This window comes from Emys orbicularis, chromosome 6, assembly GCF_028017835.1.
Source record: "Emys orbicularis isolate rEmyOrb1 chromosome 6, rEmyOrb1.hap1, whole genome shotgun sequence".
Taxonomy (NCBI): domain Eukaryota; kingdom Metazoa; phylum Chordata; order Testudines; family Emydidae; genus Emys; species Emys orbicularis.
This window is the reverse complement of record NC_088688.1, coordinates 24309752-24416702: the sequence shown is the minus strand read 5'-3', so window position 1 is coordinate 24416702 and position 106951 is coordinate 24309752. Positions and strand designations below refer to the sequence as shown.

Below are 106951 nucleotides of genomic sequence, written 5' to 3'. Positions count from 1 at the left end.
TCTGATATGCTACCATTAGACCCAGACCTTAAAAATATAGTAAGAAAGAAAATGAAAGGAGAATAGGAGGGGGAAGTTTACCTGGAAGGTTGATGCTTTTTCCTAAACTAAAGCAAACATTTACAGAACTTTCTGTTGAGTTGATTATAACAAGTACAATGTACCTGAGTTCTCCAATTAATCCTCCAACTTAGTTTCTGGTTTCATGTGCTGTCACAATTGCTAAGGATCCAAGATTTTTGCCAACAGTATGATTTAGCACCATCTGTCTTTTCTACTTCAGAAGTCTGTTTCCTTCATGGACAGCTGGAGACCTACAGTCGAGGAAGTACATTTAGTTCATTTTATTTTTCTTGGCATTTTCCTATTCCTTTATTTGTAGACTACATATCCCTGAAAATTCTACTTACCGGACAAACAGGAGAATGTTATCAGACCTGCCTTGTTATAAAATGAGACACAACTGCTCAGATTAGTTATACAAATTGTATGCTTATTCATTTGTGTAGATTCCTATATCACCTCCAACACAGTAGTAACTAAATGCCTTATCCAAATTGTACCCAAACACTTTGCCTTTAGAGATTCACCCTCTGATTCAGGAAGACTTGGTGATCATTTGACAAGATAACCACAACATTTCAGTGCCATGTAAAGTACTGGAGAAACTGAGAAAATCAATGTTTCTGTCAGGTTTTCCAAAGGTGACAGGGAATTGCTCTAACTCTCTCACTTATGGTCTGTCTCACGTGCTGTTTAGGATGTAAATTCTGGGGGTGAACTGTATTATCTCCTGTGCCTCAGAGGGATGACTGCACTGTTGGCACTTTGCTGATAATAATGTTATGCTGGCATGGTTAATGGCTGCCATCAAGTGAGTTTTTCATCTGTAGACAGTCGCAGACCTCAACGTGATGGGCATGCCAGCCTCCTTTTATTTAGGTTAAATGGAAGAAGCAATTAAGCTCCCTTTATGGAGAAAGACACTAAACCAATAGACACCACCATCCTAGGAGAGGAAGGTCTGAGCAAGAATTAACTCAGGGAGAATAAAAGGGGTTTCCTGGAGACTGATGGAAAATTCAGGGGCTGAGACATTGGTGGAGCAGTGTTTTTGTCAGGAGGAGAAACCCAGGAGGCAGTGAGAGAAGCAGTGTGAGGTTGGTCCTGAGAGGAAGCCAGGAGTGAACTATACAAAATGCTGGTTGAGAAGGCACATCTGGATTTCTGAACAGGGAAACTGCCTGCTGGTGTTTATTTCTATTGTGTTCAGAGAAACAGGACTTTGTGTACATCCTTTGCAAATAAACAGGATTGCATGAAAGGAATATCTGACTCATCAATTTCTGGGCTACTGAATACTGGTTAACCATTTGGCCAAGGGCCAACAAATAGTTAATACCACATAGCCTTCAGTTTATTGTTTTCCTGCTAGACTATCTGCCTGCTCATTACTCTCTTCTTAATGGCTATTTGGTCCCTTCCACTCATGACTTTGTGCCTCCTGTCACAGCCTACGCTTCTGTTTCCTGTGTACTAAGCACACTCTACCTCTGTTTAGATCTCTCCTTAGGAACCACTTCTTTTTCCCACCCCCTCCTTGTTGATCCTCTACAGTGTTATCTACTCCCACTCTTACAGGTCATTCTTTGTTTAAAGTGTATCCAACTAGTTTAAATTGTAAACTCTTTGTGGCAGGGACCTGTCTAAACTATGTCTTGTAAAGTACTCTACACAAGTAATTCTTGCAGCACAAGGTTTAGCAAGTACGTTTTACAGTGCAGGGGTTAAATAAATGAATGAGACAAAAAAATGCTAATACAGAACATCATCATTCTAACTGAAATTGCTTCATTTTCACAGTTGCAGACCTAGTCCCTAATCCTTAGATTGACTGCTGCTCCTTTAGAAGTTAATCAAGATGGGGATTTTATAGAGAATTAGCATAGAATTCAGTAAGAATAAATGACCAGTGACATTTTAGAAACTGGTTTTGGCTGAGCAAATATCAGACGGTAACAACTTTCAGGCACTGCTAACCTGATTTGAATTAGAACCAGTAATTCAATGGCAAAAGACTCCATGTGCCATTGTTAATTGCATTGGATGAGATATCCAGGTGCTGATTCTGGCATCCACTCCAGACCTTCTGTGCTGCTGTGGCCATGTACAGTGACTCTACAGGAGCGAGGGGAAAACTCCCACAGCACAGAAGCGGTGAGGTGTCAACATAAGCAGCCCTATAACATACAGTGTGTGGGAGAGGGAGCAGCAAAGCACTGAATGTTCTAGGGTAGCTGGACTACTGTACAATCCACTGGCAATCCTGGCCAGGATGTGCTTACAGGCTGCTCTAATTTATGGTGGGGGGGCTATTTTGCCGCCTGCCCCCAGTAGCCTAGAATCCAGATGGCACAAAGGTGTTCTAAAGCCATTTTGTTCCCTATTCCTGGGCTGTGCCTCTCCAGATCTGCAACACAGAGACCAACCCCCCATCCCAGAAATCCCTATTTAATTTTGTTCATTATATTAAACAAGACTCAGTACTGTATATAGACATTTGTTACTAGCAAGCTGCTACGTGCCCGGAGGTAGGGACAGCATCTTGACAATATGCAATATTACATTATAAATAACAATGCTGATGAGATCACCTCTCTAATGCAGTCAGGAGCTCTTGCGTCTCTTTCAGTTTCCTGGTGCGAGGCCCATAAACAGCTATTTGAATCTGCAAACACTGTTTAGCATAAAATGAATGAGAAGTGATACACTGTATAACCCAACTTCAAAATCAATCAAGTTGCAGAAGTACTGATTATGCCTAGTTATCTACATATTAGCAAAGGAACTCCAGTGGTTCTGCCTAGAAAGGACTTCAGTGATGTCAGAGGAGTATTTGTAAAAATTGGAATTAGAATCTAAGAAGCATAAATGGCTGGGTCTTGTAGAATTAAATATACAGGTATGATATAAATAATAATATCAGCATGACATGGCACTTTCCATCAAAGCACTCTGCTTAACTAATTAATTTGCATGACACCCTTGTGATACAGGTATTAACCAGAGTTTTACAGATGGGGAAACTGAGGCAGAGTGGCTGGCTAGGGGCTAGATTCTCCCTGGTTGAGAGGGGAGGGACATCACTGTACATTTTAATTCATGGAGCTTCTCTCTATTCATTCCACTGGGGGTGGGAGGAGGGCTTTTAAGACAGGAGATAGCTACAGGTTGCCACTGTTGGGAGGCTGTTCCCCCTCCTCCCCACAACAGCATAGGTTTTATAGCCTGCTTCCCCTCCCCAGCTGTGTGGTAGCAGTTGTCATGGCGGTTCATCAACACTATTAAATCCCAATTGATAGCCAATCCAGTATCCAGGGGTTCTGCAGGGGAGTAAGTATGGTACGTAGATGCTGGCCAGCTGTATCTTCAGTTGCCTGTTGAGCCCAAATCCCTGTGTGGACTTAGCACAGATGGCAGGTTTATGTGGGCAAATCTCATTACTAACATGAATAAGATCTGCACATCAGACTCCTTGAGAATCTATAGAGAAATAAAGCCTGATATCTCTAGCAGGATTTATAGTTTGGAAAATTAGTGTGCATTTACATTTTCAAAAACTATGAGGTAGTAAATCCAAGAAAATCACTAGCAATGTAATTATAATTACCTTATTGAACAGCTGGTAAGCCTCTCTCATCTTTCCCTCTGCCAGGCAGATACTGCCCATGATATGGTAAGTTTCAGCTGCCTTCTCACTAAAATCACCATAGGTGTCTATGATGGACTTCAACGAATCTTTCAGCAGCCTGTAGGCCTGCTACAGAGAAAAATGCAACATAGCTTAGCACATAAAAATATATTCATTTTTGGATCAGCATCTTTAAATGACTGACTGCTGCATGTTTAACTTATTTGGAGTTTAACACCAATGCTTCTTGGGATCTACATCCAGTCTCCAAAGATATGGAACCCTTGCGGAGTATAATTCTGATAGTTTCACTTCTACAAAATGGAAACTCAGGAAGTGTGGTAGGGTGACCACCTGACTCTATGAGACATCTGTTATTTGACACCTAATGTCCCATGTCCAGCCAATGTAGGACATGTCCAGTATTTTAACAATAAACATGTGAAGGGTCATACACTATAGTGTAAATGTGTACTATTTTGCATTATGTATAATTCTGTACCACAAAAAAACATTGGAGGATGCTGTACCTTAAAAATAATCTTAGGGCAAAATTTTCCAAAGTGCCTAGGCATTTTTGAAAATACTATCTTTAGTCTCCTACTTTTAATTGAGCTGTCCTTTAGGGTGACTGTTTACTTTTCAAGAATATACTGTATAGAGAGTAAAGTTACATAAAAAAACCCCTCTGTCCATCAAATATTGCTTATGGAGGAATCAGAACACAGAAACAGGATCTTCATAAAAAATGGGAGAAATCTGGCCCCAATGAAGTAAATAGTATGGATTCTGGGCTGTACTGCCAACACATTGATTTCAGTGGGGCCAGGATTTCACCCCTTGTATACCTAATGTTATACTGGAAAGTGTTAATGGCTGCCATCAAGCATGTCTTTGAGCTATAAGTAATCACAGATCTTCTTAAAGCTGATGGGTTTGCAGGGCTCCTTCATGGAATATTGTAGCTGGAGGCAGTGGAAGCCACCACGCAGGGCACCAGGCTGCATGCAAGGTGAAGCTAAGGGCATGGCTACACTTGCAGAGGTAGAGTGCTGAGAGTTAAACCAGCCTTTGGGGACCACAGCAGGGAAAACGCTGCCATGTGTTTACAGTCAGGTGCAAGTGCACTGGTGTGGCCACATTCGCAGCTCTTGCAATGCCACAAAGAGCAGTGCATTGTGGTAGCTATCCCAGTGTGCAAGTGGCTGCAATGTGCTTTTCAAATGGGGGGGGGGGAATGTGACAGGGAGTGTGTTGTGTGTATGTGGGGGGAGAGACACTGTGTTTTGGGGGGCTGAGAACGTGTCAGCATGCTGTCTTGTAAATTCAGACAACAACAGACACCTCTCCCCTCCCCCTTCCCCCCCACGCACAACAGCAGCATTCCACACTAATGGTTTGCTTTGTCCTGGAGCAGATAAGCATGCTGGCTGTCAGAAACGGTGCTTTGAAAGGGGATATCTGCATGCCTGCAGCCGATTTCAAAACAATGGAGAAGAGTGGCCACTTGACTTCAGGGGATTATGGGACGTTTCCGGAGGCCAATCACAGTGCAGAAATGCAACACCTCATCCACACTGACGCTTGGGCATTTCAGCCAGAGCGCAGCAAGCTTTATGCTTCTCATGGAGGTGGATTACCAGGAGCGCTCCAGCTGCAGAGTCCAGGCGCTCTACGTGGACACCTCAGGAGTTAGGGCGCCAGGGGCTGCTTTAATGCACTCTAACTCGCAAGCGTAGCCAAGCCCTAAGCCATGTGGGCAGAGGGGTTTTCCTGGAGGCTTACAAATGTACGCATTGGGGGCATTGACTGATTGCAGCTGGTGTGTCTGTGTGAAAGCAAGAGAAAGCCAGTACACAGTGAGGGAAGCAGGTGTGAGCATGGCCCTGAGGGGGATTGGAGACAGACCTTCTTGGGGCACAGAACTGGCTGAAAAGGCAGGCATGGAAATTGTGAACAAGGAAACTACTGTTTTCTCCTACTGTGTTCAGGGAAATAAGACTTTGGTGCAATCCTGTTTATTTATAAAGAAATACCTGACTCTTATAATCAATTTCTCCTCCTAATGGTAACAGCCTGGCAAGGCCCCGAACATTGACTAAGTGCTCGGGCAACTCTTAACATGCACTGTTAGGTGTATTATTAAAAAGATGACCTAGACTATAGGAGGTCTGTACTTTCTCCTCTTGCATTTAATAGGAGTTTTCTCACTGAGTTGAATGGGAGCAGGATGCATCTCCTGAGGACTTTTACATTGCCAAGCAAGTGAGGTGATACATGGCTATGCCAAGCGGCATGGAGATTCCATGTCAGGCAGTGCTGCTATTTGTTTGCTCTTTAGCTCTCCCTCGCCCACACTGACGGTATGACAGAGACCCATAGATTCTGGGCTCTACTGCCAGTGCAAAGTTGCCCTACAGTCCATGAAGGATCCAGTGTAGGGGGATCCTCCAGTGGCACAGTGCTGGTGAAGTGGCTCCTATACTACCCTTCCTTCCTGTAGTAGGCGTAGAAGGGGCAGCCAGCCTAGTCCTGCAAACTGCTCATTCCTGGCTGCCATAACCTCCCCTTGGAGCTGATGACACCAGAGAGCAATTAAAGGTGGTGTGTTTTTTCTGACACACACCTGCACATGCAAATTCTATGTGGCTGCAAACACTAAGGCATGAAGGTAAGCTTGTAAGCTAGTATTTGGTGTTACCTGTTTTTTCCCTACATATACAAGCCATTTACTGAATTCCTCAATGGCAGTAAGTGTCAGGGAATCCTTTGCACCCAATGCTGCCTGATATGCAATCAGACTCTCTGTAAAATACATTTCAGCCGTCCCTAGAAATAAGCACAGTAATTATTACTGACAGACTGGAATCCTTTTAGAACAGGACATCTCAGCTCCAGCCCAGGTAACAATCCCGTACAAATAGTGGATTTAATTAGTAATTTAACTATGTGGGTATAAAAAGCTGCTTCTAGCTTCCCTAGATGCAGAGGGCAAAATTTTGACCCTACTTACATCCCAAGCAACCTCATTGAAGTCTGAAGTTATTTTAATAAGAAAAGGTTAAACAAAATAGTTTTAGGGCACATGAAAACCTGCTAGACTGAAGTCTAATTTATCTACAGAACAAGCAAAGCACAGCAGTGTGTGTATGGGCTTCACTACACTGCCCTGCCAATGGGCTTCAACCTTTCCTTGGAGAGACCACCTGTAAGGGTAACTCAGTTTCCATGGCCATTTGCTCCTGGGCCTCTCTGCTGATACTGCTGTCGAAGGTGTTGGGTGGAGTGGTAATGCTTGTGCTGGGGACACCTGTTCACTGGGTCTGGACTCAGACCAGTAAACTCACTTTCCATAGTCTAAAGACCCATGAGTTTCCCATCTCTAGAATGGGGATAATGACGTAAAGGTCTTTGAGCTCTACTGATGAAAAGTACTATATAAAAACTAGGTCTTTTGATTATTTCCTAGCTACAGTAGCATATCAGCTGCAAACCTAGATGAGAACTACAACTGTCTAAATGACCACTATCTCCTATAACAAACGTTTCTGTTTTTTTTTAAACTAGGAAAAAATGGCAAAAAAAGTTGGTTAATGCAGAGTTAAGGTTGCGCGGTGATAGCTCATACACCTTCCAGAACGTTGAATTCAGCAAAACTCAAACTTCTGAAAACCAGGAAATACATTTAAGGTAGACACACTCATGTAACCTTAACTCTGCCCTCTGAGTGATGTCTCACTACACCTATATAAACACAGACTACCACTCTGCCTCTTCACTGTAATGGACAGGCGCTACCTGCCATCGCCCTACACTCAAACACTGAGGGTATGTCTACACTACGAAATTAGGTCGAATTAATAGAAGCCGGTTTTATAGAAATCGGTTGTATACAGCCGATTTTGTGTGTCCCCACATAAAATGCTCTAAGTGCTCTAGTCGGCGGACCGCGTCCACAGTACCGAGGCTAGCGTCGACTTCCGGAGCATTGCACTATGGGTAGCTATCCCACAGTTCCCGCAGTCTCTGCCGCCCATTGGAATTCTGGGTTGAGATCCCAATGCCCGAATGATGCAAAACAGTGTCGCGGGGGGTTCTGGGTACATGTTGTCAGGCCCCTCTCCCTCCGTCAGAGCAACGGCAGACAATAGATTCGCGCCTTTTTACCTGGGTTACCTGTGCAGACAACATACCACAGCAAGCATGGAGCCCGCTCAGCTCAGCTCACCGTCACCATATGTCATCTGGGTGCCGGCAGACGTGGGACTGCATTGCTACACAGCAGCAGCAGCTAACTGCCTTTTGGCGGTAGACGGAGCAGCATGACTGGTAGCCTTCATTGGCGATCTGGGTGCCGGCAGCCGTGGGGTTGGCAGCCGTGGGGCTGCATTGCACCAGCCCCTTGCCTTTTGCCTTTTGGCAGTAGATGGTTTATTACGACTGGTAACCGTCCTCATCGTACAGCAGTGGCTGTCGATCATGGGCACCTGGGCAGACATGCTCAGTCCTATGGAACTGTCTTGATGATGATGGTTATCAGTCGTAGTATGCCATTTTCTGCCAAGCGCCCTGTTGGCTCATCGCACGTTAGCAGAGTCTTCCCTGAGCAGCAGATCGTGCAATAGGCCTGAAGGCTAACTGCCAAGCGCCCAGTATTTGCTGCCAAGCACCCAGAAAATGCTGAGGGCTATCAGTCATGCTGCACCGTCGTCGTAAGATGTAAAAAATAGATTTGTTCTGTATTCATTTCCTTCCCCCCTCCCTCCGTCAAATCAACGGCCTGCTAAACCCAGGCTTTTGAGTTAAATCTCTGGGGGGGGGCATTCTGTGTGACAGTTGTTTGTGTTTCTCCCTGATGCACAGCCACCTTTCTTGATTTTAATTCCCTGTACCTGTACGCCATGTCGTCACTCGCCCCTCCCTCCCTCCCTCCCTCCTTCCCCTGGTCCGTCAGATACTAGTTTCGCACCTTTTTTCAGACCAGACGCCATAGCTAGCACTGGGATCATGGAGCCCGCTCAGATCACCGCGGCACTTATGAGCACTATGAACACCACGCGCATTGTCCTGGAGTATATGCAGAGCCAGGACATGCCAAAGCAAAACCAGGACCAGCCGAGGAGGAGGCGATTGCAGCGCGGCGACGAGAGTGATGAGGAAATGGACATGGACCTAGACCTCTCACAAGGCACAGGCCCCAGCAATGTGGAAATCATGGTGTTCCTGGGGCAGGTTGATGACGTGGAACGCCGATTCTGGGCCCGGGAAACAAGCACAGACTGGTGGGACCGCATCGTGCTGCAGGTGTGGGACGATTCCCAGTGGCTGCGAAACTTTCGCATGCGTAAGGGCACTTTCATGGAACTTTGTGACTTGCTTTCCCCTGCCCTGAAGCGCCAGAATACCAGGATGAGAGCAGCCCTCACAGTTGAGAAGCGAGTGGCGATAGCCCTGTGGAAGCTTGCAACGCCAGACAGCTACCGGTCAGTCGGGAATCAATTTGGAGTGGGCAAATCTACTGTGGGGGCTGCTGTGATCCAAGTTGCCAGGGCAATGAGAGATCTGGTGATATCAAGGGTAGTGACTCTGGGAAACGTGCAGGCCATAGTGGATGGCTTTGCTGCAATGGGATTCCCAAACTGTGGTGGGGCGATAGACGGAACCCATATCCCTATCTTGGCACCGGAGCACCAAGCCACCGAGTACATAAACCGCAAGGGGTACTTTTCAATGCTGCTGCAAGCCCTGGTGGATCACAAGGGATGTTTCACCAACATCAACGTGGGCTGGGCGGGAAGGGTACATGATGCTCACGTCTTCAGGCACTCTGTTCTGTTTCGAAAGCTGGAGGAAGGGACTTTCTTCCTGGACCAGAAAATAACCGTTGGGGATGTTGAAATGCCTATTGTGATCCTTGGGGACCCAGCCTACCCCTTAATGCCATGGCTCATGAAGCCGTACACAGGCAGCCTGGACAGGAGTCAGGACCTGTTCAACTACAGGCTGAGCAAGTGCCGAATGGTGGTGGAATGTGCATTTGGACGTTTAAAAGCGCGCTGGCGCAGCTTACTGACTCGCTCAGACCTTAGCGAAAAGAATATCCCCATTGTTATTGCTGCTTGCTGTGCGCTCCACAATATCTGTGAGAGTAAGGGGGAGACATTTATGGCGGGGTGGGAGGTTGAGGCAAATCGCCTGGCCGCTGATTACGCGCAGCCAGACACCAGGGCGGTTAGAGGAGCACAGCAGGGCGCGGTGCGCATCAGAGAAGCTTTGAAAACGAGTTTTGTGACTGGCCAGGCTACGGTGTGAAACTTCTGTTTGTTTCTCCTTGATGAAATCTCCGCCCCCCCCCCCCACCCGGTTAACTCTACTTCCCTGTAAACCAACCACCCCACCCTCCCCTACCCTCCCCCCTTCAAGCACCACTTGCAGAGGCAATAAAGTCATTGTTACTTCACATTCATGCATTCTTTATTAATTCATCACACAACTAGGGGGATAATTGCAAAGGTAGCCCGGGATGGGTGGGGGAGGAGGGAAGGAAAAGGACACACTGCAGTTTAAAACTTTAAAACTTTAACACTTATTGCTCGGGAAATCATCTGGGGTGGAGTGACTGGGTGGCCGGAGGCCCCCCCACCGTGTTCTTGGGCGTCTGGGTGAGGAGGCAATGGGACTTGGGGAGGAGGGCTGTTGGTTACACAGGGGCTGTAGCGGCGGTCTCTGCTCCTGCTGCCTTTCCTGCAGCTCAACCATACGCTGGAGCATATCAGTTTGATGCTCCAGCAGCCGGAGCATCGACTCTTGCCTTCTGTGTGCAAGCTGACGCCACCTCTCATCTTCAGCCCGCGATTCAGCACGCCACCTCTCCTCTCGCTCATATTGGGCTTTTCTATAATCAGTCATTGACTGCCTCCACGCATTCTGCTGTGCTCTGTCAGCGTGGGAGGCAGTCTGTAGTTCTGTAAACATTTCATCACGCGTCCTTCGCTTTCGCTTTCGAATATTCACTAGCCTCTGTGAAGGAGAAAGATTTGCCGCTGGTGGAGGAGAAGGGAGAGGTGGTTTAAAAAGACACATTTTAGAGAACAATGGGTACACTCTTTCACGTTAAATTTTGCTGTTCACATTACACAGCACATGTGCTTTCGTTACAAGGTCGCATTTTTCCTCTTATATTGAGGGCCTGCCGGTTTGGTGTGAGAGATAACTCACGCACTGCCAGGCCACAGATTTCAGCTTGCAGGCAGCCACGGTAAGACACAGTCTTTTGGCTTTTTTAACCTTCTTAACATGTGGGGATGGTTTCAAACAGTACTGCTCTCATTAACCATACCAAGCACCCGTTGGGTTGGCCATTTAAAATGGGTTTGCAATGTAAAAGGAGGGGCTGCGGTTTCAGGGTTAACATGCAGCACAAACCCAACTAATTCCCCTCCCCCACACACCCAATTCTCTGGGATGATCACTTCACCCCTCCCCCCCACCGCGTGGCTAACAGCGGGGAATATTTCTGTTCAGCAGAGCAGGAAGGGGCACCTCTGAATGTCCCCTTAATAAAATTGCCCCATTTCAACCAGGTGACCGTGAATGATATCGCTCTCCTGAGGATAACAAAGAGCGATAAGGAATGGATGTTGTCTGCATGCCAGCAAACACCGGGACCATACGCTGCCATGCTTTGTTATGCAATGATTCCAGACTACGTGCTACTGGCCTGGCGTGGTAAAGTGTCCTACCATGGCGGACGGGATAAGGCAGCCCTCCCCAGAAACCTTTTGCAAAGGCTTTGGGAGTACATGAAGGAGAGCTTTCTGGAGATGTCCCTGGAGGATTTCCGCTCCATCCCCATACACGTTAACAGACTTTTCCAGTAGCTGTACTGGCCGCGATTGCCAGGGCAAATTAATCATTAATCATTAAACACGCTTGCTTTTAAACCATGTGTAATATTTACAAAGGTACACTCACCAGAGGTCCCCTGTCTGCCCCCAGGGTCTTGGGTGAGTTCGGGGGTTACTGGTTCCAGGTCCAGGGTGATAAACATATCCTGGCTGTTGGGGAAACCGGTTTCTCCGCTTCCTTGCTGCTGTGAGCTATTTACATTATCTTCATCCTCATCTTCCTCGTACCCCGAACCCGCTTCCCTGTGTGTTTCTCGAGTGAGGGACTCATAGCACACGGTTGGGGTAGTGGTGGCTGCACCCCCTAGAATGGCATGCAGCTCCGCGTAGAAGCGGCATGTTTGCGGCTCAGCCCCAGACCTTCCGTTTGCTTCTCTGGCTTTGTGGTAGGCTTGCCTTAGCTCCTTAATTTTCACACGGCACTGCTGTGCGTCCCTGTTATGGCCTCTGTCCTTCATGGCCTTGGGGACCTTTTCTAATATTTTGCCATTTCGTTTACTGCTTCGGAGTTCAGCCAGCACTGATTCATCTCCCCATATGGCGAGCAGATCCCGTACCTCCCGTTCTGTCCATGCTGGAGCTCTTTTGCGATCCTGGGACTCCATCACGGTTACCTGTGCTGATGAGCTCTGCGTGGTCACCTGTGCTCTCCACGCTCAGCAAACAGGAAATGAAATTCAAACATTCGCGGGGCTTTTCCTGTCTACCTGGCCAGTGCATCTGAGTTGAGAGTGCTGTCCAGAGCGGTCACAATGAAGCACTGTGGGATAGCTCCCGGAGGCCAATAACGTCGAATTCCGTCCACACTAACCCAATTCCAACCCACTAAGGCCGATTTTATCGCTAATCCCCTCGTCGGAGGTGGAGTAAAGAAACCGGTTTAAAGGGCCCTTTAAGTCATAAGAACATAAGAACATAAGAAAGGCCGTACTGGGTCAGACCAAAGGTCCATCTAGCCCAGTATCTGTCTACCGACAGTGGCCAATGCCAGGTGCCCCAGAGGGAGTGAACCTAACAGGCAATGATCAAGTGATCTCTCTCCTGCCATCCATCTCCATCCTCTGACGAACAGAGGCTAGGGACACCATTCTTACCCATCCTGGCTAATAGCCATTTATGGACTTAGCCACCATGAATTTATCCAGTCCCCTTTTAAACATTGTTATAGTCCTAGCCTTCACAACCTCCTCAGGTAAGGAGTTCCACAAGTTGACTGTGCGCTGCGTGAAGAAGAACTTCCTTTTATTTGTTTTAAACCTGCAGCCTATTAATTTCTTTTGGTGACCCCTAGTTCTTGTATTATGGGAATAAGTAAATAACTTTTCCTTATCCACTTTCTCAACATCACTCATGATTTTATATACCTCTATCATGTCCCCCCTTAGTCTTCTCTTTTCCAAACTGAAGAGTCCTAGCCTCTTTAATCTTTCCTCATATGGGACCCTCTCTAAACCCTTAATCATTTTAGTTGCTCTTTTCTGAACCTTTTCTAGTGCTAGAATATCTTTTTTGAGGTGAGGAGACCACATCTGTACACAGTATTCGAGATGTGGGCGAACCATGGATTTATATAAGGGCAATAATATATTCTCAGTCTTATTCTCTATCCCCTTTTTAATAATTCCTAACATCCTGTTTGCTTTTTTGACCGCCTCTGCACACTGCGTGGACATCTTTAGAGAACTATCCACGATGACGCCAAGATCTTTTTCCTGACTCGTTGTAGCTAAATTAGCCCCCATCATGTTGTAATGGTCGAAAGAAAGGGCTTCGTCGTGTGAACGTGTCCAGGCTTAATTCGATTTAACGCGGCTAAGTCGACCTAAACTCGTAGTGTAGACCAGGCCTGAGCCTGCTCCCCTGACAGAATACCACACCTGTAAAATTTAACAGCCACTTCATAGCCTTCTACAACCCCTTCACACTTGCACACAGGATACCAACTAAACCTGTACTTTTCCTACCTATTATTAAATCCACAGATTGCTGTCATATCCCATCTCACTACTAACAATACCCATGACAAGAAGATCCCGGTGTCCTGCTACTGACACAAACTACACAATTCTGTATTGAAATTATGCAGACTGGAACTTCAAGGTACACATGTACCTCTTTCCTTTGAGCTCTACTGATGAAAAGCACTATATAAAAGCAAGGTCTTATACTACTGTGATTAGGTAATAATTACATCAACTGCAAATCTAGGTGCGAAAATAGGCAGGGATTCAGATGCAGATCTCATGATATCACAATCACAGCTCTCTGAAGCTGCTCGAACTATGCCTCCACCATTCAAATACAACTACATTTAGCACAAAGGGAATGCAGCTGGAGTACATGCAGATAATTCCCAGTGGCTACTGCCAGCACAGTTAAAGTAAAATCTGGACCTGAATCAGAATTTGAATGTAGATGCAAAGCAAAACCTACACAGTTAAGGTAAATGCCAATGCAACCTTAGCTTGGTATTTCCTGGTTTGAGTTTTGCTGAACTTGGCATTCTGGAAGGGCACCTGGCAACCTTAATTCTGCATCAACAAAGTTGGGGGGAGGGATAGCTCAGTGGTTTGAGCATTGGCCTACTAAACCCAGCGTTGTGAGTTCAATCCTTGAGATGGGCCACTTAGGGATCTGGGGCAAAAATCTGTCTGGGGCGTGGCCCTGCTTTGAGCAGGGGGTTGGACTAGATGACCTCCTCAGGTCCCTTCCAACCCTGATATTCTATGATTTAATAAAGCTCTACAGATGCACAGCAGGTGTCCAATACTGCACTCCTTACATTCAAAATTCCCACTGAAGTCAATGGAAATGAATTATAATCAGTAGAAACTCCCACTAAAGACAGCAGAAAGGGGCATTCACAGTGGAAAAAAATATCCACCAATCGAGGGAATATTAAACACCTGAACTTCCAGGTGCTATTGCTAGAAAATAACACTTCATCTTCTGTTACATGCAATGGTCCAGATTCTGCTTTGAGACACCTGCGCAGCCTCCACTGGCTTCAGTGCGGCTTACATCGGTAAACTGTGGGCAGAACTTGTCACACCACAGGTGGAGTGAAGTGCCAGTTCCAGACAATGATCCCACAAACTTCAGGTGTTGAATATTCCATAGGTCAGCTCATTTTTACTAGTGTGTATATTCCTAAATAGGCTGAGTACATTTTTAGAATTTCCTGACTCATCTGCATGTTATAGCATTACATTAGGCACTAGAAGAATCATAATTCTCTTCCTTACTTACCAATATGCTGCTGGTCTCCAGTTGCAGCATAAGCTTTGCCCAGCAACAAGGCCGTCTGAGCAGCTTCAACACTAAGTTTCTTGTGCAGAGCCATGCAAATAGAATGGGCCTAACAAAGATGGAGATTATTTAGGATAAATAAACACTGCATACAAGTACAGTAAATAGACTGTCTACAAAGGCGGGTATTTTCATAGACACCACCACCTTTGTTGAGTTAGCCACAGGTGCAGAAACAAGGCAACCCTCTGGAACAGGAAAATTCAACCAAACAAACCAGTTTAACTCCCGATATTTGACCCAGCACTCAGTATCTCTTCTCCTCAGATTGTGCCTCTCCCACAAGGAGCAAATATTTAAATAAATAAATCTTTATTATTATTAGAGAGAGGTGGAAGCTTCCAACCCACCAGAAGTTAGAGCTATTTGTATCCCAGGTTTTGCTTTGCATCTACATTAAAATTATGATTCAGGTCCAGATTTAGATTTTAAACATACACAAGTTGGTTGTGTTTGGAGCTGGGTGTCTGGTTTAGACCTGTTTCTAATTTTTATCCTTTGGATCTGTAAAGGTGGTGGTGGTTTATTTAAACAGTGTTAAGTAGTTTAGCATGATTTCAAAGCAAGCAGCCACTGTTTTGCCTTTGCCCGATGCGGCAGGCAGCTTAAGTCAAGTTCTTCAGTCTTCAGACCCCACAGAAAGCGGGGATCAAAATTCTGCAGGAAGTTGCCATGTGACAGTGGTAAAGAATCACAAAAAGAGTCACTTTCTTCCAACATCATAGAAGGAGCTTTATTAGAACAGGAGAAACCGTATTATCTCTACTTATTCTCTTTCGCAGGGCTTGTCTTCACTGGCACTTTACAGTGTGTGAAAAAACACCCCCCTGAGTGCTGCAAGTTTCAGCACTGTAACGTGCCAGTATAGACAGTGCACCAGCGCTGGGAGCTACGCCCCTCCTGGAGGTGGTTTTTTTAGAGCGCTGGGAGAGCTCTCTCCCAGGGCTCTGCAGCGACTACACAAGCCACCTCATATTAGCACAACTTGTCAGCAGCTAACACAATCACTCTGTGCAGGTCCAGTGTTTGTTTATTGTTTTCCCCAGTGTGGCCATTCTCACTTGAGCAAGGCTAACTCAAGAGGAGTTAATCTGAATGTAGATCATTTAGGTTAACTCTGCAGGGAAGACTCAGCCTCACGGTGGAACTGAAGCTTGGGCCTTTCCTCATGACTACCTGGTACATATGTTATACACCCCTTCTCACAGGAACTGAAGCAGAGCAGCAGATGGCAGTGCAACACAGCTGATTGCTGCTTGCAGCCAGCATAACCTTAGACTAGCTGAGCTACCTCACTTGGAAAAAAGAGCAGTGGGAAAAGATTGGATCTATCCAGAGTGGCTGGGAACAAGGGTCTGTCAGGTGGGAAAGGGCTTTGGTGGATGCGGGCTCATTTTGGCTCTAATTTAACTCTGGCTGCAATTTTTAAACTGTACTACGAGGATTTCTCAGAGGAACCCTGTTATCTTCTGTTCTGTTCCGGTTCTTATGCTGCTCCCATCACTGTGATGTCTGAGTGCTCAAACCCTGCTAACAATGCTTAGCACAGATGATTAACGAGCAACGTCCCTTATGATGAAGATAATTTAAAATACAGTTCTGCTCAGAAAGTGACTGGGCAAAAATTGCCCCTTCTTATTCAGACCTAGTGTCTGTGATTATTCAGAGTCACGGCTGCTGACTTTAATGACAAAATATTCCTTTCAGCCTTGCAGAGCCCACACAGCAATGGGAAACCAAGCTGGGTTCTAGTCATTGTGCATCATCCCCAGAATTGTTTACTAAGCAGCAATTACAGGGTAAATCAGTGACATCTGTACAAACCACTGACTGCTCTAAGGTTGAACAAGTGTCTCTGTGGACATGATTTGGCATGCAGAATCTTTATTACAGGTGCTGCCCCGGGAGATCCCAGGCTGGGTTCAAAGAGCTGGCAGTTAGGAGAAAATCTTTTTTTAATTGTAAGCTGAGCACAGTTTGATAAGGAAATAATTGAGACACAAACAGGACTCATGTCTGGGATTTTTAGAGAGTCATTTTTTAGAGTAGAACTCTCTAAAGAAATTCCAAGAACAGTTTCTGTAACACATTTGTACATCACTAACTATATATGTTAGTAAAGCTCTTTTCCTAGTTGCCAATTGTTAGGGCAAAAGTGGCTATTATGGTTTCCTATACCATGTTCACATCATTGGCTATGTTTCCTGTTAGGGTTCTTCAGCAGATCCTTGCTAAAGTGAATAACAAACAAATTAGTTAACTTTAATCATAGCAACTAAGAGCTGTGATTTTTACTTAGTCCTGCTGCTCTAAAAAGATTTATGAGACTTCCTACCTGTAATAAATATGCTATGGCTCTTTCATGGTTTTTCTTCAGTTGCTCACTTTGGGCAATTTTCTGATAAAGGTTTATCAGTTCTGGAGCTGTATCGCCCTCAGTTGAAATTACTGCATCAACAGCTTTTTCAAAATAACTTGTGGCAAAGTCCAACATGTTTTGCTGCAAACATGTCCTGAAAGAAAGTGGGGAAAGTTAGGTTCTCTAGTAAAAAGATTATTGTCCATATCAGTAGACGCATGAGACAGGCTCAGAGGCCCTCAGCCTGTTTTCCTTGCACACATAAAACTCCCAGTGAAGTCTTTTACCCTTGTACTAATCCATTTTCTGTTACAAAAGAAATAGTAAGATACCATTTACATAAAAGCCCAAGCACCTGCTCACACACATGGCATTCATTTTGGTTTTTGTGTTTACCTGCCCAATGCAATGACTAAATCTTTCTCAGATATTTTTAATCCCATGCTCACTCTCCCATCCAGTTCTTGAAGTTCTTCCATGAGTCTCTCTGCCTTCTGCAGACTGAGATAGGATTCTTTGCCAGTGGAACAGTCAAGGAAAACCACCAAAAGTATATGCTAGTAAACAAAGAAAACCATGTAGGCAGAAACTAACCAGAAAAGAACAAGTTGTGCAGGTGTTAGCTTCCAAAACTGTCTTTGCAATACAATCAATACAGTTTTGAAGCATATTGTTTTGGATTTCCTGCCTCTCACTTACAGGAAATATCTTTGAGGTGTGGATGGGAACTTTCCATTACAGTAATGTAGTAAATTACATTATTCATAAAAATCCATTGCTGTCTTCACTTACGAAGATCTGCAAATGTACATGGCGTTCTTCAAAACATAGAGGGTGGCCATGTTCCATCCTGAAGCATTTACAATTAAAGAGAGAATGAACAAGACAAGATGACAGGGTTTAGAGAGAGCTTGAATATGGGAAGGTGGGGAAGCGGGAAATGGTATACAATTCTTTGTATTGAATTTTCATCTGGGCTTCATGTAGGATTTTTGGCTTGGTGGAGCCTTCCAGTGAAATGTCACCACTTTAGAAATCCTAATTTATATCACTTTCTGGAACTTTCTTCTCCAAAAAGAAATAAAAGTATCAGGGTCTGTGCACAGCCCTAACATGTAACAACAAAATAAGATTGGTGGGTAAAAGTGTGTAGTGGATGTGCAGAACTGGGAACCAGTTTTCATAGATTTTTTAAGGCCAGAAGGGACCATTAAATAATCTAGTATGACGTCCTGTATAGTACAGGACACAGAATTTAATCCAGTTACTCCTATATTGAGCCCAATAACTTGTGTTTGACTAAAACCTATCTTTCAGAAAGACATCCACTCTCAATTTGAAGACTTCAAGTGATAGAAAATCCACCACCTCTTGTGGTAGTTTGTTCCAATGGTTAATCACCCTGACTGTTAAAAATGTGCCTTATTTCTAGTTCCGAGCATGGCTCTGACATCCACCCCCTCTGAGGTCTTGGGAAAGTCATTTAACTTCTTTGGCCTTGATTTTCCCATCTGGAATAAGAACACTTGCCCACCTATCTCACAGATATATTCTGCCACTTGATTAATTAGTTATTGTATGGAGCACTTGGAAGAGAAAAAAACCACTATTTAATAAGTATTGATTATTACATATTTAATAAACATTCTATATTAGACATTTTAATAATAAAATAGTATTGTCAAATGCAAGGATATTTGTTCTGTGCCAGATGTGCTACGCCCAAGGTAAAGTAGATAGTCACAAGAGTTCCTAATATTTCTCTTTTGTCCTCTGGAGTTGCTGCAGGCGTACGAATCCCTATCAGCATGGTACGTTTGGCTGATTCCGCATGCTCTATGGCCTGTGCAGGAAGACCTAGGAGAAGACGATGAATGAGCTTGCTAACAAAAACAACAGCAGCAACTTCAAACTGAAAATAAGACCTGAACTATGCGATTCTCTGAAGAGATTCAATTTAGACACTAAGGATGACATTCTAGCTCTACTAAAGCCAAAAGGAAGCTTTATGGGGGCCAGGATTTCATACCAGATGTATAAGAAAACAATTAGGAGAATTTCAGGGGGGGGGGGGGAAATAATCCCTTAAAGCTATTTAACACAGATATAATAAATAGCCTTCGGAACAATTATGCAGATAAAGATGTAGGGAAAATAGGCAGATGAAAGGACCCAGCAGAGTCACAGATTGTACAACATTCCCCAGATGAAACATCTTTTAGGAGAGTAATAATCTGTTTTATCATTAGTCCTAATGCATCCCTCTCTCCACCCAACCTTTCCCCCCATTCCCCTGGCTCCTATTGCCTCCCCCGATCCCCCATCCAGGGCTTAATTTGTCCCCAGACTTGCGGGGCTGAGTAAATCTGCTGCGAAAAGTGATACTTATATGTTTGTTAATATCACTTTGCATAGCAGACTTAGTAGCTGGAAATAAATAAATTACAGTGATTTGGATGTGCATATTTATTTGTTTTTCCTAAAGCTAATTATGTATTTTAGGAAAAATTGTGAGAACGGCCACGAGGAAGAGTTGGTGGCCGCATTCTGAGGCCACCAAATAATTTGTCCTGAGAACCCCTGCTTTAGACATTGATAAGGAGATCTGTCTGAGAGCAAGGAGATCTAATTCTCCGAAATTGTCCCAGGACATTTAGGAATCTGTGATTATGAAACTCAAGGAGTTTACTCACTTTTGATACAAGCAATATTTCTTGTATTTCTAAACATCAATAGCACTCAGAGCATATTAATGCTGAGTGTCCTTTAGAGGTCTGTGCCCAGGAATACATTGGTTCATTTTTAATTTCAAACTAAAGGTAGATGGCAGCATTTCTCCAGTTTGCAAATTTTTATAGGTCACTGCAATTATTCTGATCACTCTTAACATACATGTTAGCATAGTTCCATACCCCAGGCGGAAATATCTTGATGCAATCCAGGAATGCATACAAAACCCAGAAAGCATTGGCTGAAATTTGCTGAGGTCTTCCAGAAGCTAGATTTTTTATCTGATATGCATTAAAAAAAAAGTTGAAAACTTGTTTTATAAATCAAACTTTTTTTGTGAGTAACAGAGTTAGTAGAAAAATAAGTTGAGATACATAATCACTTAATCCATATAATTCCTATTAGGAACTGTGTTTTAGGTTTGCAATTCAATGAGCATTATGGAGTATAGAACATTTGTTCTTATTTCATTGTTAACTTTGGAAGGCGAAATTATGAAATGAGGACTGTAACTCCACTTCCATTTTTAAAATGATTTTGTGTCCCTACTTTTCTATTCCCCTTTATTTGTAATCATTGCTATTGTGCTCAAGGCCAGCTCATGGAGTAGACAAGACGACACAACATACAGAAACCACATGATTTCAGTTCTTCTGGAAGGTGAAGGAGCCCATCATTATGATATTTCCTACCGCAGAGCTGAAGTTAACTCTTAAACCCTGCTTTGAAACTCAATCTCTGTCCTACTAATACAGTAGGTTTCAATCCTACTAACAGCGAAGCTTCCAGTTGATTCTGAGGAGCCATCTTGACTTCAAAGCCACTTGCACATCCATACTTAGCAGCCACCATCCAGTCTATACACTGTGCCTTGATGCTGAATGTGATAAACTACTCAGTCAGTGTGAATCCTCTGGTGATCCACATATTGCTGATCACCTCATTGAGTTAATGGATGCTGCTGGATGGGCACAATGGGAAGGGACACCTCGGAATCTAGACACCCCACTCAAGCTGGAAGTGCTGGAATTTGATTTGTTATCTCGGTGGAGCTCAGCAACCACCAGCCCAAAGCCGCCGACCAGTCACTCCAAATCAAGCTGCTAGCCATCTGCTGACTGTGTCAAAGGCCCCAAATTAGAGACATGTAAGACAACAAGTCCATGACAAATGGCATCAGTTCCATCAGAGAAACACCACTTGGCTCACAGCCACCGAGTTTGACAATATTCTGAGTGATATTAGGAGCAGCCCTGCTGCTGACTATAACAACATATCACCAGAGTTCTTAAAGCATCTTGGAACTCAGGCTCACCAGTGGCTGGTGCAGTTCTTCACATGAGAGGTCAGTAAAGAACAGCTTCTGAAGACATGGCGAACGTCAGAAGTCATTGCTCTCCTGAAACTGGGGAAAGAGCCACATAATGTTGCAAGTTATTGACCAATATCTCCGTTGTCTGTGCCATTTAAGGTCCTGGAGCGTCTCATTCTTCAGCGCATCTTCCCAGAAGTGGAGTCAATAATCAGCGTTAAGCAAGCAGGCTTTCGGAGAGGTCAGAGCACCTGCGATCAAGTGCTAGCTTTGAAAACATTAACTGAAAACAGTTTTCAGAAAAACCTGAAGACGGGAGCCATATTGCTGGACCTGACAGCAGCATATCACACAGTCTGGCACATGGGACTCTTAGTCAAATTATCACAAGCACTCCCAGCATGGGTAGTTAACGTCATTGACTTGTCCTCTGCAACAGAGGTTTCTGAGTGCACATAGGAGTCAAAGTTATTGCGTGGAAAGGCAAACCAACGGTCTACCCCCAATGCTCTGTGCTGATACCGATGCTTTTCAACCTTTAGATAAATGACCTTACATACACCCTGTCCTGCAATTTCATATACACAGATGACATTTGCTTAGGCGTCCAAGCAAGGTCATTTCAAGAACTTGAAGACAACCTACATGCTGACTTGATTAAGATGGCCGAATACCGTAGTCGGTGGCATTTACAACAAGTGTGACCAAGACAGTTTCCAGTGTGTTCCATCTTTACAAAACCAGAACAGACCAAGAACTGAATCTCTCTCTCAATGGACATTGCTTGAAACACAGATTCCCACCCTGTCTATCTCGGAGTAACCCTAGATAGATCTCGCATGTATGTTAACCACCTGAGGAAAACTGCGGCCAAGGTGAAGAATTCTAAACAAATTGGCCAGCACTTCATGGGGAGCAAATGCTCAAACTCTCCAATCATCCGGTTTAGCCCTCTGTTACTCTGCAGCAGAATACTGTGCTCCGGTCTGGCTCCCTTCATCTCATGTCGAATCTGGGACGATTCGACCCACACCAGTACCGTGGCTCCCTATGTTAAGCAGCATCACTCCTCCACATATCCATCATGAGGATGCTACGGCCAGAATGACTGAGAAGATCCGGGCAAGCCTGAGCCTACCACTATACAGAGAACTCTGACTACCCACGAGTGTGCTTGTCGTTGAGGCACGCATTGTGGGCCGCTTGCCATGCCCAGATTTCTCTGTGACATTGATGTGAGGTGAAGAATGGTCTCCATCTAGCACCAGAAACCAGTCTCTTATAATTGACCCAACCATGTGTGTACCTGGCTTTGATTTGCCAAACTGCTCAGGGGCCCTTCTGAACCAATTTTGAATGGGCCAGGGTCCATGTGCAGGCAGCCTTCACTCCTTGGGCCAATGAGAGGATACCACAGGCGGCTGTGGTCAAAGACAGCCAATGTCACACATCACTGACAGCTGCCGTCTGACCAGATTTGACGGTGGTCTGAGGGCTCTGCACTTCGCTGATGAAGCTGCCGCAAATTGGCTTGGCAAGCGCCGCATCCATAAAGAAGTCCTGATTTATGCGATGAGTATGCTATATCCAACTATAAGACATAGATATGAATGGACAGCTCGCTTACTAACCATCAATCCTCAGCCAAATTCTGCTCTCACATGTACACTTGTGAAACCACTGACTCAGTTTTGGCTCCAATAAACTTACACCAGGGATGAATTTAGCTCATTGATCTCTAGTTTTGGGGAAAAAATGAACTATTATGCACTCTGAGGTGAAAATGTGCATTGACCCTTCTACTGATACTAGAGTTCCGCTTCTGAGACCAGCATTGCCCCTCTGTCTAGTAGTAGCAGATGTCGGGGGCCTTGCAGGTCAGCTTCGCAGTGAAGGAGAAATCAATGATGCGGATTCTGGGTATCTCCTAGGTGTAACTTGCTTTATTACACATATACACCAATCCTGGAAAAGAAGAAGCTACAAACAGCACCCCGGCAATCTCTTCTTCCAGAAGACTCAGACAGGCATTCCCAGGAAGTTACTTTGCCTTATTTTCTATATTTGGAAAAAATTCTGGAGACAGAGTGCAAACTCTGTTATCTGCCAGAGATTCTCTCCAAGGCCAACTTCATAACAAAACTAACACCATCACAACATTTCTTCATAAAGTAAAAACTTGCTTCCACGGTAAAAAGAACTTGTAAGATTCTGTGTAACACCACCATCGGGTGACTCCTACCATAACATGTGCTTTCATTATTAATGGAGCAGTCCTGTACAAACATATGCATGTAAGTAACTTTACTCATCCAGTAGTCCCATTATGGGACATTCATAAATATTTGCAGGATCAAAGTAGTGAAGCCAATTTCACTATCTTCCAAGTTTTTGATGGGGGACGATTGAAATTAGATTTTTACCTTGAAGTATTAAATAGCTGTGAGCCAGGTTGGCGAATGCTTGTGCCAGTTGCCAGTGACCGTCTCCATAGATAATTCTAGTAAGAGCCACACATCTAATAAGTTCCCTGTTGGCTTTATACACCTGAAGAACAAAACAGAGTAGAAATTATTTTTGTGTAAGCATCCTGCCCCCCGAGTTTTCTCCAAGAGAGGTGGGGAAGTGTCTACATATCGGTTAGAATAAAACCGTGTGTTCTCTGTGCATTTGTTACTAGAATATCACAGCTCTGAGTCAGTCTATTTTATGAGTGTAGGGTCAGATTTGCCCCCAGAGCAGTAACAGGTGAGGGAGAATTTCCCTAGCATAGGGTTGACATAAGTAGCCCTGTGTTGCCCATATTAGGAGGAAAGGCCGGGGCTGAAGGTAGGAGGGAGAGTGATTGCAACACTCAGAGCCTCTGGGATTCTAGGCCTGGCTGCTCTAACTTAGGGTATGTCTACACTACAGGATTAATTCGAATTTATATAATTCGAATTTAGGAAACCGATTTTATAAATTTGAATGTATTCGGCCACACTAGGCACCATTAATTCGGTGGTTTGCGTCCAAGCTACCATAGTAGCATCGATTTCCAGAGCGTGGCATTGTGGGTAGCTTTTACATAGCTATCCCATAGTTCCCGCAGTCTCCACCCCCCTTGGAATTCTGGGTTGAGACCCCAGTGCATGATGGGGCAAAAAACATTGTCGCAGGTAGTTCTGGGTACAGCCTCCCCCTCCCTCCCTGAAAGCAACGGCAGACAACCATTTCGCGCCTTTTTTCCTGAGTGAACTCTGCAGACTCCATTCTGCATCAAGCATGGATCCCGTTGTGCTCCAGAACGCAGTCTTGAACATTATAAACACCTCGCGCTTTCTCGTGGAGTTTATGCTTACACAGGACCAGAAAAAAGAGGCGAGGAGGAGGAGGCGGCGATTGCAGCGCAGCGACCAGCGTGATGAGGACATGGACACGGACACAGAATTCTCTGAGACCGCGGGCCCCGGTGCTTTGGAGATTATGATGTTAATGGGCCAGGTTATAGGCTTGGAACGCCGATTCTGGGCCCGGGAAACAAGCACAGACTGGTGGGACCGCATAGTGTTGCAGGTGTGGGACGATTCCCAGTGGCTGAGAAACTTTCGCATGCGTAAGGGCACTTTCATGGAACTTTGTGACTTGCTTTCCCCTGCCCTGAAGCGCCAGAATACCAAGATGAGAGCAGCCCTCACAGTTGAGAAGCGAGTGGCGATAGCCCTGTGGAAGCTTGCAACGCCAGACAGCTACCGGTCAGTCGGGAATCAATTTGGAGTGGGCAAATCTACTGTGGGGGCTGCTGTGATGCAAGTAGCCAAAGCAATCACGGAGGTGCTGCTACGAAAGGTAGTGACTCTGGGAAATGTGCAGGTCATAGTGGATGGCTTTGCTGCAATGGGATTCCCTAACTGTGGTGGGGCAATAGATGGAACCCATATTCCTATCTTGGCACCGGAGCACCAGGGTACCCAGTACATAAACCGCAAGGGGTACTTCTCAATGGTGCTGCAAGCACTTGTGGATCACAAGGGACGTTTCACCAACATCCATGTGGGCTGGCCGGGAAGGGTTCATGACGCTCGCGTCTTCAGGAACCCCAATCTGTTTAAACGGCTGCAGCAAGGGACTTACTTTCCGGACCAGAAAATAACCGTGGGGGATGTTGAAATGCCAATTGTTATTCTTGGGGACCCAGCCTACCCCTTAATGCCATGGCTCATGAAGCCATACACAGGCAGCCTGGACAGGAGTCAGGAGTTGTTCAACTACAGGCTGAGCAAGTGCAGAATGGTGGTAGAATGTGCATTTGGCCGTTTAAAAGGTCGCTGGCGATCCTTATTGACTCGCTCAGACCTCAGCCAAACCAATATCCCCATTGTTATTACTGCTTGCTGTGTGCTTCACAATCTCTGTGAGAGCAAGGGGGAGACCTTTATGGCAGGGTGGGAGGCTGAGGCAAATCGCCTGGCTGCTGATTACTCGCAGCCAGACACCAGGGCGATTAGAAGAGCACACGATGAAGCGCTGCGCATTAGGGAAGCTTTGAAAACCAGTTTCATGACTGGCCAGGCTACAGTGTGAAATTTATGTTTGTTTATCCTTCCTGAAAACCCGCCCCCTTTATTGACTCATTCTCTGTAAGGAACCCACCCTCCCCCTTCCCCCAGCTTGCTTTCAAAGGAAATAAAGTCACCATTGTTTAAAAATCATTTATTCTTTATTAATTGATTATAAAAAGAGGGAGAGAACCTGAGTGGGGTTTGGGAGGAGGATCAGCGGGAAGGAAAAGCCCAGTAAAAAAAGGTTAAGAAAATGGCAGCCTTTTGCTTGGGCTGTCCACTGGGGTGGAATGGGAGGGTGTACGGAGCCTCCCCCCCGTGTTCTTACACATCTGGGTGTGGAGGCTATGGAACATGGTGAGGAGGTAGGGGGGTTATACAGGGGCTGTAGCGGCACAGAACCTGAGTGGGGTTTGGGAGAAGGATCTGCGGGAAGGAAAAGCCCAGTAAAAAAAGGTTAAAAAAATGGCAGCCTTTTGCTTGGGCTGTCCACTGGGGTGGAATGGGAGGGTGTACGGAGCCTCCCCCCCCGTGTTCTTACACGTCTGGGTGTGGAGGCTATGGAACATGGTGAGGAGGTAGGGGGGTTATACAGGGGCTGTAGCGGCACTCTGTTCTCCAGCAGCCGTTCCTGAAGCTCCACCAGAAGCCGGAGCATGTCTGTTTGCTCACGCAGCAGCCCCAGCGTTGCTTCCCGACTCCTCTGATCTTCCTGCCGCCACCTCTCATCTCGAGCGTCTCTCCTCTCCTCACGTTGGTCCCTTCTGTCCTCACGTTGGTCCCTCATGTCCTCACGTTGGTCCCTCCTGTCCTCACGGTCACTGGCTTCTTTCCTATACTTGCAAACCGTCTCCTTCCACTCATTCAGATGAGCTCTTTCATTCCTGGTGGATTGCATGATTTCGGAAAACATCTCTTCTCTCGTCTTTTTTTTACGACGCCTTATCTGGGATAGCCTTCGGGAAGGAGGAGGGAGGCTTGAAACATTTGCACCTGCTGGAGGGAGTGAAAAAAGGAGAGAATTTTTTTAAAAGATACATTTTTCAGAACAATGCTTATACTCTTTCACGGTGTATACTATTCACATTACATAGCACATGTGATTTCTGTGCAAGGTCGCATTTTGCCTCTTAATATTGAGTGCCTGTGGCTTTGCTGCTAGAGATCACAGACGCAGGTCGGGGCAACAGAATTCACCTTGCATGCTGCCATGGTAAGCCACTGTCTTTAGGCTTCTGCGCCCTGCTTTCCCACATACCAAGCAAAGCCCGTTGTGCTGCAGTTTTCCTGTTAGCTTGTTTTCTGCTGCTGAAGGTTAACACCCCCCCCCCCATCCAATTCTCTGGGATGAGTGCTTTCTCCCTCCCCCCACCGCGTGGCTGGTATCAGGGAAGATCCCTGCAGGAACCAAACTAACACCCCCCCCCCCACCCGCCATGAATTCTCTGGGATGAGTGCTTTCTCCCTCCCCCCACCGCGTGGCTGGTATCAGGGAAGATCCCTGCAGGAACCAAACTAACACCACCACCCCCCACCCGCCATGAATTCTCTGGGATGAGTGCTTTCTCCCTCCCCCCACCGCGTGGCTGGTATCAGGGAAGATCCCTGCAGGAACCTAACTAACACCACCACCCCCCACCCGCCATGAATTCTCTGGGATGAGTGCTTTCTCCCTCCCCCCACCGCGTGGCTGGTATCAGGGAAGATCCCTGCAGGAACCAAACTAACACCCCCCCCCCCCACCCGCCATGAATTCTCTGGGATGAGTGCTTTCTCCCTCCCCCCACCGCCTGGCTGGTATCAGGGAAGATCCCTGCTAGCAAAACGCGAAAAGCTCTGGGCCAATCCTCCCCCCCCCCTTTGCACTTGGCTAAATGCAGGGAAGGATTTCTTTTCAGCCACAGGCAAACAGCCCAGTAGGAACGGCCACCTCAGTCCCCTTAATTAAATTCCCTTATTTCAACCAGGTTACCCTAAGCGATATCACTCTCCTGAGGAGCAAGATAAAGAACGGATGTTGCTTGAATGCCAACAAACACCGGGACCATACGCTGCCAGGCTCTGTCAGGCAATGATACCAGATTACTTGCTACTAGCATGGCGTGGTCAAGTGTCCTACCATGGAGGACGGAATAAGGCTGCACTGCCCAGAAACCTTGTGGCAAGGCTTTTGGAGTACCTCCAGGAGAGCTTCATGGAGATGTCCCTGGAGGATTTCCGCTCCATCCCCAGACATGTTAACAGACTTTTCCAGTAGCTGTACTGGCTGCGAATGCATCCCAAGTGCTCAGGGCAAATTAATCATTAAAAATGCTTGCTTTTAAACCATGTTTTATATTTTAAAAGGTAAACTCACCTGAGGTCCCTTCCATGGGGTCATGGTCTTGGGTGCTGGCTTGGGAGGCTTGGGAGGGTACTTCAGTCAGGGTGAGAAACAGTTCCTGGCTGTTGGGGAGAACGGAGAGCTGGGTGCTCTCTGCCAGCTCGTCCTCCTCCTCCTCCTCTTCCCCTTCCACGGAATCATCAGGTGTACCTGATGAGATTATCCCCAGCTCGGAATCCACAGTCAGAGGTGGGGTAGTGGTGGCGGCCCCCCCTAGAAATGCATTTAGCTCAGCGTAGAAGCGGCATGTCCGCGGCTCTGACCCGGAGCGACCGTTTGCCTCCTTTGCTTTTTGATAGGCTTGTCTCAGCTCCTTGACTTTCACGCGGCACTGATCTGTGTCCCTATTGTGGCCTCTCTCCATCATGCCCTTGGAAATTTTTTCATAAGTTTTGGCATTTCGTCTTTTCGAACGCAGTTCAGCTAGCACTGAATCCTCTCCCCATATAGAGATCAAATCCAGTACCTCCTGTACGGTCCATGCTGGTGCTCTTTTTCGATTATCAGCCTGCATGGTTACCTGTGCTGATGAGCTCTCTGTGGTCACCTGTGCTCTCCACGCTGTGCAAACAGGAAATGAAATTCAAATGTTCCCGGGGCTTTTCCTGTCCACCTGGCCAGTGCATGCGAGTTCAGATTGCTGGCCAGAGCGGTCACAATGGTGCACTGTGGGATAGCTCCTGGAGGCCAATAACATCGAATTGCGGCCACACTAACGCTAATTCGAATTGACAAATTCGATTTTGGCGCTACTCCGCTCGTCGGGGTGGAGTACAGAAATCGAATTAAAGGGCCCTTTAATTCGAATTAAATGGCTTCGTTGTGTGGACGGGTCAAGCGTTAATTCGAATTAAGGCAGCTAAATCCGAATTAAAGTCGTAGTGTAGACCAGGCCTTAGGGTCCCCAAGGGCTGTACTACTTTACACAAGAGCCATTTCAGCCCCTGCAGAAGCCCAGAATCTGGGCAGTGCAAAGGTGGCATAAAGCTACCTATGTCTGCTTCCTCCGCCTGGGCTGCGCTGCTTCTGTCAGGAGATGCAGCACGGACCCTAGCTTGGAACCTTTAACAGGGCTGTTTCCGAGACTCCTCAAGGGACAAATATGAATATTTGTAGCCACCGAAGCTTTGCTGTTGTCTGTCTGCACAGAGACTCGAGGTGCAGGAGAAAGCAGATGGGGGACTCCCTGGGAAAGGATCACAGCGAGAGGGAGCAAGTAGAGGAATTCCTTGTATTGGAAACAGGGTGGTTGTGGTCTTGGCATAAGGAATGAGCATTTGGAGGAGCTGCAATGAGAGGGAGCCGATGAGGAGATCTTTGCACAGGCAGGCATGGTGGGAAGGAGCCTCAGCAGCAGGCTAAAAAGATTTTTAAAGATTGCAAATACCATGTGACTATTAATATCTCAGGGTTGTTGAGAGTTATCAGAAACATCATGATGATGACTAACATCCCACTGCTGCTATTATTAGGCTCAACATCTATATTTGGGTTCCCAAAAATGCTTGCTAATTTTTTGAATCTTTCCTGGTAGGAACTGAATGACTTGGATGCTGCCTACAACAGAAAGCCCCTACTTGGGAAAAAGATGATCAAAACATCAGCTTTACTACAATTAAAATAAAGTAATGCAACAGCTGAACAGCAAACCTGCTACCCCTTTGTATGGGCATTTAAAAATTATGCGGTGGGACCTTGTGATCTGTTAAACATGGCCTTGAGTTACTTCACTTCCTACAGAAGAAATAACTTCACTGAGGGCTGGATGACACAGTATTTGTAACAGGGAGAGAACCTCTGACCTTATGGTTATTGGCTTGAGTCAGCCTAAACTGGCAGTCACCCAAAGTCATTACCATTCCATGACTTATAGGTGGCATATGTGAAATCAATGAGTCATTCAATCCACTTCCTACCAGACAGAGTGCCTATTGCGGAAGCATGGTCACAGTTTGCCACTAGTGCTACTAGTTTGTGCAGTCTTGACCAAGAGCCAAAGACTAACCTTAACTACTGTCATCCCTCCCTCCTAGTCAGGGCTGTAACACACAAAGAAGCTGGAACTACTGCTTCCAATCACCTGTTACGTTAGTTATTATTTCTACTACAGTAGCACCTAGGCCTGAAATCAATCAGCGTTAGGTGCCCAAGTACAGTACCTTTGAGGATCTAGACTTAGAGACTGCAAATGATGCCAAGGCTGCATTGTGCTACGTACTAAACAAACACGAGATAATTGCTACCCAAAGAGTTTACAATCTAAATAGACAAGATGGGCAAAGGTAGTCTTATTATTACCACTTCACTGACAGGGAACCGAGATTAAGTGACTTTCCCAAGGCCACAAAGAGTTTGTGGCAGAGCTTGGAATTGACCCCAGATCTCCTGAGTCCCAGTCCTGTGCATTAACCACATGAGACCAGCTATCCTTTTACACCGATAAATCATTATAGAATTTCAGGTCTCAGTACTATCAATCTGACACTTTCCCAAGTAACATAAAACCTCACTGCTTCCAATCTCACACCGTTGGTGATAATGCTGAGGCGTTTCAAACTGAAATGAATAAACAGAGGATTTTTAAAAAGTAACTTATAAGCAAAAGGGCCAGGTCCAATTTCTGTTACCTCTTTTTCTTTAATGAACTTTTCTGCCATCTTCTGTGCTTTTTCTAATTTCTCATTTGGTGCTGGAGCACAGTCCATAGGCAGTGCTTTTTTCCTCATTTTCTTTTCTTCTCCTTCACTATCTCTTGCTGTGCTCTCATTGTTTGACTCATCCAGATGTTCAGACGCAGTGGTGCTGATTTCCTGGGACCTGATCATAATATATTATAAGGTTGTATTACTGATGATGTTTATTTCAGATTCATCCGTTAGCTGCTACACTTCATTTAAACACAAAACTGGGAATAATGCTTAAAAATATAACCATAACAGCAGTGTTACCTTTAACAATTAGGCTAAAGCCTATAACCTGGTTATAAGATTAAAAAAAAAAAACAGACTTTTTTGTCTGATGGGAGATTATTTTTATTTACAAAGCCCTTCTTTGCCCTCTTGGAAGAGTGCTGTATAATAAATTTACAGGAAAAACCATTATAGAATGATCAATGTGGCTCCGTCTTAACTTATAACCCAATAAAACAAAGAGAATGGTTACTACAGTGGGGAAGGGGGGGAAAGGTGAAGTTATAGATAATGGGGCAGATAGTAAAAATAAAGATCACCCTTTAAAAAGAAAAGTTTAATAACTTACAAGTGAGAGTCCACAGCACCATGGCTTGAATCTGTAGGGATATATATCGGGCTATCTTGCATCATCTTCTTATTAAGAAATACTATGGAGGTCCGAACTGAAACTGTTCAGAAGTAACATGAATGATGAATGTATTTTTTTCACAAAATAAACTGGAACAGAACAGTCCATGACCAGTTAACCTACTTCTCTCAGAGTTATCAACGTGCTCATCAAAACTGTCTCACTGTTATCTCATACTTCCTCTAGTGGTTGTATCCATCTGTTCTCTCATCTCTTCATTATATGTTTGCACAGTGCTTAGCACAATGGTGCCCTGGTTCTACTGCAATGCAAATAAAGCATAAATAATATTTTTATTTGTATTGCAGTAGTATCTCATCACTCATTGTGCTAGGTTCTGGACAAACAGAACAAGACGACAAGCCCCCTGCCACAAAGACCTTCCCAGGGCCGGCTCCAGGCACCAGCCCACCAAGCACATGCTTGGGGCATCACCTTGGGGCGGGGCGGAGCTCGCGTTTTTATTTATTTATTTATTTATTTATTGGTTCGTAGGGGCAGCGCTGGAGGGTTTTTTTGTTTCCGCGGCGCTGGGGGGGGGGTAGGGCTTCGGGCGGCGCGGCGCTCAGAGGGGGGGCGGGGGCTGGCGCGGCACTTGGATGGGGGGGGCGGGAGTTGGCGCGGCACGGCGCTCGGAGGGGGGGCGGGGCTTGGCGCGGCGCTCAGATGGGGGGCGGGGGCTTGGCGCGGCACGGTGCTCGGAGGGGGGGCAGGGGCTTCAGGTGGCACGGCGCTTGAAGGGGCGGGGCTTCGGGCGGCGCAGCACTGGGGGGACGGGGTTTGCGCAGTGCTCAGGGGTGGGGCTTCGGGCACGTGGTGCTGGGGGGCCGGGGATTTCGGCTGCGCGGCGCTGGGGGGGGGGGGGGGTCGGCTGCGCGGCGCTCGTGGGGGGGGGTACGGCGGCGTGGCACTCGCGGGGGGGGGGGGTACGGCGGGGCGGCGCTCTTCTTTTTTGCCTGGGGTGGCAAAAAAGTTAGAGCCAGCCCTGGACCTTCCAATCTAAGTATAAAATTAGTTATGTTTATTTAATAATAATACTGTAACATCTTAGTTCAGGGGAGAGATTATACGCATTACAATGAGAATATCCATCAGGAAGTAAAATTAAGAAAAACAACCCCAAACGCTAGAACTTCCAAAGTGTACACAGCTTTGTCTTTCCATTTTTTTGCAGTCGACACTCCCCTATCACATGTACTTCCAGCGGATAAGTGTCACACTATCTAGAAGTGTTTAATTTGCTGACAAGTGATATTTAACTAAATCAAAATTGAATTGAATAGCTCATTTCTGAGTTGATATTCTGAACCATCCAGGGCTGAGTACACAGTTGACCCTCAACAGTCATACAAAACACTGGAATTTCTTTATATCCTTGTCATCTGGGCATTGTATCTGACCTGAACTCTAGAGTGGTTAGGTTAGACCTGAAAACATTTGTAAAGAGCTGCCTGGAGCAGCACTTTACAATTTCCTGGGGTGCATTTGGGCCCACAAAGGCATATGCTACAGATAGGGGTGACAAAGAACAAGTGAAAAGTTGATGTTTTAGTTGCCAGCTTCACCTCCAATCCCAGAAGAGGAAGTCAGGGTTGGGTAGCACATTTCCTAGCCCCCTGGTCACAGGCTGATAGAGGGGCTAATTATGGTCCAGTGACAAGCCTCCTAGTCCTCTGCTGATGCCAGCCTCAGAGAGTGAGTACAGTGGCTTGCGAGTTGCCAAGCCAGCACCGTGATGCAGGGTATGGCGTGGGCCCCCCAAAATTAAATAACTGTCAGTGTAGCACAGTGATTTATTTGTGGGGATTGAGGGAGGAGCGAAGGGAATTCAACAAACACACAGGGACTTTTGCCGCGGCACTGAATTACAGGCCCTCACTGCTCCCTGGTTCTCAGGGTCCAATCACTTCCCAACCCCCCAGTGTATTCCCCCCCCCCCCCATTAAATTCTGATACGCCAGTCACCTCAGCCCAGAGAGTGGAGGCCTAAGGGGGGGGGCTTCCCGCTCCCACCCCCCAGCCAGGGATTTAATAAATAGTCACTGCTCTAACGATGTAAGCAGAGACAGCCCCTGGAGCACAGCACAGCAGCAGGAGGTAGAAATCCAGGGCGGTACCTGCTCACTGCACTGGGGATGGCGGCCAAGAAGAGCTATCCCACAACGGAGCAGGGCCTGGGAGCCGCTCTCAGCTGACAGGCTGGGTTTGCCTGCTGCTTCCTCCATGAAAGGCTCAGTCAGTCCCAGGCAGGTTCCTTTCGTTACACTTCCAATAAGTAAATTAGCAGGCTCCTTCCCCCGCTCCTTTACCCTGGGGAGGCCACAATAGAGGCTTTTCTGCCAGGCCCCACCCCCACGCGGTTGCCTTGGTGACAGAATGCAGGCCCAGGCTGTAGCCTTGGTGACAGTTCGCATTCCCAGCTCAGAGCAAGTTTTACCAGAATCAAGGGCCCAGCGCCATTCCTGGCTCACTAGTCCTCTGTGCAAAGACACGCTGCGTGGGTCATGCATATTGTAATGGACGGTCTGTTCGTTGTGTGTTTGCCTGATTAAAGATTATAGTGTGGCCTGTTTTGGGGCTGTGCGCTGAGCCAAGGGGCCTGCTGGGCTAGGCTGAGAGCTTACTAAGGGGGCTCTAGGCTGCCATCCTTTGATTCCCTAATCCACTTTAGCAGCCTTTGACAGGGTGTGGGCTAACTCAGGGAGAACAGGGGTTTAAAAAGTCAGCTCCTAAAGGACCAGAGGAGCTAGCAAACAGGGGAGGCATGCGAGGGAACGTGAAAGGCAAATAGACCTAACACACATACTGTAAACTTCACCCCTCGACCTGTGCAAAAAACCCTGTAAGCGTAAAAAGAGAATGCAGGCAGAAGTCTAGCAACAGAGTGGGGGCTATCCAGTTTATTGCACTGAATGCAGCATGTACAATTACCTGCCTTGTAGGCAAATGGCGTATGTGAGCATTCGGCGCAAGCAGCTCATGGCCCTCAGAGAGATAGTATGGGCTCTTGAGTCCAGAGTGGCCGAACTGAAGGATAAGGGAGACAGAGAGGTCCATAAACTTTCATGGACACAATAGAGAAGTCCCACCCCCAGTCTGACAGCCTCTGTGCTGTTGAGGAGGGAGGATGAGAACATCAAGCTGGCGAGGAAACGGTCTCATAGTTGGGATCTTCCTTCCAAATGATATCATGACATCCTCTCAAACAGGATATTCCTCCTGGGGAAGGAACCTCAGTTATTAGGAAGAGCCAGGGAATAGTAATGGGGAATTCAATTACTGAAAATAGTTGGGTTTGCGATGACTGGAGGAACAGCATCTTAAATTGCTTGCAGGCAGCAAAGGTTGCAGACCTCACGAGACATCAAGACAGATTTATCTGCCGTGCTGGGGAGGAGCTAGTGGTTGTGGTACACGCAGGTACCAATGACATAGCAAATGGTAAGAGAAATGTCCTGGAGGCCAAATGTAGGCTGCTAGGTAAGAGATTAAAGTCCAGGAACTTCAGGGTAGTGTTGCCGGCACAGAGTGCCCGAGGAAGGCAACAGCGGGGTTCGTTGCCTGGTGTGCTTCGCGCCAATGAACACACCAGGGTGAAGAAGCAATCAAAGTTTATTTGGGATCCCAAAGCGGTGCTAGGAGACTGGCACATCTCAAATCAAGCACACCAACATAAGCGGCCTTTATCTTTTATACATTTTGCAGCTAAGCCTTTCCCTTCTTCCCCCGCCCTTCCCCCCCCCCTTCCTACCTCTCCCCCTTTCTCCCTCTGGTTACATTACACAACCTTGGCTATGCAGCTTGTTCTCACTGTTTCTTTCTGCAAGCAATCTTGTCCTTTAGCTAGAAGCATGTAGGTTTCCCTTATCACTATTGCTTCCCAGCTGCTGGCCTGTGAGGTTAGTAAAGTTTAACATGCAGGGGCTTTGATTCACTTTGGCCTAGAGCAGGGGGGCTTCATCGACTTTTGTGGTCTTCCACCCCCCCGAGTTACCTAGAGTGATGCCTAGTGACACCAACAGTAGCATTCTCTGAAATGCTTCCAGTTCAATATCCAGGGCCAGAAATACAGGAAGAAGTGCAGGATCTCAATAAATGGATGAGACAATGGGTAGGGAGGAGGGTTTTAGGTTTATTAAGAACTGGGGAACCTTTTGAGAAAGGAGGAGCCTATACAGGAAGGAGGGGCTCCACCTAAACAAAAATGGACCCAGACTGCTGGCATGGAAAATTAAAAAGGTTGTAGAGGATATTTTAAACTAAGGGCTGGGTAAAGGTCACAGGTGGAGAGGACCACACGGTTCAGGAGGGGACATCCCTTAGGAATGAATTTATTAAAGGGGAAACTCTATATCCAAGTAAACAGAACAGGAAAGAAGTTGGTAAAGTACAGGTAGGAGCTAGTGAGGGACAGTCAAATTAAGAGAGTCTCATTTAAATACAATACATGGAGGCAAGCAACTGAATATTGACAAAATGTAGAAATGCTTATATGCAAATGCTAGAAGTCTAAATATTAAGATTGGTGAACTAGAGTGCCTGGCATTAAATGACGATATTGTTATAATAGGCATTGTGGAAACTTGATGGAATAAGGGGGGTGGGGGGAGGGAAAGCAATGGAATACGGTAATACCAAGTTGCAAAATGTATAGGAATGACAGAGTAGGTCGTGCTGGTGGTGGAGTGGCACTATATGTGAAAAAGCATAGAGTCAAATACCGTAAAAATTTTAAATGAATCAAACTGTACCATAAACTCTCACTGGATAAAAATTCCATGCTTGAACATTAAGAGTATAGCAGTAGGAATATACAACTGACCACCAGACTAAGATGGTGATAGTGATCATGAAATGCTCAGGGAGGTGAGAGAGAGGCTACACAAGGCAGAAAATGCAGTAATATTGGGGGATTTCAAATATCTTCATATTGACTGGGTATATGTCATCTCAGGAAGGAATGCCACCATAGCTAAATAGCACAGTGAAAGAGGCAGATAGAGGCAAAAAGGCATCCTTTAAAAATTGGAAGTAAAATCCTAGTGAGAAAAATAGTAAGGAGCATAAACTCTGGCAAGCGACATGTAAAAGTATAATTGAGCAGGCAAAAAAAAAAAAAAAAAAAGAATTTGAACAGCAACCACAAAAGATACAAACAATCAAGTGGGGCCACTGGATGATCGAGGTGCTAAAGAAGCACTCAAGGAAGACAAGGTTGTTGCAGACAAGCTAAAAGAATTCTTTGCAGTAGTCTTCACTGCAGAGGATGTGAAGGAGATTCCCACACCTAAGCCATTCTTTTTAGGTGACAAATCTGAGGAACTGTCCCAGATTGAGGTGTCAGTAGAAGAGGTTTTGGAACAAATTGATAAATTAAACAGTAATAAGGGATCAGGAACAGGTGGTATTCACCCAAGAGTTCTGAAGGAACTCAAATATGAAATTGCAGAACTACTAACTGTGGGATGTAACTTATCACTTAAATCAGCCTCCGTACCGGATGACTAGCTATAAAAATAACAGCTATTTTTAAAAAAGGTTCCAGAGGCAATCCTGGCAATTACAGGCCAGTAAGCCTAACTTCAATACCAGGCAAATTGGTTGACACTATAGTAAAGAATAACATTATCAGACACAAAGACAAACACAATATGTTGGGGGAAGAGTAAACACAGCTTTAGCAAAAGGAAATCATGCATCACCAATCTACTAGAATTCTTTGAGGGAGTCAACAAGCATGTGGGCAAGGGTGATCCAGTTGACATAGTGTGCTTGGACTTTCAGAAAGACTTTTACAAGGTTCCTCATTAAAGGCTGCTAAGTAAACTAAGTACTCAGGAGATAAGAGTCCTGCCATGGATCAGTAACTGGTTGAAAGATAGGAAACAGTGTAGGAATAAATAATCAGTTTTCACAGTGAAGAAAGGATCTGTACTGGGACAGGTGCTGTTGAATATTTTCATAAATGCTCTGGAAAAGGGGGTGAACACTGAAGTGGCAAAATTTGCAGATGATACAAAATTACTCATGACAGTTAAGTCCAAAGCTGACTGTGAAGAGTTACAAAGGGATCTCATTAAACTGGATGATTTGGTGACAAAATGGCAGATGAAATTCAATGGTGAGAAGTACAAAGTAATGCACACTGGAAAACATAATCCCAACTATACATATAAAATGATGGGGTCTAAATTAGCCTTTACCATTCAAGAAAGATGTCGGAATCATTGTGGATAGCCAGGGCCGGCTCCAGCATTTCTGCCGCCCCAAGCAAAAAAAAAAAAAAAAAAAAAAAGCCACGATCGCAATCGCGACCAGCGGCGGCAATTGGGGGGGGGGGGGGAGAAAGCCGCGATCAGTGGCGGCAGTTCGGCGGCAGGTCCTTCACTCCTAGAGGGAGTTAGGGACCTGCCGCCCCCAAATTGCCGCACATGCCGCCCCTCTCCCTTGGCCGCCCCAAGCACCTGTTTGTTAAGCTGGTGCCTGGAGCCGGCCCTGTGGATAGCTCTCTGAAAACATCTGCTCAATGTGCAGCAGCAGTCAAAAAAAGCTAAACAAAGTTAACCATTTGGAAAGGGATAGATAATAAGACAGTAAATATCACGCCACTATATTAATCCATGGTACATCCACACCTTGAATATTGCACACAGTTCTGATCACCCTCCCTCAAAAAAGATATTAGAATTTGAAGAGGTGCAGAGAAGGGCAGCAAAAATGATTAGAACAGCTTCCATACGAGGAGAGATTAAAAAAGAATGGGACTGTTCATCTTAGAAAAGAGATGACTAAGTGGAAGATATAACAGAGGTCTATAAAATCATGAATGGTATGGAGAAAGTGAACAGGGAAGTTTTATTTACCCCTTAACATAACATAGGAACTGGGGGTCATCTGATTAAATTAATATGAAGCAGGTTTAAAACAAACATAAGGAAGTACTTCTTCACACAGCACACAGTCAACCTGTGGAATTCGTTGGCAGGGGATGTTGTGAAGGCCAAAAGTATAACAACGTTCAAAAAAGAATTAATTAAATTCATGGGGGATACGTTCATCAATGGTTATAAGCCAAGATGGTCAGGGACACAACCCCATGCACCAAGCGTCCCTAGGTCTCAAACTGGCAGAAGCTATGACTGGATGATAGGGATAGATCACTCAAAATTATTCTGTTCTGTTCAGTCCCTCTGAAACTTCTGGGACTGGCCACCGTGACAGACAGGATATTGGGCTAGATGGACCATTGATCTTATGTTCTTACATCCTTCAGATATTCTCATCCCAGTTCACTGGAGCCACTGGTGTTAGTGTGATTAGAATCAGCGCCACGTGTCCCAACAGCAGCACATAGGCAGCAACACTGAATGATGTAAGGGAAAGCTAATGGGTTAGGGATGCAGAATACAAATGGAAAAAAATCACAAATTGCATCTGCAGCTGATGGCCTACAAAATGCAGCATGAAAAAATAGACACCCAGTGCTCTAGCACAAGTGTCAGAATCCCCAAATGTGGTAATCTGGGGGGCTTTAATGACACTGATCGTTGCAAGAAACACAATGGCAGAGAGAAGTCAGCAAGAGCATCTCTGAAATGCGCTGAAGAAACATTACTAACCAAATCTTTAGCATCCAGGTAAAATACATTATTTCTTCCTGCAGAAATAAGGGTAGAAAATGCAAAAACAAAACAGATACAACCATCAAATAAAACATGGTTTTGTGCATCCTCTGGGGGCTATTTCACTTGTCAAGACCTGTCATCCCTCTGCTTGCTGTGCCCATAGTGGACACAAAGTCCACAAAGGCACTGGCTCCAGAGCAAGCTCCCCCTTAAACACCCGAGACCCTGCAGAAAGACCTGGGACAGTGCTAGGACTGCATGGAGCTGGACTGCAGCCACATTTCCTACTGTTCTCACAGCCAAGTTAATCTCTCACACAGGCAGCATCAAATTCCACTGAATTCCCTCTACAGCCCGGCTTTGGGAACCATGCTGCCAGGGCGAAAGGCCACACAGGGGAGTTTGGAAGGTATAAGCTATACATGGGGCTGAGGGCAGAGTGATCCTTGCACTTTTTTGTCTGTACCGCTACTCCACCTGAAATGCTTCTGACAGGGATGCACATGAAGAACATCAATGCAGTTTCCTAGATCTCCCCCTCTGTCCCTCCCATGTTGTTTTCCTACAAGAGGATGCATATTAACCCTGCTCTCCCCTGGTGTGACCTGTGACAGCTGCCTCCCCCTGCTGGCAGTTATGTGCCTGCTGTAGAGGCCCACAGCCGGTGCTTAATTTGTGCCAGGGCTTGCTAGGGCTAAGCCCCAGTACCTCTAGGCTTGGCATTCCATAGCCGAGGCACTCTGCGCTTCCGCATCAGTTATGAATGTAAAAAAAGTTGCTTGAGCCCTGACACCTCTTTCATCACACATTAATTACTGCCGAGAGCACATTGGCTACTGAGAACACACGAGGCTGAGAATGCAGGAGGCTCTTACCACTTTGGTACAAGGTGGAGGAATCCCTGGCCGCAGAGGTTAGAAAGTGTTTGGAGGGGTTCACCTTACAAATGGGGATCTGTGCTTTAATAGCGTAGGCTGCCCACTCTGGGAGGTGTTCAGGACAAGTATATGCATCTTCCTTACCTCAGTGCAATTCCCTAAAGACTGCCACATCCGGCCCGAGGGTTGGACAAACTCAACCTAGGGTTCCTGCCCTACTATGTCCTCAGAAAGGATTAAATAAAATATTTGTGAAAGAACAAACAGAGCTTGAGTCAGGCAGCCCACCGGGATACAGGAAGAATTGGACTGGCTTAGCTCCCTGTAGGGGGATGCGGTCACAAAGTTGTGTTTCCAGTCTCCAGCTGCTGGTAGGAGGCCCCATTACCAACTACATGTCTGGGCATTTTAGACAGTTGGAGAATGTATGAGTAGGGCTAGTAGCATTAGTCTGAATAGACAGGAGTTCAAGAGAGGCTTGTGTGTGTGTGTGGATAATGTACAAAACAACTTGATTGTGGATGTACCTGTAATGAGCTAATTAAATAAAGAGCATGTCAGGACAGCAAAACCCTTGGAAGCAATGACAGATGTGTCGCTCTAAAATGCCACAGGAGTGATCAGCTGGGACATGATATAATTGACCCAGCTGGAGCCAACAGCATGGTCTGAAGTTGGCACCTTCAGAACTAAAAGCCAGAGCCATTTGAGCTAAAGAACCAAGTCCATGAGCTGGAAGCAGTACAGAGGCATAAACCTCTTAGGTAGACCAGGCAGTAGATGGAACAAGATCCACACTCTCCCAGGGGTGGGATACAATCATTCAAGACAGAGTACCATGCTCTCAGGAAAGAAGTTGCCATAGTTCATGCTATATATATTTCAATAGCAATAATTTTTTTAAATCGCGATTAATCGCAGGTTTTAATCACACTGTTAAACAATAGAATACCAATTGTAATTTACTACATTTTTGGATGTTCTTCTAAATTTTCAAATATATTGATTTCACTTACAACACAGAATACAAAGTGTACAGTGCTCACTTTATATTATTTTTTTACAAATATTTGCACTGTAAAAATAGTATTTTTCAATTCACCTTATGCAAGGACTGTAGTGCAATCTCTATCGTGAAAGTGCAATTTACAAATGCAGATTTTTGTTACGTAACTGCACTCAAAAACAAAACAATGTAAAACTTTAGAGCCTACAAGTCCACTCAGTCGTACTTCTTGATCAGCTAGAGACAAACAAGTTTGTTTAAATTTACAGGAAGGAGATAACGCTGCCTGCTTCTTATTTACAATGTCACCTGAAAGTGAGAACAGATGTTCACATGGCACTTTTGTAGCTGGCATTGCAAGGTATTTATGTGCCAGATATGGTAAACATTTGTATGCTCCTTTATGCTTCGGTCACCATGCCAGAGGATGTGCTTCCATGCTGATGGCGCTCGTTAAAATATAGTGCATTAACTAAATTTGTGACTGAACTCGTTGGGGGAGAATTGTATGTCTCCTGCTCTATTTTACCCATATTCTGACATATATTTCATGTTATAGCAGTCGCCGTTGTTGACCCAGCACGTCGTTCGTTTTAAGAACACTTTTCACTGCAGATTTCACAAAACGCAAACAAGGTACCAATGTGAGATTTTTAAAGATAGCTACAGCACTCGACCCAAGGTTTACGAATTTGAAGTGCCTTCCAAAATCAGAGGGACGAGGTGGGATTCATGCTTTCAGAAGTCTTAAAAGAACAACACTCCGATGTGGAAACTACAGAACCCGAACGACCAAAAAAGAAAATCAACCTTTTGCTGGTGGCATCTGACTCAGATGATGAAAATGAACATGCTTTGATCCACACTGCTTTGGATCATTATCAAGCAGAACCCCTTATTAGCATGGAAACGTGTCCTCTGGAATAGTGGTTGAAGCATGAAAGGAGATATGAATCTTTAGCACATCTGGCACGTAAATATCTTGTAACGCTGGCTTTAACAGTGCCATGCAAACACCTGGTGACATTGTAAACAAGAAGCAGGCAGCTTTATCTCCTGCAAATGTAAACAAACTTGTTTGTCTGAATGACTGGCTGAACAAGAAGTAGGACTGAGTGGACTTGTAGGCTCTAAAGTTTTACATTGTTTTATTTTTGATCACTCCCCCCCCCAATAATTCTACATTTGTAAGTTCAACTTTAATTATAAAGAGATTGCACTACAGTACTTGTATTAGGTAAATTGAAAAATACTATTTCTTTTGTTTTTACAGTGTAAATATTTGCAATAAAAATGAGCACTGTACACTTTGTATTGTGTGTTGTAATTGAAATCAATATATTTGCAAATGTAGAAAACATCAAAAAATATTTAAATAAATGGTATTCTATTATTGTTTAACAGCGCAATTAATTGTGCAATTAATCTTTTTAATCGCTTGACAACCCTACTTTGAATCCATCTCTGCTGCAATTTATTATTATGGAATACAGAGCTAAAGGGATTATTAAACTGATTATAAATGAAGAGTCAATTTATCCCTGTGAAGGTCTCAAAGTCCTGTGCTGGGATGAGCAAACACATAGCATGGTAAAAATGTGGTTCTGCTGTCTCAGTTAACAAGAAAAAGGTGGTTTTCACACTTCCCACTTTACAAACTCACCTTGGGATCTGAAAGTTAAGCTGGGTTCTTCTGGGTTGGCTTGTGCACCCCTTCCAACAGTAAGAAATCTGCAGGACAAATGCCACCCTCAGTTGCACTTGTGTAACTCCCTGCCCCCAATGTGGGGTTGCTGAAGCGTAATGGAAGACAGAATTATTAATTCTGTTGATGCATTAGCAAGAATAAAATCCAGGTCCCTCATCCATTCTTGTTATACCACAGGGTTAATGGGAGTAAAAACTTGTTTTCATCCACTGAAGTGAACAGATATAGATTTTTAATCTGTTGAGTAAACTGGTGCCATTTTTAGTCACTATGGAGCAGAACTGCACTTTAAGGTACCACTGGTTGAGCAACTGATGTAGTCTAAAACTCAAATACTAATGTAGATTGCTAAATAAATACTAGATACAGAAGATGACAATCAGCCCCAATACAATCATTTGCTTAGAAATAAAGATTAATTGCTACACATTTGTAAGATTACAGCAGCATCATGTTACTTATTTCCAAAGGGAATATGAATTATCCAAGCAGACTACAAAAGTGGAAGGAACTGAAGGATGAAGGACAAACTATTTAGTTTTATTTCTTGTGACTACCACATAGCAAATCAGCTTGCACTCACAAGTATGATGAGCGAGCTGTAATCAAAGAGAAATATGTCGCAACATGTAATTAGCCAACTCTCATTTCGGATGAAATCCAATTCTGGAGTATTTTATAGGATTTCTCAAAGGTTTCCCTATTTTCGAAGTGCACTAGTAGTCCCTGGGAGGCCAACCTGCAGCTTGTTGGCCAAATGCAACCTCAGTAGGTGACATTTTTACATATTCACTCTTCAGGGTAGAACCACACTTTAGAACTAGTCTTCTTCAATTACATCTTCAATGTTATCAGTGACTCAAGAGTGGATCTTGAAAGTGAAATTCACTGAGGGAGTGGCCCGTGTTGAAAAGGACAGATGTAGTTGGACACAGACCACCAGGCTCCGTGTGCGTGTGTGTGTGCGCGTGCACGCACACTGTGATGAGGCGATGGGAGCGCTCTAGTTTTGAGGAATCTGGGATGCTATTAATTTGTTACATTGGGTCACAGTAGTTCTACTGATTGCATACAGTAGGCATTGGATGGCTCCATTTCGATATGTGAAAATAAATATGTCTTGACTAATTCGCTTACCTTCTTTTCTTCAATTCATTTTTCTAGGGGGATGTCCGTTTGAGAAACAGCTTGAACCTTATTAATCAGCTAGTAGAAGCTTAACTACTTACATATTTGATAGCTATACAACCATAATATTATATTGTTTAATATAACTGAAACATGTACTATAGCATTATCTCCCCTAGTACAAACAACCTCTAGCTGAATGCACAAAAAGAGCAAAGATGAAAAAATTGAAATAGTTTATTTGCTGCATAAGGAAACATTTTGTAAATTACATACAAGAACAAATGCTATGCTATAGTATATAATTTTCAATATTTCACAAAGATAATTGTAATAAATATGCATAACAAAACAAGGTAGAAGACTAAATCTGAACAGCAAACTTCAAAATGGTTTATCAAGTTTTAAACTTTGCAGCATTTGCATGCTTGAAATTTTTAAGTGCTGCAGAAAAGACGTCCTTTCACATTTCTTTGGAGTATTTTCCAAATTGTCTAACTATAAAATACTGTCCAAAATTAACAGGCATTAGTTAAACAACCTAAGAAAAGTAACAGAAAGGTCTAACTGATGCAAAGTTTTTAATCCTTTTGAGCTTTCTCATTGTTAGGAATTATCTGATGTAAGTGCACTATGTGTCCCGTAAGCCTGAGGCACTATAGATTCTGTCAAATTAGGAGTCTATAAACTTCATAGATTATGTAGCTCTAGAAATATCTCCATCAACAGGAATAAAACCAATGCAATAATTGAAACTGCAAGGTAGAATGGTTTTAACCCTTAAATGCACTGTGTTCTTAGAAATATTCTTCCATAGTTCTCTACTATACACTTTTACCACATGAGGCATTTCCAATTCTACTTTTAATTCTTAAAAACAGACAAAGGCTTCAATGATGCCCTCTCCTGCCCAAGAAACTTGTAGAAATTATTGTTAGATGACAGCACAAATGTATCATGTATTCCTGCATTTGATGAAATAGCAGGATGAATTGTCATTTACACTTCAATGCTCTTGGATATGCTGACAGATCTATTATTTTATACAGTTTTTCTCAGCTGAGAATATTTCACTATGCTTTACTCTAGTCTAGCTGAATACTTTGGGTAAAAAGAGAGCCTTAAACATGGTTACCTAAAATATTTGTTAATATAGTTTAATGCAAACATCATGTAGCAAAATGGTTTAGTTACAAAAAAATTTCATTGGAGGGCCAATAAAAATATATTGAAGAGCAGATCTTTACAAAAGTGAGGTTAGGAACTGTGAGGCATTGACGCTCACTGTAAACATCCTGCATTCACTAGAATCCCTTGTTTCCTTTGAAGCATATGTATTATTTTTTCCTGAGCTCCATGGCCAACAGCAGTGTGAATATTTGCATAGACAGCTTGACCTACTGAAAAGGGTTATTTTGTACAGGACTTCTGAGGTTCATCTGATTTATGGTTTTACATTCTAAATTAGTTTTGTTTAGGTTATAAACTATTGTGTCCAATATTGAGACAATGCAATTAAATATAAAGATGTACAGCATGGATTTTACACACTCAGTGTACAATGGGCGTGGTAACTCTTAATCCATGTTAATCTTGTTAAACATAAAACAAATTACAGGTAAATTTAGTTGCTTGATGTTCTGGCTTACTAAGCAAAATTCCGCACAAATATCTGCTTTTGTTCATTACTACATGGGTGAATGAACTTTGCCCAATGAAAGATCACATCTGGCAAGATGCCAGGAGCCTAAGGGCAAAAACACTGAGCAGACTAGATCACCCCACCTCTCCTTTTCAATATCCAGGAGCAGGACTCAGAATGGAGAACTTCACCTTTACCCAGGAGGTGTGACTATTTGTGTCAAGATGGAGTGTTGCACGCTGGGACCTGTAGCCCTCCCTGAAAGCATCTCCATATTGAAGAAGGAAGCCGTGAAGCACAACACAACACTGTGGACCACACTTTACATCTGGGGTGGCCAAAGTAACAACAGCTCTGAAAAATACTTACATTTTGTATATGAAAACAGTACTCTGAAAACTTTGTGGGAAGGGAGAAGATGTGCAGATGCGTTAGGTCATAGTACATAGACTGAACAAGAAGATTGGCAGAGACAAATCCAGCTCACTAAAAAAAGCAGCAGGTTGGCAATTTTAAATCTTGTGTTAAGGTGAGCCTAGCTAAACACCATGGCAGCACGACAGGGTTCAGTACAAACAGTTTGTTTCACTTTTTTTGTGATTGGCTTTTGCACATTGTTAAAATCTGTTTAAGCACTTTCTGAACATCTTCATCCATTTGACCCTAGACAGAAAGATGAAAAAAGTAAGTTTAATTCTAGCACCTTTTTACTCTTTCAGAAATTTTACATAGTTTTAAAAGTATGTTAACCCCAACTCCCAATCTTTTCCAAGAGGATGTTGCTTTAAATTTCTGTTAAATATTCAGACTTTTTGTCTAGGGTAACCAAAAGATAAGAAGCTATTTTCATTATAGATTTGCAGAAGGGACCTCTTACATTAAAACACAACATACCTCACGTGACTGAGAAATATGCAATCATACCTGCACAGCATAGAGAAGATGCATCCTGTAAACTGATACAATCTCCTGGTGCTGTTTCTTTGTTTCCTAAAAATAGTAAGATGCCAAGTCAAGGAATGTGCATGCAAATTCACTTAAAAAATCACCACATCTCATTTTAGAGCACATGGATATCTACAGCTATGATAAAACGGTATCTTTACTTATATCAGAAAACTATCTTGCTCATCTGCAGGCATGCATTATACCAAGCAGTATTTTACAATCAGGCCAGCCAAAATAGGTCCCTTTGCAACGTATGGTCCACTAAGATGCTATAGCTTTATCTACACCAGGAAAGTATCTAGTGCAGCTGATGTCAGTGCTCAAAATGGTTTAGCTGCAGACAGAGAGGATCAAACCACAGTCAGTTGCAGTTTCTGAAACTGTAGCTGTTTTTTCTGCAAGGAAGCTAAACCACTGTTTTCAGCAACAGTTCAACTGCACCCATTGCCCACACCCCTTTGTCAGCAATGAGTAGATTTCTTAGTGCAGATGAGGTTCAAAAGGGTCCTGTCCCTATGGTGCTCTGGCAAATTACTACATATTCAGCCAAAGACAAGCCCCTCTTCTGTGGTCACAGAATGCTGTGGCCCAAGAACCATCTCCCAGGTAAAGCTGAAGTTCTGTTTTAGAAACTAGGCTGAGAGAAGTGGGCCATACAACCCTAACATTATACCACCCCTTTCCTAAACTTATCAGGGGAGCGAGAGAGAGGAGACACCGACCCCACAATAGCCAGTAGTCTGGGGTCAGGGCAAATCCATGCTCTGCTGCAATCAGACCAGGGACTTCCACATCCCAGGCAAGCTTCCTGACCACCAGGCTATTGGCTATTCTTGGGTTGGCCTCTCATTCTCTCATAAAAAACACCACTTTTAAAGGTCTCTGGTTCATCCCAATGTGGAACTTTTCACAGGAAGGGAAAACCATTTCCAGCCCAGCTCTTGTGGTTTGGCAGTGGAGGAAAGGAAGCAGTTGGAGATGAGAGGCTCCTACAGAACTCTGGCAGTAGGCCATAAGCGTTCATTTCTAAGCAGGGCTATGTCTACACTTAAACTGCTACACCACCACTGTACTGCTTCAGCATAGATGCTCACTGCAGCGGTGGGAGGGATTCTCCCATCGCTGTAGTTAATCCACCTCCTCAAGAGGCAGTAGTTAGGTCAACGGAAGAAAAGGCAACTCAGCTTGTGCAGTAACTGTGGTTCTTCAAGATGTGTCCCTATGGGTGCTCCACTTCAGGTGTGCATGCGTCTTTTGAGCCATTGATTGGAGATTTTCTGTTAGCAGTGTCCATTTGGCCTGCGGATGTGCTCTATGCTACCTCGTGTTATGCTCCCAGGTCACACACAGCTGGGCGGGCAAACCACTCTCAGTTCCTTCTCTAGCCTAACGTCCAACAAGAACAGTCTGAAGCAGAGGGGAAAGAGGGCAGGCAGTGGAGCACCCTATGGGTACTCCACTTCAGATGACACCCGAGAAGTGTCATAGGGAGAAGGGACCTTCGGAATCAAGTCTAAGACTGAAGACAGTACAGCAGAATCAAGTGCCGCATCAGACCTGACAGTGCAGACCAAGGCATAGTGTTTAGAAAAGGTATGCACTGAAGCTCATGTAGCAGCTCTGCAGTTCTCTGACACTGGAAATGTTTTTGAATAATGCTGTGGAAGTTGTTTGTGATCTGGTAGTGTGTGCTAAAATCCTTTGAGGAGGCAAAGCACCAGCTGCATCATAGCAAGCAGTAATACACACAGAGATCCATCTCAACAGTGTCTGTGAAGAGATTGTGGACCCCTTAGATCTTTCTGTGATGGAGACAAAGAGTTTAGGTGATTTCCGAAATTGCTTGGTCCTATTCAGATAAAAGGCCAATGCCTATCATATATCTAATGTATGAAGGGAAGTCTCCCGCTGAGGTTTATGTGGTTTAGGAAAAAATACCAGTAGATCAATAGACTGGCTAAGATAGCAATCCAACCCTTCAAAACTGCTGTTTTGATGCTGATTGGGTACCTGCTGAATGGAGGGTGGGAAGCTCTCTTCCTCTGGAATCTTTTTCTATCAGGCTCGGTGGTTCTGTGAAAGCCAAAGAACTGAGCCAGGCATGATCTATGGGCAGTTTGAGACCCGTAGGGTGTATATACCCAGAGACCTGAGCAGGGACCCTGGAGTCCTTCAGCTTGTGCAGAGGCTCAACCATAGTTAAAGGTCAGAAGCTCCTCTTGGGAAATGGGAGGTCCTCAACTGTATTCTGGACTCTCTCAGGAATCATGACAACTGGAGCCAGGACACCCTACCCATGACAACTGCTGTGGAGATGGATCTAGCAGAAGTGTCTTCAGCATCCAAGGATGCTTGGAGAGAGGTTCTGACTAATAAATGACCCTCTTTAATAATGGCATGGAAGTGTTCTCTATGCTCCTGTGGAAGATGTTCAATAAAGGATGCAAACTTGTTGTAATTTGTGTAATCCTGTTTGGTCATGATCGCCTGATAGTTTGCAATCTGAAATTGGAGGGTCACAGGTGAGCAGGTCCAACCTTTTCTGGTTCTTCTCCTAAGGAACAGACCTGTCTGTCTAGTTCGTTTATATCATCCACCACCAAGGAATTAGGGAGGTGGGGCGGGGGGGAGGGAGAGAACAAAAATGTTGAGTCCCTGGGAGGAACATAATATTTCTCATCCGCCTGTTTACAAGTTGGCAGGAATTTGCCACACAGTCGTTGCTGGATCCAGAAATGTTTCGTTCATGGATACCGCAACCCAGGTGGGCGTCACTGACTGCAAAATGTCCAGGAGCTTGCGAAGTGAGTCTTTAACCTCCTCAAGACGTATCTGGAGTATACCCAACACCCACTTCACAAGGTCCTGGAATTGACAAAATCAGTCATTGAAGGTGGTAGAGGCATGACCAACTTGTCTGGAGACGGAGATGAAATAGGGGCTTGAGGGGTAGCCTCTTCGCCCAAGGTAGCCTCCTGTTCCTCAAAGATCTCCTCGTGTTGGGGATTTGGTGCAGGAGACCGTATGACCCTAGTTTCCTAATGCAGTGGAGCCAGAGTTCTGGCAAATTGCTGCTGATACACTGCCCAGGGATCCCAGGATGGTCCCTAGGGAGGCCCCTATAGGAGAGGGGGTGGTATGCAAGACTGATACCACCATCTCAGACATGGGTGAGGGTCTTTGTCAAAGTATGGGTTCCTGTAATGATGCAGAGGGGAACCTCGCAGGGATAAGCAAGAGACTGACTGAAAGTTATCTCCATCCTCTTCAGTGTCCTTCAATGGAGCGGGCCCCACTAGAAAAGTATGGAGAATCCTGTGGTACCAGGAAGCACTGATAATCCAAAGACCAGGGTCTCGGTACTGAGAATCATTCAGTACCCATAAGCAGGGGGTCCCTAACACTCACAAGTCCCTGGAGTAACAGTCTCCTTTGGTATTGAGGGGGCCGGTACTGATGCAGCAATTGATTTGGTGTGCATAGGTGCCAGGGCCAATGGTGCGTGCTTCTATTTTGTCAGTACTGACTGGGCTGAGTGGGAAGGCACCATTGTTAAATATGAAGTAATCTGTGCTGATCTGGAAGCAGATGATACCAGGGCCTTGTCAGTGCTGTGTTTCTCCTAAGTACTCCAGGATCTCCTTGCTCCGTCAGTACCAGAGGAAGAGTCTTTCACCTCCATGGTACAGAGTCGAGAATTCAAGGCCTTTGACACCACAGACCTAGCAGGAAAATAGGACTTTTTCGGAGCTGGCTCCTTGTGGTGGGAGACCGAGCTCCTCCTCTTTGGAGCCTTCCCTGAGTCCTCTGAGATCTTCCCCTTCTCAGGCAAGAACTTAGCCAAAGTTGAAAGGACACTGGGTCTGTCAGGAGACAGATGTATGGGGGCAGGTGGGTAAGGGTCTCCTGACCTGACTCAGAAGCCGGTTGAAGGGAGTGCTCCATCGCCATCATCATCATCTTCAGCGTGGTCTCCTGATCATTCCGAGCTCTAGATTTTAGAGCCAAGCAAAAATTGCACTTTTGGAAGAGATGGTACTCTCCCAAGCAATGGAAACACTTAGGCCAAGTCTACACTACCCGCCGGATCGGCGGGTAGTAATCAATCTATCGGGGATCGATTTATCGCGTCTCGTCTAGACGAGACAGTCGTCTTGCCGCCGTGAGGACGGCCAGGTAAGTCGAACGAAGATACTTCGACATCAGCTACGCGAATAGCGTAGCTGAAGTTGCGTATCTTAGATCGATCCCCAGTGTAGACCAGCCCTCAGTAGCCATCACCGATCAGAATAACTTCCTGACAAGAGAGGCAGCATTTGGAAAACGCCCAGCCAGGCCCAATAAGGTCTCCAGAAAAAAATGGGGGAGGAAAATTGGAAACCTCTCAACTATCTAATTTTATATTAACTAACACTAACTAGAAACACTCAACTAAACTACAAAACACGCTGACACATGCACGAGGCGGCCATGCTAGAGCTCAGTTCTGGCAGAGGTGATACAGAAAGAACTGAGGGCGGTTTGCCTGCGCAGCCGTATATGCCTTCGGAGTGCAGCATTAGGTTGTACACAGCACAGGTGCAGGCTGAATGGACACTGCTAATTGAAAAATATCTGACCAAGGGCTCAAGAGGCTCATGCGCATCTGAAGTGGACCACCCATAGTGATACTACTCACAGAAAAATTCTTCTGTCAACCTAGTGCTATCTACACTGGGAGTAGGTTGGCTTAACTATGTCACTCAGGAGTGTGGATTTTTCACAGCCCTCAGTGATGTAGCTGGGTCGACCTAATTTTTTAGTGTAGACTTGACGTAAGTGTTTTATTGTTTAAATGATTTACTAAATCTATTGCCCCCACTGGTATTCCTGCAAGGGACTAATTCTAGCCCCAGCACCACATTAACTCCCACTGCCTGACTGGGGAGAAGGAAGAACAGGCACCAGGAAAGCTGTGTAACTCAGCAGGTTGGGAACTCAAATACAAGAGCTTTCCTCCCCTGAGCTTGGTGCTTAAAGAGATCTGAAAAAAAGATGTGTGTTTGGGGGGAGGGTGGGATGGGGAGGTGTCTTTCATAATCTGGGAGCAGCAGCTTTGGTAAGACAATGCCTGAAGTGTGCTCCTCAGCAACCAGGCTCGATTCTTAACTTTTTTTTTTTTTTTGGCCAGGTCTGCGACTCCTGGCAGGCCTCTCAACACACCCACTTCAAGCACTGCCAGAGCAACTCCGTAACTCACAGCAAGAGCTTTTTGTGGTTTAAAAAATGCTTTGGGGCTCTGTCCAGCTTGGAAGTCTTCATGTTCTACTGGACTGGGCCCTTTACTTGTAAATGGGAAACCCCATTGAAGGTACAATTTTAAAATGATTTAAAGCAATTCACAAATTCTGAGAAAAAATATCTTTTTTTTTTTTTTTTTTTTTTTTTATTAAATATGAGCCTGTTTGGATAGAAACTTGTCTCAAGATTATTTCTTCCAAAAATATCAGGCTTATTTTAGTTTTTAATTATTTTTTAAAAAGATTTTAACTGATGACTAAATCTGCACCTTTCTGAGCAACACAAAAACTCAGTGCAAACTGGCTATGTACTTATGAATCATAGCACCAGTGCCACACAAGTACACCACATTTTATGACAGTTATAACATCTTGGATCAACTATTAAACTTTGCTCTGACAGCCCAGCGTCTCAGCGGTTTGGATATCCATTTAAAGCTGTGGCTTTCTAAACTCTCATTTCTGCTATAGTTTAGTTTAGTTGTGACACAGCAAAATGAACTAATGTATTGAGATGTGATGACATCTGCTTCGGAGGTGCCATAACTATTTTATCAACCCAATTAATGCCAATTAATGCTTAACCTCAACACAGTAGCTTAAGCAACTGCATACTGTATATGCAGTCTCTTTCAATTATTGGGAACTGCTGCACTATTTCCCATATCTCCAGAGCAGAAAATGGAGTCAAGTTGACTGATTTAAGTGTGAGGCCTCTGGGGATATACTGCGACACAGTAACTCAGTTTTGTATTATTGCTGAAAGAGTGCATTGCTGTGACAATAATGAGGATTCACAGCTATCTGTTATAGCACATTTTTAAAGGGTTCACTTTATTGCATTGAGCATCCATTTCTCGTACTCAGTGGTTGTGCTTCACTTTAACGGGGCATACGAAACACTATAAGGAAGGCTTCCCATCCTATTAGCAATGAGAGCAGCTGGAGTTTATCAGTTAAGAAACCCACACTTACAGCCAGTTGATTTTGTAACTGTTTCACTTGTTGCTGTAATGCCTCCAGCTGTTGGCTTTGTCTTTTGGGTGCACTGGTTGAGTAGGAAAGCTGAGAAAGGCTGTTCAATGCTTCTTTTAACTTGCTAACTTCCTTGGACATCTCATTGATCTATCAAGGAAAAATGGTCCACGTGAAAGGATGCAAGAAATACTATTTTGCCATGTTTTATTTAGAGAACATTTAAATTTAAATAAATTAAAATAAATTTAAATTAATGGAGATATCCCATCTCCTAGAACTGGAAGGGACCTTGAAAGGTCATCGAGTCCAGCCCCCTGCCTTCACTAGCAGGACCCAGATCCCTAAGTGGCCCCCTCAAGGATTGAACTCACAACCCTGGGTTTAGCAGGCCAATGCTCAAACCACTGAGCTATCCCTCCCCCCAATTTCTTTTGGATTCTGAAAAAGCATCCCTACCTTGATCTGAGGCACAAGGCGCCTACTCAGTAAACAAAGGGTTGTAGTGCTCTCACCATGCTGCAAGCCTTTGTCTACACCAGGGATCGGCAGCCTTTGTCACACAGCCCACCAGGGAAAGCCCCTGGCGGGCCGGGCCGGTTTGTTTACCTGCCGCATCCGCAGGTTCGACCAATCGCGGCTCCCACTGGCCGCAGTTCGCCGGGCAAGGCCAATGGGGGCGGCAGGAAGCGGTGCAGGCCGAGGGATGTGCTGGCTGCCGCTTCCTGCCGCCCCCATTGGCCTGGAGCGGCGAACTGTGGCCAGTGGGAGCCGCGATTGGCCGAACCTGCGGATGTGGCAGATAAACAAACCAGCCCGGCCCGCCAGGGTGCTTACCCTGGTGGGCCGCGTGCCAAAGGTTGCCTATCCCTGGTCTACACAAGGATGGCTGGGCTGTAGCTCTTTCTCAGCCAGCTCTGCAGCGCCTCCTCCCCACCCTGCAAGCCAGCAGGCAGGTCTAGCTCCTCACCAGTACTGGGAGGTCGGCATGCAGATGTGTGTCCTCCCAGCTGGCTGCTCTCTCCATCTGCCTCTCCCAGAAATTGTCTCTCCTACTTACCTTTCTACCTCTATTTCCTTCCCCTCAAATCTCTGGCATGCTACTCTTCTCCTGCCCACATCTGCCCCACCATTCTGGCTCTGTCCCTGCCGAAGCCTCTTGGCTCACTGTCAAATTTCCCTTCACCATCCTGATCATTTTAAGCATTCAGTTTCTGCTAGCAAATCTGCTTTTGTACAGAATTCTCACATTTCCAAATGGAAACACATTGCTTTAACAACTTATGTGAAGCAATATTTACACCATTGAGGTATTGCGTTTACTGACGCTATGGGCACAGCCTCTGAATACATCGATGTCTGAAGACAGAAATGCAGCTCGCTTGGGTCAAGTCTAGAGCCAGCAGAATGTTATGAAGACAGCTACCACATCTGTGGCCCATTTTCTATTATAAGAACTCTGTGCTCTCAGATATCCCAATTATGGAAAAAGACGAGTAGGGATGGATGAAATGATCTGGGTAAAATAAGAACTGTAGGATCTTTGGTCACTTGTGCATCTTTATTTAGGTTTGCAAAACTTCTCTCCCTGTGGATCTCTCACTGTTCTAACTCCCACTTTCATCATTTCAAAATAGGAGTCCAAGCACTCAGGCAACTGGGCCACATACGACTTCACCTAACAGTGACAGATCATGCAGCTCTCCTTGTGGGGACCTCCGCCGGGTCAACTATGCATTTAGCCAAACAAGCTTTTATCAGTATTAAAGATGGTATTCTGGGACCTTAGATTACAAGACAGAAAGATGTACTCAAAAGTTATACTCCATGACACTTTGTTTAATATGGAGCTGTGAACTGCATGCATTACTCAAATTGTTTTACAAGGTCTAAACATTCAGGAAACCCAATCTCTTTAATGAATTACTAACCTTTTTATCTTTATCTTCTTCTAGCTTTGACGAGCTTTCTGCATATCTTTTCATGTCAAGAAGATCTTCTTGAGCTTGATGGTACTTACGGTAAAGTCCATTTATTTCCTGCTCCTTAGCCTCAAGGAGAGTTTGAGCACCTTCTTTTTCCTCTTTTAATTGCAAAACTTCATTTCTCAATTGTGCAGCATCTAAGGACACGTTCTCTTTCTCTTTCATTAAATCCTTTAGTTTGGATGACAAAATATTAACTTCACCTTCTAACGATGACTGGAGTTTTTCATATGAAGCTCTGGGCACCATCGCTTCATTAATTGCAGCTTTTTCTTCCAACAATTCCTTCTGCAGATTTCTTACCTCAGTTTCCTTGTTAATAAGCTCTTCCTTAAGTTCATTTATTTCTTCCTCCATTTCTTTTGCCGTACACCTGAGAGCAGTTACCACCTCAAGATGCTCAGCAACTGGTACAGAGTTTTGTTTTTGAGTATCTATCAGTTGCTTGAGCTGTGCTGCTTCATTTAATACCTGTGTGTACTGGGACTTCATGTCAGATAATGCATCTTCAGCTTTATCTTTCAATGAATTTGTTACCCGCATCAGTTTCTCATGCTCATCTCTAGGAATGTATTCCAAAGCTACATCCTCTAATGCTTTCCTCTTCCTGTAATCTTCAAGCTCTGTTTGTGCTTCTTTGTACAACTGAGACAGCTCACTAACTTGTCTGTGTAGGTCATCTATCATTCTAATCCTTGCTTCTTTCATCTCCTGAGGTTCATCACTGGATTCCAACTGCATCTGATTTAACTTGTCTTGTAGTCTTTTGATTTCTTCTTGCCCTTCTTTGTATCTCTCAATCAACAAAGCTTTCTCTTGGTTAATGTTCTCAATTATTGAACAATAAGAATTTTTTATTTCCTCACATTCTTCCACAGACATTTTGCTAGCAACGTTCTGCTCTCTTTCTTCAAGTTTTTCCTGTAGCTCTCTCACTTTCTCTTTATGCCTTTCACTTTCCTCTAATGCTTTCCTGAGTTCTTGCTTTAGCACTTCAATTTCCTCACATGTAACCCTCAGTTCATGGACATCCGAGTAAGTATCTTTGTTTTCAGAAGCAACAAGACCCAATTTCATCTGCTTTTGTACATTCAAGACCTCTTTCATAGCTTCTTCATACCGGCATTGGGTTTCTTTAAGTTTCTGGCTAAGATCAGAGCTATTTTCTGAAATATCTGCACTGTTTAAATGAATTGTTTCTGGGATTCTAGACTGAAGTTGGGTCTCTAAGTGCTTTCTTTTTGCTTCGGAATTATCTAATTTCCTCTGTACATCCTTTAAATCTTCTTGTAGATGCTTAATTTTTACTTCATTGTTGTTTGTTGACTTCTCTTGAGTTTGTGTTGCATTTAATGAGGATGATTTTAGCTCCTGAGCGGAGGTTTGACTTTGTCTGTCCACTGACTGATCAAACTCTGTTTGGGTGGAATGATAGGAATCTAGGGTGGAATCCATTTCTGTTTCTCTGGGTGCTTTTTCCTGCATAAAAAGCGTTAGTGTTTATAAAACAATGTTACTGAGTAGATTAAGTAAGGGAACTCTTACTGTGCTCTACAGAGATGGACAATGAAAACATTGTGGGCTAGATTTTCAGCAGAGCTCACCACGCAAATGAAGATAGTGGGTGCTAAAATCATCTAAATACCTGGGATGATTTCTGTAGCACAAAAAGGATCAAAGGCTATGAGAGTTAAAATTCTGAAAACCTCAATCATTAGCCAGAGTTCTGAAATAATTAACTTCATCTTAAAAAAAAGGCTGTCAACTAATTTATGGGAAAAACGAAAATTGCAAACAATGATTTAATATTCAAAGACAAAGTTTCCTCTTGATTTCTTGAAACTCTTACTACCTACAAACTGTCTTTGTTTTATAGTGATGTGCTGTGAAGATAAATTAAAAGTAGTTCTTTATTCTGCTATTCAAGAACTGAAAGATCCCCTTTGCTTTGAATTAGGCACAAAAATGTAATACATACCTGTAATTTGTCTTGTAACTCCTTATTGTGTAGTGTTAGAGAAGCAATTTTTGCTTGCAACAATACAAGCAGATCTTGCTGGTCAGTTTCAGAACTTATATCCAGTAAGCTATCAGCACCTTTAAAATAAATGGTTTAAAACCATTTAAAACAACTGAAGTGACGACGTAGTGACTGTAGCAAAAGCAGGCACTATCTACAGGAGGGATAGCTCAGTGGTTTGAGCATTGGCCTACTAAACCCAGGGTTGTGATTTCAATCCTTGAGGGGGCCATTTAGGGATCGGGGGGGGGGAGAAAAAAAAAAAGGATGGTACTTGGTCCTGCTGTGAAGGCAGAGGGCTGGACTTGATGACCTTTCAGGGTCCCATCCAGTTCTATGAGATAGGTATAGCTCCATATATATCCTTTCATATAAAATCATTACAACTTTGAGATGGAGTGAACTTTTTTTTTTTTTCAGAAGAACGGCCTTACTGGGTTAGACCAAAGGTCCATCTAGCCCAGTATCCTGTCTTCCGACAGAGACCAATGCCAGGTGTCCCAGAGGGACACCATTAATATGCCAAATGAAGGAATTATTTCTAGCTAGATTTCTAAAAACTGTTTAAATCACTGGTAGGTACATCAGTTTTTTCTAAAGAGTTACAATGCCGAAACCATTCTCTAATACCATTACCGTTATTCCTACATTTAAATGGTTCTAAAAGACAGTTGATAAAAAGAATAAGCTTTGAGAATTAACGAAGGCTTTATTATTCACCTTACCTGTAGTGCTGTCACTCAGTCTATCCTTGTTATCTCGCTGAATGGAGCTGATCTCTTCCTGTGAGACACAAGGAGACAATCCTTTCACTTCAAGAAGTTCTAGACTTCACAGAAATGAGTATGGAATGAGGTCAAGCCCCGCAGAATGAATGGCTCTTTGCTCTGGGGTCTGATGTCTTGTTCCAAACAACATTCCTTAAAAGTTAGGGGCCAGATTTTTAAATTAGCTAAAGAGATTTGGCCTCCCGATTCCCATTAAAATTAATGTGATCTGGGCATCCACATTCCCCCAGGCAGTTTTGAAAGTCTTTGCCTGTGCACCAAATTATGCAATGTAGTGTGTAAGGTAATGTATATTTAAAATGTCAAAGGACTACAGTCTTCAATAACATAGGCTGAAATCACACAGTAGCAAGTGGCTACTCATCCCAGTGAAATCTTTTGGACAAGAACTGTCTTTATTGTATGTAATGAACAGTGGCAGGCACTTTGTTAGCACTAAATAACTTGCTACTGTAGTGTTAAGACGCAAAACATTTACTCATTTATTGTGAATTACCACCACATTTACTGAAAGAAAATATCAAAATAAGTTTACAAAGTATATGCCCTTTGTTTTTTACACACATTATAAACCATTTATTTCTCAAAATTCAACAATTCACAGTGGATCTCCCAGTCACTGATTGTGGATTATCAAAGTTCTATATTTTTATCCCCTTAAATACAGCCAAAGTTTGTTAAAAACAACAGAACAGCAAGAGCAAATATACCTTGCATACTTGTTCAGCGAAGAACGCCTGTCCTTTTCCAGCAATTGGAGTTGAGGTTGCTGAACGTGGAGAGGACAAATCACTAAACTGAAAAAGAAGTGTGTGTGTGTGTATATATTAGGGAGTTCTACTGCCTGTGTTAACATATGCAATCATTCTGTGTTAGCACCAAAGAGCAAACCTAATTACTCAATGCTGTTCTTAGCCAGCAGCACACATGCATTATTTCCAGACATGAGCAATGTTTCAGTTTAATAACCTATTTCTTAAGCTGTAATTCAATCCTATATCATATATCTTGCCTGCTCTCTCCCCTTATTGGATTTCTACAGCTACCTGTATGTGGAAGTGCATTTTAAGCCATTCATCAAAAGAGAAGACCTTTACCTTCCAAGAGACCACCTTTATGTGCAGCTTTTAGACCATGCCACATTACTAGTAGCTTTCTTAGTAACTGTAACCAATATGGGTTTTCAAGCTGTCATCCTAACCTCAGAAAAAAATCTACTCATGACACGAGACAGACATATAAAATAACACAGAGCAAATTTTGCCAGCATCATTCGCATTATGCTCTAGATCTTTCCCATCCCACTACAAATATCAAAATGTTCAAACTTGGACTTTTTCTTTACCTGGATAGGACTGATAGGAGGAGGTGGGGCTTTGCGTTTTTTTGGAGTTCCACTTCTTTCTGAACTTAATTTAGAGACTTGGTCATGCTGAAATGTTCACAGGCCAGAGAATGGAGGTGTGTTAGTTTGGTTAGTAAAGTCTGAGTAAGCAGTTTTATTAAAAACCCCACATAACTTGAGCAGTTTGTTCCTTGTCTCATTCAAGCTTCTCCACAATAACTGCATTGCTATAATAGGCAAGATACTAGGCAGGCTTGAAGACAAGGATGACCCCCGCCCCCCTTGCAATTCATGCTTCAGCAAAAACAAAGATTTAGTGAAAAAGCACAAGCTGATGAGAGGTTTAGCATTTACTAGTAATCTCAAATACACCTCTACCCCGATATAACGCTGTCCTCGGGAGCCAAAAAATCTTACCACGTTATAGGTGAAACCGCGTTATATCGAACTTGCTTTGATCCACCGGAATGCGCAGCGCATCCCCCCCCCCCCCCCCCCCCCCGCCCCGAGCACTGCTTTACCGCGTTATATCCAAATTCGTGTTATATCGGGTGGCGTTATATAGGGGTAGTGGTGTACTTCATTTGTTCATGGCTTAATTAAGTGACCATGAATGGCCATTATTTTTCCTCTCCGTCAACTACTCTTGAGTTCGGACAGCTTGAAAGACCTATTTCTTCCATAAGGGGAGTGCCTGAATCAGTCACTCCATGGTTTCTCACTTTAATGGGGTATGCACCCTCCAAAATACTATGCCCCTAATAAGTGCTATTAGGGCATTTTTATTGCTTCAACCTGGTGGGATTTTCACCACTGGGATCTCCCGCAAAGGGCATTCCAGCAATACCCCTTGTAACCTTGGAATGTGTGTTTCATGTTGGAAATCTGAAAAGCTTTGCCTCTGCTTGTCTCCATAATCAAGGTGTAAGAAAGTCCAGTCTTGGGGCCTAAACTCTTGAGTTTTTCCACAAGAGTTTGTGCTTCCTTTTCCCAACCACAGAACCACACCCTTCCCCCCAGCACTCTTTTCCTGCCTCTCCAAAGCTGATTGGTTATTGAATCTTGTAAGAGGCCTTGTTAAAAAAAAAAAAAGCTGATTAAAGCAATATGTTTCTGCAACATGCTTCTACTATGAGCAACTCGAACATTCATACTATAGAATGCTGTAATTACAGGTAAATCTCAGAGTGACATTTATTAGTGCTTTTAAACATACACCATTTATCATTTTCACAGGAAGTTACAAACCCGTATAGTCTGAATATTTTCAAGTAACACAAGAGACAAATACCTGCTTTGGCTTTGTTGGTGACTTCGTATCTGTAGAGCAGGGAGGGGAAAAAGTGTTTTTTGTTAAATACCATTAAGAAAAAAAAGCAATAATGTCTTTGCGTGGCCCCACCCCACCCCTGAATGCCTGCAATGCCAGCCTGGATATCCCATTTGTCTGCTTCTCCAACAAGTCTTGTGCATTTCTTTCATGCTGCCTACATACTTGGAATACCCTTCCTGAGAGAGTCCACACGGCCACTCCCCTCTCTACATTAGAGCCTCTCCATGACATCCATCACTGGGAAGCATCAACAAAATTAGCCAGCTAAGAACTTTAATTTATTCCCTTCACAGAATAAAAAGCCCAACTCCATGCTGTGTGCTAGCCCTTGCTATGTTACTGCAGGCCCTCTGTTCCTCCTCCTCGTAGCTACTCCCCATTGCTCTGCTAGCCCCCTGGGATACTAGCGGACATGTTTTTTGGAGCAGGGATCACTTCTGTGTTTTGGGAGGCACCTAGCAAACTGGGTGCAGTGCGAAGTTAAACAGCCATGCTAATTATCTGCGAGAACTAGCTCATTTCAAGATATTGCAAAAAGTAAATTCACTTCTTGTTGAAAACAGATCTGGTCAGTTAAAACTGACACATTATTTCCTCTCACATACCGGCATCTGGAGAGATCTTCGACAGGAGGAGGCTCTGAATCCCAGCGTTCTCAGAGAGCTTTGAGTAATGTAGGGCATCGTGTCCAAGGGCATCTACAAGGCTGAAGTCAGCACCCTTTCTAATCAAGGTTTCCACAACGTTAAGGCCTCCAGCTTCACAAGCCAGCATCAAAGCAGTTCTAGAGAAAACACACAGAGCCCAAGTGTGAAGATTCTACTCTTAGGGCTGTAGCTTTGTCATATGACTTTTTTGGAAAAAACATCCTGTGTCATGGACAAATCCATAAAATCCAAGATTTTTTTTTTTTTTTTTTTTTTAATCAACATGCACAATTTCTCTCCTCATTTCTCACACACCTGCCCCTGCTCCCCCAGGGCCTTTTTGAGGAATTTGGCATTCTGAACCTTGCTCCATCTTGCATGGAGGTACCAAGAGGAGGTACCTGATTGGCAGCTTTTATCAGCAGGTTGTCCAGTTCTCAAGAGGAGTGGCACAGAAGCAGCTTCTGATTAGGAAGTCTGTCAGATGCCAGAGCCAAGATCAAACTACAGCCCTGAGAATCGTGGTGCAGTACAAGAGCATCTATTTGAATACAGCTGCATTTCACTCATTGCTTTTAAGTGAACACAGATACAATCATGGAGATTTACTCATTTCAGCCCAAAAGCAAAATAAATTGAAAAGCCCCTTGTGAGAATATGTAAGAGGCATAGTTAGGGAGGACAGCTCAAATCTCCTCTAGAAAACCAAAATATCTCGTTATCCCACAAAAGACTTAGCAGTCAATCCCAAATCCAAGGCTAGGCAACCTACAAACAGCGTTAAGAGCTTGGAATAGTAGATTGCATGCAGCAAGAGTACACTGTGTTTTTTTAAAATCCTTCCAAGTTACTTGCAGGGATGAAGAGTTTTATCAAAAGTACTTTACTGCATACTAGTATTTGTTTACCCTCCTGTGAAAAATACTCTGCCCTCAGCTTGAAAATAGGTCTAATAGATTGGTGTTTTTTAGTTTGTGCTTTGAAAGAAACAGACGTGAACACTGGCAAACACTCTCATAGCAATGAATTGTTTCCTTCCATATTTGTCAAAACATTATAGCAATCCTTTCACCCACCACGTGAGGGCAGAAGCATGGTGGGAAGATGGCAGTTGCACTGCTGTGTGTTAAAATAGTAGTGGAAGGGAGGAAAGTGAAGAATATCACATTCAAGTGAAACTGCAGAGATGATTTTAGATGGGCAGCGTAATTGCCCAATTGGAATTTGGACAGGACATCCAAGTTGGACAACCCCAATTTTTATTTTTTCATACTAAGAGAGCTTACATAATAAGTTAGTGATATATATCTCTGCAAAATTGGATATATAATACGTTCAGCTAGTCTTCATATGAGGAGGAGAGGGCAAAAAGAAAACCAGTGTTTCTCATTTAGTACCATCTTCCTCCCTTCTATTCACTGTTAATGTTTTCTAAAAAGAGCAGGAATGAGACTACTGTGCTGTCTACTGAAGAATGAAATGCTCTCACACAAGTGGACAATGAACTTTCAAGAGTTTCCATAGAGTCAGCAGAAAGCCTGTGAGCAAAAGGTAGAAAGATCTCTCAGAGTGGACAGCACTGTAGGTTCACAACAAGGCCAAGGCCATTCAGCAACTGGACAAAGGGGCTAGTTTTCTTCTTAGAAAAGTGGAGAACAAACACTGCTCTAATGCACTTTGTATCAGTCCAAAGTAAGGGCTAACTCTTATTTTTCCCATATGCTGCCAAGGAATAGTAAAGTGCTCCAAATCAGCTTATTATGCATTACAAAGTGTAAATGCCAAATCTCTTCGGCAATCCATTTTGCTGTGGCAATTTCAATACTGGTTTATAAAACAGTTCATACATTTAAAAAAAAAAAAATGTAAATTCCATCAACAAAATTAAAAAAGAAAAAGAGGGGAAATGCTCTTGGGATGCTCTTGTTTAAAAAGCAATTTTGACAAATCAGGAGCCTAAAAAAATTCAACGTATTACTAAATGGTGCAGCTACAGAGAAGCCAGCATTTCCATCGTGGAGTCCTTTGTTGTGTCTTCTCTTGCAGTTTTCCAGCATCTGATCATCACTGTACTTCAACGGCATTTTAGATAGGAAAAAGCCTTCTGGAAACATGTCTTGTAGTTACTGGAGCCAACTTGGAAATGTGGACTCAAGTCAGACATGGGAAAAATCCAGTGGGGAAAACCAAGCAGCCTTCAAAAGAGCGTATATGAATGTTATTGGCCAGATTCTTGTAGAAGGGACATTTAAGTGTGATTTGCTCCCATTTTACACCACTCTGGAAGTCTGAAGACTGTCTTAAAGGGGCCAGCTGGCCCTATGTATTTACCCTTTCAAATTTTACTTTAGCCACAGCTCTCCGCACACGCACCAAGCCTTCTCTCACAGCCAGGTGACACCTCTTATAAAATTGTCAGCATTTACTATTAATGACAGTTCTGGGGAAGTATGATGAAAAAAGAAAAACTTCATTTCAAAAGGTCAATATCATGGAATTCATTAATACAACAAAGCTATTTTGTTGTACCTTCCATTTTTGTCCCTGGAATTGATGTCCGCTCCGTGATCCAGAAGATGTTTACATATCTCAGCATGGCCATTTTGTACTGCGAGCAGCAGGGGTATATTCCCATCCTAGGAACACATTTAAGAAACTATGAACAAGAATGAATCCATCAACCCCCAAAAAACCCAACTCCCAGTTAATGTAAATGTTAATTATGACTCTTGCTGCTACAGAGCATGAATTGTAAGGCATATCCAGTACAATTTCCCCTTCATAAACAATGGATTTTTCTTCTTTCGGCAATGTAATTTGGCTTAATTTAATCCCTTGCCTGAGCATCCACAGAGATATCAGTCAGCACAACTTTAGGAATGCTGCTGGTTATCCCTTTGCTCTTTGGTTAACTCTACAGCGGGTCGCAGCAGGTCTCTTAGGTCCTATAAGTCATTTAATTTCTTAAGAAATATTTCCACAATATGTGGTGAGTTTAAACACTAATTAGGTAAATAGAATCAAAAGGACAAGGTTTCACACCAGGTAAGTCTTCAAGTGAGACAAATTCTAAGTATAAGTTTTGTGACAGAGCCAATAACAGGCATGGCAGGTGCGAAGGAAGAAGTTTCTCTGACTGGAGAAATGATATTGAGTTCAGACAGCATGGATGAGTGTTTTTATGCCTGAACTCTGGAACGCCACCAGTCTTTTGTTATGCAAGATATAATTTTTTAGGAGAACCTCAAAAGCTTGGATGCCACTCAGTGATTTGTGTTGTCCATGGACGTTTCATGGTGGCTACTCTATTTTAAATTAACTTCTCTGAAACCTTAAGGATACAGAGTACAGCCAGCAAAAGTGGACTCCATCCACTATGTCTCTATGGATTCAGAGGAGAATGGTCCAGTGGTTAGGGTGCTAGCCTGGAAGACATGGCTTCAATTTTCTGCTCCACCACAGATGTCCTGTCTGACCTAGGGCAAAGCACTTAGTGTCTGTGTCTCGGTTCCCCATCTATAAAATGGGGATAACAGCACTTCCCTAGCTCACAGGGCTGTTGTGAAGCTAACACGTTAAAGATAGAAAGGTGCTCAGATGCTATGGTAATGACAGCCAAGGCAATAAAAGGGCCTAAGATATATAGATGGATATACATTATTCAATCTCATTAGCTAGTCTGTAAACAAAAACTTTGTTTACCAGGAAGGTTAAGCATGATATTTCTTTCCACCCCCACAAACAATGAAGAGAAAAGACATGCCAGGTCCTGGGGCACTCTTTAACCATACCCTCATGTCCACATAGCATGTTTCCACTGGAAGCAAAAAACTCCACACCACCACAAAGAGCTTCCCTTACCTCCAGCTAATAAGAAGGAACAGGGAACATCAGTCTTTCCAACATGATAGTGCAAACCCTTTATTCCAAACTCAACAACATGAGCAAGTATTCAGTGTCACTGTGTATACACATAGGTGCTGGAACGAGGGGTGCTGGAGCACCCCGTGGCTTGAAGTGGTTTCCATTATATACAGGGTTTAGAGTTTGGTTCAACGGCTCTCAGCACCCCCACTATAAAAATTGTTCCAGCGCCCCTGAGTATATACAAGTTACATGTGGAGTGGGTTGTGTGTTAGCGGGGCAAGCACAAGGGTGCAGTCCAGAGTGTGCTTTATAATAATAATCTATGCCACACAAGAGGTGATTCACCGCCTCAAATTCAAGATACATTTAATGCGCAAGGGCTCACTATAGCTGCTACCTTTGCCTTACAAATATGGGAAATGAGACGGGCTGGCACATGGCACCCATCTGATAGCTTTTCTCTATAAAAGGAGAGAGAATTTTCATTTTCTTCTATAGTAGAGACGGGATAGTCTTTAGCTGTTTTCCAGCAACTCTCTCGACAGGCTAAGTCGTACAATGAATTGGGCACCGAGCTTTTAATCAGCTGTGAAAACTATAAAAAGCTTGACAACAGTTAGGCTGTTGGCATGCGGACACCGCTGCCTATTAGGCTGACCAATATTGTCTCATTGTTTCCTTATATTCCTCTGTCAACCTGTCTGTATCCATCTCTGGTCTTACACTTAGATTACAAACTCCTTGGGGGCAGGAACTGTCTTTTTCCTCTGTGTTTGGACAGTGCCTAACACAACAGGGTCCTGGTCCATGATTAGGGCTCCTAGGTGCTACGGTAATACAACTAGTAAGTAATAAGGTTAGTGGAAGGAAGAGACTTGCTGGTCAGGACTTGTCCACACAATGTGCCTCAACCACAGCCAACCTGAGTCAACGGAAAAACTCCATCAGATTCCAATGGGCTTTGGATCAAGGCCATATGCCTGTTTCTGGCCACTAACACTAATCCCTCAGTTTCATGAGCAGCAAGTTTGGTCTTTTTTGCATTAGATGGTGAAGCACTTCTCTTCCAGGTGTGCACCAGCAGATCAGGTGTAAAGGCAACTTCCCCCCAATGGAAATAAGAGACATTAGAAAAGGTATTGCCTAGAAACTGCTGTAGTAGAAGTTTGCCAGATTGAAAGATGGAAAACCATTTTAAAGTGTTCAGTGAGATAAAGTACATACCAAATCTTTGACATTAATTGGGCATTTGTGCTCACACAAAAGTTGAACTACTTGAAGGCAGCCACATGATGCTGAAAAAAAAAGAATACAAGTCAATTAAATCCATTTTTAAAGTCTATTGTCTCTGCATTGCCCGTGTATAATGGCGGGAGCATCAAAGAGTTCAACTCAAACATTCACATTGAAAAATATTAGAGGTTCTCTTTAAAAAAAAATCCACAGAAAGGGCATTTGCAGATTTAGAGGTTTCCCTGCCTGCTTGCAAACCAAAGACTGCAGCATTATGCTAGTGTCTGAGAACTAACCAATCAAATTGATTCATCTCTTTTTACTGTCCAAGCAGACGGAGGGTGGGCAGAAAACAAAGAGCATGAATTGTGAAAAGCAAGTTATATTTTAAAATAAACTAGTAATCACAGCCCAGAGTAGCATAAGAGGATCGTCTTTTTGCCCCAAAACCTGAACAACTTGACCCTTAATACATTACAGCATCTTCTTTCTCAGCACTTTCATGAATACCCATTAACTGTACAGGATTTTAAAAGCAATATGTTTGATTCACTTGTTTGAAGTGTAGCAACGCTGAAGTCTACTGGCCATCTGGACATAAGTCACTACAATCAGTAAAACTGAGATGTCATTGATTTAAGCAGGGAGTTCGTTATAACTTTAAAAAAGAAAAAAAAAATCAGAAACACTGAAACAATGCCAAGAAGCTATAAACAAGAAAAAATGAAAAGAAAAGTGAAGGAAATGTAGTTCTATGAGGAAACAGAAGCAGAGCCTACTTTAATGCATCTTACTGTTGTGCTGACTACTTTTCCAATCATAGCATGAAAATCACACGAGGAGTTACTGGATCTATGTGATTAGCATTTATCAAGTTCTAGTATAAAGGAGAATGTCTAGGATTGTGTAAATGCCAGAATAAGAGAGTGGATAACAAGTTTTCAATAGAAAAATTACCCGCATAATGTAAAGCTGTTTTCCCAGAGTTGTCAGTGCTGTCTGCTGGGCATTTCGACTGTAGAAAGAAAAAGAAAATGCTTAGAGAGAAATATAAGAACACAAAGCATTTGTTTGCTGCAAGTGCAGAGGGATGACCTCTTGGGACAACCAGCTTTGTGAACTACCACAGATGTCCCAGTCCATAAAAACCAATAAACACTGGGTTAATCATTAAAAGGGATAGTTTTCCTCTCAATAAATCTTAACTACTTTAGCATGCATCCCATTTGCTGAAACACATACACTGGAGTTATGGAAGACAACACTCTTGGGAGGAAGACATGACCCCGTGACCTTCCTAGCCAGTGATGAAGAACAAAAGTTGCAGAATAAAGGAAACTATACATTCAGTACAGTCTATATCTGGCTGTCTTGGGTAAAGAGTACTCTCAAAAAATCCCCACCTCCAAATTTTATTTAAAAAAACCAAACAAACCCATTTTATAATGCAGTTTGGCCACATTATTTATAGTCTTTGTTAAAGAAAATGTATGCTTCATTTTTAGGTATCTTAAATGAAGTGACTATTAAGATAATAAATACAATTATAATCTATCTTTATGAGGATTTTTCAAAAAGCCAACAGCCATCACAGAATAATTTTAAAATCCTGGCTTTCCTTTAATACTTTTACCATCATACCTAGTTAAAGTAATAAATCTTACAGTCCTTTAACACGGCATTTTTCAGTGCATAAAATTTTAATCTAATGCATAATATTACTAAAGTGGTATTTTTAAAAGAACTGGTTTTTAAAATGAAAAGTATTAGCTTCAGGCTTTTAAACACAGCACATCTATAAACTTTAGCAAAACTGCTGGGTAAGTGGGCTCAGTTGCAAATATATTACCAGCTTCAATAAAGGAAGCCAATACATTTAAAATTTAAGATGTATATCTAGTCTTCTTGAATTCAACTTCAAAGACACATGTTGATCTTATGCATTCCTTACATTTGTAACAGCTTACATCACGTAAAGCAAGTCCGCAAAGAAACAGGAGTGTGATCAGAGCATGAACAAACAATTTTTTGCATTTGTAACACCACGCCGGTTTCTAATTGTTTACAAAGAGATACATAATACTTAACCAACAAAGCAGTGAGCTGCTGTAGCTGCTGAGTGAGGGAATGGGTACTTTAATACTCACCCACCCACATCCAACCACTATCGGTAGTTGAATTAACCTATTACTGCATGCAGTATGACCAGTGACAGCTGGATGTCACTGTCAATGCTATCACTGGTACTGTTAGAACGGTCATTAACCATTGGGTCCCATCTCTCAATATCCAAATTCTCTCTTTCCAACTATCACCTTGTCTCCTTCAACATCACCCACTTGTCCCCATCTGCAGATCCCATCTACACCACTCGTAATTCCCAACTCCCCACTCTCTCCTCTGCTGGTTCAGCCGGAGGCTACCTTTGCTTCTCTCTCCTCCATCTTCCCTCAATGCCTCTGACACTGCAAGGTCCATCCCACTAACCCCCAGCCCATGGCACACACTAAACATTTGCTCAAGGGACAGGAGCAGAGGCAAAGTGCCATGACTACAGTCACTTCCTCCACTGCAAATCTGTTATCGCTTCTTTACATTCCACCATCTTCCTGGGCAAGCAGGGCTGTGCCAGTCACGTTGATTCCCTCGCCTGCAATCCTCTTTACTTCTTTACTTGCTACCTTAGGGAAAGAGCAGGAAATTAGGTAGACCTTGCAATTCGCATGGAATCCATCCTGGAGACTGTCAGGCTAATGGGTTTGGGGGTGGGAGAAGCAAGTTCCAAAGCCAAGGATCTCAGTGAGGATATCATGCTATCCTTCACTAATTTAGACAGGGGGTGAAGACAAAGGAAGAAGGGCCCTAAAGCTGAGGGATATCAAGAATGCAAGAATCTGGTGCAGATGATTATGGGGAACAAGTGGTCAATCTAAAAGACCCACATTTAGCAGAGGAGCAAGAGAGCTAGTGAACGTATGTTAGTGATCTAATACTCAGTTTCATTTTACTTTACCTGAAGAAGCCTCTTGATGCAATCAAGGTGGCTGTTCTTTGCTGCAAGATGTAAAGCAGTGTGCCCTAAATTAATACAAACAAAGCAAATTAAATATTAATAATTATGAATTGCACAACAAAAGTGAGATTATGTACTGTTTCTTTAAAAAGCAATATTGTGCTCACCATAGCCTAGATACCACAACAGAGATGGGCATATTAAAATATCCTACCTAGATCATAATATTTGGGTGCATTTACAGAAAACAAGTAATTCCCTCTTTTATAGCCATGCAGCCTCCCTTAGATCGCTCCAGAATTGCTGCACAGATATGTTCAGCAAGTGCTTCTGAGACAGCTGTCATCTTGGGACTGAGCCAGGGATATCCAGAGCTAAAAGCAGGAGCTGCTACACCTTGAGCTAAAAAGCCAGGACCCTCTAGCTGGGGCTGTACCAGACTTGTATCCTCTGCTGATCAGGCAGAGAGGATGACCAGTAACACACTCACCAGGGACATACACTCTGCAGACTCCTTTTGTGCCTGTTTTATCAATTTGTGAGTTCTCAATACTATCTGGCTAACAATGCAATACTGTTTATAGAAACAAGACTAAAGACTGCAATATCTCATCAGCTTTTATGCATATAGCCCCAGAAGAAACAGGGAAGTCAGAAAGAAAAAGTTAAGAGTATACTAAATATGAAGAAGAGAAAGAAGCGGTCAAGAAACAGTACTCTAATACTGATACTCAAGAGCCATTGTTTATGTGGTCAGTGGCAGTACACAGAGGATGAGACAGGAGGACTACCAAAGCAAAGTTTCTTCAAACTGAAACAAGCATCAGTTTGAAGCTCAGAAGAGAATAGCTGCTCACCATTCAAAATGATGAATGGATTAATCAGTCCTGAAACAGGATCATAAAGTGACAAAGTTTGGGTCAAATTTTATACCTGGTGCACCTACGGGTTCAAAGTTAACCACTCTCCCAGTTTTGCATGTGTAATTTGAATTCTTCCTCCAAAATCACAGAGCACCTCTCACATGTGGTAAGTATTCTGTTGTGTGCAAGAAAACTAACCCATCACATAGGTGTTTTAGTCAGAAATGGATGAGTCCACCCAATGTTTAAAGCCTATTATGGTGAAAGATGGAGTATTGACGGGTCATTCAGGCAAACTGGACTGGCTAGTTAACATACAGAGTATTCATTCTGTAAATACCCCAACCGAAACACCATAGTCTATTAAAAACTCTGCCAGTTTCCCCCCATTTTCTCTTTAAAGCGTTAATGATAAAAGGCACAGGGATTTTCTTGAGAACTGAAACACTTCAGGGTAAATAGCTCTGAGCTCTGCTTTGGGCAATCAGTTCCTACCAATCAGCCATCAATGCTCAGGAAATGCCCTGCTGCAATTCCAGGACAGTTAATGGGGTTAATAGTTTGGATACACATAAAAGTGAAGCCTAAAAATCTTTATCTAAACTAGACAGAGTCCTGAAGACATGAAATTAACAAAACAAGTTTTATGTTGGAGAACCATCAATTATTTTGCCGTCTTGAGTCCACTAGCATGCTTAATTTTATAACCCTGAGGTTGAAATTTTCAAGACTGGAGGTATGAGTTAAAGCACCAACAGTGTGTATGTTTATGTCTGCATGCATAATACTGCAAATGCTTTATCAAACTGCTAAAAGATGCATGCAAATGAGCAGTAAAGCACCTAACAAATACAAGCTGTTCAACTAGTCACCCAGTTTTCACAATCAATGTAGCTGCATAATTTCACGTGACATGTTGTTTACAGATGTCTGACTTCTCATTTCGAAAACAAGACTTTGGTCTTGTTCAGGGGTCTCAAACTCAAATGACCACGAGGGCCACATGAGGGCTAGTTCATTGGCCCGAGGGCTGCATCACTGACACACACACACACCCCCCTCGCTGCCCCCGGCCCTGCCCCCACTCCACCCCTTCCATGAGGCCCAGCCTCTTCCCACCCCTTCCCTGCCCCCATTCCAACCCCTCCCCTGAAGTCCCCCCAACTCCGCCCCCTCCCTGCCCCCAGAGGGAGCATGAGGGGTATGGCGGAGGCTCAGGGCAGGAAGTTGAGCTGCAGCAGGGGGTTGGGGTGCAGGCAGGGGGATCAGGGTACAGAAGGGGTGTGGGATACAGCAGGGGGCTCAAGGCAGGGGGTTGGGGTGCAGGCAGGGGGCTCAGGGCAGGGGATTGGGGTGAAGAAGGGGTATGGGATGCAGCAAGGGGCTCAGGGCAGGGGGTTGAGGTGCAGGAAGGGGGCTCAGGGCAGGGGGTTGGGGGGCGGGGTGCAGGAGGGCTTCGGGCTCCGGGGTGGCGCGGCACACACCGCGGCCAGGGCAGGCTGCCAGCCCCGGCCCCGCTCCGCTCCGGGAAGTAGCTGGAACCATGTCCCTGCGGCCCCTGGGGGAGGGGGATGCAGGGCTCCACACGCTGCTTGCCGCTCTTCCAGGTACATCCCCCGAAGCTCCCATTGGCCGCGGTTCCCCGTTCCCGGCCAATAGGAGCTGCGGGGGGGGGGGGGGGGGGGGGGAAGGTGAGGCGGTGCCTGCCTGGAAGCCAGAGCAACACACGGATGGAGCCCTCTGCTCCCCCGCCTCCCCGGCCGCAGGGACTTGATGCCAGCCACTTCAGGGAGTGGCGCGGGGCTCGAGAGGGGCAATCCTGCGGCTGTAGTTTGCCCGCCCCTGGCCTGGAGGTAGGCCAGGGGGGTGTGCAGGCCGCTTGGCTGGCCGCAGGAAATAGCCCCGCGGGCCACGTGTTTGAGACCCCTGGTCTTGTCTATGCTACAGAGCCTTTTTTGGCATAGCTTAAGCAGCTATGTCGACAGGAGTTCTGCTGGTGCAGCTACAGCAATTCTTTGATTGACTTTAGCTATGCCAGCTGAAGCACTATCAGCATAGCTGTGCCTAAACTGGGGTTTTTGCTAGCATAGCTACATTAGCTGGGGCGGTGATTTTTTTTCTTCCACACTCCTTTCCGACATAACTTTGTAGTGTAGACTAAGCCTACATCTTGTCCTATATAAAACATATAGCAAAAGCTCATAGTTATGTACCTGTACCATCCTGTGCCGTGACATCCACACCATGCGTCATCATAATTCTGAGGCACTCAGCATGTCCTTTAGCAGCAGCCAGGTGAAAACTGAAAGACAATTTACACTCAGCTGATTTTATTAACATCTCTTTTCCATTAGCATTCGTAAGCCAACCGTTCAGCTTTTCCATTTTGCATCCCTCAACTCCTCCAAATATTCCCCAAGTATATAATGAACGTGTGACGGCTAAAAGCGTTTTCCTTCCACGTTCATACTTCTGCTCAGGATGACTTCTTACTAACCAAGTACATTACACACATCAGTTCCTATCCAACTTCTAAACTAATAGCCAAATCCTGGCCCCATTGAAGTCAGTGGCAAGACTCCAACTCAAGTCAGTGACGCCTGGACTGGTCCTCAAGCAGAAGCAAATAACACACTTGTACTGCTCATCTACCCTCAATAAGTTACCGAGAGATCACAGATATTGCAGAGTTGCGAGACTGTGCTATAAACATACTCTAATTTTGGGTTTTGCTTTTCACCATGCATTATCTTGCTTGTTGGCAAAGTAGGAAGTTGTGGAAGTTGCCAGCCACTAGAGACCCATTCAACAGAAGTAATGGCTAAAGACTTAACTACAGAGTAGACAGCAGTAGTTGTATTCTATCCAACCATTTCACACAACATCTTTGGTGTTTCAGGATTTACAGACTGTGTCCTGTGAACAGGCAGCCATGTGGTTTTACTGAGGTATGCCAGATGACCATAGCAAGATGGGAAGCAGAGGGGGAGGGATGGGGCTTTTGAAAACTGGAAGAGTTTATGTACAGCATGTGCAATTTGACTACAAAGATGATTCATACGAGAGACAGTATTCTGAGTGATTTTACTAGAAAATGACTCTGCATACCAAGTTGATGAGTAATTTGGACAGTAATTTGCTTTCAGATAGCTGTGTACATTTCTCAGGACCACAAGTTGTGGTGTAAAACCCAAATCCAAAGGACAAAGGCAGTTCAAACTAATCCCAAACCACTACAAGTGAGAGATATGGAGGCAGCTTAGCACGCATGCTAGCAATTGTAAAGAAACCAAAACTCCAATAGTAAGTAGTTTTTTGGGAGGGTCTTCTAAAAGTTTGATTGCTATCAATACTACCAACCTCATCTGATGAAAACAACAGATTTCTAAGATCAAAAAGGCAATTAAACATCTCATCATGTCTCCTTCCACCCCCCAAATATCAACTACTGTATTTAAGAGTTTACATTTTGGATAGTAGTTTTAATATTTAAAGGAAGCCAGCATCAAAGAGTTGCTTCCAAATGGGCATCAGCCCACTAAACAAGATCTGTACAGAACCCCACTGGATCCTGGTCGACAACTAGGACTCCTAAGCAACACAGTAATACAAATAATAAAGGAAATGTGAGATAAGTGACAACAATTCTGTAGAGGTTTCTGGCAGAGGACATCTGAACAGCAACACTATACTCCACTAAACTGCATGTACCATAGCAGCTATGCAGACTAAGGGTATATAAATATTGTATAAAAGGTTCTACTGAGAAGTTAATGAAGGGCAACAATTGGTGGGTGATAATGATCTAGACTGGAAGTGGTTTATGCTACGGTTTTGTCTGTGGTTAAATTCAGTGCTCATTTACCAACCCTTCTTTCCTTAAACCATGGCTCTGACCTACATTGGTGGTCTTGTCTTTACTCTGCAGCTTGAGTGCTCGGATTGCTACTAATAAACTCAATCACTTCACTGTCCTCTCATCATAAGCATATTTCGCAAGTTCTTTGGGGCAGGATCTTTTTCTTTCATGTGTGTACAGCACCTAGCTCACTGGGTCCCCACCCAGCCCCAGATTAGGGTCTATGGCAGTGGTTCTCACACTTTTGTACTGGTGACCCCTTTTACGCAGCAAGCCTCTGAGTGCAACCCCCCCTTATAAATTAACATATTTTTATATTTTTAAACACCATTATAAATGCTGGAGGCAAAGCCGGGTTTGGGATAGAGGCTGACAACTCATGACCCCCCATGTAATAACCTTGCGACCCCCTTAGGGGTCCTGACCCCCAGTTTGAGAACCCCTGCTCTATGGGCATAACATATACAATATACTAATTGGAACTAATTTGCAGCCTTTAAAAAAAAAAATCTCAATAGAGATGAAAGGACCAAAAACCAAGCGCGCTGATGACTTTAGCAGAACACTTAAGCTTAGGCTGAGAGCGCTCAGCAGCTTGCAGAACTGAGTCCTAGATCACCCCACCAGACCAGCACTGCCGATCACTGTGGCAGAAGCTTGGAGTGCACTGCTCTGGCTTTAAACTGTTCTTGGGATACACAGAAATATCCTGCGCATTCATCATGGTGCCCACCACTGCCATAAATAACAAACTAAACATTTAAAGCCTTTCTGTAAATATACTAAAGAACATCAGAAGAATGTCTGGCTGGAGGGTGATATATATTTATATATTAAAATCAGAAACAAGACTCATGTACTAAGTGACCAATAAACAGAATCTTATAAACAAGATTTTTCCAGAAGAAAATATTTCTCGGTGTTCTGGGAAAAATGATTGGAGGAGGGAAGTGACTTGAGTGATAAAAATCCAACACCTCTAATTTAGCTGGTACAACATTTCTCCAATATTGAATCAGAATCAAACACATTTGTGTAGATATACAATTAGATCATAGCTACCCAAGATTAGAATTTGCGTGAAGGACACACTCTGCTTCTTTACATTTGGACACTATTTGTCAGAATCATAAACACTTGCATAGTAATAACTTGGCTAAATCAGTGACATTATGATTTACAGCCAGATTCTGTTTGTAGGGGGCTGTGCCAAATGTAACAAAAATACCCAAGTGCATAATAAAAAGTTTTGCTGTATTTAGATAAAAACAGACTGCAGAGAAAGAATCAATAAGTGAGAGAGGGAGAAAGCAATCCCTTTCAGGCTGCGGAATGCACCCAGGTGTCTAAAAGCAACACTTCACTGGTGCAAATGACTGACACAGCACACTGCCACATGCCATCACCTACATGAATACCAAGGATCTTGCATTCAGTAAATGAATCAAGTCGTCTTCTCATTTTGTAAGTTTAAGGGAAGATGATGATGATGTATCAAACTTATGGAAAAGTCATTCCAAAAAAATTGAGAAGGGGAGAGGGAAGAACATGCACAAATAATCTGCATGTGTAAGAAAAAACCCACAAAGGATATGAAGTGAATATTATCAAAGCTAAGAGAATAATGCATAGTGAATAATTTGACAGGTTTTACCTGTTTGCTAGTTTTTTGTCAGCAGCTTATGTTTCTTTATGATTATAGTTATTTGAAAATATTTGCTGACTGCCTATAAGTAATTCTTAGTTTGTATCAGAGGGGTAGCCGTGTTAGTCTGGATCTGTAAAAAGCAACAGAGAGTCCTGTGGCACCTTTAAGACTAACAGATGTATTGGAGCATAAGCTTTCGTGGGTGAATGCCCACTTCGTCGGATGCTCCAATACATCTGTTAGTCTTAAAGGTGCCACAGGACTCTGTTGCTTTTTACAGATCCAGACTAACACGGCTACCCCTCTGATACTTGACACCATGCTAGGCACTGCATTTAGCTGTATGGAATGGAAATCTATCAACCATCTGACGAAGTGGGCATTCACCCACGAAAGCTTATGCTCCAATACATCTGTTAGTCTTAAAGATGCCACAGGACTCTTAGTTTGTAGTTGACTCAGATAGTTAATATTTTGAAATTTGAGCCATCATTCAGGTTTCTGGTACAAATCTTCACATTTACATGTTATAAGTTTGCATTGTGAATATTCTAGTAGTTGAGAAAATTTTACTCTTTCCAAAAGCATTCCTGATTGCAAACTTATTTGCTGAAATATTAGTGGGAATTGATCAAGGAGTCAAACACAGGCAAAGCAAATTCAACTATTCAAACACATATTTGTGGGAAAATACTTTGGGTATTCACTCTGATCACAGCACTCCCTCCATATGGGGACTCTGGTATCTTTATCTACACTAAAAAGCAACAGACTAACACGGCTACCCCTCTGATACTTTATCTACACTGAAGTTTTCAGATACTTTAAATCTGAAGTGCCAAAAGAAATTCCCATAGGATAATTTTTTAATATTGTTACATTCTGTGGCATTATATGGCGAACATATGCAGGTTTTCAGCAAAGAACAACATTTAAACTACAAATTAAAAAAAGGACCCAAGAGTCAGAAGGAAAGGAAGTTGCTGAATTTGCCACAATTTTTCATTCCTCACTGAAGAGGTCAGTGTGGCTTTGTATACTTACCGATCCCTTTAAGAACCTCAAGCAAGAGGGCAGTTTCTCCAGATGTGTCTAGATCTAGAACTACTTTTTCAATTCCAGGTGGAGATTTTACAATCTTATTATTTATGTAGTGTGTTACAGATTGTGCCTAAAAAGCTAGGGGCCTAGATTTTCAGGCGTGACTAGTGATTTTGCTTTAGTGTTTGGGTACGTAACTTGAGACACTTTGATTGGGCCAGGTTTTCACAAAATGCTGAGCACTCGTCCTCTGGAAGTCTTTCAAGGTATCTCAGCTTGGACTCCCAACAATCAGGGCTACCAAAAGCCTAGTCACTTTTGAACGTTTAGGCCATGACCTCTGGCAAGTCCAGCTTACAGTCAACATGTGACGACTGAGGTACGGCACAGCTTGGGTGCAAGAAGATGCACAGGTGTTATTGGGAAGGGCACAGGAAGACTATGCAAAAAAATAAAATGGAATTTAAAAAGAAGAGTGGACATATGTGGTGGAAGCCTACTGTAAGCCTATGGGGCTGTGTGAAAGACTACATGAAGCAGACCACGTAAGGAAAAAATAAAATACAGAAAAGTATACAGAGGCACAGGATGTAATCAAAGCAAAAATGTAAGGGGGAGGGGCACACCTGGTCAGTACCATAAGAGGAGAGGATGAGGAGCTTTAACTTAATGTTGAAGGAGACAGTGACCAGTGAGTTCAATCTTATTCGACTGAGGATGGATAGAGACTCCTGACATTGTCCAACTGAGGCAAGCCAAGTCAATAAGTCATGTTTAAGGCAGAACAATTCTGACCAAAAAGAATAATTCTGCTGGCTTAGCAATATACTCTGGTTTAAAAGGAAAATTACAGGCTTTTCTGAATAGTGGATACTTTTCATAGAACCATAGAAGATTAGGGTTGGAAGAGACCTCAGGAGGTCATCTAGTCCAACCCCCTGCTGAAAGCAGGACCAATACCAACTAAATCAGGGGTAGGCAACCTATGGCATGCGTGCCAAAGGCGGCACGTGAGCTGATTTTCAGTTGCACTCACACTGCCCACGTCCTGGCTACCAGTCCGAGGTACTCTGCATTTTAATTTAAATTTTAAATGAAGCTTCTTAAACATTTTAAAAACCTTATTTACTTTACATACAACAATAGTTTAGCTATATATTATAGACTTATAGAAAGAGACCTTCTAAAAACATTAAAATGTATTACTGGCACACAAAACCTTAAATTAGAGTGAATAAATGAAGACTCGGCACACCACTTCTTAAAGGTTGCTGACCCCTGAACTAAATCATCCCAGCCAGGGCTTTGTCAAGCCTGGCCTTAAAAACCTCTAAGGATGGAGATTCCTCCACCTTCCTAGGTAACCCATTCCCAGTGCTTCACCGCCCTCCTAGTGAAATAGTGTTTCCTAATATCCAACCTAGACCTCCCCCACTGCAACTTGAGACCATTGCTCCTTGTTCTGTCATCTGCCACCATTGAGAACAGCTGAGCTCTTTCCTCCTTCAGGTAGTTGAAGGCTGCTATCAAATCCACCCTCACTCTTCTCTTCTGCAGACTAAACAAGCCCAGTTCCCTCAGCCTCTCCTCGTAAGTCATGTGTCCCAGCCCCCTGATCATATTCGTTGCCCTCCGCTGGACTCTCCAATTTGTCCACATCCTTTCTGTAGGGGGGGGGGGGGGCGAGGAGAGACTGGACGCAATACTCCAGATGTGGCCTCACCAGTGCCGAATAGAGGGGAATAATCACTTCCCTCAGTCTGCTGGCAATGCTTCTATTAATGCAGCCCAATGTGTTAGCCTTCTTGGCAACAAGGGCACACTGCTGACTCATATCCAGCTTCTCATCCACTGTAATCTTAGTGTTGTCAAGAGGGAAGGTTCCCAAGTATAGAAATAAGCAGAGGGGCTGTACAGATTTTATTTGCTACAGAATAATTCTTTACAGGCTGTCAAGTATCAGGGGGTAGCCGTGTTAGTCTGAATCTACAAAAACAACAAGGAGTCTGGTGGCACCTTAGAGACTAACAGATTTATTTGGGCATAAGCTTTCGTGGGTAAAAACCTCACTTCTTCAGACCTCACTTTACAGGCTGCATACAATTTCCTAAAACGTTCAAGACAAAAGCTGCATATTTCCAGTTGCTGGAGTTTTCATCATCTGGGAGCCTTGAAGTGGTGCATTTTATTTGCATCTTTCATGAATAAACTTCCTTTTAAAAGAGAGCAAACAAAACTTGATTCCTGCTTCCTGATTGCAAAATGAATTTAAACAAACAGACAAAGAAAAACAAACTTGTGAGGCTTGACGTGGAGAAGTGCTGTATTTTTGAAGGTTAGATTCTCACTGCATATCATATTCAAATCCTGTTCTCACACACACATTCCTTTAATTTCTCTCTTATGTATAGAGATGGCTTTTGCCACCAGGATTCATTATGGTTGGACATCTGAACACCTTTGGCATTCACTAAGGCAGGGCTCCTTTTTGCTGTGGACGACCATTTCCAGGGTTACTGTGGGGGGAAAGAAGTTTATTAACTCTGCTCCCAGCCTTCCCACCTCAGCACAGGAGCAGTGACCTCACAAGGGGAAGATGAAGACAGATGCTCCCTATTGAACATAGGAAAAATCATCTCATCATTTGGAATCCATCCTGCAGGGGAGGATAAACACCTAATGGTTTGTGCTTCTACCATTCTGATTACAAATCACACAGTACCCGAGTGTGACGGGTTGGATCACAGAAACCTCCTTGGGAGCTGCCAACCGATGTGCCAAGACTACTTCTATTCCTGTTTTCCCTGCCAGCTCAGGACTCCAGCACCCTGTCTTGCTGAGCCAGACACTCCCGTCTGCTCCAACAGAGACCCAGGGTCTGAATTACTTGCCCCAAAGCTGCAGGTTTACTTGAAAACAGCTTACAGAAGTGTGCTTGTCTTTAACACTCAGAAGCCCAACTCCCAATGGGGTCTAAATCCAAATAAATCCTTTTTACCCTGTATAAAACTTATGCAGGGTAAACTCATAAATTGTTCGCCCTCCATAACACTGATAGAGAGTGAGGCACAGTTGTTTGCTCCCCCAGGTATTAATACATACTCTGAGTTATTTAATAAGTAAAAAGTGATTTTATTAAATACAGAAAGTAGGATTTAAGTGATTTCAAGCAGTAACAGACAGAACAAAGTCAGTTACCAAGCAAAATAAACTAAAATGCGCAAATCTATGTCTAATCAAACTAAATACAGATAATCTCATCCTTAGAGATGTTTCAGTAAGTTTTTTCCTCAGACTGGACACCTTCCAGGCCTGGGCACAATTCTTTCCCCTGGTACAGCTCTTGTTCCAGCTTAGGTGGTAGCTAGGGGATTCTTCATGATGGCTCTTCTCTCCCTCTTTGTTCTGTTCCACCCCTTTATATATCTTTTGCATAAGGCGGGAATCCTTTGTCCCTCTGGGTTTCCACCCTCCCTCACTGGAAAAGCACCAGGTTAAAGATGGATTCCAGTTCAGGTGACATGATCACATGTCACTGCAAGACTTCATTACTCACTTGACAGCACACACATATACAGGAAAACTCACAGGTAAAACACAGCCATCTGCAGACAATGGTCCTGGTTAATGGGAGTCATCAAGATTCCAAACCACCATTAATGGCCCACGCTTTGCATAATTACAATAGGCCCTCAGAGTTATATTTTATATTTCTAGTTTTAGATACAAGAGTGGTACATTTATACAAATAGGATGATCACACTCAGTAGATTATAAGCTTTGTAATGATCCCTTACAAGCGACCTTTTGCATGAAGCATATCCCAGTTACATTATATTCACTTATCATATTTTTATAAAACCATATAGACTGCACAACGTCACACCGAGATTAAGTCAAAATGACATCCTTAAGAGGAATGCAAAGCGTGACTATTATGAAAGCCCAGAGAGCAATGCACAGCAAAATTCATGCAGATTCTGAATAAAGCAGAGAGCAACTGCACTACCATAACATTGGATGAAAATTCAGCTCAGTATAATTAACTGTGAAGCAATGACACACACTCAAACAATAACTAAAATGTGCGTATAGAAGAAAAATGTTTAGTTGTCAAATTAACAACAAAATGGCCACCTACATTTGGCATCCCTGAGCAAGTTCTAGACAGCAGAATTGCTATAGATATCGGGTGGCAACAGGCAGTAATGGAAATTCCATTTTCTAAAACATCAAAATTTGACTGATTTTTATCCTTTTGGTCATAGAATCAGAATAGTTTGATCAAACAGGTCTCTTTCTAAAACAGTCCATCCCCCGTGTTGGTAGAGAGAAAAGTAAGAGATCAGATATTAAAGCTGATTCTAGAGTTGATCTCTGTAAGAGATCAAGAACAAGTGATAACAGAAGTTCTTATCCAAGTGCCAGAAAGCATAACACTTATTAATGTTTGTACAGTACATGTAAGAGCACTGTCATTTCTATTACATAGCCCTTATACAGTGCTTTTCATCAGAGGATCTCTAAGAACTTTACCAAAAGGTAGGAGAGTTGAATTAATGCGAGTTTACAGGTTGAGAGAGAAGCACTTGACCAAGCAAGTCAGTGGCAGTGCTGGTAAAGGAACACAATCTCAGTCCCCTGCTTAAACACTTACAATGCCACCTCCTAGTAAGTGAATCTTGCTTTGAAAATGCGTTTAAAACAAGTTTGTGGTTCACACGTGCAATAAAATGACATATGAACAGAATGGAACTGGTATAACAAATATTAGGTCTTAATCTGAGACACAGTAACCTTCAAAACACAAACTGAATCAGAAAAATGCAGACTTGTGTGTGGGAGGACGAGGTGATAAGGGGGCTGGTTCAGGCAAGTATTGTCTTATCAGCTGTATTGTAAATTTAGCCTCAAAGCTAAAAATGGTAATTTTCTAGATCATCACCACCAACCTCCTCACAATGTGTTCTAGCTATTTGGTAAAAGCTCAGTTCTGCAGCTGCTCCACTTACAGAGCAGTTAAGATTTGACAAAGAACTCTACTAAAGTATGTGTCTTCAGGGTATTTGTACTCCTTGTGGTACAAAGGGTGCTCAGAGAGCAGTGCTCCCAAGAGAACTGCAAAGCAGATGTATTTTGGTAGAATTAGTATTCTCTGCAGAGGAGAATTCCCCCATAGCTTGAAAGTGGCATGGGATGACATTTTGCAAAACTCAAAGTGCTTGAGAACCTTCTGGAATTGTGGATGACAAATGACTAATGAGCTAGTCAATATAGTATCATGGCATGCAAGGACCAGAGTGTGCCAACTGGGCAAACTGCACCATTGTTCTCAGTCATTTTCTTCCAAGTGCTCAGAAACAGAGGTGGCATGGGAGGCAGGGTCATGTACCCCCCCCAGATTTGCTTCTTGGCTTGGACTGAGCATGCTCAGTAACACTGCTGAAGCCATCTCTGCCCCCCCACCACTTGGCAGACGCAGGTTGTCTCTGCTCAGAAAAATAAATTAAATGCGATCTTGCTTGAAGTACACTGCGAACTCACTTAGACTTATTGTCAAGGTTTATTTTGAGTAAAAACATCTCTGCCCAAAGCAGAACATTTTTTCTTTTATTCCTAATTTATACATCAAATCTTTGTTGACTTTCAAAAAGCATGACTTGCCTGCCAGCAACTTGATTTACAATTTCCTGACAGACAAATACCTTCACACAAACAAACATGACTGTTAAAATAAAGATACAGCACTGCTTGGAGCGTCCGTGGTCGTGATAAAGATATAGAAATGAAATGTTCCCCAGTCCTGTACCAGTCCAGACTGAGTAGTTACCTGCCAGCGTATCCCGTTAGGATAAAACCCCGACCTGAAATCTTTTAGCACCCTGCACTCCTTATTCAACTGCTTCTCCAGCTTGTTCACTGCATTGGGCTGAACTTTTGTATATTTCAGTGACATTATAGGATCTAAAAAAACCCCATAAACCCCCAAACCTTCCATGAACCTATTATCCCTCTTCCTTCCTTCTACCAAATTCTAGCTCAGTTGAAGTCTTATAACTTCTGTTTCAATGACAGGACCAAAAATAATCAAACAAGTATTGTTTTAGTTCCCATCTGAATCTTGTTTGTGTTTCAGTGTAGAAGTGTTACGGTATAACAACATTTTAGAGACCTGGCCATGGTTACCCCATCAACACGAGAAAGGACTAGGAAACTAGGAATGCACCTGGGGCCGTATACTCGGCATGTGAGAATAAGTGCCTGGAATCAATCCACAGCAAGTCCAATCCAGACCTCCTTCCTTGACAAGAAATGTGCTGGCCAATAATTACACTGAGTCAATGAAGACTTAAAAACAAATGGTTTGGGGGAATATTTTTATTTTTATGGGTTGGCATTTATTTCATACATTCAGACTCATGGACTTTAAATAATCATGATGACCCCTTCTGACCTTAGTCTGACCTCCTTCACACTGCAGGCCACAGAACCTCACCCACTCACTCCTGTCATAGACCGCTAGCCTCTGGCTGAGTTACTGAAGTCCTCAAATCATGGTTTAAAATAGGGCTGTCAAGCGATTAAAAATTGCGATTAAACACACGATTAAAAAAGTAATCGCTTGATTAGTCGCGCTGTTAAACAATAATAGAATACCATTTATTTAAATATTTTAGGATGTTTTCTACATTTTCAAATATATTGATTTCAATTACAACACAAAATACAAAGTGTACAGTGCTCACGGAAAGTGCTCACTTGATATTTATTTTTTATTACAAATATTTGCACTGTAAAAATGATAAACAAAAGAAATAGTATTTTTCAATTCACCTCATACAAGTACTGAAGTGCTCTTTATCCTGGAAGTGCAACTTACAAATGTAGTTTTTTTGTTACATAACTGCACTCAAAAACAAAACAACGTAAAAAAGCCTACAAGTCCACTCACTCCTACTTCTTGTTCAACTAGTCGCTAAAACAAGTTTGTTTACATTTATGGGAGATAACGCTGCCTGCTTCTTGTTTACAATGTCACCTGAAAGTGAGAACAGGCATTTGCATGGCACTGTTATAACTGGCATTGCAAGGTATTTACATGCCAGATACGCTAAAGATTCATGTGTCCCTTGATGCTTCAACCACCATTCTGTGTTGTAATTGAAATCGATATATTTGAAAATGTAGAAAAACATCCAAAAATATTTAATAAATTTCAATTGGTATTCTATTGTTTAACAGTGTGATTAATCACAATTAATTTTTTTAAATCAATATTAATTTTTTTGAGTTAATCGTGTGAGTTAACTGCGATTAATTGATAGCCCTAGTTAAAGACTTCGAGTTACAAAGAATTCACCATTTACACTATCTTAAACCAGCAAGTGACCTGTGTACCATGCTGCAGAGGAAGGCACACAAAAAAAACCCCAGGGTCTCAGCCAATCTGACCCAGGGGGAAATTCCTTTCTGACCCCACATATGGCGATCAGTTAGACCTTGAGCATGTAGGCAAGACTCACCAGCCAGGCACCTGGGAAAGAATTCTCTTTAGTAACTCAGAGCCCTCCCCATCTAGTGTTCCATCACCAGCCTTCCCCCCCCCCCAAGTATACAAAGTACTTGACACATCTTCCCCCCCCTCCCCCAAGTATACAAAGTACTTTGACACATCTTGATTCTAATCCAGACATGTGGTGGACAAAACCACTGGCAACTTTCATGGTGATGGAGGGCGGGGGGCAACACACACCACACACGAATGGAGAAAGAATGAGGAGTACTTGTGGCACCTTAGAGACTAACATTTATTTGGGCATAAGCTTTCGTGGGCTAAAACGCACTTCATCAGATGCATGCAGTGGAAAATACAGTAGGAAGATATATATAAACAGAGAACATGAACATATGTATTCAAGGGACACCATCATAGGACCTGGGAGCGGATGGGTCATTACAAAGTAAAAACTATTTCCCCATGCTAATTTCCCCCCTACTGTTACTCACACCTTCTTGTCAACTGTTGGAAATGAGCCATCCTGATTATCACTACAAACGTTTTTTTTCTCCTGCTGATAATAGCCCACCTTAATTGATTAGTCTCCTTTTAGATGGTATGGCAACACCCATTTTTTCATGTTCTCTGGGTATATATATCTTCCTACTGTATTTTCCACTGCATGCATCCGATTAAGTGGGTATTAGCCCATGAAAGCTTAAGCCCAAATAAATTTGTTAGTCTCTAAGGTGACACAAGTACTCCTCGTTCTTTTTGCTGATACGGACTAACATGGCTACCACGCAGAAACCTGTCAGAATGGAGAACTACTTCTTCCTTCCCTTATTGAGGCACATGAACCCTTTCAATGGCACATGCTTTTGTAAAGTCTCTTAAAATAAGGAAGGATTTATTTATACTTTTCAGGCTGTGGAGCACTGCAATCTACTGTGTAAACTGAATTTCAATAACAAGAGAATTTTGAATCAAAGCTATTTCAGAAATCAATACACCTGATCAAAATCCTGAAGGCACCTAGGTTAAAAAAAGTTACTTGATAGGCAAAGCTTACTTAATACTAACAAGCTTCTCAGGCCTTGTCTACACTACCAAGTTTTGTCGCCAAAAACAGCAAGAGTGTACACACTATAATGGGACTTTTGTTGCAAAAAACGCCCAGTTTTGGTGACAAAAAACGTCCACCCCTATGAGAGACTTTTGTCTTTTCCCCTCCCTTTATTGTCGAAAAAGAGCCAGTGTAGACACTGCTGATTGTTTTGTTGACAGAACTGGCTTCCGCCAATATCCCACAATGCCTGCCCTGATTGCTGCCCTGCAGACATGTGCCCCTCCCCTTTCAAAGCTCTGGGAAGGATCTGTGTGCTGCTCCTTTTGGGGAACAAACAAAGAGCAAATCATTGGAATGCTCCTGTTCTGCCCGGCACTAGGAACACAGCAGCAGGCAGACTGCTATTGCAGGGGGAGGGGGACAGACTGCTGTGCTGCTTTGCCATTTCTCAGCAGGGAGAGCTCACAGAGCTACTCATGATGCTGCTCTCGGCAGCTGAGAGGGCTGTGGGAGAACTCGCACAGTGATCAGCTCTTCCTTCCCACAACACTGCACTGCGGGATACATATCCACGATGCATTGCTCACACTGTCAATAATGGTGTCCCCAATGTGGACATGATCTGTCAACAGAGGGAGCAAGTGTGGACACCCTTTGGCGATTTTTGTTTTGTCGACTTTTGGGTGTCGACATAAGTTTTGTCAACAAAACTTGGTAGTGTAGACAAGCCCTTACTGTATCCTTACTTAAATGATGCAACTTCCCAAACAAAAATATTCTCTAAGAGCTTGGTATCCAATACCTTTAGCAAACTGTTGAATTCCACATGCACGTTGTTTGCCTCACATCACTTAACATACACATTGGGCAAACCAGCCTTGTTTCGCTAAGTCTAGAAACTAAAAATTAAAAACTGGAAGTTTCAGTTGATTTCACTGAACCTTCCTTTGAGTGCATGTCTAGAGCATCAGCACCTCTGAGAAGATGCGCACCTTAAAAAATAATCAGTTATTCAACTGCTGAATAAATTCTGCCATGTTTAGTCTTTCTGGAATCCTGTCAGCATCACACATTCCCAGGCCAGTGACCAGTCACTTTCAATTACACCATTTACTGGGAAAATCCTGCATCTTTATTAATAGACTCGCTTCCGATCCGTAATATTCTAAATACTGCAATCATATATGACTTGCTAGTCTATTAGTGCAAAACAAATTAAAATACACGAGAGACACATACTCACCACTCCCCTCCCAAAATTGCTCCCCTACGGACAAACTCCAACAAACATGCACTTCCCTCACTACAGATGTGCCAGTGTTAAAATGATCTCAGTTAAAGGGAGAGCAGGAGGGGACACAACGTGAGGTCAGAACACAGGTTCATTAACATTCTGTTTTGCAAACTGAAGTCAATTTAGCTGCTGAATAGAACCTACATATGGCATTGTATATATTTATTACAGGGAAGGCCATAATTTCACACTGTGGTCACTGCATCTCTTCTCAAGAGTGCATTTGATAAATGTGGCCTTTTCAGAAAGAGCAGGCACTCCATAATGGGCACAACACACACACACAACAGAGAAAAGACTAGCTTCTGAAGAACAGTTAAGGAATATTTGTTAAGATAGGGGATGGTTTATTTTCCGAGCCTCAGATTTGGCATCTCAAACACCTCTATAAATTGATGGATGAGTATCTCATGAATTTTAAATATTTATTGTAAAAAGCATTCCATCACTGATGTTAATAAATGAAATTAAACACAGTGTTTGTTCTCCGCTTCCTTTACCGGCTGTACTGCAGCAGCTGTAAATATTTAAAAAATAAAAGAGGGTTACAAGAGCTATGCTGACTTCAGTGATGTTAGCACACAGCAATTCTGTCACTTAATAGATAAGCTGAAGCTGTGAAGAGAAAGCAGTTATGTTAGCTTCAACTCTGTAACTTGTCCCTCCCTCTAACGAGGAACAGCGAGGGTGATGGAGGACTTTTGTCAAACAAAAGCAGACACCACTTACAATCAGAACAGCTGCCAATTATTTTTCCCTCCAAGTGTCACAGGAGAGTAAAAGTAAGGGCTTGTCGACACTTACAATGTTACAGCTGCACTCGGGCAGCTGCACCACTCCAGTGCTTCAGTGAAGACGTTACCTATGCCATTGGGAGAGCTTCTCCTGTCGGCATAGGTAATCCACCCCTCTGAGAGGCAGTAGAAGCCCTGCTGTTGACATAGTGCAGGAGTTATGCCAACCTAAGTGTGTTGTAGCTGTACGAACATAAAATGCTTGTGCAGACCAAGCCTAAGCTTCTAAATAGTTAGAGACCAATGTCTGGTTTTTTTCATTGTCTTTAATGATGTGAGTTTTTAGGGTGGGATTTTCAATGGGGCTTATGGGAAAAGGGGGCTCAATCTCATGAAATTTCAATATAATGCTTAACTTGACTTGCTTTCTGCCACCCTTAACCGTATCTAGAGCATACGCCAGTGCAGGACAGCCTCAGAAGCGTACAAGATGCCAGGTAGTTAGCAAATATTCACGTAGTTCAGGACTAGAGTTTATTCTCAGGGCAAACCTTCATACAGTTTTGCAATAATATCTACAAAAACTCTCAAACCCAATTCAAAATTGCCCTCAATTCTCAAAGCAAGAAGTCAGCATCCATCCAGGACTCAGTGAGCTGCCCCATGAACTGTTTTTTCTAGAGGTCAAGCACAGCCTCCAGTGATGCCCCTGACCTTAGTATGTAAAACTCTCTTCATGCCAGTGAAAGCCCTACACACCTTTTCAACAACAGTAAATAATCTAGAATGACTCTCAGAATTCTGTTGGTTTATACTGTCTCCCACCTGTGCCTTGTGCATGAAAAATCTTGTTTCAATCACATCAAGGTACAAGAGATTAATAAAGGAGAGCCTGCTGAAGGGCTCTCTTCTTAATGGGAGAGAGGTGATGGTGTCAGACAGTGCAGAAGCTAGTAGGCTGTAGACTCCTGATCTTAGCCCTCAATTTCAGCAAAAATATCCTCCCAGCTGCTGTTCAGAGGTTTTGGGGATCCCAGAAGCCTTATTTTTCTCTCAACTTGTGATCCAACAATCCCATTTTTACATGAAGTTTTCTTTGGCAGGACTTGTTGCCACATTACTGTTGACTCCCACTGCAAGTCTGAGATTGGAGAACTTCCTATACATTTATTATTACTGTAAGACCAAGAGATCAGATTTTTTGATGAATTGAAATTTTGTGGCAGATTATCCTTTTAAAGTCATGTGATTGCGATCACTGCCAATAGTGACTGAGAATCTCCTGGAGGCTAGTATCAGGGCTCAGAACAGAAGAGGCACTCTTTAGGGAATTAAAAGGCTGCAGTTTTGAAATGCTGGTTTTGTTCTTTGGCATTACAAGCATTGGAAGGGGGACAAAATTCAAGAAACATGAGGGTGAACCATCTTAAAAATGTTTAGGACCCTAGTACAGGATGTTGCATTCCTGCTCACCTTTACGCCAAACTGAATACTCTTCCTTCTGGTTGTGCTTTTTCAGAGACATTAATTACATATATATATAGCTCAGGAGACAGGTATTTAGCTTTTGAAGTACTCAATACTCCTAGCACAGGGATTTTCAGACTGTAGTGCAGAATTTTGATGTTCCATCCTCTGACTTCACAACCATTTTTAAAGAAGGCGGTAAGTCAACCAATAAAGTTTGGAAACCGCTGTCCTAACATATGGGTTCTCAAAGTAGGAATCACAACCCTCATGGTGGTCATGAACGGGTCCAGGACGTCGCAACCATCCTCCCCTTGTTTATGGCTAAACAGAAGGAAGTCCTGAGATTACAACAAGGGAATCCCAAACCATTCTATTGTAACATGGGGTCATGGAAAAGGGTGAGAACTGGGTAGAAAATTAATCTAAAATATTTATGTTATTGTGTGAAAATCTAACATGACTGTTAAGAATTGCATCTGGTGCTAGCAGAATTGAAAAGACAGGGGTGTCCTTAATTGAGTTTTAGTAAGTTGGCATCCCAAGAACATGTGTTCTTATATTGTAGCTCAAAGAACAGTACATGTTTAAAATTTATTGGGTTTTTAAACTTTAAATGCATCAGACTTAAAGCAATAGCTTAGAACTATCTGTAAAAAATTTTTAAAATTGCATAATACCAATACTTGCTATTTACAGAGGAAATAGCCCTAAAAAAGCATGGGTAAAATTATACAGCATAACTCTAATTTTCCAGACTACTGCATAAAAAGTTTGGTTGCTTTAGTTCAGGCTTAATATAAATGTATTGTCCTATTTCCCAATAACTGCATTATTTAGATTGTAAGATTTAAATCACCTCTTACCAAAGACAACACATTATCCTACCCTTCAGAGAGGAAGAGGAATGGAATTGGGTGGTATGCAAGCAAAAATAGACAGTTTAGAGCTCATACTTCTTTTCAATTAAGATTTTGCCATTGCTGCTGAGGAAAAAATAACTGTGAGGAAGCTAGCATAAAGCATTTAGAGAAATACAAGCCAAGTAAATAAGCAGTCACCAGTTCTGTCTACTGCCTGGAGACTATTTTTGAAGGTTTACGACTCGCTAAAATAAAGACTACTGCATGTTGCTCCCTTTTATGTGTCTGTTAGTGCCCTAGATTAGAGCAGTAAGCAAGGAGCACCCAGTTGGCATAATCAAAATCTGCAAGCACAGTATATTTGGCTGCATAAGCCTTTGGAAACATTTTAAACAACAGTGACCTATTAGAATGGCATTGCTTTATATAAAACTACATAGGCTGCACCCATCTGATCCTTGGCCCATAGGGTCAGGGGTGGCTCACCTGTTAAATTGGAACAAGGTTTAGAAAGACATGCACCTCAGAAGACCATGATAATTACTATCTAACTGATAATAAAGTGGAACAGATTATAAAAAAGCTGTTAATTATATGATCCAGGAGTGGAAAAAACAAGTACCGTATAAATAAAACAGGCAGCCTAGTATTATTTATTATTGTGACCTTCAGAACATTCCACGTAATCTACAGGGTGCAATGTGCATGGAAGGGACTTGTGCAGTGGGAGTCTCTCAATGCTCAGATCTAGTCAGATAAAGTTAAGCGTTAGTCCTTAAAAACTGCATTATAAACACACACCCACACACCAAAAAATAAAATAAAAAGCTGAGAAAAATACGTTCTAGGATTTCCGGTCTTCAAAAGTGGCCACCACTCTTAAGTTTTAGAAATTGATGTTTAACATACAAAAGTTTTCCCCTCTTAAATGAATTTTTCTAGATGCCTCCTTGTTTTTGACACAATTTTTTACATTCATATTACACAGATTATGAGTTATGAAAGGACACAAGAAGATTAAAATACCATTTGCTGAAAATTACTTGATAAAACTTAGTTAACTGATGCAGTCAATATACAGGAAGTGAAGAAAAAGGTATGCTCCTTTAAAATTTAAATCTGTTATAATATCCTATTGAAAGAAAAACAGTTTTAGGATTTCCCCTAGCATGTCACAAGTACTAGCTAGATTACCTGTACAAATACATTTGATTCTAAGTCATCATCCATTTACCTAAACTGGTTTTCACTGCAACAGTCTTTTCCCCCCCTCAAACAGAAAATATTATGGCTATAGCACGTTCCGTCTATATTCAAGCTTCCCTTTAGATAGTAAAGAACAGTCTCAATAAGAAAAGTTTTTTCCCCCAAAATAACAGGGCCACTTGATTTTTTTAAATTCTCATGTCCCTCAAGATATTGTATGGGCAAGCAGATATGTGTTTTAAAAAGAAAACGACTGGCAATAATTCTTGATTCTTCTCCTCCTTTGCTTCTGTTAAGGAGAATATGCAAAATAAAATCCCCCTGAAGAGAAAGTCCATCACCATCCCAGCACTTGCACCCAGCCAACTCTTTATTGGGTAATTAAGCTATGATGATTTGAGTTTCTCACCCTGTCCCTTTTTGGGAGGCAGTGGTGGTATGTACATTACAGAGTGATTTTTTCAGTAGCAGAAAGTCAGAGGAAAAAAACGGTTAGCATGAAGGAGTGAAATGAGTGGCACAGTGCTCAATTGACAACGAGAAATTAATACTGTATACAAGATAAGCGTATAAGGGTATGGACCTGGAATATACTCAGTTCTATGTTTTCAGTTTAGCTTTTGGGCCATAAGTGTCTGGGTTCGTATGAATTATATAACCTATCTAGAGAGATCTCTCCATTGAGTATTATTGGCAACATAGTCATAGAATCACTGTAGGACTGGAAGGTCCCTCAATAGGTCATCTACTCCAGTCCCCTGCACTCAAGGCAGGACTAAGTAAAACTAGACCAGCGGTTCTCAAAGTGTGGGTTGGGACCCCATTTTAATGGAGTCACCAGGGATGGCAGACTTGCTGGGGCTCGGGGCTGAAGCCAAAGTCTGAGCCCCACTGCTCAGGGCTGAAGCCTTCAAGCTTTGGCGCCCTCAGGGCGGCGGGGCTTTGACTTTGGCCTTCCTACCTGGGTGGTGAGGCTCAGCCTCTGGTCCCCCTTCCCGGGATCATGCAGTAATTTTGGCTGTCAGAAGGGGGTTGCGGTGCAATGAAGTCTGCGAAACCCTGAACTACACCATTCCTGACAAGTCTAACCTTTTCTTAAAAACCCAGGACAGAGATTTCACAATCTCCCCAGGTAATTTGTTCCAGTGCTTAACTACCCTGACAGTTGGGAAGTGTTTCCTAATGTCCAAACTAAACCGCCCTTGCTGCAATTTAAGCTCATTGCTTCTTGTCGTATCCTCAGAGATTAACAAGAACAATTTTCATCCTCCTCCTTGTAACAACCTTTTACATACTTGGAAACTTATGTTCAGTCTTCTCTTCTCCAGACTAAACAAACCCAATTTTTTTTCAATCTTCCCTCACAGGCCATGTTTTCTAGAACTTTCACCATTTTTGCTGCTCTCCTCTGGACTTTCTCCAATTTGCCCACATATTTCCCAAAATGTGGCATCCAGAACTGGACACAATACTCCAGCTGAGGCCTAATCAGTGCATAGTAGAGCGGAAGAATTACTTCTCATGTCTTGCTTACAACACTCCTGCTAATACATCCCAGAATTTTGTTTGCTTTTTTTTGCAACAGTGTTACACTGTTGACTCATACTTAGCTTGTGATCCACCATGACCCCCAGATCCCTTTCTGTAATACAGTACTCCTTCCTAGGCAGTCATGTCCCATTTTCTTTGTGTGCAACTGATTGTTCCTTCCCTAAGTGGAGTACTTTGCATTAGTCCTTATTGAATTTCATCCTACTTACTTCAGGCCATTTCTCCAGTTTGTCCAGATCATTTTGAATTTTAATCCTATCCTCCAAAGCACTTGCGACCCCTCCAAGCTTGGTATTATCCACAAACTTTGTATGTGTACTCTCTATGCCATTATCTAAATCATCAATGAAGATATTGAACAGAACTAGAGCCAGGACTGATCCCTGCGGGACTCCACTTGATATATCCTTCCAGCTCGACAGTGAACCACTATAGGTAACTACTCTCTGGGAACGGTTTTCCAAGCAGTTATGCACCCACCTTATAGTAGCTCCATCTAGACCAGTATCTCTCAAACTGGGGCCGCTGCTTGTGTAGGGAAACCCCTGGCGGGCCGGGCTGGTTCGTTTACCTGCCGCGTCCGCAGGTCCGGCCGATCGCGGCTCCCACTGGCTTTGGGTTTGCTGCTCCAGGCCAATGGGAGCTGCTGGAAGCGGCGCGGACCGAGGGACGTACTGGCTGCCGCTTCCAGCGGCTCCCATTGGCCTGCAGCGGTGAACCGCAGCCAGCGGGAGCCGCGATCGGCCGGACCTGCGGACGGGGCAGGTAAACAAACCGGCCCGGCCCACCAGGGGCTTTCCCTACACAAGCGGCGGCCCCAGTTTGAGAAACACTGATCTAGACTATATTTCCCTAGTTTATTTATGAGGAGGTCATACAGGACAGGATCATAAGCTTTACGAAAGGCAAGATGTCCCACATCTACAGCTTCCCCCTAGCCAGAAGGCTTGTTACCCTGTCAAAGGAAGCTATCAGGTTGATCTGATGTGATTTGTTCATGACAAATCCATGCTGACTGTTACTTTGGGACACTCCCAAAATAAATGCATTTTTGGAGGCTTCTAGGCTTTTCTGGTGCCATCGTCAGCATTTAACATGCACTGATGCAAGTCCAGCTAACATTTTATTAAGATCTAGTGTTTCAAATTAATAATAGCCATAGGGATTTAATTCTATTCTAGTTCAGTATCTTGTAGAAACAAGCAAAGCTTAACAGTAATGTGCTGGCATAGAGACAAAACAGGTTTAGGACAGGGCAGTGCTGCCATTTATACATCACAACTCATATGCAAATTTTTTTCAACAGCAGCAGCAGTTTCTTTAAGTTATCAACCTTGGACTAGTGGAAAGTTTGGTATATGAATTAACCTTTAAGGAAACTTAAAGACTCCCCCTTTTTGAGGGCTTTAGATGGTCAACATCCAAATCGGAAAGAAACATTTAGCTTTGGGAAGCTGCACAGAAATAAGAGCTAGTAGATTAAGACTATAATGAATCATTTTGGAGATGGTGCTAGATCAGTGGTTCTCAAACTTCTGTACTGGTGACCCCATTCACATAGCAAGCCTCTGAGTGCGCCCCCTCCCCTTATAAATTGAAATCACTTTTTTATATATTTAGCACCATTATAAATGCTGGAAACAAAGTGGGGTTTGGGTTGGAAGCTGACAGCTTGCGACCCCCGAGGTAATAACCTCATGACAACCCTGAGGGGTCCCAACCCCCAGTTTGAGAACCCCTGTGCTAGATAGAGTAAGCATTTAATTACAAACATGTTTGCCAAACGTTTGATCTAGCATAAATAGGAGCAAAGGAGCCTATGCCAAAAGGTGGATTTGCCCAACGAAGCTCATTTACATACATTTGTTTATCAAAAGGACTGTCTTAAAGGAAATGAAAATCCTGCATGTCTTTAAAGCCTTGAAGCATCAGCCTCAAACTGTAAAATACATTGCTGAGAGAGTTCCTCTAACTTGCAAAGGGAGTTTTGGCAGGAATAAGTGGTACCGAGACATCATCATGGCCCTCTTCACCCAAATTTCACCAGGAAAAGGTCCCAATTAAGTGGTGATTTAGTCGAGAGCTGGAATATCTAATCCCCTTCTCCATTTCATCCTAAATTGGCGACTGTACAACCCCTTTGGCAACATGTACATCCTAGTAGTCAATATCCACTCTGTCTGGTTTAGTATTAAGTTATTTTTGTTTTGTCCCTTGTGACTAATGAGAATAAATGATTCCTTTCCTCTTTACCAGTGCCTCACTTCACACTTGTAGACAGTGATGTCTCTGGATGGTGCATGGCTACATTTCTTAATAAAGCTCATTTTCAAAAAAAGTTTTTGTAATTAGTTGCTCTTCTCTCATTTGTTTAAAAACACAGTGTCCAAAACTGAATGTCGTGTTCCTATATAGATTTAATCAGTATCAAGTGGAATGATTTATTTTCCTGTTCTCGAGGAGCCATTAATGAAAAAAGGACAAAGACAAAGATCTTAACAGGAATAGGAGATTGGGGCGAAGAAAGGAACATCTGAAGGGGAAAAAATAATGCACTAGGCCAACCAAATCTGTAATGCAAAACAGAATACTTCATAATGTTACACTCTAAAGCACATGTCATCATAATGAAGTGTTTAATCCCCTCATGCAATTTGTTACATAATTTAATCCATTATGTTCTTCTGATTCATCACCTTCAGCCTAATTATGTAAACTACTTAGTACATCAGTATAAATCAATAAATGATGCATCCAAATAGTCTGAATCTCTCAGACCTGCTGCTAGAATGCAACTAATGCACAACGTGGAATTGGAGCATAGCTGTGATCACCTATTGTCCAAAGACACATTCCAGCTGGCTCTGTTGGCCTTTTTGCTGATACACCCTGGCAGAGTTTATCCTCATTAAGGAACATAAAACCCTCATTTCCATTAAGTTAAAGGGGTGGTGAAAAGTTAGTAGATATGTGGGACATGAAGGATCAGAAAAGAAAATTTTAAACTGCCCCTTTCCCCAAAATGGAGAGCTGCTGTTTCAACAGCCATTTCAGGTCTCCTCCCACTTTTAATGCACTTTCTAATGGGCGAGCTAAAATGGGCCCTATCTAATAATCCAGATTTTCTTCCTCGCTCTGCTAAATTTTGCAGACAGAGCAAGTCAAAAATGGCTGCTGAGGCACAAACTAGTGCTGTAAGGGCAGCCAGGATTCTGGGGTCTACTTAGAGTTGAAAATGTACCGGGCTGTAAACCTTACAGAATGTAAAGCACTGAATACGATGGCTGTGAAAAAGCAGGCTTTAAAGAAATCTTAAAAGAAAGCCAGAAAAAATGCACATACTGAATACAATATTAAAGAACAACCCTCCCCCCTTTTCCCTCATGTTTTCACTTATTCCACTACGAGCTATTTTCCATGCTAAAAAGACTATATTGCATATATCCCACATTTTTTAAAAGGCTTTTTAAAACAGTTTTAAAATTACGTAAAACACGAACTAATGAGCCATAGTCCAAGAACAATAAGCCACACCAAGGTACACTATTAATGACATGGTGCACTTCTCCAGATCAGCCTCTCAGTTTCTTCATTTGTCAGAGCTGCTATCCCTTGGGTCAGCACTGAGACAACTTGAGTGTGTCTGCTAAATTCCTCACTACACTTAATGGGGAATGAGGATTGAAAGCAGGGTCTTGCACGAGGCATAACTGGAGCCATATAAATGGACTTGCCTTTGTTCTGCCACACTCATTTTCACTGACACGACTGAACGAGTATTTTAAATCAAGGGCTCGGTAAGTGAGCACACTGAACTAGTGAGAACACAGATCTTTAAATCACCAGTCTAGGTTTGTTCCATTCATTTAAGATCACATAGCTGTTTCAGTGTTAGTGTAGGATAGCAAATGTCTTCCTGGTTACTAAACGTGACAGCTTGCAGAGTATCCCTCCAGGGCTGGGGAAGAAAACTGTCAGAACCCAATTCATACTATCATATTGTATTTGAAATCTACAAAAACCCTCAGTAGAATCAGGCAGTTGAACCAGAACCAGAACCGGATCGAGATGGTATTTTATTTGAACCAGAACTAAACCTGAACCATAACTTTGTTCTATCTACTGAACCTGAACCGAAAAAAAATTGGGTTACCACTTAAAACAAAAGGTTCAGCAATTTTTAAGCTTCAATTTTTTTTAATAAACTACAGTGATCTTATTTTCATTATAAAGTAACAAATGGGCATGTGATTGCTACCAGGAAGGCCTGTCTCTGTATAATGAGAAGAGAATGAGACTAGAAGGTGGTCAACCCACAAGAGTAGGGAGGGAGAGGGAAACCTCAAGGAGCTGCCTATCTACCAGGAGGCCCAGGAAATAGATGAACAATATCTGAGGCACACCCGTTCCCACCAGCCCCCAGGGAGAGAAGAGGTGGAATGATCCCTGGGCCAAGAAGTTAATAACTCTTCAAGCCCAAGGGAAAAGGTAATGACTCCCCAACCCTTCTCCCTCTTAGACAGGCCTCCTCTCACCATCCCCAATCCCTGGGGCAGCTCCTCCCTCCAGTTGCCCCAAACTCAAATGTATCCTTGCTCCACAGAGGTCCAGTATAACACAGCAAATATTAGAAGATGTTATTTTAGTTTGCTAAAACAAATTGTTCATAAAAATAACTGTGTTTATTTGACAACACAGAAACACTAGGAAAATACTTGTGCAAAGTTAAAAAAAAAAAACCTATCAAAAATCAAAATAGTTTCAATGTTAAGTTTCAGCTCTCTTTTTTGAGATTACATCCACTGAGATTGAAATTTGATTTGAACCAGTTCAAAGTGGTAACCGAACTGGTTTTTGTTGTTGTTTTGGTGGCTTGAACTGGAACTGAACCCGAATACACTGAATGCAACTGAACCCGAACAAAACCAAAATAAATACTGGTTTGACTCCCTGAGTAGAAGAGAGGTTATACTGGATACAGTGGAGTTGATTCTAAAAAGGAAACTGGCTCTAAAAATGTAGTTTTATTTAATTTACAATTGGGTAAAAAAATAGGACATTAGACATATCTAATGAAAATACCTGTTGAAGTACTTCAGTTGTATCTTTTGAATTATCTCAAATTATTTGTTTCAAAAGAAAAATGTGCATGGAAGTTCAAGTAAAACCCATATTAAAATGCGGAAAATGCCCACTTGAAGAAACTGGAACACACAGACTTCGATGGTAAGAAAGTCTCAAGTCATCATGAGTCATTGCCATCATTTAATTTCCTCATATGCAGAACAGAAATAGAATAGATGCAGCAAACTGAAACAGACCAAGTGGGAAGCACAGCATGACTTCATAAATACAGCCTAGGGTAGTACTGTAGAACTTGGTAGAAACGGTTTTGTGCTGTCTCTCCCAAGACAGGATGATTCCCCCCCATCCCCACCTGCAATCTTTAAAAGCCTTTTTTCTCATGGGATGCCAAGCAGTGAGCTATTTCCTCATTTATTCATGAAATCAGTTTTCTATATGATATCAAATGGAAGGGTTGGAGGGACAGGGTTCCCTGTGATTGTAATCCCCTGTGCTCCTGTTAGCAAATTAGGAAGTTTTCACAAGAGGAGAAAAAGGAAAAAGGGGTGGGGAGAGGGGAATAAATTTAAAATTTTATTAGAAAATGTTTAAAAATAGATGATTCAGAGTGTTGAAACTTCAGTTATTAGTCATCGGGGGTAACATACAGAGTATAGGGGGATGTTAGTATTTTGATATTGGATAGCGCATAACACAGTCTGCAATATCCCCAATGGGGGAGGGGGGGTATAAGGTGGATGAATCAAGGTACAGTCAGCAAGCAGTGAGGCTACCCATAAACTGCAAATGGGATGAAGAGCTCTTCTGCACAGGCACCGTTCTCAATGCCAACCACAATGGGAAGCCCAGTGCTTTAGGTTCTGTAAGGCTTAAACCCCTGTTGCAATATTATCAATTCAAAGCCAACCATTAAAGCAACTACCATTTCAGTTTGGCAGTGTAACTAAACCAAACCTGCATGGGGGAAAGTAGCCCCAAAGGTTTAATGAAATATCATTCTGCTTGTTTGGAGCTTGCACCGTGGAATCTGGACATTCCAATGTGCCAAAAGTCCCCTTTCCGAGGGAGCTGCCAATCAGCCTAGCAATCTAGACCCATGTCACCAAATGGCCTGAAATTCTGAATAGACATTTTAAGTACAAACTGTAAATACAGCTCTGGAACAGAAAAACAATTGTTTAACATGTAATGCTTTAGGACGAAAGGAACCAGGGACTATTTTCAAGCTGATCCTTATTTATTTTGTAGTTGCAGCTACCAAGGCCAATTTGCAAATGAAACAGGCTCTGTCTTCCTCATCCCTTGAAGACATTGAAAAAAAGTTTTAAAAGTAGACAGACTTACGCAGTTTTGCCCTCACTATCCTGTTTGGTGGCACTGGCTCCCTTTTTGCCCAGCAGCGAAGCCACTTTCTCTGGATCTCCATTCTCCACAGCTTGCAGCAGCCGGTCGTCATTCTTATTCCACTCGTTGGTCTGCAGTAAAAGAAATATTGAAGAGAAATCAATGCCAGCAGTATTTCCATGCTGTGCTGAACGACTATGCATACATTTGCCACCTATCACAGTTAAAATAAAAGCCAAGCAAAAACCCACACACTGAGGAGCTGGCACTTGATAAAGATGCCTATGAATAACTTAAAATGGATCATGTGGTGTATGATTTCAAGGACTAGCAGTAGTTCAAGTCAGATCAGACAGATTTCTTTAAACTAGTGAGATAAGAAGGAGAGCACTGCAATTTTTAGCTCAATCCTGTCGGTCAATCTACAGCACAACACTTAAAGGAAAGGGCTAGTGTAGAAAAGTTGCTCTTTAAAGCAGTACTGCAGAACTAAATCCATTTGGCCCCTCATTAAGGTTAAATGAGGTTTATACATGAACTCTTCACTTCTCTAGTTCATTGTTTTTGTTTTAGAGCTGTGCTAGAGCTGCCAGGAACTACCTTTTTAAATCACATGATACATGAGACAAAACTACCTGGGATGCATACTCTTAGCTGATTCAGCAAACAAAAAAACCCCTCCACATACCACCACGTGCCTGTAGAAATCTTTTCAAGTGAAGTGTTTTCTGCAGCTCCCAGTAGCACAGCAGACCAATAGGCAAAGAGATCTCCCTTTGCAGATTATAACCACTTGTATTGCATTTTTATCCCCCTGCCACATGTAAGCCTCTAACCCAGACAGGTATTCTAGCCCTACCTTGAAGTGAATTCCAAACACTGCTGCAGACAAGAGAAGACCACCAAGTATTTTAATCTTTACCAAATAATCCATATAGTCCCCCTTCTGTGGAGGGGGTCTTTTCTCTGATTAGTGACAGAAGATTGCACATTCTGGTTCATTTTAGGGCACAAGGACCACTTAAAAAAACAAAACACTGAGTACCAGGGCCTCATTCCCTCTACCTGAACTATAGATCCAGTTGGCCAATGGGGAGGATAGTGGGAAAACACACCTGTTTGATTACCCCCAAAATCTCTTCTGCATCCCTTCTAACCAGGAAGAACACTAAACTATAATCCCAGCAAGGGAATTCTGTTTGCACAGAAGTCAAAGCCATATTTTTTCCTAACATTACACATCCAGTGAGGCGGCTCTTTAAATAGACTATGGTTGTTCCCAACAACAGTCAGTTCTTCAACACGAATGCTCTCAGGAGGTACTACATCAGAACCGGATTGGTGCCTTTTTGATAGGTGCTGAATCCATATTAGTGGGTCACTTTGAAAACCTGCAGCCTATGAAACTCTTAGGCATGGAACTCTCCACAGTGACAGACAGGCAGTCATGGAGCCTAGTTTTCCCAACGGAACAGAAATATTGATGTTTCTTTCTTTACACGTGTGCAAAATGAGTCAGGGTTCTCACTAATCTAAATTAGGTGCATGTGAGACATAAAAGAACAACTAAACACATCCTGAAAAATGGAACGGGTGGAATGCTGGTGAGACAGATCATGAGCCTGCACACGTGCATACTTCAGTCAAAGTTTTCAAAAAATACAGTTCAAGTAATTTCTTAAGGGAACCGAAGAATCAGGTCTGAAGAGGACCTACAAGTTATCGGGAGTTGAAAAACCCCAAGCAGAGTGAGCAATTTGTATGGGCAAGCAGACAGACAGTATGTGAAGGGACTGAGTCTGGAACGAGGGGAGACAGGAACAGCAGTGGTGTCAAAGGGAAGTGGCAAACAGAAAAAGGAGGACAATGCACTGGGAGCTCGTGGAGTGCAAGTGAGATGGCTAGTCCAGCATATTAAGAATATAATATAATAAGAGGCGGGGCAGGGGCGGGGCCTAATGGACTAGACAAGCAGTCTGAGGTATGAAGTTCAGCATGTATGATTCTTTGCTGTGAGTAGTTGGGAAGAATGTTTGTTAAAAGTGGCAACGTATTTTGTATGAATAGTTACTTTAAAGAGTTCCTGCCATTACAGCTATGTTGATAGACTGTTAGTGTAGATCATCATCATTGTTACTAACCACATAAGGAATAGTTACAGGTGTTTATATTTTATTAAAACCCCTCTTCGCATTACAGTTTTAAAAAGTTAATACATTGACTTTTAATAGCATACTATATTACTCTTCTTTTTTTCATTTTTGACTATACTTTTGTATTGTTGTATGAAAAGGTTTCAATGATGCAGCCCTCGGGCCAATGTACTAGTCCTCATGTGGCCCTCGTGGTGATTTGAGTTTGAGATCACTGTTTTACCGTGTGTATTTGACGGCAATTTGTGTTCAGCTAGTTTACTGGGTTAACTTACTCTTGTGGGGTTTTTTTTACACAACACGGAGGAAAAAAAATATTATTTAGAATTGGAACGTGTGATGGTAAAGTTACAAAAACTGGCATTGGAACTCCAAGGCAGAAGCAACACCTGCAAGTACACTTCATTAATTTTTTTGAAATGGAGTAGATTTTAAAATTGACAGTGCCCCTTTCAACTTGGCAACATGAAACACTAACCTACATTTCCACAAAAGGAAGATAAAAGCATCTAATCTTTAAGCACGTTTCATGTCCTGAAATGACCAGTTCTAGTTCTCAAATATTGGACATTAAGCTACAGAAAAAACATTAAGATTAAGACTGTTACTGAAAATCCTTGGCAGCATGAACCTTCATATAACTACAGTCCTGCTCAATAGTTTAGAATATAATCAAATTCTGCAGAATCAGTTAAAGAGGGGATTTAAATATTAACCTATAGCAAGTAACTAAAATTGAAAAGTTATTTGATTATATGCCAATGATTAGTTTGGCAGTATTGTGTCATATGCAAGTCACCACGCTAGAACCCCAACACCATACACAGTTTATCCTATCCCTGATTTCAGTTATTTAATTTCTCCGTAGTGTGGTGGTGACACTATGATCACTGTATGCAAGAGGCACTGATCCCATGTTCACAGTCACATCCCTCATTAAAATTTCAGAACTGATTTCAATATAGCTGGGTCCTAAAATTATGTGCTGATATTTATCTAGTGTGAAAGATGTGCATGAAGATTTACAGACCTTAAACTGGTAAAAGCACGAAGTGTTTTGAATCCAGCTCTTATTGTGTACAATGGTGCCGAGCTTATTTTAACAATAAAACATTGTGCAGTACAGAGTTACTCTTTTAAAGGAGAGGGGCAGTATTTTATCTTGTAATACTCAGTTTTCAACCATTTTTTTCATAACACAATGTATGCACATATATTATAAAACTGAGATTGGAGAAGGACTGCATTGTTCACCTGATGGCTCCTATTAACGCGTGCAACTGCTAACATGATTCTACCCTACCTAGAAATTAAACAGTCTTGAACTTGGACAAGTTAATTAATACACTCTCTCTCAGGGAGAATACTTGTTCATGTCAGATTAACAAAGATAGCCAGACTACAAGGTTACTGACATACTGACTATTTAAAAAAGAAAAGGTAATTTTTCCTTTTTTGAGGGGAAGGAAGTAGATGGTGGAGGTAGAGTAGCAAGCTCTATATTTGGAGATAGTAGAACGAGCACAGTGAAAACAGCTTCTCAAACTAATTAATGCCTCCTCTTCTCATCCCTGAAACTATTCCTAGTTTTAGCAATCCTGAGTCATGGAGAGTGGGCCACCACACTAATCAGCTTGAATTAATTCTGCCAATTATATGCTTTTAGATTTTTTAAAATGAAACTATAACCATATTTTTGACACATATCTAAGATCACTTAATTTTTCTGGAAAACAAAAACAAGAGCAATTTTTTTTTATAAAAATATATACATTAATTTTCACCAATCAGTTTCAGAACACATTAACTAATAGCGTTCTACTTATGAAGCGACAGATGGTAACCTTATACTATGCTACAGTTGTTACCTAAAACCGAAACTAGACACTTATAAAGTATACTTTACACAATTTGGTACTATTATTTCATTTAATTTTTTCCTCAACACTGTATGTAAAATCACTAATGCTTAAGAATAAACAGAAAATGACCATGAAAATCCTCAAGACCGCTAGCTTAAGAATGAACTCCACCCCACAATCCATCTCTTTCCTCAATCAACCCACCGCCTCATATAAAGCCTGGGAGAAGAGAAGTCCGGCAGCATACCCTGAAGGTCACCATACGTGGGATCTGGCAGACTAATGGGAGAGTGAGGCAGATAATTTTGAGTAAAGGCCCTCAGTGTAAAACACTGCTGCTAGCCGACTTGCATTGAAGCCTGTGGACTGTAAGAGCTGAGTACTTCATATAGCCAGGATCCAGTCATCAGCTGGTACCCAAGGCAGATCATGAAATACAGGTCTCTGAACGGAGGCCAAGACATTTTCCACGAGGTACAATTTCTGACTCTCTTGAAGGCTTAGCCTGTGGGGCATTGTAGTAACCCAATCAATGGCCACGGCTTACCTGAAAGGAAACAGAAAGCACTTTTGATAACTGTCACTGCCCAGGTATTCAGAAGCAGTCAGGAATCCAATAACTTCTGCAACAAATGGGAGGCAAACCCACCCCCCTCACTCCAGGATGCACATATGGTTTCTACCTTTCCCCCGCCCTCCCAGCACAGTATTTCACTCACTCTGAGTGCTCTCATTCCTGTCTGGGTTGAGTTTCATCCAGCTAGCCTTCATCTATACCCAAAATCTCCATTAGATACAGGCAAGTGATTCCACCACACTAGCAGAAAGGAAGAGATGGTAATGTAAGGACGGGTATCAGCACCCTGCTGAAGTCACAGTATGTCTATACTTCCTCATGGACTTCCCTATAAACACTGAACACGAAGGATGGCAAGATGGAATCCTGGGGGAACCCTGTATAAGAGCCTTCAGGACAGAGGAGAAAGGCCTGACCCAATATCCATTAGAGCCAATAGAGAGACTCCCTTTGATTTAAATGTGCTTTGGATCAGGGCTTAATTCTTAATGCCTCAGTTCTCCCAGAAGGAATGGATTGGAGCCACATGTCCACATTCACACTAACAAACAAAAAAACTGTTCTCAAAATGGGTGGCGGAGCATTGTGCTGGCACAGATTTGTAGTTGCAGGAAGTGTGCAGGTTGGGGAATTTTAGCTACAACTGGTATAAACATGTATGCAGGGGGAAGAGGATGTGATGCTGTAGGATTGAAATATGACAATGAATATCATTAATATTGCCACTCAGACAATTGCAACAAATCCTGTACAAAATATATCATGTAAGGTGTCAACGGAAAATTTATGATTTTCTAAATAAGATCGTCCTGTTTAAATCCATGTATCATCTCTGTATCTGAAGTTATGAATATTGGCTATAAATCAGTATCCCAAATGTGTTTGTTCCTGGAGTAACACCCACCAGATAAAACTCTACATTGAAGCCAGACAGCTGTGTGTTGATAGCCCATTAAAGACACTTAACTCTCACAATGGGCCATAGAAGAAATGGAGTCCTTCCTGTGGAGGCCTTAGCACAGATAGGGCCAATGGCTGCCCCTGTGAGTCAGCAAACCATGTAAGGACATGTGATACGTTCATGTGACCTTGGACTCCATCTTGTGCCAGTAACTTTACACAGACAGGGTTTATAAGGCCTGGTCTACATGAATAACATTGCTGAAGTCGACGTACTTATATCTACTCACCACAGTGTCTTCACTGTGGTGAGTCGACAGCTGACACTCCCCCATCGACTCTGCCTGCGCCTCTCGCTCCGGTGGAGTACCAGAGTCGACGGGAGAGCACTCGGCAGTCGATTTATCGCTGCCCGTCGATCCTGCGGGTAACGTAGACAAGCCCTAAGCTTTGTTTGTGACACTAAAATCCCAAGCACATGGCAGAGGATATAAAAGACCCTTGAAACATCTCCATGTTGCCTCTTTCCTGCTCTGAGTCTCTGGACTTGTGGATTTACAACTAAAAGGAGCATACTGGACTATGGACTGAGGGACTTCCAATCTTTTGGAAATTACCAGAGACTTTACAAGCCAGCAGTCTATAACATCACTGCACGAACTTGATATAAGAACATACATCATACACATACAATAATAGCAATTAACCATTTTAACTCTTCTTTTCTTTATTAATAAACCTTTAGATTTTTTAGTTACTAAAGGATTGGCATCAGCGTGATTATTGGGTAAGATCTGAGTTATATATTCACCTGGCTATGTGGCTGATCTCTTGAGATCAGAAGAGCACTGTTTGATTAAATTGGTTTTCAATAACCATTCATCATAAAGTCTAGTGTCTGGGCGATGAAATAAGGGCTGGAATGCTTAAGGAGACTGCATTTTTGGACTTCTTGTTAACCAGTGTGGTGAGATAGAAGTTTACTGTTGTTACTAACTTGGGGTCATCTAATGCTAGAATAACCACCAGTTTGTGGTGAGTCTGCCCTATTTCTCAGTTGTTTGTCCTGAATCTGGCGCACTCAGCTGTGATGGTTCAGATTTTTAATCACCCTGTCAATTAAACCTGCTCAGGTGGTTGCCTCTGAGCAGTTTTTTGTAGCCCCAGCTGTAGGGTGGAAGGTGCTCAAACAAGCTGGACATTTTGCCTTGCCTCACCTCATGAAAACATGGACAATCCCACTCCATTAATGGCTCTCCCAACACCTACATGCTGACTTTCACAAGTCAGCTTAGAACTAGATCCAACATACAGGCCGTAGCACTTAAATCCCCTAGTAACTCTAGCCCTTAAGGGATGGACTGAATGAGCCAACTGGCTTTTCCCTAACTTTAATTTTGGTGCCTTAAATTTAGTGTTTCACATTTGAACACATTCATCTGAAGTAACAGCTGTAATTAAAATGTACAGCATGCTTCTAAATAATACCCTACTGTTCAGCAATGTCATGGGAAACCCGGAGGGGTTTGTATTTGATTGTGATTTGCAAAAATGGGCCCGTATTGTGAAAGACTTGAGAACTTGTGGCTTTCTACTTAAATACAGTACTAAGGGATAGCACACCCACCCCAGGGTGTGAGGTGTCCCAGGCTCATTGCCTCCTTCCCCCTGCACCAGACTCGCTCCAATACACCCCCCGCTACCCAGACAGCCCTATTGCCACTCAGGAGCTGCAGCACCCTCTAACCCACAAGCAGCCCCAGCACGATCTACCCCTCCAGGAGTTCCCTGCACCCATGAGCCCCAATACCCACCTGCACTTCTGCCTCCACTTACGCTTTCAGTAGTGCCAACAGCACCAGCTCCCACTACGGTGACCCCCGTCCCTAATTGGGCAGGGCAGTCCTGAAATGCAGGTTTAAGTCCCAGTCCCAGGCTGAATGACTCCAGGACAGCATTTGTCCCAGAGTCCCTGCAGCACCACGCTGCGCCTGCCTGAGGCCCAGGGAGCCCAGGCTGCTGTGGGGAGCCCTGGAGTACCAGACTCTCCCACCTGCCGTGGGCAGCATGCCCCAGGGGGCGGGGATATGGGCCAGGGACTGCTCTTGGGCCCCCTGCCCAGGGCAGGTGGAGGGTCCAGGGCTCCCCACAGCAGCCTGGGCTCCCTGGGTAGCTCTTAACACTGCACAGCTCCAGCTTTTGGCCTGGCCAGGGGGCGGATCCTCAGGGGGAAGAGGATGAGCAGGGGGCAGGGAAGAGTGGCGCTCCTGCATGTGTCCCATTTTTGCATTTTGAAAAGGTAAACCCTAGTTCACCTAGTTCCCACCTACCCAACTACCCTTCCAGCCACCCTCAAACACTCACCTACCAAGTTTTGGGCAGCTCCATGACCTATCACAACCACTGCTCAAGGTAAGGCTTGTTGACCATAAGCTTAAATTTATGCTTATATGCAAGTTATTTGAAAATATACAAGTTAGCACATTAAGTTATTTGAATGAGCTCTCCCAGGAGGTTAAAGCATGTTGACAGGTCAGGGTCTGTGGGAAAGCTTGCCCTGCTGCTGTGCTGTTGATAAAGAGGACTTCATTCACCAGTAGTGCTGTTAATCTAACACCTTTCTGCAGCAATATATGTACAGGAATTTTTTTAAGTGATGTTTATGGCTAAAAGCAAATTTGTGAATATGCAGATTAGCTCATTGAATAATTTGAAAGGCCCATCTCATGAAGCGGCACAAAAAAAAACTTAGCAATGTGAGTGTATAAAGTCAACTTAAGTTTGCAGGATGAGAGCCTGAAAAAGTCTGTGCATGAATTTTGGTGCAAGAACAAATCACTCTCTTCTTCAGGCAGTGTGCCAACCAGCTACCAACAGCTTCTTTTTAAACAAACTTAACATTTTGTACCGTGACAACAGTTTGTATACCTCTGAATGCCTGAGCAGATCAAGTGTGCATTTCAG

General features: G+C 43.2%; 2 protein-coding genes across 3 annotated transcripts; both read right to left on the bottom strand.

Moving 5' to 3' along the window:
- Positions 1-2650: 2650 nt before the first annotated feature.
- TTC23L (tetratricopeptide repeat domain 23 like) lies at positions 2651-31057 on the bottom strand. The gene is made up of 9 exons (XM_065406636.1): positions 30860-31057; positions 23732-23855; positions 18964-19123; positions 17663-17788; positions 17243-17420; positions 14848-14956; positions 6393-6520; positions 3671-3820; positions 2651-2737 (listed from the first exon to the last, which is right to left on the bottom strand). Exons 1-9 carry the CDS (start codon positions 31055-31057, stop codon positions 2651-2653), a joined length of 1260 nt encoding a protein of 419 aa, XP_065262708.1.
- A 15068-nt stretch (positions 31058-46125) lies between these two features.
- RAI14 (retinoic acid induced 14) lies at positions 46126-104187 on the bottom strand. Of its 2 annotated transcripts, XM_065406601.1 has the most exons (17): positions 104176-104187; positions 98496-98626; positions 72050-72138; positions 68974-69038; positions 66918-66975; positions 65952-66022; positions 63390-63496; positions 60819-60997; positions 60172-60200; positions 58881-58967; positions 58246-58332; positions 57473-57530; positions 56706-56824; positions 54674-56206; positions 52743-52892; positions 46465-46530; positions 46126-46203 (listed from the first exon to the last, which is right to left on the bottom strand). In XM_065406601.1, exons 1-17 carry the CDS (start codon positions 104185-104187, stop codon positions 46126-46128), a joined length of 2919 nt encoding a protein of 972 aa, XP_065262673.1. The 2 variants fall into 2 exon arrangements, with proteins under 2 accessions (XP_065262673.1, XP_065262674.1); XM_065406602.1 differs by lacking the exons at positions 58881-58967; positions 98496-98626; positions 104176-104187 and having other exon boundaries at positions 72050-72107.
- Positions 104188-106951: the final 2764 nt, after the last annotated feature.

Coding starts and splice junctions, on each gene's coding strand:
- TTC23L (XM_065406636.1), bottom strand. CDS start 31,057: ATGATCAGGTCCCAGGAAATCAGCACCACTGCGTCTGAACATCTGGAT. Junction 19,124..23,731: donor CAGCTATTTAATACTTCAAG/GTAAAAATCTAA, acceptor GTCTTCTCCTAG/GTCTTCCTGCACAGGCCATA. Junction 6,521..14,847: donor TGGAGACCAGCAGCATATTG/GTAAGTAAGGAA, acceptor GCTTATTTCTAG/GGACGGCTGAAATGTATTTT.
- RAI14 (XM_065406601.1), bottom strand. Junction 60,998..63,389: donor TCCAGGGACAAAAATGGAAG/GTACAACAAAAT, acceptor TGTTTTCTCTAG/AACTGCTTTGATGCTGGCTT. Junction 60,201..60,818: donor GAAGATCTCTCCAGATGCCG/GTATGTGAGAGG, acceptor CCTGCTCTACAG/ATACGAAGTCACCAACAAAG.